Below are 144,179 nucleotides of genomic sequence, written 5' to 3'. Positions count from 1 at the left end.
ATAAGTTGCTACAACTGATGTCAAGGAGTTTACTGCCTATGTTCTCTTCTAGAATTTTTATGGTTTTCTGTCTCGCATTTAGATCTTTCATCCATTTGAATTATTTTCTGTGTATTGTGTCAGAAAGTGGTCCAGTTTCATTCTTTTGCATGTAGCTGTCCACTTTTCCCAACATCATATGTAGAAGAGACTGTCTTTTTTCTATTGCATATTCATTCCTGCTTTTTTGAAGATTAATTGGGCATATAGATGTGGGCTTTTTTTTCTGGGTTTTCTATTCTGTTCCATTGATCTATGTGTTTATTTTTGTGCCCTGTACCATACTGTTTTCATCACTGCACCTTTGTAATATAACTTGAAGTCCAGAATTGTGATGCCTCCAGCTTTGCTTTTCATTTTCAAAGTTGCTTTGGTTATTTCGGGGTCTTTTGTGGTTCCATACAAATTTTAGGATTGTTTGTTCTAGCTCTGTGAAAAATGCTGGTGCTATTTTGACAAGGATCGCATTAATGTGTAGATTGCTTTGAATAGTATAAACATTTTAACAGTATTCTTTCAATCCATGAACTTGGAATGTCTTTCCATTTCTTTGAGTCTTCTTCAGTTTATTTCACCAGCGTTTTACAGCTTTTAGAGCAGAGTTCTTTCACATATTTGGTTAGGTTTATTCCTAGGTAACTTATGGTTTCTGGTGCAATTGTAAATGTTATCAATTCCTTGATTTCTCTTTCTGCTGCTTCATTATTGGTGTATAGAAATGCAACAGATTTCTGTGCATTGGCTTTGTATCCTGTGACTTCACTGGATATATATCAGTTCTAACAATTTTTTGGTGGAATCTTTTGGGTTTTCAATCTAAGGTATCATGTCATCTGTGAAGAGTGAATGTTTGACTTTTTCCTTGCCAATTTGGATGCCTTTTATTATGTTTTGTTGTCTGATTTCTGTGGCTAGAGCTTCCAGTACTATGCTAAATAACAGTGGTAAGAGTGGACATCCTGTCTTATTCTTGACCACAGAAGAAAAGGTCTCAGTTTTTTTCCCCTTGAGGATGATATTAGCTATGGGTTTTCCATATATGGCCTTTATGATGTTGAGGTATGTTCTCTCTACCCCTACTTTGTTAAGGGTTTTTATCATGAATGGATGTTGTATGTTGTAAAATGTTTTTTTTTCTGCATCTTTTGAAAGGATCATATGGTGGTTCTTATTGTTTTTTTTTCTTATTAAAGTGATGTATCACATCGATTGATTTGTGAATATTGAGCCCCCCTTGCAACTCAGGGATAAATCCCCCTTGGTCATGGTGAATGATCTTTTTAATGTATTGTTGGATTCATTTCACTAGAATTTTGTAGAGAATTTTTGCATCTGTGTTCATCAAGGATATTGGCCTCTATTTCTTTTTTTTTAGTTGTGTCTTTATCCTGTTTTGATATGAGGATAACGGCCTCACAGAATGAATTTGGAAGTTTTACTTCCTTTTCTTTTTCTTGGAATAGTTTAGAAAGAACAGATATTATTTCTTCTTAATTACCCTACTATCCAGTAATTGCATTACTAGCTATTTACCCAAAGACTGTAAAAATACTATTTCAGTGGGATACATGCATCCTGATGTTTATAGCAGCATTATCTACAATAGCCACTTTATGGAAACAGCCCAAATATCCACTAGCTGATGAATGGATAAAGAAGATGTGTTATATATAATATAAACTTATATATTATATTATATTATATTATATTATATATAACAGTGCTGTTACACACACACACACAGACACACACACACACTGGAATATTACAGAACAATACAAAAGAATTAAATCTTGCCTTTTGGAATGACATGGATGGAGCTAGAGAGTATTATGCTGAGTGAAATAAGTCAGTCAAAGACAAATACCATGATTTCATTCATATATGGAATTTAAGAAGCAAAATGAATAAGCAAAGGGACAAAAAAAAGAGAAAGAGGCAAACCAAGAAACAGATTCTTAATTATAGAGAACAAAATGAGGGTTACCAGAATGGAGGTGCATGGGAGGATGTGTTAAATAGGTGATGATGATTAAGGCGTGTACTTGTTGTGATGAGCACTGATGAATCACTACATTGTACACCGGAACCTAATATTACACTTTATGTTAACTAACTGGAATTCAAATAAAACTTAAAAATACAGAAGCTCTTATTTGAATTTTACAAAGGAAACAAAGACAAAAAAGTTTATATACTTGTTGAATTTCACAAACATAGTAAATGGTAGAACTAGTATTTGCACCAAGCAATTGGATTTAGAATCCACTTACTTAACAGTACACCGTATTGCCTTTATCTGTACTAATGGAATGGAAGTTGCAGAACAACATATACAATATGATTCCATCATGTATATGTGCCAGGCATTTTTCTAATACTTCACATACACTAAGTAGTATAACCCTCATAATATCTCTATAAAACATATTATAATTTCCATTTCACCCATGAGAAAATGGAGGCACAAAGAAGTTATATAGGATGCACTATATTACACACTTGTAAGTGGTAGAGTCTGGGATTGAACCCAAGAAGCCTCACTTCAAAGCCTGTGTAATAGTGTTCACTTTGGCAGTGCATATACTAAAATCAAAACAAAACAGAGAACATTAGCATGGCCTTTGTGCAAGGATGACACGAAAATTGATGAAGCATTCCATATTTTTTTAAAAAGTAGACTGTATACTTAACTTTCATGTTATAAGTGACTTTTATCCCTTATAACTGACTTAATAAATGTCATCATGTTTGTGAAAAATGATACAAATCAAACTGTTAATAGTGGTTTCCTCTGGGAGGAGGATTTTAAAGAGAAGGTGATAGTGTAATTTTAATTTTTACTCTCTATATTTCTATGTGGTTTGACTTATAAAATGTGCATGAATTCATGTATTATTTGTATGATCAATAAGTCATGCACATTGTCAGAGCTTGGAGTTGAGGCCACTGGCTACCTGATGAACTCAGAATTTGATCAATTTAAAATATATAAAAGGACAAGAAAAAGTATACTAATTTCCTTAGAATATATTTTTTCCAGTCCCACAAGTTTCTGTCCCATTCTTGAGAATGATTTGAACTCAGATACAAACTGCCCAAGTAGACAGGGAAGCATAAACAAACATCTACATAGATGATACTTTCAGTTACAATTATCAATACAGTTTTTTTAAAAAAATAATTACTTCAAAATAATTATCAAAAACATCCTATATAATAGGTTAATTCAAATTTTGTATGTCATACCAACCAATTTACTTTAGGTTGTCAAAGATAACCTATTATATGAAATAGTGCATTAATTTAGCTTGACACCAAAGTAAGAGCTCACAGCAAAATGAGAAAATAAGTCACAATCTCACACCAGAAGGATAATGAAAACAATAAAAAAATTAGATTTTATATCACTGCTATCACAAAGAAATATCAAAAGAAAATGGAGATCTCATATTGTTCCTAACCTAGACTCCTTCATTGGTTATATCCATCTCCTTTGCCTCTCTCTCTTATATCCAAATTCTAGCAGTCCCCTGTCCTAAATATCTTTCCCTTTCACTATTGTCATTTTATTTTTGTATTGCTGCAAGTGCTTCCAGTCTTTCCCCCTTTCAAGTCCACTTGATATTCTAGATTGATCCACCTTTCACACAAAGAGCTAAATGCTTCAGAGCTCTCTAATCATCCATGGATTAATAATAGATATAATTTATTGAGTGCTTCATAAGTGAAAGATGCCCTTAGGCAACATCTCCAACTTATTTAATCTTCACAGTAAATTTGCAAGTTAAGATTTTCAACATTTTTATAAAAGAAGAAACAGCCTTGTTTTCTTTGAAAAGACTATACGTCAAAATCTAACATGAAACCTGATGGCCTATGTGCTTTTTCCTATTTATTTCCTCAGTTTCTATTCCTCCACTTGCTCCCAAAGCTCCAGTTACCACATTGCTTCATGACTGTTCCTTCTACCCAAAACTTCTTTATTATTATAATTCCTGGATATACTACACATCATTCAGGTTTCAGTTTAGCTCTCACTTCTTCAGGGATACCTGCCTTGACCCACCTAGCCTGATTTGGATTTCTGTACATTGCATTTATCTCACTTTAAAAGTTATCACTCTGTGAGTAACTTGAAGGTAAATGCTTCCTCTTATTCATATTGATATGCTTGTTCCCAAACATCACGCAAGCAGTCAGATACTTACCAATAACAATTATTATAGGGGCACTTGGGTGGTTCAGGCGGTTAAGCATCCATCTTTCGCTCAGGTCATGATCTCACAGTTCCTGAGTTAGAGCCCCATGTCAGGGGCGCTGACAGCTCAGAGCCTGAAGCCTGCTTCAGATTCTTTGTCTCCCTCTTTCTCTGCCCCTCCTCTGCGTGCACTCTGTCTCTCTCTCTCAAAAAAAACCATTATTTTTTTAAATAATAATTATAATTTTCTAAACTAACGACGTCAGACCATGTGCCAAACACTTTTACATACTCAGTTCATTTAATCCTTATAATGATGCTGTCATGTAGGTGTCACTATTCACATTTATACACTAACGATTGAGAAATTGACATTCAGAAGGAAGTAATTTGCCCAAGATCTATAGTTATCAAGTGGTAGAACCATGGAATCCAAATTTGCTTAACAGAAAAACTGGTGCTAAAATTCTTTAGTTCTTTACTGTCAATTTCCATTGCTCAATTTTGGCAAACCAAAGAAATCCTGCAAACATTATCACTATCTTCAACTACTTGAAAATAAAGGCTAGAATAATGAGCTACGAATGTATTGAAGAAGTAGACATTAAAGCACGAAGTCATTGTTTTATACCAGGTGTAGGGAGGAAGTGCTAGGAGAGTCAGCGACTATTGAACCCACTATTACATAAACCAAAAGATCAAATCATAGGAAAGCTTGCTGTCTTCAGGAAGGGAGGAACATGGGAGTGGGAAAGTAGTCACCTCCCCAAGCTAAGAAAAAAAGCATCAAAGGTTGCTATGGTGGTCCCGTCCCTTCCTGTCCAAGTAAGCATTGGCGCCACTTGCTCTGTCACTACAAATTTAGGGAATACAAGTTTTAATATATCTCTTTATTTGCTATAACATTGTATTTTGATCATTTTCTCCCTCAGGTGTCTCAGCCCTTCATTTGCGGCTGTGGTTGCCAGATAAAAAACAGCTCATGTTTACCACCATCCCTAAGCAGGGAGTGGGAGAATGAGTAGCAGGAATACAGAGTCCACTAATTCTTCCATCCAGTCCTCCCCTGTGCCTCCCCGGCCGATGAGGGGAGAAAAGAGGCCTTAACAGAAGTTTATCACCCCAGAGTTCATGCCCTCTCCCCCAGGCTGGCAGTCACGACGCTCCAGTGTTCCTGCATCACGAGGGCACTACTTTCCCAGCCAATCCAGAGTGTACAGGCCAACGGCTCTTAGCAACAGTCTGAGAAAAGGCACAGCCAGGTTTTGGGACTTCTATTAGCTCAGCCTTAGGCGGTAATGAAGTGACTGACTCTGGGTTATTTCTGCAAAGTAGCCTTTAAGTGGAAACGATGAGCTCCATTAAAGTCTATTACACCAGCGTGTCAGGGTCTAGAGAGGTGAGTGGAAAGAAAAGCGCCTTAGCCGGCAAAAAAGACTAGAGTGAAGACATTCTAGTTGGGGACTTCAGGATTGTGCTAGGGCATTACCATCTCCTTCTTGTCTTTCATTCTTCAGCTCCTTCCTCTCTAGGTTTTCAGGAATGGGAGGTGCAGTGGACAACAGAGAATGTGGTTATTGCCCTCACCCTGGTTGTGCTCTAAGAACTGACTGCTTTGGGAGGTTTCTGGGTCCCGAGTTCAGCCAACTTTATTATTTCCAGTAATTTTGCATATGTTTCAAATGGAAGAGATAAAGAACCTTTTTCTTTAGGATGTTTAGGATGGGAGATGGAAGAGCTAAAGAACACTGTTTAGGATAGGAGAGGGAAAATGCCAGTGAGTAAATGGCCATAATCCTCAGAGAAGATTGGATAACCTCAAAAAAACAAACTTAATTTCTAAGAAGAATATGTATTTGCATAGATAAGACATGTCTTAGGTTACAGTTTAGATGAACTATTTTGACCATGTTGTAGGAAATATTGTAGAACGGTGGTTTCAAACAACAATATATTGTGAGCCACATGTGTAATTTTAAATTTTCTAGTAATGACTTAAAAAAAGAGATGAGATTGATTTTAATATATTTTATTTAACACAAAGGTTACAAAATGTTATCATTGCAACATATAACCAATATTTAAAAAGAGATGTTATGTATTTCCATATTAAGTCCTCAAAATCCAGTATGTATTTTGTACTTACAGAACATTTCATTTTGGACTAGCCACACTTCAAGTTCTCAATAGTCACATGTGGCTGGCTAATGGTTATCACAGCTCAGCTATACAAGGAATGTTATATGTCTAAGAACCTCATTCTGCAAAGTTTTTGGAAAAGCATGAAAACTGAAGAATTTAGAATGGATTATAAATGGCTAACATTCATCACACTCCTTCGGTGTGTTAGGCACCATGATAGATGCAAGGAGCAATGAGATTTTATCTCAGCCTAGAAATAGTGCATTGCTTCTGCATAAAGCCTTAACAACTAAGGATTTCACCTGGGTACTAAGAAACAACAATAACAAGAAGCAGTTTTAAAACGAAAATCATGGACCTTTTGACTATTTTTAACATTGTAATTTATGTTATTGGATATGGTACTAAGATTCTATAAGAGGGAATGATTTGAAATCATTAAGGACCATAATGGATGCAGCAGAAGATTCACCCAACTGTTGGTCTGTGTCTCTCAAACTGTAACATAAAAATCATCTGGAGGGCTTGTTAAAACATTCCTGAGAACCATTCCCAAATTCTATAGTTTTGGGGTGGGATAAGGCTGATGACGCTGGTCTTATAAATCACACTCAGGTTAGCACTAGTCTAAACAACTGTTTTCATAATGTGGTTCCTCTAAAAAGAGTTTTGAAAAAAAACACTATAAAAATGTGACTTAAGTCACATGAATCATGCTTTTGCAATTTTGAAGACTAATGAGCCTCAGAAAGTAGAAATGTTGCATGATGGAATTTCAGAAACTTCTCCACTATCAGTTGGAAATAGACAAGGTTTTCTAAGCCTGACTGGATTATATTTTTAAGTCATCAAACAAAAAACCTTCTGCCATGCACTTTCACAGAAGTCATAATTGAATAAACTGGGGTTTGTACTTGTCAAATTGATTTTACATATGTTTTCTTATTCTAGCATCACAGATTTTATGTGGCAAAATTGCCCAAGATTGTCATGTGAAAATGTAGAAAACTCAAATTTTAAGATTTATGTTACAGTTATTAACAAAAAATGTACTTATAAACTATTTAATTTTTTTTTATATTTTATATTTGAGAGAGACAGACAGAGCATGAGCGGGGGGGGGGGTTGCAGAGAGAGAGGGAGACACAGAATCTGAAGCAGGGTCCAGGATCTGAGCTGTCAGCACAGAGCCCGACATGGGGCTTGAACTCATGAACCGCAAGATCATGACCTGAGCCGAAGTCAAACGCTTAGCCAACTGAGCCACCCAGGTGCCCCTACACTATGTTTAAAAGATAACCAATTATTACAATTATACTTTGGCAGTAGTGTTTCAGGGTAAAAGACAATGGGGGTGGATATACAGCCTTTTATAACAGATAACAGATATGTAAAGTTCATATAGGAGGACATAGCAAGAACTGACCACTTTTATTCACTCACAGTTTTTGTAAATCTTAATCCTCTGATTTATTTTCTCATTCTGTAGATTTTATCTCCTCACTTAGGCATAGTCTCCAATTATTGTTAAGAACATGCAGTTTGTTCTTTTAAATGTAAAAACCTGGTATCCTATTCATTTCCTACACAGGACTACCATAGATATTAGCATAAATTAATGCAGTGATGAGCTGAAATGTGTGCTTCAACTGTTAGCAGAATGTTCATACCATTTCATATGAAGTTTGAAATCAATATGGTAAATATTTATACCCCATTAGACATTTTTAACTCCCACTGACACCTTACTGTATTTCTTCATATACATATTAAACATATATACTATATATGTGTGTATGTATATGTGTTTATCACAATAAAATTACCTAATTTTGCTGCTCAAAAAAATCACACCATTAAAATCTATTACCCTACCATAGCATAATGGATAGGGAAAATAAAAATAAAACATAAAACATTGGGGCCAGTTGATTAACATCTTTCCATATCTTTATATCTTTGTCTGTCTAGGTGAAGCAGAGACAGGAAGAAGTTACCAGAATTTTAGATACTTACAAAATAAAATATGAATTAATAGATATTTCTGTGAGTTTGAAAATACTTCAGGAAATGAGGACTAAAGTTTCTACCCCTAGGGCTCTGCCACCTCAGATATTCAATGGCCAAGAATATTGTGGGGTAAGAGTAAATTTCCATTTTTATTTTATTTTCATTTCGTATTTTAAGATTATATAAATGGGGAAACAATACATTTATGGACTGTGAGGGTGAGGTTTTTTCATTTACATAATAACTTAATTGTGTTCCTGAAGATAAGGCAATGTGTACTTCATTATGAAAAATACCATAAAAGGAAAGTATATCATGCTGCTTGTTTGGAGATACACAGTATTTTTCACCATACGTTATAGGATGAAATAACTGATACCTTGGGGAAATTCTTTTAACTAACTTAGCTGGTAGACATTTGCAAAGGCCTAGGCAAGATAATTAGCAAACTGACCTTGACACTTGAATTTAATTGTTTCATAAGTGAAATTATCAGCATTGATGTTACAAGTTAATTTTAATTCCTTTTAGGATTTTGAAATGTTTCACAAGGCAAAGGAGAACAAAGAGATTCTGAAATTCCTGAAGATGGAATGAATGTGCAGTGATGATACAAAATATGTTTACCAAGGTAGATCTGCATATACTTCCATATACATTGGTTACTTTTAATTAAAAAAAATATGAGAGCTTCATAAGGTTAATTGATATCTAGATTCGTTTGCAATCACTAACATGGGGTCTTTTACAATTTCAATTTTGCTTTACAATCATTTCTTTGTTACATAGTGAACATTTTACAAAGATGTGTAAAAAACATTGTTAAACATTTATCAAGATCAAACTTCTCTTTATTTGACTGTACAAATGAGTTTAATACCTTTTTCCTTTTGCAAACTGATTAATTCATAATATGATTTTAGCAAAGTTATATATTTGATATTTGGTGTATGTGGTTTTATGCAGAAAAAAATATGTCTTTCAGTGGATACATACCAAACTGTGATAAATGTGGCATTGGATGTAACAGGGGATCAAATGTGTGTAGTTCATATGAAATAATGAATAGTAACTAGAAAATAATGTCAAATATATTAACTAAGATTCATAAGCATCACGAGAGTATAAAATCTATACTTTTCATACAAATAGAAATACAAATTTTCTGTTTTAAATTATACTGCTTTAATTGAAGAAATTCATACTAAATTAACTGTTGAAACACATGTGAACACAATTTAAAACTGACAGTAAAATTGTAAAAAATACACTTCAGTTTTGCAAAGAAAGTTTTAAAGGAATACATTCATTACCATAAAAACAAAAAGGTTTTCCTAGAAAAGTCTCAGAATAGAAAATATCTGACATATTCTCATAAGAACTTTAAAGGAAAATGAAATCATGGCCAAGTATCAGTTATATATGTAACCCAGTTAGTGCCTGAAAAAACAAATACAATAGAATCTTGGATTGCAAGTGACTTGTTCTGTGAGTGTTCTGCAAGGAGAGAAAACATTTATAATAAATTTTAACTTGATAAATGAGTAATGTTGCAATACAAGTAGTACGTGATGCGGAACGCCACATGATCACAACTGAGCCAACAGTTGTTGAAATTTGCTTTCTATACAAGTGCTTTTGATTACAAGCATGTTTTCAGAATGAATTATGCTCACAAACCAAGGTTTTTCTGTGTAATAATTCCAAATCAACACTTAAATGGTTTCATCCTTCACCTTCAATTTTTTTTCTTCCAAGATTTTACTTAAATTCAAGTTAGTTAACATATAATGTAGTACTGTTTTCAGGAATAGAATTTAGTGTTTCATCATTTACATATAACACACAGTGCTCATCTCAACAAGTGCACTCCTTAATGCCTATCACTCATTTGGCCCACCCACCCCTACCTCCCCTTTAGCAACCTTCAGTTTGTTCTCTGTAGTTAAGAGTCTCTTATGATTTACCTTCCTCTCTATTTTTATCTTATGTTATTTTTCTTTCCCTTCCCCTATGTTCATCTACTTGGTTTCTTAAATTCCACATATGAGAGAAACAATATGGTATTTTTCTTTCTCTAACTGGCTTATTTCACTTAGCATAAAGCACTCTAGTTCCATTTATGTCATTGCAACTGGCAAAATTTCTAATGATTTCAAAAAGATTTCATTCTTTTTGATGACAGTAATATTCCATATTATATGTATACATCTTCTTTATTCATTCTTCAGTCAATGGACATTTGGGCTCTTTTCATAATTTGGCCATTGTTAATAGTGCTGCTATAAATATTGAGGTGTATGTGCTCCTTTGAGTAAGTATTTTTGTATCCTTTGGATAAATACCTAGCAGTAAAATTGCTGGTAGTTCTATCTTTAATTTTCTGAGGAACCTCCACACTTTGTCCAGAATGGATGCAGCAGTTTATATTCCCACCAAAAGTGTAAGAAAGTTCCCCTTTCTCCACATCCTCAACAACATCTGTTGTTTCCTGAGTTGTTAATTTTAGCTATTTTGATGTGTGTGATGTGGTATTTCATTTTGGTTTTGATTTTAATTTCCCTGATGATGAGTGATGTTGACCAGTTTTTCATGTATCTGTTAGCCATTTGTATGTCTTCTTTGGAAAAGTGTCTCTTCATGTCTCTGCCCATTTCTTAACTGGGTTATTTGTTTTTTGGGTGTTGACTTTGACAAGCTCTTTATAGATTTCGAATACTAGCTTTTTATCTGATATGTCACTTGTGAATATCTTTGCCTATTCCATAGGTTAACTTTTACTTTTGTTGATTGTTTCCTTCATTGTGCAGAAGCTTTTTATCTTAATGAGGTCCCAATAGTTCATTTTTGCTTTTATTTCCCCAGTGTCTGGAGACATCTGTAGTAGAAAGTTGCCATGGCCAAGGTCAAAGAGGTTGCTGCCTGTGTTATCCTCTAGGATTTTGATGGTTTTCTGTCTCACATTTAGGTCTTTCATCCATTTTCAATTTACTTTTGTGTATGGTGTAAGAGGGTGGTCCAGTTTCATTATTCTGCAGGTCACTGTCCAGTTCTCCCAACAGCATTTGTAGAAGAGACTGTCTTTTTTCCCATTGCATATTTTCTGCCTTGTTGAAGAATAGACCATAAAGTTGTGGATCCATTTCTGGGTTTTCTATTCTGCTCCATTGATGAACATGTCTGTTTTTGTGTCAGTACCTCACTGTTTTGATTACTATAGCTTTGTAATATAACTTAAAGTCTGGAATTGTGATGCCTCCTACTTTGATTTTCTTTTTCAATATTACTTTGGCTATTCTGGGTCTTTTCTAATCCCATTCAAATTTTAGAATTGTTTGTTCTATCTCTGTGAAAAATTCTGGTGCCATTTTGATAGGGATTACATTGAACGTGTTGATTGCTTTGGGTAGTATAGACATTTTAACAGTATTAGTTTTTCCAATCCATGAACGTGGAATGTTTTTCCATTTCTTTGTGTCTTCCTCAATTTATTTCATAAGCTTACTATAGTTTTCATCATACAGATCTTTTACCACTTTGGTTAGGTTTATTCCTAGGAATTTTATGGTTTTGGGTGCAATGGTAAATAGGATTGATTCCTTAATTTATCTTTCTGCTACTTCATTATTGGTGCATAAGAATGCAACCAATTTCTGTACATTGATTTATATCCTCCAATGTTGCATAATTCATCTATCCATTCTATTAGTTTTTTGGTGGAATCTTTGGGCTTTCCATGTGTAACATCATGTTGTCTGTGAAGAGTGAAAGCTTGTCTTCTTCCTTGCTGATTTGGATGTCTTTTATTTCTTTTTCTTGTATGATTGCTGAGGATTCCAACACTATGTTGAACAACAATGGTGAGAGTGGACATCTCTGTCATGTTCCTGACATTAGGAGGAAACCTTTCAGTTTTTCTTCATTGATGATGTTATTGGCTGTGGATCTTTCATATATGGCCTTTACGATGTTGAAGTATGTTCCTTCTATCCCTGCTTTCTTCAGAGTTTTTATCAAGAAACGATGCTGTATTTCGTCAAATGCTTTTCATGCATCTATTGAAAGGATCGTGTGGTCTTTCTTTTTTTATTAATGTGGTATATCATGTTGATTGATTTGTGGATATTGAACAACCCTGCAGCTAAGGAATAAATCCCACTTGATCTTGGTGAATAATTCTTTTAATGTATTGTTAAATTCAATTTGCTAGTATCTTGTTGAGAATTTTTGCATCTATGTTTATTGGGGAAATTGGTCTGTAATTCTCCTTTTTAGGGGGTTCATAGTCTGGTTTTGAATCAAGGTAATCCTAGCTTTATACAAAGAGTTTGGAAATTTTCCTTCCATTCATATTTCTTGTAACAGCTTCAAAAGAATTCTGTAAATGTTTGGTAGAATTCCCCTTGGAAGCCATCTGACCCTGGACTCTTGTTTGTTGGGAGATTTTTGATTACTGATTCGACTTCTTTACTGGTTATGAGTCTGTTCATTTTTTTTTATTTCTTCTTGTTTCAGTTTTGGTAGTTTATATGCTTCTAGGATTTATCCATTGCTTCCCAATTGCCCAATTTGTTGGTATATAATTGTTCATAATAGTCTCATAACTCTTTGTATTTCCATTGTGTTGGTTGTAAACTCTCCTCTTTCATTCATGATTTTATTTATTTGGGTCCTTCCCTTTTTCATTTTGAGAAATCTGGATAGGGGTTTCTCAATTTTGTTAATTCTTTAAAACATCAGCTCCTGGGCGCCTGGGTGACTCAGTCAGTTAAGCATCCGACTTCGGCTAAGATCATGATCTCACAGTTTGTGAGTTTGAGCCCTGTGTTGGCTCTGTGCTGACCTCTTGGAGCTTGGAGCCTGCTTCAGATTCTGTGTCTCCCTCTCTCTCTGCCCCTCCCCTGTTCATGCTCTGTCTCTGTATCAAAAATAAATAAACATTAAAAAAAAATTAAAACACCAGCTCCTGCTTTCATTGATTTGTTCTACTGTTGTTGTTTTCTTTTTAATATCATTTATTTCTGCTCTAATCTTTATGATTTCCCTTCTTCTCCTGGTTTTGGTGTTTATTTGCTGTTCTTTTTCCAGCTCCCTTTGGTGTAAAGTTGGGTTGTGTATTTAAGACATTTCTTTTTTTTTCCATCTTCATTATTCTCCATAATTTTATCTTCTTTTTTTTTTTTAATTTCTTTCAACGTTTATTTATTTTTGGGACAGAGAGAGACAGAGCATGAACGGGGGAGGGGCAGAGAGAGAGGGAGACACAGAATCGGAAACAGGCTCCAGGCTCCGAGCCATCAGCCCAGAGCCTGACGCGGGGCTCGAACTCACGGACTGCGAGATCGTGACCTGGCTGAGGTCGGACGCTTAACCGACTGCGCCACCCAGGCGCCCCCATAATTTTATATTCTATATCATTGAATCCCTGCTATAGTTCATCCATCTTCACCATCATGGCATCCATTTGAGATTTCATCTTGGATATAGCATTTTTTAAATTGGCCTGACTAGACTTTAGTTCTTTTATCTCTGCAGAAAGGGATTCTGGTGTCTTCTATGCTTTTTTCAATCCCAATTACTATTCTTGTATTCGTGATTTTAAATTTCTAGTTCAGATATCTTACTTGTATCTGTGTTGATTAAATCCCTAGTTGTCATTTCTTTCTGTTCTTTTTTGGGGAGGTGAATTTCTCCATCTTTTCATTGTCATTTCTTTCTGTTTTTTTTGGGGGGGAGGTGAATTTTTCAATCTTTTCATTTTGGAGGAAGAAAAAAATAGTAAAATAAAATTAAACATAAAAATTGAAAATGAAAAAAAAAACCCAAAAGTCAAATAAAGGAAATTAAATCCTAGGTGTGTTTCAGTCTTCTTGTTGGGAGAAGCTTGATAGAAAAGAGAAAAAAAAATAGAAAAGAAATAAAAAAAAACTTAAAAAAATTAAAAATTAAAAACAAATTTAAATAATAAAATAGAATATAATAAAATAAAGAAAATATAGTAGAATAAAAAATTTGCTCTTTCTGTGTCCAAGAAAGAAAAAGAAAAGAAAAAAACAAAAGGAACACAACATAAAAACTGTAGCAAAGAAACAAACAAATTAATAAACAAAATGAAACCCAAATGAAGCTAGATCCAGTTTCCCCCAGAATTGCAACTTTGCAGCACACTATGGTCCACAGTGGGTGGTAAGTGGGTGATAAGGATTTTTGCTGGTCTTCTGGGGGATGTGCCTGGAGGGCACAGGTGGGCAGGGCTTAGTGTAACAGCTCTGTTCTCCTGCTTAGCATACTGGGGTAGATCAGTGTGAGTGTGCTAGAGGTGAAAATGCCTTCACCCCACTCTCTAGCCTCCAGAGGGGGAATTTCCACCTTTACAGATGTGCTATCAATTACCCCTCTGTCTCAGGCTTCTGTCAACTCCTTGTCTTTACTGTGTGTTTAAGCAGTCTGACTGCCAGGAGGTGCCTCCCTCTAGAATTTTATCTCAGATGGGGCTGTGCTTCAAAACCCCACATTTCAGAGACCCCTGCGGTTTGGACTCACCCTGATTCTCTGGAGAAGGGTCTTGCTGAGCAATGACTGGGTACTGACTTGTCCCAGAAAACATCTGCATGATTGCATAGTGGCAGAATTTGTGGTAACTCACAGCATACCGCAGGTGCCAGATTTTGATGCACTCATCTGGCATCTTTGTTCCAATATCAGTAAACGTGGCAGCTCTCTTGGGTATACTGGGATTTTTGCCCATGGGGAGGCTGTATCGCCTCTACTAAATGCACTGCAAGCAGGAGAACTGCTTCTCCCTGTGTGGCACATGGACCCCTCAGACTGTACTGCCTGCTCCTGGGGAATCATCTTGCTTCCTTGCCAGAATACTGATAGGCACTGAGCTCTGAAACTTCAGACTCTCCTTGTGCTTCACTATTTATATAAAACTGGTGGTATTGAAATCCTCTCATTTTTCCTTGCCCATGATTTTGGGGAACAGATTTTGTGTCTTCTGTGTTTCCAGTCTTTCTTTCTCTCTTTCTCTGCAGCTACTTTCAGGGGGAATGCTTTTCTTGTGCAATCTCAAAGCATTGCACTGTCTTCCCCTTTCTCTTTCTCTCTCTGTCCCCTCTCTGCAAAAATAGCTCCCTACCCACAGTGGCACTGCTGCTTTTCACTCCCCCTGCATTTATCTCTCTGCATCATGTACCTGCCAAGATCTCTGATTCAAATTATGCAGATTAGGGGCTCCTGGGTGGCGCAGTCGGTTAAGCGTCCGACTTCAGCCAGGTCACGATCTCGCGGTCCGTGAGTTCGAGCCCCGCGTCAGGCTCTGGACTGATGGCTCAGAGCCTGGAGCCTGCTTCCGATTCTGTGTCTCCCTCTCTCTCTGCCCTTCCCCCATTCATGCTCTGTCTCTCTCTGTCCCAAAAATAAATAAACGTTGAAAAAAATTAAAAAAAAAACAAACAAATTATGCAGATTATTGCATTAATGCTCAGATGAATTTCCTAGGTGTCCAAAATAGTTTGATGCTGATATAGTTGTGTTTCAGGGATAAGACAAACTCAGGGTCCCCATACTACTCTGCTATCTTAAATCCCTCCAGTCATATGGCATTTATGCACATATATATATACATATATGCACATATATGTATATATAATATATGCACATATATGTATATGTATATATACATATATGTATATGTATACATATACAAGAGAACTGAAAATAGGTGCTCAAACAAAAAAAAATACATCACAAATATTCATTATGCATAATAGCCAAAAAGTGGAAACAACCCAAGTGTCTATCAACTGATTAAAGGTTAAACAAAATGTAGTTATATCCATACAATGGATATTATTTGACAATAAAAAAATGAAGTACTAATGCAAACTGCAACATGATGAATCTCAAAAGCATGGTACTTAGATTCAGCCAGTGACAAAAGACCACATATTTTGTGATTCTATTTATATAAATGTTCAAAATAATTAAATGCATAGATAGATAAAATAGATTAGTGGTTGCATAAGGTGGAGGGAGTGGGAGATTGGCAGTGACTGCTAATGCATACAGGGTTTATTTGTTGTGTGATAAAATGTTCGAAACTTAAGTTATAGTGATGGCTGTGCAAGGTTAAGAATATACTAAAAACCATTGAATCGTACACTTTAAATGGGTGAATTACTGTATATGGATTATATATCAATGGAGATGTTTAAAGGTAATTATGCTCAGATAGTATTTATATTAACAATATGATTAATGTTTATGTAGGAACTCAAACTTTTGTTAAATAAGAGACAGGTGATAATATTCAGGGATGAGATTGGTAAGGTGAGGGCAGAAGAACTGAAGGCTCAAATTAATAAAATGTGAATAACTATTAATCAGTTTTACTGGAATTCTTCAAAAGAAAAGAAATATTTATTTTACATGGAAAAATGCAGTCAATGTCAATCTTTCTTTATTTTCACTGTCCACATCAGGGTAACAAAATCAATGTGAGCCTTCCTTTTTCGTTTTCCTAAATGAATGGAATATGTGACGTGAAACCTGGCTCCACAAAATTCTCTGAATTTATACTTTCCGAAGCAAGTAAATAATCTGTTTCAAAATTCTGTTTCCACATTAAACCTGGTGGACATAACAAATATGTACAAAACATTCCACCCAAAATACAATAAAACAACAACAAAAGAATAAATATTCTTTTCAAGTGCACATGGAACATTCTTCAGAATAGATCATTTTTAGGCCATAAAACAAGCCTCAATAAATTTAAAAAAAATTGAAATCATACCATGTATCTTTTCTGACCATAATTGTGTGAAACCAAAATTAAATCATAAGAAAAAAATTGGAAAAAGTAAAACATGTGGAGACTGAACAACATTATAAATAACCAGTGGGTCAATGAAGCTATCAAAGAAGAAATAAAAGATTACATGTAAACAAATGAAAAGTGAAAACACAATGGTCCAAAATGTCTGAGACACAGGAAAAGAAGTTCAAGCAGGACTACTTCAAGAAACAAGAAAAAACTGAAATAAACAATCTAACCTTAGGCCTTAGGAACAAGAATACAAAGAACAAAAAAAGCCTAAGGTAAGTAGAAGAAAGGAAATAATACAGATCAAAGCAGAAATAAATAACAAAGAGAATAAAAAAGAAAAAAAAAACATCAATAAAACCAAGAACTGGTTTTATGAAAAGATAAACAAAATGGGCAAATGCTTAGCCAGACTCATCAAGAAAAAAAAGAGAAAGAACCCAAATAAATAAAATCACAAATGAGAAAAAAGTAACAATTATCAGTACAGAAATACAAAGGATTATAAGAGAATACTATGAATACTATATGCCAACAAACAGGTCAACTTAGAAGAAATGGATTATTTTCTAGAAACATGCAATCTTCTAAAACTGAACTAGGAAAAAAAAAGAAAGTCTGAACAGTCTGATTACAAGTAATAAAATTGAATTGGTAATCAAAAAACTACCAAAAAACAAAAGACCAGGAACAGATGGATTCACAAGTAAATTATACCAGACATTTAAAGAAAAATTAATACCTATTCTCCTCCAACTATTCAAAAAGCATAAGGAATACATCCAAATAAAATTTACAATGCTATAATTAGTATAATACCAAAACCAGACAGACACCACACACACACACAAAAAAAAAAACCTATAGCCAGTATCCCTGATGGGCATAGATGCAAAATACCTCAGCAAAATATTGGCAAGTGACAAAGAAAAATACATTAAAAAGACCATTCACCACAATTAAGTGGGATTTATTCCCACAATACATGAATGGTTCAATATTTGCAAATTAATCAACATTATATACCATACCAACAAAACAAAGGATAAGAATCATACAGTCATGTCAATAGATACAGAGAAAGCATTTGACAAGATTCAACATACATTCATGATAAAAAAACCTCTCAATAAAATGGAGTTAGAGCTAATACACCTTAAGATATAAAAGGCCATATATCAAAACCCCACAACTAACCTCAAGCTCAATGGTGAAAGACTGAGAACTTTCCCTCTAAAGTCAGGAACAAGACAAGGATGTCCACTTTTGCCACTTCTTTTCAACAGAGTAGTGGAAGTCCTAGACACAGTATTCAGACAAGAAAAATAAATGACATCCACATTGGTAGAGAAAAATTTAAACTACCACTATTTGCAGATGACATAATAATATACATAGAAAATTCTAAGGACACCACCAAAAAACTACTAAAATAAATGAATTCAGTAAACTGTCAGGATACAAAATGAATACCCAGATATCAGTAGTGTTTGTATACACTAATAACAAAGTCACAGAAAGATTAATTTTCTTTGCATTTGTTTTTTTATGCTTCACAACAATTTTTTTTTATTTTAGTTAGACAACACCGTAAAATATTTGTTTTAGGGGTAGAATTCAGTGACTCATTACATACAACACCCAGTGCTCATCACAAGTGACTTCCTTAATACCCATCATCTACCTAAGCCCATTTGCCACCCACCTAACTCCCTAAATGCTCAGTTTCTTCTCTATTAAGAGTCTCCTGTGGTTTGTTTCTGTGTCTCCTCTTCCCCACTCCCCCACTTCCCATATATTCATGATTTGTTTCTTAAATTACACACATATGAGTGATGTCATATGGTATTTGTCTTTCTCTGTTGACTTATCTCGCTTAGCATAATACCTTCTAGCTCCATCCCCATCATTGCAAATGGCAAGATTTCATTCTTTTTTTAATATGAAATTTATTGTCAAATTGGTTTCCATACAACACCCAGGGCTCATCCCAACAGGTGTCTTCTTCAATGCCCATCACCCACTTTCCCCTCCCTCCCACCCCCATCAACCCTCAGTTTATTCTCAGTTTTTAAGAGTCTCTTATGCTTTGGCTCTCTCCCTAATTTTAATTTTTCCTTCCCCTCCCCCATGGTCTTCTGTTAAGTTTCTCAGGATCCACATAAGAGTGAAAACATATGGTATCTGTCTTTCTCAGAAATCAGCTGCATTCTTATACACTAATAATGAAGCAACAGAAAGACAAATAAAGAAACTGATCCCATTCACAATTGCACCAAGAATCATAAAATACCTAGGAATAAAGCTAACCAAAGATGTAAAATATCTGTATGCTGAAAACTATAGAAAGCTTATGAAGGAAATTGAAGAGGATACAAAGACATGGAAAAACATTCCATGCTCATGGATTGGAAGAATAAATATTGTTAAAATGTCAATACTACCCAAAGCAATCTACACATTCAATGCAATTGCAATCAAGATTTCATTCTTTTTGATGGCTGAGTAATATTCCATTGTATATGTGTACCACATTTTCTTTATTCATTTATCTGTTGATGGATATCTGAGCTTTCTCTATAGTTTGGCTATTGATGATAATGGTGCTATAAACATTGGGGTTCATGTACCACTTCAAACCTGTATTTTTATATCCTTTGGGTAAATACCTAATAGTGCAATTGATGGATCATAGGGTAGTGTTATTTTTAGTTTTTTGAGGAACCTCCATACTGTTCCAGAGTGGTGGCACCAGTTTGCATTCCCAACAACAGTGTAAGAGAGTTCCCCTTTCTCTGCATCCTTGCCTATACCTGTTGTTTCTTGTATTGTTGATTTTAGCCATTCTAACAGGTGTGAGGTGGCATCTCATGGTGGTTTTGATTTGTATTTCCCTGATGATGAGTGATTTTGAGGATATTATCATGTGTCTGTTAGTCAGCTTGATGTCTTCTTTTGAAAAATGTCTATTCATGTCTTCTGCCCATTTCTTAACTGGATTTATTGCTTTTTTTATGTTGACTTTGATAAGTTCATTATAGATTTTGGATATTAACCCTTCATCGAATATGTCATTTGAAAATATCTTCTCCCATTTTGTAAGCTACCTTTTAGTTTTCTTGATTGGTTCCTTCACTATCTAATGCTTTGTATCTTGAAGTCCCAATAGTTAATGTTTGCTTTGTTTCCCTTGCCTTTTGCCACGTATCTAGCAAGAATTTGCTGCAGCCAAGGTCAAAGAGGTTATGGCTTGTGTTCTTCTTTAACATTTTGATAGTTTCTTGTATCACATTTAGGTCTGTAATCCATTTTGAACTTATTTTTGTGAATGATGTAAGAAGGTGGTCCAGTTTCGTTCTTTTGCATGTCGCCATCCAGTTTTCCCAACAGCATTTGTTAAGGATACTGTCTTTTTTCCATTGGATATTCTTTCCTGTTTTTTTGAAGATTACTTGACCATATACTTGTGGGTCAATTTCTGGGTTTTCTGTTCTGTTACATTGATCTATGTGTCTGTTTTTGTGCCAGAACTATACTATCTTGATGACTACAGCTTTGTAATATAGCTTAAAACCTGGAGTTGTAATGTCACCAGTTTTGTTTTTCTTTTTCAGGATTCCTTTGTCTATTCAGAGTCTTTTGTGGTTCCATACATATTTTAAGATTGTTTGTTCTAGTTCTTCAAGAAATGATGGTGGTATTTTGATAAGGATTTTTATTACATGTGTAGATTGCTTTGGATAGTATAAACATTTTAACAGTGTTTGTTCTTCTAATCCATGAGCATACAATGCTTTTCCATTTCTTTGTGTCCTTTTCAGTTCTATATTTTTCAAAGTACAGATCTTTTACCTCTTTCATTAGGTTTATCCCTAGGTATCATTGTTTTAGTGCAATTGCAAATGGAATCGTTGTCTTGATTTCTTTTTCTATTTCTTCATTATTGGTGTATAGAAATGCAATAGATTTCTGCAGGTTGATTTTATATTCTGAAACTTTGCTGAATTTATATATTAGTTCTAGCAATTTCTTGATGCAGTCTTGTGGGGTTTCTACATAGAGTATCATGTCATCTGGGAAAAGTGAGTTTGACTTCTTTCTTGCTGATTTCAATGCCTTTTATTTCTTTTTGTTGTCTGATTGCTGAGGCTAAGACTTCCAGTTCTATATTAAAAAGTAATGGTGAGAGTGGACATCCTTGTCTTGTTTCTTACTGTATGTGAAAGGCTCTTGGCTTTTCCCTATTGAAAATGATATTACTTGTGAGTCTTTTTTACCATTGCTGCTTTCAAGATTATTTCCTCAACTGCATAATTTTAATTTGACTATGATATGTCTTCATGATGATTGGCTTTTGTTGAATTTAATGGGAGTTCTCTGTGCTTCTTGTATTTTGATGTCTGTGTCTTTCCCCAGATTAGGGAAGTTTTCAGCCATAATATGTTTGAATAAACCTTCTGATCCTTTTTCTCTTTCTTCATTTCTGGGATACTATAAGAATGTTATTACATTTTAATAAGTCACTGAGTTCCCTAGGTCTGCCTTCATGATTCATGACCTTTCTTCCCTTGTACAGAAAGAGAAATTTAAAAACAAATACCATTTACTAATGATCCAAAAAGAATAAAATATGTAGAAATAAACTCAACTAAAGAGGTGAAAGTTCTGTACTCTGAAAATTATAAAACACTGATGAAAGAAACTGATGATGATATAAGCAAATAGATATTCCATGCTCATGTATTAGAAATATTAATATTGTCAAAATGTCCATATTACCCAAGGAATCTACACATTCAGTGCAATCTCTCTCAAAATGCCAATAGCAATTTTCACAAAACTAGAGCAAATAATACTGAAATTTGTGTGGAACCACAGAAGGCCAAAATAGTGAAAGCAATCACAAGAAAGAATCAAGTTGGGGGTATCAGAATTCCAGAGTTCAAGATCTATTACAAAGCTGTAGTAATCAAAGCAATATGGTATTGGCACGAAAATAGAAACATAGATAAGTAGAACAGAATAGAGACCCCAGAAATAAACCCACATTTATATGGTCAATTAATCTATGACAAAGGAAGCATAAATATACAATGAAAAGGCATTATTTTCAACAAATCTTTCTGGTAAAATTGAACAGCTACATGTAAAAGAATGAAATTGGACTACTTTCTAACACCACACACAAAAATAAACTAAAAATCAATTAAAGGCCTAAATGTGAGCCTGGAAAGCATAGAATCCCTACATGAGAACACAGGCAGCAATTTTTCTGGTATTAATTTTTCTAAATATGTCCTCTCAGGCAAGGGAAACAAAGGAAAAACAAACTATTGGGACTACATCAAAATAAAAACTTTTGTACAGTGAAGGAAAACATCAAGGAAACAAGAAGACAATCTACTGAACAGAATATATTTGCAAAAGATGTAGTTGATAACAGGTTAATATCCAAAATATATAGAGAACTCATACAACTCAACACCAAAACAGCAAGTAATCCAATCAAAACATGGGCAGAGGTCCTGAATAAACATTTTTGGAAGAGAGATACAGATGGACAACAGACACATCAAAAGATACTCAACATCAGTAATCATCAGGGAAATGCGAATCAAAACCACAATAAGATATTACCTCACACCTGTTAGAATGGTTAAATCAAAAAGACAAGAAACAACAAGTGTTGGTGAAGATATGGGGAAAAAAGAACATTTTTGCACTGTTGGTGGAAATATAAATTGGCACAGCCACTGTGGAAAACAGTATGAGGATTCCTCAAAAAGTAAAAATAGAGGGGCACCTGGGTGGCTCAGTTGGTTAAGTATCCAACTCTTGATGTTGGGTCAGGTCATGATCTCATGGTTCGTGATTTCCAGCCCCGTGTCAGGCTCTGAATTGGCAGTGTAGAGCCTGCTTGGGACTCTCTCTCTGTCCCCCTCTCTCTGCCCTTCCCTCCCCCCACATGCATGCACACATGCGCTCTCTCTCTCTCTCTCAAAATAAATAAATAAACTTTTAAAAATTTAAGAATAGGAATATCATGTGATCCAATAATTCCACTATTGGGTATTTACCCAGGGACAACAAAAACATCAACTCAAAAAGATATATGCACCCTATGTTTATTACAGCATTATTTACAGTAGCCAAGACATGGAAGCAACCCTAAGTGTCCACCAATAGACAAATGAATAAGGAAAATATGGTATATATACACAATATTACACAGCCATAAAAAAGGATGAGATTTTGCCATTTGAGACATTATAGATGGACCTAGAGGGTATTATGCTAAGTGAAACAAGTCAGATGAGAAAGACAACTACCATATGATTCCACTCATAAATGAAATCTAAAAAAAATAAACAAACATCGGTGTCTGGCAAAATGGGTAAAGGAAAGAGGGTGATACAGGCCTCCAGTTATGGAATGAGTAAGTCATGGGAATAAAAAGCAGAGCATAAGGAATAGTCAATGATATTGCAATAGCAATGTAATGACACAGCTGGTAGCTGCACTTGTGGTGAAAATAGCATAATGTATAAACTTGTCAAATCACTAAGTTGTAAACCTGAAACTAATGTACCATTGTGTGTCAACTATACTCAAAAAAAAAGAAGAAAAGAAAAGAAGATCATAAGGAAGAGAAAAACGTTTATTTAAAATTCTATTTACCCCTCCACTAAGATTCTCAAATAAATGTTGACATTTAGCAATATAATCAAGAACCAATTTGCATTGTTTGTTGAAAATAGAAATTTTCGTGAAGGTAGCAAGTGTTGTATTTTCGAAGCAAATTTTGTGAAAACTCTTTATAAATCTCACCTTAATATTCAGAACTTCACTTGCTTTTTTTGTATCCACTTATATCTATTAGCATATGGTGCTAAAGGACACTGACAAAATGAAAGATTTCAATTTAGGAAGATTCAATCTATCCTTTTAATTTAAATTTATATATAGTAAGGTATAGCCTAGTAAATATAAACATCTCAAATATATCATTTGCTTTTGAAGGATTCTAGTTTTGACATTGTTAATTTATTTGGTAGTTTAAAAAATTCCAATGTAGTTAACATACAGTGTTGTATTGGTTTTAAGTGTACAATGTAGCAATTCAACAATTCCATGTATTGCTCAGTGCTCATAAAAATAAGTGTGAAAGATGCCTTTTAACACTATAATTCATAAGTATGTATATATAATATGTTGACCCTTACATTTTGAAACATAATTTCTTCATATAGAATGGAAAATATTTTGGTTTTTCAAAATGTCATTTTGGCAACATTATGAGATTTATTTCTCATATGAGAAAACACACCAATGGAACATATAATTCCAAAGATGTTATAGTGCCTAATTCCATCTTGTGAAAATTTGGATTGAAATAGAAAATAGTTAAAGACAAACTAAAATGTTTCATGGAAGACAAGGTAAATTTGAAGAATGAAATAGGTTGACATTGTTTTCAATAAACCACCTTCATTATTCTGAGCATAGAATACAACTATAACAATCTATCAAACAATTGAATTAAATGTTAATTTTTTTCTCTTTCCATGTCCATGTCAAGAATAGCAATTGATATGGGAAACAAAGGCAGAGGGAAATAGCAGATAGAATTAAATTTCCTTATAACCTGCAACCCATTGACAAATAGTTGAGGCAGTTAGAGTACAATTTTCCTCTGGGAACTTCCTACTTTCTTAATGTTAATGCTTTGCTAAAGGGGAAAACAACCTTAGTTTGACAATAGCCAGGCCTCCAGTACTTGTGAGTCTTCTTTAGCATATGAAAATCTCATTAGAAACTTCCCCTTGACTTTACCTCCCTCAACTCCCAAATGTATATATATATATATATATATATATATATATATATATATATATCTCCAGTCTCTCCACAGCATCTGGGTCAGCTCTTCCTGTCCACAGGTCCTGTCGCCGTGCTTTAATAAAATCATGATATTTCCACCAAGGACATCTCAAGAATTCTTTCTTGACCATCGTTTCAGAACCCCATGAACCCCACCATCACCTCCCAAAATACTCATCATATTTTGTGCCCAAATGCCAGACTATGCACCCTTTCATCTGAACTCTGAGTGGTGCAAATTTGGTGAGTAGTTTCCTTTTTCTTCCTTTACTCTCATTTCAGGGGCCTTTTTGAGGAGTATGGTCTTATTGGAACAATTTCATGTCAATTGCTCAGGCTACAATTTTCTTGCCCATGGATACTCTATGGGGAGGAGAAAGCCTGCCTTTTGGCTGGAAGTTAGTACCCTGGCCAGAATGGTAATAAGATCCAGAAACTTGATGCCCTCTCTTTATTCCTGTCTTTATACAAAGTTGTCTGTTTTGGACATGGGACAGCCACCTAAGTGACTAGCATGCTGCCAGTCTTAAGATTCCTGTGAGAAGTTTCCTCCTCATTGGTCTAATGGGATCCCCTCCACATCCCTGGTCTGGCCCCTTCTGGTTGTGAGACCTCCACTGGGAGCCACCTGAAATCAATACCTGATTGAAATAAAACCCAACTGGGGACCATTTCCTAGGAAGTCAGCTGTAAGGACTACATGTGTTGGAATTTTGCTTAGATCATGATGGATTTCTAGCTTTACTGCTTTCTGTCATTGTCCTCAACTACAGATTTGGGTAATTTTGTAAAACTTTTCCAGTGTTTTCCATGGGTTAAAAATGGCTGGTTTTTCATGGCTTTCTCTGCAAGGCAAGCCACAGTGTGGTACATGGCCACCAAGGCACAACATCGCCTTCTCCACAGGACAAGCCACAGAATGGCACAGCAAGGCCTTCTCAACAAGGCAAACTTGGTCCATATGCCAGCCCCCACTTGTAGTCTAGAATGCAATGGGGAAGTGGGGGGAGGGCTGGCCTCCCTCCTACAGGGGTTTCTAACAGCCGTTTGGTGGATCCTCGACCTTTGACTTTGTTTGATGGATGCCTCAGGTCGCTTTGACACAAGGAACATCTGGTATATCCTGAGCATGGGATACCACCCAGAAGTCAAGGGGGATCTTTGTGGTAATGGACCTTCTCTATTTTTTCTCTTCTGTTCCCAAGGACTCTCCCTTGAGATGCTTTTTTAACCCACTGGAAACAATTCAGATTACAATATTTAGGAAAGGACTGATATCCTGTAACACTGCATGGCCTTTGTAGGATCTAGCAGTTAGATCTCTTCTGCAGGAAACAGGGCAAATCGACAAAGGTCTCCTAGGCCCAGACCTTCATGGCTCTAAATCATGACGTGGATCTAAAGGCCTCTTATTATCTAAACTGGCCTCCTCCAAATAAACTCAGGTTGCTGGAGGAAACACAGGCCATCCCTAATGAAGGGGATACTGACTCTCTCTCTCACTGTTCCTAATAATGGGAGCTTCTCTTTCATTCATATCCTGGGTAATGGCTTTAATTGGAACCAAATGGTTAGTCTACCCCAGGACGGGGACTTTAAGGAATATTCCCAAGCAGAGCAGCTGCCAAAACTCCCTTTGTTTTGGGGAAATTCCCTGTCTATTCTGACCTGACATGGACTGCCTAATTCCACTAGTTGGTGGAAAACAAAAAAACAAGGCATCTGCTCCTCTGTCCGAGCTGACAGGATGTAGAACTGGGAACTCTTTATCTACCTGCTGGCAGCATTTCACCTCTTCTGCCTTCTCCTGTTTCTGCACTACCTCGGGTGTGACCTGAGAAGCTGATTCTATACCATTCTCGGTGCCTCCTCAGGCACCACTGGCTGTCTAGGAGCAAAGAGCACTCACTTGGACTGCCTACTTCAGATTTTGCCACCAGTGTCTCAGGTGAAAATTGATAATGGGGAACAGATTGTCTTTTAAGTGGATGCAAATGGAACATATTTAGTGTTTAAGCTAATTTAATTTTGTTGGTTTAATTAAAATAGACATATCTTTAGAGTTATCAACATTAAATATAAAACTCTTATTCTATCTAGGATTATTGAAGATAAATAAGCTCGTGCTGTCTTTATTGCAATTTGTTAACAAAAAAGATGACTTAAAATGATGGTTAATTCTGTCTCAAAGTTTTCATGGGTAATTGTTAAGATAGCTTTCAGTCTTCTGTAACCTAAAACTTTAACGTGTTGCTCACATGATAATTGGGATTGAATTAAACTGAACATGGGATTAAATGAACTGAGGAAGATTATAGTTTTGATTCTTGTTGAAAATATTGCTGGTTCTCTAATGTTTCCTCTTCCAGATTAAGGAAACTGTCTCTTAAGATATCTATGATATACAAAAATGTCATAAAGTATTTATTTGTAAACTGAAGCATTTATCTTTTCTCTCTACATAATTCCCCTGAAATTCAAAAACTCTCAATGAGTATTCTTTCTTTCATGGGAATTACAATTGTTTGCATAAATTCAATAAAAATCTGTTCATCTTATAACAGGTCACTGTTGGAAATACTGGTAATTTTACCAAGGCTTTGACTGGAATGTCTTATTTGAGGATGGCATTCATAGAGTCAGATATGATCAGACAGCTTTAAGGAACTAGGGTTGGCTTTATAAAACATGGAGCCATAAAGCCCCTTGGAAATGTTGGCCTGGTGCCTTGCTTACAGAGTTCCCAGCAGTCTTACCAGTTGAGTAAAGAAAGTCACTTCCTGGCAGTTGCAGGAAACTCAGGATACTTTGAGGACCTTCTGAAGAGGAATTTGCCCAAATCTACAGGTATTGCAGGCATGTCTGATGTCAATACTTGGCTTCTGGCTTGGAGAGCCACTAAACATTCAATCTAGATTTCTTATGAAAAGTTCCAGCAAAGCAAATTTTAAAAGATCTGTATGATCAATCACTAACTCTTGCTGAGTTCATGTAAATAATTAGGCCAAGTTTGTTAAAACTGGACTTGTTTTACAAATGAATTAGTCTTGATTTGGTTATCTCCAGAAATGAGGGTTACTAGAGAGAAAAATTATTTTAATAATGCACATTTCTGGATGTTAAATTTTAGTTCTGATAGTCTTTAAATGTTGTTTGCCTAAGCTAGACAACTTGAGGTAAACTTCAGAGATATTGTCACAATAGAACAGGTATGGACAATCTTCTTGCTTGTTATTCTGTGGGGATAGTAACAGGTCCCAATGGGTATATTATTTATTTAAAAAACTAGAATGGGATGGATTTCCCCAACAATTTTATGAAAAGACTATAATGCTTTATTAAATTATTCCTTGAGCCCAGGTTAACTCATACATCTCTAAATGAATATACAAGTCATAGTCTCCCTAAACCTTATCTGTAGTTATTAGAAACCCACCCCATATAAACAAAGGAAATATGGTTTATTTAAAGGATTAGAAGTCTACTACAGGTAAGGGATTTAACTCCAAAATGGAAGGGCCCCTACTGAGTCATATTATGGAATCCCACTGTAGTTAAATTAGAAGGCCATTACTCATGGACTCCTATATCAAGAATTAAACCTGGGGGCACCTGGGTGGCTCAGTCGGTTGAGCGTCTGACTTCAGCTCAGATCATGATCTCACGGTTTGTGACTTCAAGCCCCATGTCGGGCTCTGTGCTGACAGCTCAGAGCCTGGAACCTGCTTCGAATTCTGTGTCTCCACCTCTCTCTGCCTCTCCCCTGCTCATGCTCTGTCTCTTTCGTGTCTCTGTTATGCCCAGAATTCGCGATCCCCAAATACCGCCAAGGAGCCGAGTCCGATGTAAAAGCAAAAGAGCCTTTATTCGAGCTAGCTCGAGCTCAATCCCCTACCTGCACCGGCTGGGGAAGGGTCCGAGTCCTGTTAGGCAGGTGAGCTGGAGGTTACTCGAGGGGAGGAGGCGTGGTCAAGGTGAAGGACACAGAACAAGATGGAGTTGGCCGGTGTAGGCCCGCCCTTTCAGTCTCAATAAATAAACGTTAAAAAAATTTTTTTTTTAAAGAATTAAACCTGTACCTTCCTCACAGGAATCTAGTATTGTTGCAGGATTTTTTACCACAATACACAGAATTCATTGCCTTGCCACTTTGAAGAACAAAGAGGTGGACACAAAATGAGCAGCAGGCAAAATTTATTAGAGTATAAGATTAGAAAGGAAGAATAGTAGGAAAGCTCTGTTTACAGAGAAGGGATGTTCGGAAGTGAATGCCTGAGAACTCTAGGCAAGAGTCCTTGTTTTATAAGGTTCTGGTCAGCCCTCCCTCTTCCCTTCTCCCTTATTCCTTCTCAGGTTCTACCCTTGTTGTCTTTTTTTTTTTTTTTTTTTTTTTTTTAGTGTTTATTTATTTTTGACAGAGAGAGAGAGACAGAGCATGAGCGGGGGAGGGTCAGAGAGAGAGGGGGACACAGAATCCGAAGCAGGCTCCGGGCTCTGAGCTGTCAGCACAGAGCCCAATGCAGGGCTTGAACTCACAGACCATGAGATCATGACCTGAGCCGAAGTTGGACGCTCAACCCACTGAGCCACCCAGGCGCCCCTACCCTTATTGTCTTGATAGCTCTAGGTGCTGGGTTGTCCATGCCTGATTGGCTTGTTTTCGTTGTTATGAGGGGTTGTCTATGGACGCACTTAGGTCTTTTGTCAAATTCCAGAGGGAAACCTGAGGGGGAGTAGGCAGTGTCTGTTACATTCTTAAGAGGAACTTTTATGCCCAGGGTGGGTTGCTGTGGTCAGACACTCCCAGCATTGTTCCAAAATGTTCCCCACCCAGGGACCTCAGATCCTAGTCCTTTCCCTCTCTGCCTATTTCATCCTTTTTTTTTTCCAATCATAGTATACCAGCTGACATGCCTTCTTATTCCTGTGAACCAGTGGAAGACCTTAAATTTCTCTTCAAATGACAATAAAGGACTGGAGATTTTTTTTTTTTTTTGCTTCTCTTTCTCATAATATTAACCTTATTTTGTTGTCTTTTCTGGTGTCTGCCTGGTGCCAAGACTCCTTCACCACCATAACTTCTAGCTGACAGATGATCTTTTCTACTCAAGGAGGTTCATATATGTTGTCTACCTTAGATTGGCTGCCTTTGCCTTTGGTAACTCCTGTATATGAACACCCAACTGACCAATGTTGACACACAGTTAGGGACATCTCTACACCCATGTTCAGCAGGAAGAAGTTACAGAAGAAAATACCTTCCTCCCTCAGAAACCTTAAAGATTTTAAGAGTCAAAAGTTTTCAGGGGGAAAGATGTGGGAAACAAAGGCAGAAGGAAATGGCAGATAGAATTAAATTTCCTTATAACCTGCAGCCCATTGACAAATACTTGAGGCAGGCAGGGTAAAACTTTTCTCTAAGCACTCCCTACTGTCTTAAAGCTAATGCTTTGCTAGAGGGAAAAACCACCTTAGTTTGACAATAGCTAGGCCTTCAGTATCCTGTGAGTCTTCTTTAACATATGAAAATCTCATTGGAAACTCCCCTTGATTTTACCTCCCCCAACTCCCAAATATATATAACCAGTCTCTCCACAGGGTTCAGGGCAGCTCTGCCCATGGGTCCTGTCCCTGTGCTTTAATAAAATCAACTTTTTGCACCAAAGACGTCTTCAAGAATTCTTTCTTGGCCATAAGCTCCAAACCCTACAAACTCCACCATTACCCCAAAAACCTCATCAGCAATGATCTCAAAAATTATGAAGAAGGTATTTGTAAGACACTGAACTGCTGGAGGAATGATTAACTCTTCATGTTCATAGTATTATTTCTTGTACTCCCATTTATAATATCAAAATAATTCACCATGATTAATGATAGGATAGTGAGCCAACAGAAGTAATAGGGATTTGCCATGTACTATTTGTCATTATCATTTAAGAATATTATAATTTAGTACTATTACTTTTCTCATAATTCAAATGAATTGAAATATGATTTTGAATGAATAAGTATAAAATAATTGTCCACTTAGAATACTGCAAGAAACATTATCAGTGATGAGGGAACTTGGGGCAAGCTGAGGGCAAAATACAGGCTGGCTCTCCCCCCAACTCCCCTGCCCCGGGTGGAATACGTGTGATATTTCTCAGACACTCCTGGCTACCCAAAAACAAAGGAAAGGGGTTTAAGTGCTTGCCATGGTAATGTGGGAAACTAAGGCAAATGAAAAATTAAATTCCCTTACTGCCTACAGCCAATGGACAAGTCCTTGAAATCAGCAGAGTGACCGCCCTCTAGGAGCTCAGCTCAGCTGCTTAGATGATGACAATTTGCTAGGGGCAAAAGAGAATCTTACCTTTTTTCTCAGCCTCAAGGATCCTGTAAGTCAAGTTCCTTTATCTCAACTGCCCCAAGATACATGCTGGCAATCATACTCCAAGCTTATGGTCTCCTGATATACATCTGAAGGGTCTTATGACTGAGGTTTTATTAAACAGTAACAAATGGCATTTTCCTAGCAACCACTAGCCCCTCAAGGTCCTGGAAACCTTGCTTCCAAAATTCCTTAGAGACTTATTCTATCCCTGATCCCCTCCCAACCTGAGGATATATAATGAGTTACCTGTCACGACCTCAGTGCAGTTCTTCCTACCCATGGGTCCTGTCCCCATGCTTGAATAAAATCAACTTTTTGCACCAAAGACATCTTCAAGAATTCTCTCTTGGCCATTGGCTCTGGACCCCATGAGTCCCCCATCATCCCAAAACTTCATAAATCAGCATTTAATAAAGCTCAGGAGAAAATATTGAGCAAACATTTTTCTAGCATTTTCCAGAATCAATTACAAGGCACCCTGTTTTCTCTAGAGTTATCTATGGCATATTTTTCTAGACAAAACAATGGAATAATTCTGTTTAATTCTAGTGTATATAGCAAAATTTAGAATCCTAAAAAAGGAAATTTAGAAATTACATTTAAATTATTTTCTGTCATTTTTTTCTTTTCTCATTTCCCACTTTCTAAAACATGTATTACTCATCTAAAATTACTATTATACTATTTAGAAACTCCAAGAACACGTAAAATATGTTTCTAAAAGGACTGAGTTTATTGTAAAGCATCACATTAAGTTTGAATCTCAGTAAACAAAACTATGTCTTCACTGTATGTTGATTTTGGCATAGAATACAGACTTGCACACATCAAATGATAGGGTAAGGTAATTTAAAGTAAAAGGTGGTTTTTTTTAAGTAATAAAGTAGTGTGGAACTAAGGTACAATATGTATATCTTCTGGGTAAGTAATTAAGCCATAATGTTTTTTGTTTTCTTACAAGTTTTCATAATTAATATTTTAAAAATTGACTCTTTTAACTGATACTTGTGTTATCACTGGAATAGAAACATAGAAAAGATTCTCTCTGCTTAGATTTACATATTCATATAATATGTGCCCAAGCTGAAACAAACATGTCAAATATCTGAGAGGTAGTGGCATTCATGACCACAAGTTGTTTTAAAAGTGTGAACCATTAAGACTTTTTTTAGCAAAGACCTAAGGAAAACCAGACTTGGGCATTGAGTGCTGACCTATTTTGTTAATAGTTAATTAGAAGTCTGAGCTTTTTGCAAAAGAATGCCATTTTAAAATTACATGCTAGCCCACTTTCATAATATATATATATGTATATATATATATATATATATATATATATATATATATATATACATGTTTCACTGAGGCAAGCAACTTAGAAACATAATTGCATCATAGCTCTGCAGTTAAGCGAGGAACTTGTCAATTGAACATATCTGTTTTTTTTGTTTTTTTTTGTAGGAGATCATCTGTTCTGATCACTGAAGTAAACAATAAAGGGCTACATTTAGAAGCATAAAAAACCTGTTTAGTACGTAAAAGTTTCAATTACAAAATAATAGGAATGTTATAATTACCATAAGAAATTACAATGTCTGACATATAAAAATTACCTGCAACTGCTTTTTAATCACAATAATGTTATATCAAAGGGTACATATTTTTGTTAACTAAAATTAATGAGGCAATTTTGGAACAAGAGACAGATTCTTTTGCTCTGTTTTAAAAGCTGCAATAATAATACCAGAAAAGGCACAGGTCTTTTTTTTCTTTTTTACAATCACTGAAGTATAAAATGCCTTGGCAGATAACAATACTATTCCATGACATCTAAAAATTTTGTTCACTTCTCATTCTCCTCATCATATTCACATTTTAATTATGTATTACTCATTTTGATTGTTTGCATGTGAAAACACCAAATAATCTATTATCTCAACATTAAGCTGATTTCTTTTGAAGATAATTTAAGAGCAATAGAGATTCCTTTTTCAGGATGCTTAAGACAGAATGTTTCAGGTTCATGCTTGCTGCTTTGCCTGAGCTTCTGCTTCCTGAAATGAAAAACAAACAAAACATAAATTTAAATATCACAAAACAGACATCCATGTACATTTTGGTTACACTATATTAGCTCAAATTATTAAGAATATTCAAAGACAAAAACAAATGGTTCCCAGAGAAGACTGCTTAAAAATTCTTAATAGAAAAACTATAAAATAGACTTCTGCTTAGAAGCAGATGTAATAGAAGACTGCCTAATCATTACTAATTGTGTGAAATAATTCCATAAAAGCCAGTGATTTCCAATTATAGTTCAAATTTAAAAAAATAGATGATTTCCTTTCTCTGTGATTTTTCATCAAAAATTGAGTGTTCAAAACATTGTCACCTAAAGTTTACAGTTAGTTGTTTTGTTTAATTAAGGTTTAAATTACTTTAAAAATGTGATATTTATTAAAATGTTGTTGCTTTAAATTTTATAACGGTAGGCAGGAAAACAGGTCAGGTTTTCTTTCTTCTCCTCTGGGCAATGAGTATTTCTACCATAGGAACTCTGACCTATAGGTGTGCTCTGGAACCTACCATACTACTTGACACAAAATACACTTCAAGGAAAGTTTATGGAACTAAAGATGGGTGGTAAGAGTGACTTTGGTGAAAGAAACTTCAGTTAGGTTGTAGAAATCATGCATACTAGACAATATCATTCTAAACACCTGTCATAAATTGAATATTTGATGGTCTCAGGAGGAGTAGGAGCAGCTGAATACTCCAGATACTCTGCCCAGAAGAAGGGGGAAAGAGCAAAAATGAAAGATGCCTAGATTCTTACAAAACAAAAAAAGGTAGAAATGAAAGAAAGAAGGATGCAAAAGAGGACACTGTAATTCATTTTTTTTTAATTTTTAAAAAAATCTTTATTTATTTTTGAGAGAGAGAAAGAGAGCACAAGTAGGGGAGAGGCAGAGAGAGAGGGAGACAAAGAATCCAAAGCAGGCCCCATGCTGTCTGTGCAAAGTCTGATTTGGGGCTCAAACACATGAACCATGAGATCATGACCTGAGCCAAAGTTAGAAGCTTAAGTGACTGAGCTGAGCCACACATGAACCCCTGTAATTCATTCTTAATACATTTTCAACAAAACAGATGTAAAATACTACCTTCCAGAAACCTTGGCAAAAAAAAAAAAAAAAAAAAAGATCCTAAACGCTTTTAAAACTTTAAATATCATGTTACGTTGTCAAAATGAATATATCTTAGACCCTCATGCATTTTGTTTCATTTTATGGAACAAGCTTGTGAGAATTTCCTCATAACATAATGAATTTTACACTAAGACTCCTCAAAGGCTTAGCTCATATCATTGGGGAAGTAGTTATATAAAAATGTGAATATGGGTGCCTGGGTGGCTCAGTCGGCTGAGCATCCAACTCTTGATTTCGGCTCAGGTCATCACCCAGGGTCGTGGAATGGAGCCCTGTGTACAGCTTTGTGCTGAGTGTGGAACCTGCTTAGAATTCTCTCTCTCTGTCTCTCTCTCTCTCTCTCTGTCTCTCTGTCTCTCTGTCTCTCTCTCTCCCTCTGCCCCTCTTTCTGACTCATGTTCTCTCTCTAAAAAAATAATAATAAAATACAATAGAAATAGAAATAAAAATGTGAATATGTCCTAATGTGAAGTCCTTCTTTTTATGCACATCTAATGCCTCTGAGTAACTAGTATTTTGGAAACACCCTAAATCCCTAAAGTCACATCTTATCACTCTTTGCTGTAATTAGTTATAAATCCTTTAGCTCTCAGTTATCCCTTTTAATGGAAGAAATTATTGGCACAGACATCCAAAACAAAAAAGCTATTCAATTTTTTTGTAATTTGTCTTTGCAATAATACATTGTATTTAAAGTAAATTATTTAGGGGCGCCTGGGTGGCGCAGTCGGTTAAGCGTCCGACTTCAGCCAGGTCACGATCTCGCGGTCCGTGAGTTCGAGCCCCGCGTCAGGCTCTGGGCTGATGGCTCAGAGCCTGGAGCCTGTTTCCGATTCTGCGTCTCCCTCTCTCTCTGCCCCTCCCCCGTTCATGCTCTGTCTCTCTCTCTGTCCCAAAAATAAATAAACGTTGAAAAAAAAAATTTAAAGTAAATTATTTACTTTTTTAATTATATTTTATCCATCAAATATATAAATTGTGCTAAAATATTTGTTAGTACATAAATGTAAGTAGCCAATAATTATAGTTCATGGATTATCTAATTAAACTGAGAGATTTGGAAACAGCCATATGAGGTATCTTCCCCCTTTATTCCTAATATAAACATCGTTCCATAAATGTACCAATTTTGCATCAGATAATCCTGGGTTCAGATTTCAGCTCTGTTACTTAATAATTATGTAACCTTGGACAAATTAATTAAATTATCTGAGCATCAGTTTCCTTTTCTATAAAATGTCATTGAGGACACCTAGCTCATAAGGATGGTTTAAGGATAAAATGAGTTGTATGTGAAGGGTCTAGCTCAGTGCTTGGCCATTTCAAGCATACATCCTTCTTTCCTGCTTTTCTCTTCTCCACTTTTTGCCAAGTAACTAGGACCAACACCACAGCTAAGTGAAATTAATATAAAATTTCTCTTGGAGATGTGGTAAAATAGAATGGGCTTAGTGGAAATAGGAATGTTTCAAATCTCACAGCAGAGGCAGACTCCATTGCTCCTCCCTGAAGCAGTGTGGTTCAACCAAAGCTAATGAGAACATTTCTGCAACCAGCATTCTCTATTCCCTCAATATACTACTAGTGAATATGGGTCAATAATTTTTTCTCTCAACATGAACATCACCAGATTTTTATTTTTTTAGTAAAAAAATGTTATTTTATTTCATATCTGAAAACCATCACCTTCTATAAAGAAATGCTAGTACTAAGGAACAATTTTCCATATTAATAAAATAAATAGTAAATATTAATATACCCTGTTTTGAATGCATCCATATACAAAATAATATAAAAATTGTCTTTCACAGGAGGATTCCTTGTTTTATGGAAATATTTGTCAGAAGATATTTTTAAATACCAAGTTCTCCACTGAACTGGTTTTGAATAATTTTTAAATGTAAATAGAATGTATGCAAGTTATTTGGAACATAAAGAAAGGATAAAAATATTCATGTTTAGCTATGGTTCAGTTCAGTCTCTTAACATAGAGTATTAATCATACAGTAAAAACAATTATATACCTTATTATAATGTATCTTTTCACAAACTCATTTTTTAATGAAAGCACTAGTTCTTTCAGTGAATAAACTATTTTTGTCGACACTATTTTTGGACATTTAACTTGTTTTCAAAGTTTCAGGATTATATATAGTGCGTTGAAACACATTTTTATCCATAAAATTCATTCAGTGTTGATTTATTTTGGTTGACCCCACTGTTAGACATTTAATTTACTTCCAAAGTTTTAGGATTGCAAATAGCATTTTGATTTATGTTTTTATTCATAAAACTTTTTCCATGTATAGAATTATTTCATTAATGAAGACTATAATACCCCATGTGAAATTACTGGGTGAAGAACTATAAACATTTTAGGGTCCTTGATACCTGTTTGCCATTCTGGTTATCAAAAGAGAGTACCAATTCATACTACCACCAGCAATATGTGAGCGTTTTAATGCACCCTTCTTAGCACTGAGTATTATCCTTTGTTTTATATTTACTAATTTCATGGATGAAAATTGAATCTCATTTTATCACATGTCTTTATTGTCAGTGCATTTTTCTAATGTGGGTTAACTAGTTGTATTTCTTATTTTGTATACTTTCTTTTTTTGAGAGAGTGTGTGAGCATGAGCAGGGGAGGGGCAGAGGATGAGGGAGGGAGAGAATCTTAAGCAGGCTCCATGATCAGCACAGAGCCCAATGCTGGGCTCCATCTCACCACTGTGAGATCACGATCTGAACTGAAATCAAGAGCTGGACGCTTAACTGACTAAGCCACACAGTCACCCCTTATTTTGTATACTTTCTCTTTGTCAGTTCTTTCTGGAAGGCTTATTGTCATGTTAAATTAAAGGGGGAAAAAACTCTGAAAGCTGAGCTGAAGAATAGAAAAATCATCATTCCGATATCAAATTTATCACTTTTAGTCTTGGAAAAAAATCTATTAAAAAACTATGAAATACTAGCATTCAAAATCTTCCTATCACCAAATAAAAGACATAGCATAGGGAATATAGGGAATACTGTAATAGTATTACATGGTGACAAATGATAGCTTACCATAATTTGTACAAAAGTTGAATCACTATGTTCTACACCTGAAATTAATGTAACATTGTGTGTCAACTATACTCAAGTAAAAACAAATTAAACAAAATAAAACAATCTCCCTATTACCAATCCTCCCTTAACTCCACTGTCAACTCAAGATCTTTTCTTATTATCCCAATCTATCCACTCTCTCCTTGCTAACATGCACTGTTTTACTTTATTCTTACTCCTAGGCTTAAATGAGGATGTAAAGAAAAAAAAAAACTATCAGCTGACTGGCTCCACTATGAACTCATCAACTCTAGCTGGACCCTCTATTTTGCTCAGCCATACTTCCATTCACAATCTTAGTCTACTCTAGACTATTTTCACCAACTGAATCCTTTCAATTCTCCTCAAAGTTCTAATACCTTAAATTTCCCATCACACCTAGCAGATGACCTTACACTAAATATAAGACATTTTAAAATATGAACTTCTCTAACCTCCTTGCACATTAAAATTTCTATTTTTATCCTTCTCTTCTCATTCTGTCCAATGTCAGAAAAAAATGCATGTCCTCTCCTTTCCAAGACTAACTCTTCCCCTGGATCACTCACTTTTTTGTTTCCTACATGATGTTTGTTTTATTTTCCAGTCACTCAGGTTAGAAGCCCTGTATATAGCTTCACTTCTTCCCAGTTCTTTACATACACAAACATCTCATAAATTTCTATATCTTATTATACATGAGTTTTCTATATCTCCTAAATTCATTTTTCCTTTCCATGGCCACTACACCACTTTAAGCCCTCTTCATTACTTTTCTGGACTTCTAAAGTACCCTCTAATGGGTAGGCCTATCTCTAATATCTCATTTCTCCAATATTTTATAATCCATACAGCTTTCAAATTTATTCTCTTAAGACATAGATCAAATCACATCTTAAAGTACAGAGATAATATTATCACTGTATTCCCCCTTTTCCTACCTTGGCTTTTAGATATCTAGAGGATAAAACTGAAAGTACGTAACACAGCATTCATAATTTAGTCCAAACCTACCTAGTCAATCTCACCTCCTCTATTTAATATGCCCTATTATGGAGACATGCAGCACTACACTTTGCTCCCTGAAAATATCATCATGTGAAGCTATATGCAGTAGTTCCTGTTCTGCCTCTATGAAAGACACCTTAGTGTCATTTCAGTATTTTTGAATCCCTAACAGCTCAAATGTCACTTCCTCTATGAAACTTTCCCCAAATTCCTTAATAATAATTTATTATTATTTTCTCTGGATGCCTATGGCACTTTTTTTCACAGCATACAAATTTACTATAATATGTGTTGGATTATAATTATTTGTAGTCATATTTGTTATATAATTATTTTTATACTTTTCCTTCACTAGGTTAAAAACATTTTGAAGGTAGCGACTATGTTGTATTCTCCATATTTGTCTCACCATCAATGTCAAGTTAGTGTTTGGCACTCAATAAATACTTACTGAATGAATGACTTCTACTTTTAACTAAAGAAGAGGGAGTAATCAGTCACAGAAAACAGATAATCTTTCTTTTCATACTTCCTCTTATCTGAACTGAAATCAATGATTTAACTTGGGTTTTACTAACTTGATTAAACAGAAATGTCTTACCTAACATTTCTTCCAACTTAAATTATACAAAGCCTAAAATAAGACATTTTATTCATGGGAAAAGAAATTTGAGAAAGGAAACAGAATTTCATAGTGAATCAGACAACAATGTTAGTAAATGATCTCTAGTTGAAAACAAGCAATAACACAGATTCCCGAAATTGGAGAAGGAGCTGGAGTTCAAAGAATCCATCTAACATAAAATTAGTTGCTACGAACAAAACATAAAATGATAGAACAGGGGGGTATACATTCTGATTAAGCCAGCCTGTGTAGAAAAGACCTATGGTAAAAAGCATGGGGTGCCTGGGTGGCTCAGTTGGTTGAGCAGCCAACTTCAGTTCAGGTCATTATCTCTTGGTTCATGAGTTCGAGCCCCACATTGGGCTTGCTGCTATCAGTGCAGAGCCTGCTTCTGATCCTCTGTCCCCCTCTCTTTATTCCCCTCCCCTTCTCATGCTCTGTCTCTCAAAAATAAAAATAAACATTTAAAAATATTTTAAAAAAGAAAAGATCTATGGTAAAAAGCAAAGGTATATATTTTTTTTTTAATTTTTTTTTTCAACGTTTATTTATTTTTGGGACAGAGAGAGACAGAGCATGAACGGGGGAGGGGCAGAGAGAGAGGGAGACACAGAATCGGAAACAGGCTCCAGGCTCTGAGCCATCAGCCCAGAGCCTGACGCGGGGCTCGAACTCCCGGACCAGGAGATCGTGACCTGGCTGAAGTCGGACGCTTAACCGACTGCGCCACCCAGGCGCCCCAGCAAAGGTATATTTAAAGCCCATAGCTTTGAGACATTTCATTAAATAAGCAATTTAATTTTTGATTCTTTTCTTTATATGATCTCCCCTGGAAACACTGCCATTTGAAAAATTATTTGTTGTTGGCAGGGAGAAAGTCCCAAATTTAGCCAGCAATTTAGTGACCAGTTTAGAAACTCAAATGCTCTTAATTTTTATGTAATTTTTTAAATGTTTATTTATTTTTGAGACAGAGGGAGAGAGAGCGCGAGTAGGGGAGGGGCAGAGAGAGAGGGAGACACAGAATTTGAAACAGGCTCCAGGCTCTGAGCTGTCAGCACAGACCCCGATGCGGGGCTCGAACCCACGAACCGTGAGATCACAACCTGAGCCAAAGTCAGTGGCTCCACCGACTGAGCCACCCAGGCGCCCCAATGCTCTTAGTTAATTTGAATGGGTGACTCCAGCATTTACTCTCACACAAAGACAATAGATGCTGCCAAGAAGATTACTATGAGTAAGATGTGTTCTGTTGATGTAAAACCATTCATGACAGCTGAAATAATGGAGTCTTTAAAGTTGGTAACTACTTATTTATGAATGGGTCAATGAGAAATCTACTGCTTTGGGTAACTTGATGGGGAAGTCACTCCACCTACCTCCCACTCACATACTTTATGTATTTGATTATGCACATGTCTGCCCTACCAGGAATTAAATGCATGCAAAAAAGGAGCATTTCCTTTCAGCCATGTTACACTGCCTCTAGCTTAATCTGAATACATAATAAGGGTAGACATCTCACGGACTAAAAAACCCAGCAGCAATAAAATGGCTAATAAAGCAAGGAAAAAAAGGAATCATACCTTTGAACCAGGTGGAGCTGTCAAGCCTAAAAAGGCATACACTGCATTATTTTCTCTGGCTTCAAAGAAGGCATCATAGTCCTTAATGAAAAGAAGGAAAGGAGAATAAGCAATATGTAACCAACAAAGGAAATAAAAGAGCAAATTTATTCATAACTGATTGGTGAACCTTTTTTGGGGGGGCATATAGGTTATCGAATTTCCATAGTGCTAGGACTCTGGGAAATGTAGTAAAGAGTCAAGGCATGTTAGATCCCATTTAATGTGAGTTAGAATATATGCTATTTTGTGGGGCAGAAATTTCAAAACGGATTATTTAATATCACATAGTGTTTAAATCTGCCTCAGGCCAAGTAGCTTTCTCCACAGCTAAAGCAGCCAACTATTTGCCAGCAAGAGGTTGCTTATTTCTAGTAGGAGGCTATTACTTCCATTCCCCATTATTTCTCTTTCATTATTTATTAAGATAGAGATATCCTCAGAACCTTCAGTAGACTGAATATTAGCTATATATGCCCAAGACCATAAGAGTAATAAATCTGTGCTGTTTTTGGAAGGAGGGAATGAGATTTTCATGAAATATGACCAGAAGAGCAAATGGACCACAAAAAAGTTTCAATTCAGGGATCCATGAAAAGCCTCACATGACTGAATTTGGTTGGGCTTCCCACTGTCATCCTCTAAGCCACGAAGCATGTTTTACAAGTAACAAATAGAATTGCCTAAATTTGACTATGACATATAATCAATAGCAAACCTACTTAGAAAACTTGGAAACCTACTGCCTATAACTGGCCTTACTTTGTTTAATTTAAAACACACAGAAATAAGTCTGGCATTTTGGCTGATTTATTGGAGGTGAAGAGCACTCATAATTTTCTGGTTTCTCTAGAGACTTCCTCACCAACAGATTATCAATTATAGTTTTCTATATGTGTATGTGTAATTCCTGGTACTTGGAGGATCTGGAGATATAAATTTTAGATATATGTATAGTTCCTGATACTTGGAGGATCTCTCAAGCAATGGATGATCTTAAATTGGAACCTCACCCCAAGAAACATCAGAATTTCTCTCTCTTATTTAGAGATTCTTTTCACAGTCAGAATTGATTAGCCCTACTGGAATTTCCCAAGGATTGACTCAAAGCACCTTATCATGTACCCTAGATGTTGACAAAGGAATAAACCCTACACAGTAGGCACATATGAACAGTATCTTATGAGCTCACTCTTTGAGCTCACTATTCTAAAGTGAAACTAATTGGATACTAATAAACAATTTCATACTGAGACACATTACCTTTAAAGCACTCAAGGTAAACAATATACAAACAATATACATCATTTCTAAACTCAACCACTTGGAAGTAAACAAAATGTTAGTTGAAAGAGTCCAACAGTTGTAGAAGAGGTATTTCTTAACTCTTGTTCAAAGTAACAAAAAAAAATTCTTATCATCTTTAAGTTCATGTGAAAGAAAGTAGGTCTTCAACTATATTTAAATCTGATCATAAAATTGTACTCTACTGATCAAGAAATGCAACTCTAGTTCAAGTGTTTTGGGATCAAAGTATATATATTTTTTAGATGTTTATTTATTTTTATGCAGGAGGGGCAGAGAGAGAGGGAGAGAAAATCTCAAGCAGGCTCCACACTGTCAGCATGGAGCCTAATGCAGAGCTTGATCCCACAAACTGTGAGATCATGACCTGAGCCAAAATCAAGAGTCAGACACTTAACAGACTGAGCCACCCAGGTTGCCCTGGATCAAAGTATATTATCTTTTTTTGGCCTTGGACTTTGCAAGCCCAAACAGGTTTCTAACTCTGAGACAAAAGAACATTACCAGTTTCTCAGTTAACCCAGATTAATTAATTTATTCTGAAAATATTTATTAAGCACCTACTACATGCCATTTTTTTGGTGCTAAGAATACAAGAGCAAACAGAATATTTTTAATTCTTTTTTAATGTTTTATTTATTTCAGAGAGAGAGATAGAGAATGCAAGTGAGAGGGGGAGGGGCAGAGAGAGAGGGTGATAGAGGAAAGGCAAACAGGAAATGATAAGGAAACCCAAAGATTAACAACAGCAAGAAGCTACTACCACAGCTACAAGGTTAAAGGAAAGAGTAGAGAAGATATTACAAAACCCAGGAGCTGAGACATGTAATACCACAAAGGAGACATAGCCACTGTCATGGACACTTCCAGAAGCAAGAAAGAGAGGAATACCTTGTTTTTTCCTCTGTCTTCCACTCTACCAACTAGTATCTCCTATTATTGGCCAAACCTAATAGGTAGCCAGTCACCAATGGAGATTGGGAAATGTAATTACTGAGGTCAACCTCCCCCATAATACAGAATGGAAAAAAGAACGAAAATGGGATCTTTGCATAAATAGGAAAATGAAATACACGGTGTTTCAACAGCAAAGGTAAGAGGTTTAGAATAAAACAGATTTAGGCTTAAATCCTAGCTGTATGGTTTAGCAAGTCAGTTAGCCTTCTTCTAAGCCTCAATTTCTTCATCTATAATACAGGAATAACAATACCTACCTCATGGGATTAGTATGAGAACTAATTAATATAATACACATAAAGCATGTGGCACAATAGCTGACATATCATACATATGTTTTCTATGAATAGTTACTATATATTCTTCTCCATATGAGTCTGTATAGGGATAAATTTTAATTCTTATTGTTATTAAATTCCTAACTTAGTGTCTGGTATATAGCAGGCATTCAGTAAAAGTTGGATTCTCTTTCCATTAACAAATATTTATTTGATCAAGTCTCACCTCCTGCCCCTTCCTTTCCATCTCCTTATTTCTCAGTGATACCTTATTTCTATAACATACTCCATTCCTTTACAGTGTGGCTTCTGAGGGAGAAATAAACCACGTAAATGCTTCTCAAACGTTACCCTTATAACCTAAAATGTGCTTGTTTTCAAAGTCAAATGAGTTAAAATTTCTGACTCAAAAAAGTTAAGAGAATATATGCTGGCTTAGATTGCACTGGATGGCCTCTGAGGCCTCTTCCAGCTCCTGGTATTCAATAATTTGCAGAAATTTCCATTATAGAGGCACTGAGGTTTCACTATCTAAATGAAGAGCCTAATTGTCTTTTCCTTATCTGCAGAGTATGTCTTTACACATTGGCCCCATTAGCAGCAACAGATGAAATCTCCAGGATGCTCCTCAGAACTGAACAAAGTGAATTCACAGAGAAAATATTTTATGCCAATAAAGTTCTCAATTTTTCCATGGTTCCTCCCCTAGATTTTCTGAATTGGCACATAAAAAAGATCCCCACCCAAAAGTGTCCTTCTTACTTCCATATAAACCTATCAAGTAGAAGATTTGGATTGCTGGCTCTAATACATTTTTCTCTCAGTCATGCTAATTCTGAGGACATAGCAGTGCAAACAATTCTTTACTAGAAATTCCTATAGCCCTCACATATGCTTTCTGTACTGTGTCCATCACATGGATATATATTTATAACCACATTCCAATTGTTTCAGGTGTGTATGATTCTTCCGACATCTCACTCCCAACCACCTCCTTAAGAGAAAAGACTGTTTTATTTATACTTGCACTTGCCATAGTATCTAAAATTGCCAGAGACGACAGATGTTACTAAAAGAATAAAGGAAACTACTCTAGGGTTTAAATGAACTAAAGATGGCATACTTGAAAACACCAGTCACAAAGCAAAAACTCCATTTTTGTTTCCCTTGTTACTTACATGAGTTCAATTAGCTAACTTAAGATTTTATGAAAATTCATTAATAATATCAAAATAAGGGGCACCTGGGTGGCTCAGTCAGCTGAGCGTCCAATTCTCGATTTCCATTCAGGTCATGATCTCACAGTTCATGAGATGGAGCCCCACATCCAACTCTGTGCTGACAGTGCAGAGCCTGCTTGGGATTCTCTCTCTCCCTCTCTCTCTCTCAAATTAAAAAAAAATATATTTTAAATAATACCAAAATAAAAGTATTACTAGATTCAAGTAGGAAATAAGATATTACTCTTTTTTAACTACTTTTAATCTAAATAAGTAAAGCAGCTGACTTCTTTCAGAAACTTCTTCATGGACAGGACAGAAACAACACAATTGCTCTAGATAGAATTCAGATGAAGAAATGGAAAGGCAGGGCACCTTCCTAGCTCAGTCGGTACAGCATGCAACTCTTGATCTCAGGGCTGTAAGTCCGAGCCACAGGATGGGTGTAGACATTACTTAAAAATACAATCTTTAAAAAAAGGGAAAGGAAACTATGTGCCCAAGGTCTGTATTTATGCATTTACAGGAAAGTTGTGAGGTAGGGATGGATTACTCATCCATCTGCTTCCTAGTAGAAATATCCTAGCTGCCTAGGTTGGATGAAGAGATGAACAGGATAAATGGCTGTATGCAAATTTGGGGGTGTAGTGAAGGGGATAGGATGGATGTGAGGCGATCCATTTCGGTAAAACAAGAGTTTAAATTGGTTTCTTACCCCACGGTACTGGCTTTCGTTGAAAATCTGAGGTGGCAGGGGGTACCCTGTGGCTGGTCGATTGTTTTCAGGTACATTTTCTCTCATCCACTTTCGATTCTCTTCATTGGCTGCAATGTCTTTTTCTTCAAATCTTATTTTGTTAGCTTCTAAAAAACCAAGCACATCTTGCTGTTTCTTCTTAATCTAGAACCCAAAGGACAAAGAAACTATATTGTTGAAAAAAAGATTTTGTTGTTTTTATTTTTCAAATTAAAAGCCAGTGTTTGTGAACTAGCTGAAATTAATTCAGACACGGATCAAGATTTGGGGTTTCACAGAAGATATGTAGCTTTTCTTCTTTATTATTTTGTTGTTAATGATGTCTCACAAGTGGATTGAATAGCTTTAAGTCTACAAATCCGTTTATAAACCTATTTTTTTCTTTATCCAAAGAAAACTCCCACATCTAATGATGCAGAAGTGAGGCTAGCTAATGCATATCAATAACCTAAAGTGCAGTTAAATCAAAACCGAGTAGTGGGAAGCTTTGCTTTCTGATTATCTACAAGCTTTTCTTAGTTTCAGCCTCATAGAAAATCTTTCCAAATGACTTGAGATTATGTCCTTTTTTTTGCTTTAAATTTTATCTTTAATTTTTATTTTTGTATTTTTAAATTAAAAAGTCCATAATTATTATAGCTTCTAAGTGATTTTAGATCTTTCTCATGACAGAATAATTCTTAAAAATATATACCTGCTAGCATTTTTCCAGTTATTTTTTTTAATTAACTTTTTATTTTAATCCCAGTGTATTTAACAGTGTCATATTAGTTTCAGGTGATTCAACAATTCCATACATCACCCAGTGCTCATCACAAGTGCATTCCTTAATCCCCATTACCTATATCACCCATTCTTGCCCCCCACCTCCCCTCTGGTAACCATCAGTTTGTTCTTTATAGTCAAGAGTCTGTCTCTTTGTTTGTCTTTCTCTTGTTTTCTTCCTTTGCACAACTGTCTTGTTTCTTAAATTCCACATATGAGTGAAATCAGAGGGTATTTGCGTTTCTCTAACTGACATATTTTGCTTAGCATAATACTTTCTAGCTCCATGTCCTTGCAAATGACAAGATTTAATTCTTTTTTATGACTGAATAATGTTCAATTATGTATATATACCACTTTTTTTTTCATTCATTTATCTATTAATGCATACTTGGGCTGCTTCCATAATTTGGCTACTGTATACCATAATGGAATAAACATAGGGGGTGCACTTATCCTTTTTAATTAGCACTTTTGTATTTTGGGGGTAAATAGTAGTGTGATTACGGGATCATAGGGTAATTCTATTTATACATTTTTGAGGAACTGTTTTCCCCAGTAGCTGCACCAGTTTGCATTTCCACCAACAGTGCAAAAGTGTTTCCTTTTCTCCACAACCTCACCAACACTCGTTTCTTGTGTTTTTCATTTCAGACATTCTGACAGGTGTGAGGTGACAACTGATTGCGGTTTTGATTTGCATTTCTCTGACAGTGATGTTGAGCATCTTTTCATGCATCTATTGGCCAACTATCTTCTTTGGAGAAATGTCTGTTCATGTTTTCTGCCCAGTTTTTAATTGGATTATTTTATTTTTGGGGGTGTTGAGTTGCATCAGTTCTTTATATATTTTGGATACTAACCCTTTATTGGATATGTCATTTGTAAATATCTTTTCCCATTCAGAAGGTTGCCTTTTAGTTTTTTTTACTGTTTCCTTCACTGTGCAGAAGCTTTTTGTTTTCATGTAGTCCTAACAGTCTATTTTTGCCTTTGTTTCCCTTGCCTCAAGATATATATCCAGAAAAATGTTGCTATGACCGAGGTCAGAGATATCACTGTCTGTGCTCTCTTCCAGGATTTTTATGGTTTCAGGTCTCACATTTAGGTCTTTAATCCATTTTGAATTTATTTTTGAGTATGGGAAAAGAAAGAGGTCCAGTTTCAATGTTGCATGTAACTGACAAGTTTTCACAAAAAACCTTTTGTTGAAGAGACTGTCTTTTTCCAATGGGATATTCTCTCCTACTTTGTCGAAGATTAATTGCCCATATAATTGTGGGTTTATTTCTGTTTTTTCTATTCTGTTCTATTGATCTATGTGTCTATTTTTGTGCCAGTATCATACTGTTTTGGTCACTACACCTTTGTAATATAACTTGTAGCCTAGAATTGTGATTCCTCCGGCTTTGCTTTTCTTTTTCAAGATTACTTTGCTATTCAGGATCTTTTGTGGTTTCATACAAATTTTCAGATTGTTCTAGCTCTTAGAAAAATGCTATTGGCATTTTGATGGGGATTTCATTAAATGTGTAGATTGCTTTTGGTAATATAGACATTTTAATAATGTTTGCTCTTGCAATCCATCAGTATGGAATGTCTTTCCATTTCCTTGTGTCATCTTCAATTTCTTTCGTCAACGTTTTAGAGTCCAGAATACAGGTCTTTCACCACTTTGGTTGGGTTTATTTCTAGATATCTTATTGTTTATGTTGCCATTGTAATTGGGGTTGATTCCTTAATTTCTCTTTTTGCTGCTTAATTATTAGTGTATAGAAATGCAATAGATTTCTGTATGTTGATTTTGTATCCTGCGATTCTACTGAATTCATGTATACCCTATGACTTCATGTAGTAGAGGCTAAAGGCTGGGATTGTGATGCCTCCTGCTTTGGTCTCCTTCCTCAATATTACTTTGGCTATTCGGGGTCTTTGGTGGATCCATACAAATTTTAGGATTGCTTGTTCTAGCTTTGAGAAGAATGCTGATGCAATTTTGATTGGGATTGCATTGAATGTGTAGATTGCTTTGGGTAGTATTGACATTTTAACAATATTTATTCTTCCAATCCATGAGCACAGAAAGTTTTTCCATTTCTTTGTGTCTTCTTCAATTTCCTTCATAAGCTTTCTATAGTTTTCAACATTTCTAAAGTTTTCAGATCTTTTACCTCTTTGGTTAAGTTTACTCCTAGGTATTTTATGATTCTTGGTGCAATTATGAATGGAATCAGTTTCTTTATTTGTCTTTCTGTTGCTTCATTATTAGTGTATAAGAATGCAACTGATTTCTGTACATTTATTTTGTATCCTGTGACTTTGCTGAATTCATGTATCAGTTCTAGCAGACTTATGGTGGAGTCTAATAAATAAAATGAGGGTTGTTGGGGGGGGAGGGAGGAGAAAGTGGGTGATGGGCATTGAGGAGAGCACCTGTTGGGATGAGCACTGAGTGTGTTATGGAAACCAATTTTGTAATAAATATCATATTAAAAAAATAAAAGAAACTTGATTCTTGACATGACAGACAAGAAACTGAGGCTAGCAGGAGAGCAACTGTTTCTTCCAAGTAACAATTGTTCAGTGGCCCTGCTTTGTGTCTTTGGCGGGAAGGATACCTTGATTCTCAACCCTGACATGTGGACTGAAATAACTTCACATTCTTTGGGTGGAAGTGAGGGGTGTTTGCTCTTTTCAAAAGATTGATTTAAATTTTTGGACTGTGCCAGTGTCCACTTGCAAACGCTTTTATGTGCTGAAGAGGATACCAATAACCTTTTAACTCCAAAGTAATTTCTTGTTTACAGCAGAAGTGAGGCAGAACCTCTGTTTATCTTTGCAAGCCTATGGGATGAGAAAGATAAGGGGAATAACCTCAAGGTTGACAAGACACCTTTACTTTTGTTAATCATCTCTGCTCTGGCCTGCTTTGCCTGCAGTGCAGTAGTCCATAGTCCAATTTCACCAATTTACCTAACCTGGACCTATTCTCCTATGAAAGCAGCTTTCTGCTATAGTACTAAATTTGGGGTGCTTTCACTCTGAATTTCTAATATAATTCCTATGTATTGGGCATCTTTGCACTGTTTCTATTTCAGGCCTTTGCCTCTCTCTACTCTTGGGGGCTCTGCACCCCCTCCCTATTTTGGGGTGCCTTTGCACCTCCTTATTCCTGGCACCTTTGTGCTTCCCTATTCTTGGGGTGTCTTTGCACCCCCCTATTCTTGGGGTGCCAATTTGGTTTACCCAAAATTGGGTGTGAGCAATTTTATGACTTTGTATTTCTTTATGCCTTGTCAACCCATTGGTGTAAGCCCAGGGGATTCCTAAGCTTATTCCCCACACCGTTTGTACTTTTGTTCCAGTCAGGATTGAATCTCATAAGCTTCACAAGATTTAGAATATCTGGGCTCACAGAAGTTATGGTTCATCTAGCATAGAGAGATACTTTGGGTTATTAGAAGGTATTTGTTAATTATTCCCAAATTCACAGGAATTTCAAATTGTGGTTGTTTTCAGACAAGACTAGGAGATATATATTGTCTTATTATTTATTTCAATCAATCACAATTACCATTTATAAAAGGCCCATTAAGTGACAGCAGCCAAAGTATGTCTTTTACATGTTATTTCATTTAATATTTAAAAAATGTTAATGCTTTTTACTTATTTTTGAGAGAGAAAGACATGAGTGGGGGAGGAGCAGAGATAGAGGGAGACATAGAATCCAAAGCAGGCTCCAGGCTCCGAGCTGTCAGCACAGAGCCCGATGTGGGGCTTGAGCCCATGAGCTGTGACATCATGACCTGAGCTGAAGTTGCATGCTCAACCTATTGAGCCACCCAGGCACTCCTTCACTTAATATTTATAATATGCTATAAGGAAGATATTACCTCCACTTTATGGATTAGAATACTGAAGTTAAAAGAAGTTAAGTAGGAGGAGCCGAGAAGGTGGAACAGCATGGAAGCTTTCGGTGTGTCTCCTGTCCATGAAATACAGCCAGGCCACCACTAAACCATCCTACACATCTAGAAAACTTATTGGAAGATTAAGACAACAATCTGCACAACCTGAACCACAGAATTCAGCAGAGAGAGAAAAAACTCATTTTTATTTCCAATTTTTATTAAAAATATCTGTCTTTAATTTTTATTACTATATTTTTACTTTTGTGTAAATTTTGTCAAATTCTACTTTACTTCCATCATTTTAATTTAGTCTACTTCAGGGTACTCACCTTTTCAAATTTTCAAACAATTTCCTTTTTTTCTTTCCTTTTCTTTTTTTCTCTTTTTCATTTCTTTTCTTTTTCTTGAATGCAGAAAGATAAAAGCTTCATTTTTACTTTCAATTTCTTTTAAATATATTTTTATTTAAATTTTATTACTGTATTTTTTGCTTTAATGTAAATTTTTTTCAAATTCTATCTTACTCCCATCATTTTATTTTAGTCTACTAAGGTGTATTCACTTTTTCAAATTTTCAAATGGTTTCCTTTTTTTCTTTTCTTTTCTTTTTTCTTTTTTATCTTTTTCATTTCTTTTCTTTTTTCTTTATCTTTTTTCTCTTGTTCGTTTCTTTTCTTTTTTCTTAAATACAGAAAATGAAAAAATTCATATTTCTTTTTAATTTTTATTAAAAATATTTTTCTTTAATTTTTTTCTACTATATTCTATACTTTTGTGTATATTTTTTTCAAATTCTATTTTACCCACATCATCTATTTTAGTCTACTTTAGTGTATCCATTTTTTCAAATTCTCAAACGATTTCCTTTTTTTTTTTCTCCACCCCCACTTTTTTTCCCTCTAATCTGTCAGACCACTTTCAACACCCAGACCAAAACACACCTAGGATCTAGAATAATCTTTTTGATTTGTATCTGTGTGTGTTTTTTTAATTTTTAATTTCAATATTTTTTTAATTTTAATTTTAATTTTTTTATTTCAATATTTCTACCTCATTGATTCCTTTTATCCCTTCAAAATGGCAAAATGAAGGAATTCACCCCAAAAGAAAGAGCATGAAGAAACGACAGCCAGGGATTTAACCAACAGAGATAGAAGCAAGATGTCTGAACCAGAATTTAGAATCACGATAATAAGAATACTAGCTGGAGTTGAAAACAGATTAGAATCCCTTACGTCAGAGATAAAAGAAGAAAAAAAAAGCCAGAATGATATTAAACATGCTATAACTGAGCTGCAATCACGGATGGATGCAGCGGTGGCAAGGATGGATGAGGCAGAACAGAGAATCAGTGATAAAGAGGACAACTTATAGAGAATAACGAAGAAGAAAAAAAGAGGGAGATTAAGGCAAAAGAGCACGGTTTAAGAATTAGAGATATCAGTGACTCATTAAAAAGGAACAACATCAGAATCATAGGGGTTCCAGAGGAGGAAGAGAGAGAAATAGGGGTAGAAGGGTTATGTGAGCAAACCATAGCGGAAAACTTTGTTAACCTGCAGAAAGACAGACATCAAAATCCAGGACCACAGGGGACTTGCATTAGATTCAACAAAAACCAACCATCAACAAGGCATATCATAGTCAAATTCACAAAATACTCAGGCAAGGAGAGAATCATGAAAGCAGCAAGGGAAAAAAGTCCCTAACCTACAAGGGAAGACAGATCAGGTTTGCAGCAGATGTATCCACAGAAACTTGGCAGGCCAGAAAGGAGTGGTGGTATATATTCAGTGTGCTGAATCAGAAAAATATGCAGCCAAGAATTCTTTATCCAGCAAGGCTGTCATTCAAAATAGGAGAGAGAAAAAGTTTCCCAGACAAACAAAAATTAAAGGAGTTTATTAACACTAAACCAGCCCTGCAAGAAATTTTATGAAGGAGTCTCTGAGGGGAGAGGGGAGAAAAGATGAATATATATATATATATATATATATATATATATATATATATCAATAGCAAACAATATATATCAAAAGCAACAAAATATTAGAAAGGATAACAGAACACCACCAGAAACTCCAACTCTACAAGTATAATGGCAATAAATTCGTATCTTTCAGTACTCACACTAAACGTCAATGGACTCAATGCTCCAATCAAAAGACATAGGGTAACAGAATGGATAAAAAAAACAAGATACATCTATATGCTGTTTACAAGAGACCCACGTTAGACCTAAAGACACCTTCATATTGAAAGTAAGCGGATGGAGAACCATCTATCATGCTAATGGTCAACAAAAGAAAGCCAGAGTAGCCATACTTATATTAGACAATCTAGACTTTAAAATAAAGACTGTATCAAGAGATGCAGAAGGGCATTATATCATAATCAAGGGGTCTATAGATCAAGAAGACCTACCAATTGTGAACATTTATGTGCCAAATGTGAAAGAACCCAAATATATAAATCAATTAATCACAAACATAAAAAAACTCATCGACAATAATACCATAATACTAGGAGACTTCAACACTCTATTCACAGCAGTAGTCAGATCATCTCATCAAAAAATCAAGAAAGGAACAATGGCTTTGAATGACACATTGGACCAGATGGACTTAACAGATATACTCAGAACATTTCATCCTAAAGCAGCAGAATACACATTCTTCTCCAGTGCACATGGAACGTTCTCCAGAATAGACCATATACTGGGACACAAATCAGCCCTAAGTAAGTACAAAAAGATTGAGATCATACCATGCATATTTTCAGACCACAACACTATGAAACTTGAAATCAACCACCACAAGAAAAAATGTGGAAAGGTAACAAATACTTGGAGACTGAAGAACATCCTACTAAAGAATGAATAGACTAACCAAGATGTTAAAGAAGGCATTAAAAAGTGTATGGAAGTCAATGAAAATGATAACACCACAACCCTAAACCTCTGGGATGCAGCAAAGGCGGTCATAAGAGGAAAGTATATAGCAATCCAGCCCTTCCTAAAGAAGGAAGAAAGATCTCAGATATACAACTTAACCTTATGCTTAAGGAGCTGGAAAAAGAACAGCAAATAAAACCCCAAACCAGCAGAAGACAGGAAGTAATAAAGATTAGAACAGAAATTAATGCTATTGAAACCAATAAAACAGTAGAACAGATCGATGAAACCAGAAGCTGGTTCTTTGAATGAATTAACAAATCTGATAAACCACTAGCCAGTTTGATCAAAAAGAAAAAGGAAAGGACCCAAATAAATAAAGTTAAGATTGAAGAGGAGAGATCACAACCAACAAAACAGAAATTAAAAAAAAATAGTAAGAAAATATTATGAGCAATTATATGCCAATAAAATGGGTAATCTGGAAGAAATGGATAAATTCCTAGAAACATATACACTACCAAAAGAGAAACAGGGAGAAATAGAAAATTTGAACAGACCCATAACCAATAAGGAAATTGAATTAGTAATCAAAAATCTGTCAAGAAATAAGAGTCCAGGGCCAGATGGCTTTCCAGAGGAATTCTACCAAATATTTAAGAAAGAGTTAACAACTATTCTCTTGAAGCTGTTCCAAAAAATAGAAATGTAAGGAAAACTTCCAAACTCTTTCTATGAAGCCAGCATTACCTTGATTCCAAAACCAGACAGAGACCCCACTGAAAAGTAGAACTATAGATCAATTTCCCTGATGAACATGGATGCAAAAATCCTCAACAAGATATTAGCCAACTGGATCCAACAATACATTAAAAAAATTATTCACTATGACCAAGTGCGATTTATACCTGGGCTGCAGGGCTGGTTCAATATCTGCAAAACAATTAACGTGATTCATCACATTAATAAAAGAAAGGACAGGGGTGCCTGGGTGGCTCAGTCCGTTAAGCAGCCGACTTCAGCTCAGGTCATGATCTCGCGGTCCGTGAGTTTGAGCCCCGCGTCGGGCTCTGTGCTGCCAGCTCAGAGCCTGGAGCCTGTTTCAGATTCTGTGTCTCCGTCTCTCTGACCCTCCCCCGTTCATGCTCTGTCTCTCTCTGTCTCAAAAATAAATAAACGTTAAAAAAATTTTTTTAAATAAAAAAAAAATAAAAGAAAGGACAAGAACCATATTATCCTCTCAATAGATGCAGAGAAAGCATTTGACAGAATACAGCAACCTTTCTCGATAAAAACCCACAAGAAAGTAGGGATAGAAGCATCATACCTCGAGATCATAAAAGCCACATATGACCAACCCAATGCTAATATCATCCTCAATGGGGAAAAAGTGAAATCTTTCCCCCTAAGGCCAGGAACAAGACAGGGATGTTCACTCTCACCACTGTTATTCAACATAGTATTAGAAGTCTTAGCCTCTGCAATCAGACGACACAAAGAAATAAAAGGCATCCAAATCATCCAGGAAGAGGTCAAACTTTCACTCTTTGTCGATGACATGATACTCTATATGGAAAAGCCAAAAGATTCCACCAAAAATCTGCTAGATCTGATCCACGAATTCAGCAAAGTTTCAGGATATAAAATCAATGAACAGAAATCAGTTGCATTCCTATACACCAGCAATGAAGCAATAAAAAGAGAAATCAAGGAATCAATCCCATTTACAGTTGCACCAAAAACCATAAAATACCTAGGAATAAATCTAACCCAAGTGGTGAAAAGTCTGTATGCTGAAAACTCTATAGTTTATAAAGCTTATGAAAGAAATTGAAGACACCAAGAAAAGAAAAAAGATTCCATGCTCCTGGATAGGAAGAACAAATATTGTGAAAATGTTGGTATTCCCCAAAGCAATCTACATATTGAATCCAATCCCTATCAAAGTAACACCAGCATTCTTCACAGAGCTAGAACAAATAACCCTAAAATTTGTATGGAACAACAAAGACCCCGAATAGCCAAAGCAATCTTAAAAAAGAAAACCAAAGCAGGAGGCATCACAATCCCAGACTTCAAACTATACTACAAAGCTGTAATCCTCAAGACAGTATGGTACTGGCACAAGAACAGACACTCAGATCAATGGAACAGAATAGAGAACCCAGAAATGGACCCACACATGTATGGCAACTAATCTTTGACAAAGCAGGAAAGAATATCCAATGGAATAAAGACAGTCTCTTCAGCAAGTGGTGCTGGGAAAACTGGACAGCGACATGCAGAAGAATGAACCTGGACCACTTTCTTACACCATACACAAAAATAAACTCAAAATGGATGGAAGACCTCAATGTAATACAGGAAGCCATCAAAATCCTGGAGGAGAAAGCAGGCAACAACCTCTTTGACCTCAGCCTCAGTAGCTTCTTACTCAACGCATCTCTGCAGGCAAGGGAAACAAAAGCAAAAATGAACTACTGGGATCTCATCAAAATATAAAGCTTCTGCACAGCGAAGGAAACAATCAGCAAAATTAAAAGGCAACCAATAGAATGGGAGAAGATATTTGCAAATGACATATCAGATAAAGGGTTAGTATCCAAAATCTACAAAGAACTTATCAAACTCAACACCCAAAAAACAAAGAATCCAATGAAGAAATGGGCAAAAGACATGAATAGAAACTTCTCCAAAGAAGACATCCAGATGGCCAGCCAACACATGAAAAAATGCTCACCATCACTCATCATCAGGGAAATACAACTCAAAACCACAATGAGATACCACCTTACACTTGTCAGAATGGCTAACATTAACAACAGGCCACAACAGATGTTGGCGAGGATGCAGAGAAAGAGGGTCTCTTTTGCATTGTTGCTGGGATTGCGAGCTGGTGCAGCCACTCTGGAAAACAGTATAGAGGTTACTCAAAAAACTAAAAATAGAACTACCCTATAACCCAGCAATTTCACTACTAGGCATTTATCCACACGATACAGGTGTGCTGTTTTGAAGGAGCACATGCGCCCTCATGTTTATAGCAGCACTATCAACAATAGCCAAAGTATGGAAAGAGCCCAAATATCCATCAATGGATGAATGGATAAAGAAGATGTGGTATATATATACAATGGAGTATTACTTGGCAATCAAAAAGAATGAAATCTTGCCATTTGCAACTATGTGGATGGAACTGGAGGGTATTATGCTAAGTGAAATTAGTCAGTCAGAGAAAGACAAAAATCATATGACTTCACTCATATGAGGACTTTAAGAGACAAAACAGATGAACATAAGGGAAGTTAAACAAAAATAATATAAAAACAGGCAGGGGGACAAAACAGAAGAGACTCATAAATATGGAGAACAAACTGAGTGTTGCTGAAGGGGTTGTGGGCAGGGGGATGGGCTAAATGGGTAAGGGGCATTAAGGAATCTACTTCTGAAATCATTGCTTCAGTATATGCTAACTAATTTCGATGTAAATTTAAAAAAATAAAAAAATAAATTTAAAAAATTAAAAATAAATAAATAAATACATACATAAATAATACATAAATAAATGGGGGGAAAAAAAGAAATAATTACTATAAACACCCAGTACTCCACGTGGTGAAATTGTTGTCAATAAATAGTAGCTTCAAAAAAAGACTCGGGCAAATCTGAACTTATCCATGTAGCATGTAAACTCTCACCAGCATGGATTACAAATTCACTTCTGAATTTTATAGAAAGGTACAGAATAAAAAAGAAGTGGGACAGCAGTGGGGATTGGGCTAATGGGAACTTGAAGAGGTAAACTAAAAAATAAAAGAACTTGGGGTGTTTCTATAAATCAGTCCCCAAGAGGGGCGCCTGGGTGGCTTAGTCAGTTAAGTGTCCGATCCTTGGTTTTGGCTCAGGTGATGATCTCACAGTTCATGAGTTCCAACCCTGTATCCATTGGGCTCTGTGCTTACACTATGAAGCCTGCTTGCTATTCTCTCTACCTCTCTCCTTTGGCCTCTGTCTCTTTCTCTCAAAATAAATAAATAAACTTAAAAAAATATAAAATGACCTTATATTCACCTTCAGACTATGACATTATTTTGCATTCAAAAAGAGATACTGACAGTACTATTTTAGAAACACACATTAAGAAGAAAATGAGTGCAGATTTGACAGACAACAGCTAGAAATGTTTGATATTCCAATTATTGTTACAAACAATAAAAATGACTTCATTTTACCCCTGGAATTGTAACATCACAGCAGTGAAAATTTTATCTTTTCTCAGAGAATGTATATTTTCACATTACTAAAAGCTTATTTAAGAGAATATTTTTCATAGGGTTTCCAGTCTAACTTTACATCTCCAATTGTACCTTTTTTTTTTTTAAATCCAAATGACTATCTCACATGCACAGTCTTTTTACCTTTACTCAGCCACATTAGAATGGGCCTTGGGGCTGGAACACTTATGAGATAAAGATCCCAAATAGCCTGTGCTTGAATGACCACCTTGTGTGGATATCTTTCTTGTTTCATGCTCATTGAGTATTCTTTTGTCTTTTCTTAAAGCACGTACTTTACATGATACCTGGTCACCCCCACTGTTACATCTGTCTTCCTTAGGGAGAGGACAGTGTTCCTTCCACTATGGCATGAAAGGGATATGCATAAGGAAATTCACAAAGAGGGGTGCCTGGTGGGTTCAGTCAGTTAAGCATCTGACTCTTTATTTCAACTCAGGTCATGATCTTACACTTTGTGAGATCAAGCCCCACGTCCGACTCTGCACTGACAGCACAGAGCCTGCTTGGGCTTTTCTTTCTTCCTCTCTCTGCCTCTCCTCTCCTCTGCTCTCTCTCTCTCTTTCTTTCTCTCTCAAAAAATAAACATTTTTGAAAAAAAGAAACAAATCACTATGAGAGATGTCCTGGCCCTGGGTAACCAACACCCACCTTTGAAACTGATCTTTTTCTGTCTGTTTTCTATGTTTAATAAAGCATTGCTGCACCCCCCCCCAAAAAAAAAGAAGTAAATTTACTCAAAGTCACAAAGCTAGTGCCTGGCAGAGCTGGCATGCAAACTTAGATATCTCTAACTCCAAAGCTTAAATTAGTACACTACAATTCCATATCCAACTTCATGACATCTTACATAGATTTAAAAAAAATTATACAAGGTTAACATACTCTTACAAAGAGCAACAACACTTTTTGATGTGTTCTTACTATATAATTTAATGCTAAATTCTACTTACTGGACTATAATTTTGCTTCCATTATCATCCAAATGAGTATGCACACAATTTAATCAATCTCCACATCATTATGAACAAAAAGTAACTAGAATACCCAAATCCAACATTAGGATCCTTTGCTGCTTGAAAAAGATTAGTGCTGGATCCCTGCCTAGGTAATGTTAGGGGCTACCATTCAATCAAGCATGGTAGCTACACTTCTGGTGAGCATAGGATAATGTACACAGAAGTTGAATCACTATGTTGTACACCTGAAAATACTGTTAACATTATGTGTCAACCATACTCAAATAAAAAAATTATAAAAAAATAATGTAGTTTCTAAGTACATACTGGGCCTCAAGGCCATTGTTCTTACCCTGATACAAGTAAAAATAAAATAAAATAGATATTATTTATGGTCTCAAGAAATTTAAAAATTATAATCATAGGATTATAAATTCCATACTAGCAGATAATTTAAGCAATGGAAACTAGCCAGCCCTTAATCAAAGTCTGGCCTCTTTCTGCTGGATGGAAGTGGGTGTATTAGGGCTGGGGTAATGAGGGGAAACAAAAGGACAGACTTCACTTTAGGGTTTGCTAACAATAGGCTGCAGAATTTTATATGAACTAGGTTCCTGTCTGCATTGCACCAAGTGTAATCTAACTCCAAAGTTTAATATAATAATTATTACTTATTAAGGTTTTTTATGGGCCAGGCATTATACTAAGCCCTTTACATCCTTATCTTTTTTTCACATGCTTATCTTATTTTGTTTCCACAACAGTGTTATGAGGCAGCTGCTATTATTTTCATTCCATATTCACAGATGAAGGAACTAATGCTCAAATGGATTAGAAACTTTCTTCAAAGCACACACTTGCCCAAGATTTGTATGAGTGAAAAGCACCACTTAAATACTAAGCATGATGAATAACAAAATAATGCACTACCACACTTGTTATCTCATACTAATTATACTGTCAACTTAATGATGGCTCTTTGAGTGAAGAGATGGTTCATATATTTTGTATCATTCTTACTTCCAAAGCTTGGCCTAAAGTAAGAGCAATAAAACCATTGATTGTTTCAAAGGTTTTATACACAGGGTAGATTTTTCTAGATAATCCCTTTAATCCTTTCCCACTCTGAAGTTCTGTGATAATGAAACAAACATGGCACAAGCAGTAAAGCCGTTACGGAACTTTAAGACTTGATAAGAAAAAGTTACAGTGAAGAAGCTGTTATTCATATGAACCCAGTGCCTTTATATATATATATATATATATATATATATATATATATATATATATATAAAGTTCTCCATTTAAAACTGTCACATATTTGAACAAATAAAGTGTGAAGTTAAGAACATTCCGAGGTGCTTCCACAAAAGTGTCAGTGACTGGTGGCCATAGGTAGCTACAGGAAATTAGTGCTAAGGGTGAAATAGGGTAACAGGTATTTTAGACTGTTCTGGCTGCTTTGGGAATGCCATTAAAGCAAAAACTTTGCTTGACACAAATCACATTGTTATAATCAAATATCAAAGCTAAATATTTGTGACAAGTGCGAGTTTAACATATGTGGATCTTATGTTCCAAAATAATTCAGACTAAGTTTGCACTAAGAATTTAACAATAAACTATAACAATAAACTATCAATCTATTCCAGCCTCCACTTCCCTGCTCCAACCACTTATCATTATCAAGCTCAGTACAAAGAGATTTCAATCTTCTTTAGGGGAATTTTATTAGAATAAAGGAAATTTGGCATATGAAGAGGTATTTTATAGTTAGCAAAAATGTTCTCTAACTCACCATCTCTTTATGCAACAAATTCTGGCCGTAAGGAAACTTAATTACACAAATGACGGCTTCTTCCTAAAGCCACACTTCCTGCAAATGCTACAGGGCTTCTAATTCTGGTCAGACAGATTCTCCAGGCAGCCTTGCCATATAAGGATAAGCAAAAACACAGAAATCCTCCAACAGGCTAATGTAAGGTCACAGGGCAGGCATATGAAAACCAAATATGGTAGCTAAATTCTCTAGCTCACAACAGATACTTAAAAAAAAAGGGGGGGGGGGGGCTGTAACCACCAACTCCAAACTATCAGTGCTTGAATCATAAAAAACTAAATAATCTGTTCTTATTACTGTAGCAGATGACAAATATGAGCCAATATACTGGGTACTACATTAGCTCCATCTTTTTATTCTTTTCCTTTTCAACTATAAGAAAAGCTACTGTGAAATGTGCTGCCAACATGGACACATTCAACAACAGGGTATTGCATCTGAAGAAATAAATTAATTAAATCTGTCCCTGTACAGAAACTAATGTAGATTTCTGAAGTATCTCATGTGAATAGCTTCTGCATCATTGTAGGGGAAGGCACTGTATTGCACTATGACCAAGAAAAATATCCATGTAAGTGACATCCTTTGGTACTAAGGATAAGTCCTGAGGAAATCCTTTTCCTCACTTGAACTCCAGGATAGAACAACATCTTGAGATCTGGTCCATGGCCATAAAGAAAAGATAATTTCCCCTTTGCCCTACCAAAACCACTACAGCAGTAATAGCAACAGTTAAGATACTGTCTGTCCAGTGATCATAGAATTTCAATTAGAATTATATGCCTTTACAATTTTGAAGGCTGGTTAATTCAGTTAAAGTCAAATAAAATTAGAAGCATTTTGAGAGTGTGCATCAAAAGCCATGGAAACATTCATGTTCCTTGATCCAGTAATATCACTTCTGAATTCCTAGTTTAAGTAAATAATGCAAAAGAGGATAGAACTTGTGCCTAAAGAGTTTATGCAATGTTTTGGTGTGTTTTTATTGTTGTTGTCATTTATTTATTTTTTTAGCAGTGGAAGATTAAAAATTGCCTGCATCAAACTATTTGGACTTGGTTAAGTGAACAATGGTGTGATCATTCAAAAGATTGCTGAGTACAATTGAAACTGACCACTGTATGATTATGTAGCAACAAGGAAAAACATTTATGATATAAACAGTGAAAAAAGAAGTCTAGAGAATCATGTATTTGCTATGAATCCAACTTGTGACAAGGAAAACTGTGTTTTTTAAATATCAGATAGGAATTCAAACACAATTATTATTACCTCTTATACAGATAGTAGGAGTGCTATCTCTTTACAACTTGCTCAGGAGACTGAGTGGTGTTAGGATCATGAGATTATGGGGATTCCCTTGCCAAACTTTTTTAGTGGTGTTATAATGCTTTACACACGTTAAAAAATATTTCAAAAATCAATTTATGTATATAGAGCTCTTAATAAAGGCAGAATAGTATAATGCAAAGACAATAGATTATGGAACTTGTGGCAAACACACTGTCATGGGGCTCCATTATCCTTACCTGCTAAGATTCACTCCCTTGTATAATGCCTTCCCCCGGAGTATGGAAATGAACTGTTTCTTGCTTCCAATTAACAGAATATGGCAAACGTGATGGGATGTAACTCTAGTGATGATATTGTAAGGCTTGACCTTTCTTGCTAACCCACACTAGAGTTTCTCTCTCCTTTGTTACATATGAAAAAGCAAGCTGTCATGAGTACTCCAGCCTCAAGGAAATTAATTCTGCCATCAACCATGAGCTTGAAAGTGGATTCTTCCACAGTGGAGCCTCTAGATGACAAACCAGACCTGGTTGACACTTTGATTTAGGCCTTGTAGAGAACCCAGCTAAGTTATGCCAGATTCCTTTATGCACTGACACTGTGATATAGTAAATGTGTACTGTTTTTAGCTACTAAAATGATAGTACTTTGTTACATAGCATAGAAAATTAACACAAAACCTGACTGACTTGGGCTTGAATTTGTATCCTAGATTTCTTATCTGTGTGACTAAGCAAATTAATTAAATTTTCTGAGTCTCAAATTCCTCATTTATGAGGTGAGAGTAATAGCATTCACTTCCAAAAATGATTATAGAAACAAATATAGATGAGAGAAGCAATGTACCTCTCATACTGCCTACAATAAAATAGGCTGGATTGTAAACAATAAGCTCTTTCGTGGATGGAACCTTGTCTATCTTGCTCATCATGTTATCCAGTACCCATTATCATATCTTACCTATAGCAGGTGTTCTATAAATGTGTAACAAGTGAGAAAATAAATAAATAAATAAATAAATAAATAAATAAATAAATGTTAACTCTCAAGGAATGGTAGCTACCTATTTTAAATATTCGTAAAGAACCCTTGTTCTCAAGTTATTAAAAACAATGAATTACACCATAGTACATCAATCCTATTACAATACAGTCCTTCCAGAGCTATATAGTAAGGGAATGCAGATGAAGAGCCAGGCTCTAGAATCAAACTTATGAATATTGTATTTGCACCATTCAATGTAACTTTTTGATAAGCAGCTATCAATATCAATAGAAATTGCACATGAGGATGATAAATAGGTGTTTAAAGCAAATAGTGTAGTCACTAGGTAGTCACTACCAGACAAATGCTTTGTAAAGTGCTGGGATGACACCTCAACATTCAAAACGTCTAATGACTTCCCTCACTCATTTGCTGGGGCGCTGAGAAGCAAGATGGGCTGTTAAGCACACACACCCAGCAAATGTTTGAGGGGCCACTCAGACTTTAAAGTTCTTCCAAAAAAAAAAACCTTAAAAAGATGAAACTGTTTACTGCATCACAGTAAAATTCCAGAAGTGTTGTGTATAGAAAATGTGTCAAAGTAAGAAATTTTATCTGATAATATCCATAAAAATGTCCTTCTAATGTAAGAGAGTCTAATAGAAAGTTGTCTGACGGTTATATATTGCCAAACAATACATTTCTTGAGTCTTAGAGTAAATTTTCATTCAAAACATCCTGCCAAGGATGCATGGCTGATGCAGTGGGTAGAGCATGTGACTCTTGATATTGGGGTCATGAGTTCAAGCCCCATGTTGGGCAGAGAGCTTACTTAAAAAAAAATTTCCTGCCAAATTATAAAACTGCTCTTTTTCTTATATTGGTTACTTTATCTGGTATCTATTAAACTGCTCCAAATGTGAAATAATTACCACTCCCAAATGACAGATAAATCTGAAGCAGTAGAAAAAATTCCAAGGTTAAGTCAATTTGAACCACGAACCCTATACCCATGACACTTAGCTAGTGTTCACTATAAAAGTCCACCAACATTTAATTCCTTTAAAGGGGGAAGGCCATGGGGCGCCTGGGTGGCTCAGTTGGTTAGGCGACTGACTTCGGTTCAAGTCATGATCTCACAGTTCGTGATCTCGAGCCCCACATCAGGCTCTGTGCTGACAGCTTAGAGCCTGGAGCCTACTTCAGATTCTGTGTCTTCCTTCTCTGTACCCCTCCCCTGCTCACGCTCTGTATCTCTCTGTCTCTCAATAATAAATAAATGTTAAAAATTTTTTTAAAAAGGAAATAGACCAAAAAAAATGTGAAACAATGAGTAACGAAGTCACTGAATTAATCTCTGTAAGCCCCCCAAAATCATTCTATGAAGAAGACCAATAATACTCCCAAATAAAAAGACACATGCAAATTCTCATGAATGCAATTCCTAATAACTCTAGGTTGAAAGAAAATGATTTCTCCACTTCCCTGTACCTTTCCAAAGGTAAAGGTAACTGCTTTTGCGTATGTACTACTGCATTTTCAATCAGGTAAAACATCTCTTTGCTGTGACCAAATTCTGTCTCAGTACAGTAAGAATATTTTAAGGCAATGGCTTTTTCAAACTAGAGAGTAGTATTGTGGTGACAACAGAAAAAGAAGGAACAAAATAGAATGATTTAGGAAGGTTTGGTCTATTGCTAATGACATTCAAATAAGAGAATATCTCCATTGTCCACCATCAAATGTGGGAAAATAAACACAATATTTTTGCATGTTGTTCAAATTCATGGAAATGGTACAAAATGCCCCCTATAACTTACTCAAATTCAATCTATTTACCCTTAAAAATTACCATTCTATTAAATGCATGATAATAGGACATAGCAAATCTTTGTACACACACAATATCTGAGTGGCTTTCACAAATAATTCTATCATACTTTTAGATCACAGAGTCAGCTATCAAAACAATGAAAATTTTGTATAATTAAACAGCATGGTTTATTAATGTAATATAATCAGACAAATAGGCCTGACTTTATTTTTTTTACACACTGAAAAAAAAAATACAGCCACCCTCAGTTACAGTCTAATCAAGGTAAAGAATATTTTATTTTATTTTATTTTATTTTATTTGAGAGAGAGAGAGCACTCAAGTGGGGTGGAGCAGCAGAGGGAGAGAGACAATTAAAAACATTCTTTTTAATGTTTATTTATTTTTGAGAGAGAGAGAGACAGTGTGAGCATGGGAGGGGCAGAGAGAGAGGGAGACACAGAATCCAAAGCAGGCTCCATGCTCTGAGCTGTCAGCATAGAGCCCGATGTAGGGCTCAAACCATGAGATCATGACCTGAGCCAAAGTCAGAGGCTTAACCAACTGAACCATCCAGGCACCCCAGGAGAGAGAGAGAGAAGCTTAAGCAAGCTCCATGCTGAGCCTGCTGACTCAATCCCATGACTCTGGGATCATGACCTGAGCTGAAATCAGGAGTCAGATGCTAAACCAACTGAGTCACCCAAGTACTCCCAAGGTCAAGGATTTTAAGTAGTGTTACACAAACATATGATTATTTCAATATATATTTTTTGCCTTTTTAAAGGAATTTTCAACAATCTTTACAAAGAAATGTATATTATTAAATGTTGTTTAAAAATCTAGAAGTTGCTTATATGACTATTTAAGTTCTCCAGGCTCAGTTGGTAGGCAATTCTTTGTCCAATTACCTTCCACACATGTAAAAAGTATGTCCTTGGTCACCTTCTCTGGATCTTCCTGGGAAAATAACTGCTAACCAAATACAGAGATAAGTAAAGAATCCTGGGGGCACCTGAGTGGCTTAGTTGGTTGAGTGTCTGACTTCAGCTCAGGTCATGATCTCGCTGTTCATGGGTTCAAGCCCCACATTGGGCTCTCTGCTGTCAGCAAAAAGCCTGCTTTGGATCCTCTGTCCCTCTCTCTCTCTGCTCCACCTCGCTCACATGCACATGTTTTCTCTCTCTCAAAAATAAATAAACATTAAAAAAATCTTAGGAAAAAAAATCCTGAAAGGGATTTCCAGTAAGAGAAAAGAAATACCCAACCTACAAGGAAGACAAATAAGTTTAGTAGGAGATCTCGATACAAAAAACCTGGCAGGCCAGAAGGGAGTGGCATTATATATTCAATATGCTTAATGGGAAAATATGCAGCCAAGAATACTTTATCCAGCAAGGTTGTCATTCAGAAAAGAAGGACAGATAATGAATTTCCCAGGGAGTTGGTGACCACTAAACCAGTCCTGCAAGAAATATTAAAGCGGACTCTTTGAGTGGGAAAAAAAGACCAAAAGCAACAAAGACTAGAAAGAAACAGAGAAAAATCTCCAGGAACAGCGAATTTACAGGTAATACAATGGCACTTAATTCTTATCTATCAATAATTACTATTGACGTAAATGGAATAAATGCCCCAAATACATAGGATATCAGCATGGATAAAAAAACAAAACAAAACAAAACAAAACAAAACAAAACAAAACAAAACAAACAAACAAAAAAAACAAGACTCATATAATATGCTGCTTAAAAGAGACTCATTTTGGACCTAAAGACACCTCCAGATTGAAAGTCAGGGGATGGAGAATCATCGATCATGCTAATGGATGCCCAAAAAAAATTTTTGTGAGACAGGAAACCACCAAAATCGTAGAGGAGAACACAGGCAGCAACCTCTTTGACCTCTGCTGTAGCAAGTTCTTACTAACATGTCTCTTGAGGCAAGGGAAACAAATACAAAAATGAACTATTGGGAAATTTTGACAAGACGAACAGCTTCAGCACAGCACAGGAAACAATCAACAAAACAAAAGGCCACCTCTGGAATGGGAGAAGATATTTGCAAATGACATATTAAAGGATTAGTATCCACATTCTATAAAGAAGTTATCAAAAAAGTTATGCACACCCAAAAAATATAAGTAATCCAGATAAGAAATGGGCAGAAGACAAGAGTAGACATTTTTCCAAAGACATAGATGGCTAACAGACACATGAAAAGATGCTCAACATCACTCATCATCAGGGAATAGGAATCAAAACCATGAGATGCTACACCACACTTTTCCAAATGGCTAACATCAATAACACAGGTAACAACAGACGTTGGCAAGGATGTGGAGAACGGGGAACACTTTTGCACTGTTGGTGGGAATGCAAACTGATGTAGCCACTCTGGAAAACAGGATGGTGTTTCCTCAGAAAGTTGAAGATAGAACTACCCTACAGCCCAGCAATTGCACTACTAGGCATTTACACAAAGGATACAAAAGGATACAAAACCATTGATTTGAAGGGGTATATGTACCCCAACGTTTATAGCAGCAGCATCAAAAATAGGCAAGTTACAAAAAGAACCCAAATATCCATTGGCTGATGAATGGATAAAGAAGATGTGGTGTGTGTGTGTGTGTGTGTGTGTGTAGTAATATTATTCAGCCTTAAAAAAGAATGAAATCCTGAAATTTGCATCAATATGGATAGGGTAGAGAGTATAATGCTAAATGAAATAAATCAGTCAGAGAAAGACAAATACCATATGATTTCACTCACATATGTTATTTAAGAAACAAAACAGATGAACATAGAGGAAGGGAGGAAAAGAGAGAGTGAAGCAAACCATAAGAGACTCTTAACTATAGAGAACAGAGGGTTGATATGGAGGGGATGGGTGGGGGGGTGGGCTAAAGGGTGATGGGTATTAAGGAGTGTACTGTTGTGATGAGCATTGAATGTTATATGTAAGTGATGAATCACTAAATTCTACAACTGGGACCAATTTTTCTATATATGTTAACTAACTAGAATTTAAATAAAAACTTGAAAAAGAAAGAAAACAACTGCTAACCATATCCAGCTGATGATGAATCCCTAGAATAATCTTTACACCTAAAGGGCAGCCTATGACTTCAGAAAGCAAACACAAAAACAAAAGAGTAAATAAAACCCTTTCAGACTACATTAGCGGTGGTGTGTTTTTTTTCCCCTTTAGTTGGTGAAGTGATAATATTTCATTAGGAAATTAAACAATTTCCTTTTAAAAAAAATTCAATATTTATTTTTGAGAGAGAGAGAGAGCAGGGGAGGAGCAGAGAGAAAGGGAGACACAGAATCTGCAGTGGGCTCAAGATTCCAAGATGTTAGCACAGAGTCTGACGTGGGGCTTGAACTCACAAACTTGGAGATCATGACCTGATCTGAAGTCAGGCTTAACTGACTGAGCCATCCAGGTGCCCTTAAACACTTTCCTTTTAAGAGAGTATGGCAACGTAGAGAATTCTGTATCTTGGCCAAAACAAATTCATTTGCCATAGGAAAAAATAACTAGACTGAAGTCTTAGCTGACCAGTGTGCCCCAGGTGAACATTCCGGAGAAAACTATGAACGTATTCCCAGACTCGAGCCAATAAACCATATTCCAAACTGACCAGCTGAGAATAATGGTTATATGTTACCTAATTAGTTAAATAAGACCAGGATCAAATGGTCCAAGAAGTTAACCAATAGTAAACTAAGGTTGCTAAACAAAATCGGCCTGGGCCATGCAGTTCTGTGGGTTTATTAGTGAGTTTCTGTGCAATTTAATTGCTACCATTGTTATTTGGATTATGACTGTCAAGAACAGCATGAACAGCAATAAAAACTACTGTCAAGAATTGTGAAAGATCTGATATTTTTATCCTACTTGCACACTAACAGATAAGCCTGCCATAGTTTTAAGAATGGTGGCAGAAAACATGAGACTTCTCCATCACAACAAGAGTAGTATCCAAAGTATCAGCATTTTCTTTTACCTTTTCCCTGTTCCTTAATTCCTTTATGGTGACACAGGAAGCCATGTTAGGGAACCCAGGTATTTTATACAGAGCCATACACAAATCTTCCCTTTGGTTTAGGGAGAGACACTGTCATCTTTCAAGGCAGGTTTTATCCTTGAAAAGATAATACAGAACAATGGTAGTCAGTGCCTTTGCTCACAAGATGTGCAGAAATGCAAGAAACTAATGGAGAACTGTCTGCCCACATCTACTATTTACAACTGATTTGGCTTTATAAGGTTCTCAACTCTTCTAGGTTTCTGAAGAGGAAGCTAATCTGAACATCAAACGTACTTTTGCCTGATGAAATCCTATCATTTCACATGGTTGAAAAGAAAATTGTGGGAGTTAAGTTGTATAGAAATTCTATTAAAAACAGAAATCATGGATTATTCAAGAATTCATCAAGCCAGACTAAACTCTTCTTCCCCCAGGGATAATACATTCATCAGCAGTCCCTCATAAGTTAGGTTGCTTATGTGTAAAATCAATTCTTGTGACCAATGTTACATCTTTAACTTCTCTAATTCAAAACCCAAATATCCATATGTGTGCCAAAACACAAAAAGTAAATCATGACCTCATTTTGAAGTCTGGACAAGCTGCAAAGCATTTATTCTCTCTGTAAACATGCTTTTGCCTTATTTTCATCCTGATTTAGGAAATTATTTGTTGAAATAAATCTAATAATAGTCAAGTTTAAAAGAGAAAAAAAAAACCTGGCAGTTATCACTACAGAATTCTTATGAAAGTAAAGTCTATGAAAAAAGGACTGTAATGCCAATGTTACTACTAAAATGTTATATGAACAGAATTGCTTTTATAGTTTGTTTTAATTTTAATCAATATTACAAGTAAGCATATGGCATAGGGAATAAAATTGCAAAAATTAAAATATTCATTTTACCTTATGATTTTTAAAAGTACTTCATTTCTGGGACAGCTGGGTGGCTCAGTTGCTTGAGCGTCTGACTCTTGGTTTCAGCTCAGGTCATGATCTCACAGTTTCGTGAGTTTGAGCCCCACATCTGGCTCTGAGCTGTTAATGCAGATCCTGCTTGGGATTCTCTCTCTCTCTCCCTCTGGCCCTCTCCCATTCATGTTATCTCTCTCTCTAAATAAATAAATACACATTAAAAAACATTGATGGACCTTTTAAAATATCTGCATGATATATGTCAATGATTCTTCATCATAGAATCCTGCACTTTTTAACAGCTTGAAGACTCACAAACATTTAAGTGACTAGTTTTGTAGGGCAACAGGGAATAATATAAAAATATTCCCAGCCTTCCAAAATGTGTGGAATTACATACTTCTTGGAATAAAAACAAGTAAAATGGTGAAAAATAAAGAGATTCATTGCTATGTTGTACTTAATTAAAAGATTTTTTTAATTAACATTTTTTTTTCTATTTTCTTCAGTCTATGCTCATATATTGGTAATGAAATCCACCCTTCCTCCCAATCCTGTAGATGAATTCCTGTTTCACTGCTTAGCTCTTTGGGGAGCATAATAGGACAAAATACTATTTCTGTTTGAAAAATTTTAAGTTTAAGACACTAAATTCAATTTCCACACTTAAGTAAAATATTTATGATAGCTATGTATTTTTAAAGTTATTTATTTATTTTGAGAGAGAGAGAGAGAGCAAGTGGGGGAGGGTCAGAGAGACAGGAAGAGAGAAAGAATCCCAAGCAGGCTCCACACCATCAGCACAGAGCCCATTCTCACAAACCCTGAGATCATGACTTTGGCCAAGATCAAGAGTCAGAGGCTTAACTGACTGAGCCACTCAGGTGCCTCATGATACTTATATACTTTTAAATACTTACGCCATGTGCTAAATATTACACTAAGCACTTTAATTGCATTATCTCATTTTAATGGGTCAGAAAACAGTTAACCTTTTCCAAGAAGACACAGCTAGAAAACAGTAGAGCAGAGATTCAAAGTAAGCAGCATTTTTTTTTTCTAGTTTCAAGTTTTTGTTTAAATTCTAGTTAGTTAACATACAGTGTAATATTAGTTTCAGGAGTAGAATTTAGTGATTCATCACTTGCATACAACACCCAGTATAAGTGGCTTTTAATTATTTTTTAAATTGAGGTATAGTTGACATAATATTTTATTAGTTTCAAGTGTACAATATAGTAATTTGACATTTATATACATTACAAAATGCTCACCAGGATAAGTGTAGTTATCAGCTTAATTATTAATAATAGATGAAATAATTTCAGATATTAATTAGTTGATATACATTATCAGTTATCAAAGTGAAAGATTACTTCCAAAATACAAAGTAGACAAGTGTAAAGGAACTAAATAAATCCTAATTAATGGACTAGGCTCTTAAAACAAATGATCTCATTTAATTAAAAGATGATGCTGACAATAATATGGGACCACTGGTAAAAAGCAGGACATTGTTGATGCGGTTTTGGAGTGGTGGTGGGGATCTGGAGCCAATGGCTAAGAAAGAATTCTTGAGACATCTTTGGTGCAAAAAAGTGATTAAAGCACAGGGACAGGACCTGTGGACAGAAAGAGCTGAACTGGGGTTTTGAACTGGTTATATACTATGGAGTTGGAGGAGGTAAAGGCAAAAGGGAGGTTTCCAAAAGGACTTTCATACGCTAAAGAAGACTCATAAGATACTGGAGGCCTAGCTATTGTCAAGCTAACTTTTTTTTTTTTCCTCTAGCAAAGTATTAACATTAAGACAGTAGGGAGTTCCTGGAGGAATGTTTTACTCTCCCTATCTCAAGTATTTGTCAATGGGTTGCAGGTTATAAAGAAATTTAATTTTACCTGCCATTTCTTTCTCACTTTTACTCCCCACATCACTATGGAGGGGAGGGTGATGTTAGGGCTCCAGGAAACTGAGTCTATAGGTTTCTGAAGATTAGGTTATTGATAAGATTGCCTTTTTCTTATAATTTACTAAGACATTTGTAAAGTGATGGAGACTCATGTCCTACATGACTGTGATCTCTAACAGATAACCTTTGGTTTCTCCCTTTCCTTTGTTCTTGGGCTGCCAGAAGTGACTGAGAAATGTCACACATATCCCACCTGGGGAGGGGGGGGCATGCTGGCTTGTGCTTTGCCCTCAGTTTGTCTTTGTCTCCCTCATCATTGTAAATGAAGGCAGACCTTCCATATATATGTGTATCATATAAATGTGTATGTGTTGTGTATATCTGAGAAGCAAAAGGTGAAATAAGGATCAGAGAGAGTAAAGATGATGAGTTATGTTTTAAATGAATTGAGCTATAAGTCCTCTATAGGGAGGAGAAATCAACCCATGAGTATGACAACAGAAAGTGCTATCTGAACAAACAACCAAAGGAAAAAAAAAAAAAAAAACTAAGCACAGCAAAACAAGATGATAATTTCAGTAAATGCTATCTTTACAAGTGAAGACGCTTTTTAAATATTTTTTTCAATGTTTTATTTATTTTTGAGCGACAGAAAGAGACAGGGCAGGAGTGGGGGAAGGTCAGAGAGTGAGGAAGACACAGAATCTGAAGCAGGATCCAGGCTCCAAGCTGTCAGCACAGAGCCTGACGTGGGGCTCAAACCCACAAATTATGAGATCATGACCTGATCGGAAGTCAGATGCTTAACCAACTGAGCCACCCAGGCGCCTGAGGCTTTTGTTTATGATAAACATATAATGGCTATTCACAGTAAGTAATGAACAATTGGTAAATTAATGCACTGTGCTTCTCTTTTGTTTCCTACTCCTAAGGTTCACTGTTAATATAAATGCTTTTGTCTTTGTAGAGCTGTTACCACATCATCAATGCAGGCTTGCTAATCCTAATAGCCCTTGTGTGGAAAAAAGACTAAAATATATATATATATATTTTATATACACATATATACACATATACACACACACACACACACACACAAACATTTACATACAAGTTTTGTTATCCCTACTAGATTACAATCTCCTCAAAAGGCAGTTCCCACATCTGATTTGTGTTTGTGTCCCTCAGAATACCAGAATGCTTCACACATTGTGGGTATTCAATAAATATATTTTTTAAATGTTTATTTACTTTTGAGAGAGAGAGAGAGAGAGAGAGAGAGAGAGAGAGAGAGAGAGAGCAGGGGAGGGACAGAGAGAGAAGGAGACAGAGGATCCAAAGCAGGCTCTGTGCTGACAGAAGAGAGCCCTACGTGGGGCTCCAACCCATGAAACCCACAAAACCCGAGATCACAAACCGAGCTGAAGCAGATACTTAACTGATTGAGCCACCCAGGAGCCCCTTCACTAAATATTTTTAGGTAAAGGCCCCTTCAACACAGAAGACCTTATTTAAATCACAATGCATTGCTGGAGAAGTGAAAAGTGAATAAAGTACACCAAAGATGACCGATGGGGCTAAAATAAACTCTGGTCTCTAGCTTAGAGACCCCTCCTCTGGGTTCTTCTTCCTTTGTTTGCTGCTCACGCAACCCCCCCCCCCACCCAAAGATATGGAAGCTGACAACTATAAATTACCCTCCCCACTTGCATTTGGTGTTCAGATCTTTGGAGAAATGGTCTCCTCTGAGCCCACCTGTGTTAAATAAATCTCCAATCCACCAAGATCTCTGAGTGCCGCTTGGTTTTTCTGCCAGCGTTCCAACCTGATTCCACAAGATATTTGGTTCCCTGACCAGAAAACCCAACCGCGCTGGCCCATTGTTGCCACTGGCTTGGGAAAGGGAAAATGGTGAGGTGGTGACAGAATGAGGGATTGCAAGGGAGAGGGCAAGTCCTGCTGGAATTTCAGCAGTCTCCCGCTCAGGTGCCTCAGGCTGGCCCCTGCTCCACCATTCCCGCTGGACTCGAGGAAACTTGGCAGGTGAGGTCCTGGACCTGAGGTCAGAACCATTATGGCTGGGGCCCAATCTAGTCAGGCCCACTCACAAGAGTGGAAGGGGGACCTGATCACTCCCTGAGACTTCAGAAGTCTCATAGGTAGGAATTCTATGGGAGGGAATGTAATAACCTCTGGTGTGTATGTGAATGTGAATGTGAATGTGCTACTTGGTCTAGCCTGCCTGCCAAATTCGATTCTGTGGCTCCACAGGTGGGAGCCCTTGGGGTCCCCAGGGGCTCAGGGAGTCTGAATGGGCCCATCTGAAATTCCATGATGGATGACACAAGGTCTGTGGCAGCATCAGAGTGGTTTCTGAGCATGAGTCGCAGGGCTGGGACTGCTGTGGCTGAGCATTGCCTGGGTTCCTTCGGGACACAGACAGGAGGGCATCTGGCTGGTCTCCTCATTGGAGGGGGTGCCCCTGTCCCTCTGTCTTTGCAACTCCACCTGGTGGGAGCATTGTGGGGTCAGGACAGAGCAAGGAGGGGGTTTTTGGGAGACTGTGGAATTGTGATAGCCCCTGGTACATTGGGGACCCTATATGAGTTGGAATGGTCCACTTTTGGTGTGGGGGGCCCTCTGGGGGAACCTTGGATGTCCCAATGGTCTGCTGCATCTGGCATATTGTCTGCAGAGACCCAGGTCACCCTGATCAATGTCCATGCATCGGCTCCTGGCTTGAAATTACACCAAATCCTCTGCCTTGGGTGCAATTCATCCATAGTAAGAAGAGCCAGGCTAAGGTTTTAGCCACTTTATCCGGAAACTCACCCAGGGAACCAAAGAAGCGACCCACCACTCTCCCAGTGTTCTGCCTCCTCATGACTCATTAGGCTCCCTCCCCCTCCCCTGAGCTTGAAACTCCTCCCCCCTCTGTCGCACCACCTCCACCGCCCATTTCTCCTCCCCTTCTGGGCCTGGAGAACCCTCCCCCACAAGGACCAGATGCCAGATTGTGCCCTAGGCCATGCACAGGCACCCTTGGCCAGGCGCAGGCACTCTCCAGATGCCGGTCCACATCCGCTGGTACCAAGAGGCTCTCTTGGGAATCAGAGCAGGGGCTGAGAAGGCCATAAATATGCCCAGAAGCAAGGGGATTCCCCTCCCCCCGGGGATTATTATAAGAAACTATGTGAGGCTTACACCCTGTTTGCTCCAGAGGCACAAAAGAGCCATGACAAAAGGACAGAGAATGTCTAGCCACCAGAACCTCCTTAGCAAGGGGTCAATGAACCTACTGCAAGGGGAAAGGACATTAAAAAGAATAAGTGTCCCAACCAGGGAAAGTCCCCAAACCCCAGCTGATATCAGGAGGAACCTTGAGAAGGGGACCTTATTGGTCTAGCCAATATAGAATCAGACTAAAAGGGGACACTGACTCTCTATCCCTGTTCCTCTGCCTAATAGATGTGAAGGATTTTACCTCATATCCCAGGTTAATGGATATAATTAGAGCCAACTGTGGTTAGCCTACCCCGGACAGGGACTTTAAGGAATATTCCCAAGCAGTTGCTGCTTATACCTTCCCCTCCCCTTCATGTTTCTGCACCAACTTGGGTGTGGTCCTATTCCATCCTCCATGTCTCAGGCACCGTTGGTTCCTCCTCCCACCCTCCAAGTCAAGGAGCAAAGTGCGCCCCCCTTAGACCACCCATTTCAGATATCTCCGCTGGTGCTCCAAATGAAAATTGACAATGGGGAAAAACTGATTGACTTTTACGTGGACGCAGGTGAAACATATTCGATGTTTAAACTAATTTAAGTTTATTGGACCTGTCTTTAAAGTTATCAGCAAAGGTCAAATAAGCTCATGTTATCTCTTTTGCAATTTGTTAATGATAGTTATTTTTTCTGTCTCAAAGTTTTCATGGGTAATTAAGATAACTTTCAAGGTCCTTGGTAACCTGAAACTTTCCAGATAGGATGGAATGCTAAAGCTTTGATTACTGAACATAGGTTTGTGTTTTCAACTTCTTATTGCTGAGAAATTAAGGCTATTCGGACCTATTGGAAAACATGCTTTGTACTTAATTGGTTCATGAATTTACCATTTAAAAAATTCTGATGTAAACACCTCTTAGTTGATTACTAAATCCTCAATTGGAGACTAAAGTTTCCTAAGAGTTAAAATTCTGCTAAGTGTACTTAAGACTGATAAAAATAAAGAAAAGCAACCCTGTATGTAGGAAAGTAGGAGGTATATAAGAAAGCTATAAAGAGGGGCGCCTGGGTGGCACAGTCGGTTAAGCGCCCAACTTCAGCCAGGTCACGATCTCACGGTCCGTGAGTTCGAGCCCCGCGTCAGGCTCTGGGCTGATGGCTCGGAGCCTGGAGCCTGTTTCCGATTCTGTGTCTCCCTCTCTCTCTGCCCCTCCCCCGTTCATGCTCTGTCTCTCTCTGTCCCAAAATAAATAAACGTTGAAAAAAAAATTTAAAAGAAAGATATAAAGAATGGAAATACAGTTTTGTTGAGGGTAGAAGAAAGTAATTTTGTCCTAAATGAGACTGGTTATTTGGAGAGAAATGGTTTTGGGACAAAATTTGAAGGCAAAAGAAGGTTGTAGAAGGTTGAGATGAATGGAATTTTAAAAGTACACTGGTATAAGGTTGAAATTCTGCTTTTCTCTCTGCTCAAATGACAAAGTTTTCTTGAACTGTTGATCTGCTCTTGATAAGACAATGCAAACAAAGGTCTGTCCTCCGGGAAAATCAAAGTTTTAGGTTTCATCTTTATCAGGTCTTTGATTACTTAGTTAAAACTTCTCAATGTTAAAGCTAGGTTTTGATAACAAATATATAATGCTATACATTCACCTTTGGGATCTTTTATTGCCACTTTGGTTGAATAAATAAAATTTTAAGATTTGTAATGATCTGTAATCCTATTTAGGATGCACTTATGACTTCCTGGGGTTTCAACGAACTTCTCAGGATTTAAATGTTAAATGAAGTCTTCTTGACCAAGTAGGCCCTTTTATTTGGGATGCTAAGTTACTTGGAAAAGCACTGTCATACAATGGTAAACCTTAGGTTCTATTGCACAGGTAAATGTTGTAACTGCCCAAATATATGCAATTCATAAAGTTTTAATGAACTGCCCAAATATATGCAATTCATAGAGTTTTAATGTGTTGATATAAGGTCATCACAATATTCTGATTACTTGAAATGTTATGTGTCACAGAGATAACCGAATTTCTTTGTCAATTGCATCATAATGAACTCTCATCAGATCTTTAATGATGTTTATTTTGAGATTTTGTCATTTATAATTGTTCTTATTCTCTCACAAAACATGTTTCTCCTTCAAGAAGATTTATAAAAAGGACTTGAGGACAAATGCAGGTATTCGACATCTTTAAGATTAATACTAAAATGGGTAAGAATTTCCAGAACTAAAAAACTGCATTCAAATTGAACAAGAATTAGGAACATGGGATTAAATGAACTGAGGAAGATTATAGTTTTGTGATTCTTGTCGAAAATATTGCTGGTTCTCTAACATTTCCTCTTCCAGATTAAGGAAACTGTCTCTTAGATATCTATGATATACAAAAATGTCATAAAGTATTCATTTGTAAACTGAAGCATTTATCTTTTCTCTCTACATAATTCCCCTGAAATTCAAAAACTCTCAATGAGTATTCTTTCCTTCATGGCAATTAAAATTGTTTGCATAAGTTCAATAAGAATCTGTTCATCTTGTAACAGGTCACCGTTGGAAATACTGGTTATTTTACCAAGGCTTTGACTGCAATAACATAATTGAGGATGACATTCATAGACTCAGATATGACCACACAGCTTTAAGGAACCAGGGTTGGCTTTATAAAGCCTTGGAAATGTTGGCCTGGTGCCTTGCTTACAGAGTTCCCAGCAGCCTTACCACGTGAGTAAAGAAGGTCACTTCCTAGCAGGTGCAAAACCTCAGGATATCTTGAGGACCTCATGAAGAGGAATTCGCCAAATTCTACAGGCACTGCAGGCCTGTCTGATGGCAAGTATTTGGCTTGGCTTCTGGCCTGGAGAGGCTACTAAAAGTTCAACCCGGAGATTCATTATAAAAGGTTCCAGCAAAGCAAACTTTAAAAGATCCTCATGATCAATCATTATTCTTGCTGAGCCAGATTTGTTAAGACTGGGTTTATTCTACAAATGCAAATGCATTGGTTTCAATTTGGCTATCTCTGGAAAGCAGGAATTTTTAGAGAGAACAACTATGTTTCAACAATGCACTGTTATGGATGTTAAATTCTACTTATCATTGTCTTTAAATGTTTGTTGTTTGCCTAGACTAGACAACTTGAGGTAAACTCCAGAAAAATTATCACAGTATTTCATGTATAGGCAATCTTCTCTGCTTGTGATTCTATGGGGATAATAATAAGACCCCATGGGCATACCATTATTTAAACAACTGAAAAACAGGATGGATCTCTAAATATGCAAACCATATCTTCCTTAAACCTCATCTGACAGCTACCAGAAACCCGCCCCTTTCGAAGACTTGGAGATGGAATTTACAGATATGCAACCAATAGAGAATTCATTTTCAGGTATCACCCCATGAGTCCATCACTCTAGAGCTAAGAAGGCCAACTCAGAGTAACCTCAACCTGGCAAAGTGATCCAGATCCAGTCAACCCGCTTAAGCTGACCCTTAAAAAGACACTGGCCTCTGAGATCCCCAGCCCTGTTCCAGCCACACCCCAGAAACTGGCTGGTCTGTGCACGGCAGAAGCCAGAGGAATCAAGCCCCTGGGCGTGAACCTAGCCCAGGAGTTTGGATGCAACTCTGCCAGCCTTTGCCCCTTGCTGGTGTCATAGCCCTGATCTTACTTCTTACTGTTGGGCTGATAGAGACTGCACCAACAAGCTGGACATGGGACAAAAGATGCATGCTGGGTCTCACATACCTCCTCTGGATGAGAGGATTATTAAATACTGCCTGTATATTATGATAACCTCTCTCACCCTCCCAACTGCCACTTACCCACTTTGCCCCCAGGATTGTTATATGACAATAAGGGGATCAACGGCATTCAGCACCTTCACCTCCCTCCACAAAGATTGCTACAAGGGAAAACACCCACTCTCTGTCAGTCACCCGGTACCCCAAGAACTAAGTATTGGACCATAGAGATAACCCAAAATATCAGGAACCCATGTCACAACAAGGGCCTCCAGAGAAGGAAGTGAGCTTGCTACACTTACCTTCCTCAATGGGGGAATCTCAGATGGGGGAGGGGTGCAAGACAGTGCCCTTCAAAGGTTATAAAGCATACCCAGGACAGGGTAATAGAAGCCATAAAGGCGACCACTCCCCCAGAAGCCTACCAGGGTTTGAATCTTTCAGCCCTCAATGAGATGCTTACCAATTCCCCACTCCAGCATTGGGCCAACACTACTCTACAAGTCCTCCATACAATAGATAATCACACCCAAACCTGCTGGATGTGCTTGCCCTTCAGCCAGAGGGCTTACTTAGCCACTCCTATCCCTTTGACCTTGGAAGCTCCTGAAAATCTCAAAACCAACACCTCTGTCTTAATTGGACCCCTGGCCACTGGGATCCGTCTCACAAATGCCAACAATCTAATCTTTACAGTCCCTGAAGTTATGAATGGTACCTCTCTATGCGGAAGAAATATAACCTTAAAGAGGAATACAACCCTATGTTCAACCCCTGGGGTGTTCTATCTGTGTTCTAATTTGGCCTACCAATGCTTAGAGGCCAACTGGACTCAGATATGTTATTCTGTCTTCCAAACCCCAGAGATATCCATATACACTGAAGATAAGTTCCTAACAGCCTTTAGCCCCAAGTCCCAGGCTAAACGGGGAATCCTGCTACCCGTTCTGATAGGAGCAGGAATTGCAACAAGAATAGGAGCTGGAATAGGGGGCATAGGTTCATCCATAGGACTATACCATAGACTATCTCAAGAGCTAAATGAAGACATGGAATGGGTGGCAGATTCTCTGGTAACCTTACAAAGCCAAATAAATTCTCTAGCAGCAGTGACCCTCCAAAATAGGTGAGGCCTTGACTTCCTTACTTCAGAAAAAGGAGGGACTTGCATCTTTCTGGGGGAGGAATGTTGCTATTTTGTAAACCAGTCAGGAATAGTTACAACTAAGGTTAAGGAACTCAAGAAAAGAATTCAATATAGACAACAGGAAAGTATCAATCAATGAGAAGGATGGGATCTCACAGATTGGGCATCCTGGCTTCCTGACCTGGTGGGGCCCCTCCTCTCCATAATTTTACTTGTATCCATCAGTCCCTGTATACTGAATGCTGTGGTACGTTTTATTGAAAACACTGTTGCTCACCAAACTACAGCACGTATCTTAGCCTTCTGAGAGTAGCAACCTGTAAAACTGAAAGGTGATGCCTACTAAAAGTTTTTTTCTAAAAGGCATCAAAGGGGGGAATGTTGGAGAAGTGAATAAAGTATGCCAAAGATGGCTGATGGGGCTAAAATTGACTCTGGTCTCTGGCTTAGAGACCCCTCCTCTGGGTTCTTCCTTTGCTGAGCACGCGAAACCCCCCACAGATATGGAATCTGACAACTATAAATTACCCTCCCCACTTGCATTCGGTGCTCAGATCTTTCAAGAAATGGTCCCCTCTGAGCCGGCCGGTGTTAAATAAATCTCGGATCCACCATGATAGCCGAGTGCCGCTTGGTTTTTCTGCCAGCGTTCCAGCCTGGTTCCATAACAGCATCACTCTGATGGTTCTTGTCATGAGAATACTAACTGGATTTATTCTATTGGCATTGTAACCACTGTAAAAGTAGTTAGTAGTAGTATTTTTATCTTTCAGTCAAAACCTGTTTTGATCCAATTCCAAACAAGAAAACAAAGAACTTGAGAAAAGCAGAATAAATGAATTCTCAGTCCCCAAAACTAAGCCAGAAAAGAGGCAGGCAAAGAGATAAAGTAGATAAAAATGCTTTATAAGCATGTCTGACTCTTCCCAGGTTTTTATCTTCCTCTCCCCAACTTCTAAAACGTCTTGTTTGTAGACATTAAATAATCTTTCTTAAAGCTGTTAACCAAATACTTTATACATGAGCCACTAGAAGATCTATTTAGAATTGGTTAAAGTTCAAAGATGACTATATATGTACAACTGTTTTTTGTGCCCTGCCTGTATAGTTTGAGAAAGTAAACAAGTCAAAAATGAAAAATACACCCTGTGGCAACAAGCATGAATTTACATGCCGTATATAGGCACAATATCCAAAAGTTCATAAAAGATGAGGCTCAATTAGGGGCACCTGGGTGGCTCAGTCGGTTAAGCCTCCGACTTCGCTCAGGTCATGATCTCACGGTCCGTGGGTTCGAGCCCCGCGTCGGGCTCTGGGCTGACGGCTCAGAGCCTGGAGCCTGTTTTGGATTCTGTGTTTCCCTCTTTCTCTGACCCTCCCCTATTCATGCTCTCTCTCTCTCTGTCTCAAAAATAAATAAATGTTAAAAAAAAAATTAAAAAAAAGATGAGGCTCAATTAAAATATTCATGGAAATGTGCACTGTTGTTCAACATTTTAAAGTTAGGTGGTGTCTTACTACTTAACTACTGCCTTACAACTGGTCAGCAGAGATCGCTACCTGAACATAGTCCCAAATAAACATGACCTGTCTGATCCTGTAATTTATAAGTGTCCTTTCACCAATCCTTTTCCTTAGCTTTCTCTTCCACTTTTTTTTTTTTGTCTGTGTTTCATAAAGAGTTATAAGGATCTACATAGTAAAGGCACATATGTCAGATACAAGGATTTTAGAAGTCAGGACGGAAAATCAATTGGGCAGATAAAAATGATTCTATAAAAAAAGACTGAATGGATTAATGCATACAATGTGCTAAAAACAATGTCTGATACACATTAAGTAATTCATGTTAGTTTTTGTTATTACGGATATTATTATTTCCGTAGGTGAGGGAAGTGGTATTGGTGTATCAGTAATACTGGTGTATTTTGACTCAACTTTGAGTCAAAAAACTAGGTTCAAAATAATAGATATATGATCACAAGCAAGTCATTTAAATTTTCTGGGCCTCACTCAGTGTCCTAATGTCCGAAAGAGTGACATTAGTACTTATGCTCATATGTTATTAGGAGTATTAATGTGAAATATGATAATATATGTGAAAAGACTTTATAAATATAATAAGGATTTAATTCAATAAAATTTCTTGACTTTTCTCCCACTACTGTACTTCTCCCTTGAGTCTATCTAATCCCCATGGTTCCAACTATCCAGGCTGTGTCTGCTTTCTGAGGGTTCCCTGGTACGTCAAAACCATATTAAGATTTCTTTGCACTATTATTCAATTCTAGTCTATTCTATTCTATTCTATTCTATTCTATTCTATTCTATTCTCTCACACACACATACCACAAAACTTACTGGATTTCAGATCGGTTTCTTTCTTTTTCTCCTAGAATCCTATGTATTGTATCTTAAATAGTTCCCTGGACCTAGACTAATTCCAAACCCTACCACTTCTTTTATAAAGTCATTATTCATTCTCCAAACTGTGTAGTTTTCAGCTCTTTAAGACTTAGCTTAGTCTACCCAGATCCTCAGCTCCATAGCCTTAGTTACATGTAGCTAATTCATTTTGATGTTGCATATGTTGCTCAAAATGTAGACTCTTGAGTCACATTCCTACAGATTCAATAGGTTTGCAGCATCCATTAATGATATTTTGAACAAGAATCCTGTGAGATTTCTGAAGCCAGTAGTCCCCTCAGTACACTGTGAAAAAACAATGAAATGTTTATAGAAAACTTAATATTGAGTCTTTCACCAGTCCCCTAGTCATATCTTTGCTCTTACTGTTGCCTTCTTTCCATCTCTAATTGTAAAAACCTTGCTTATTTTTTGAGATCCAGCTCAAATGTGGTCTCCTAGTCAATTTCCCCCATACCTAACACAAATGTCCATTTCTATTGAATAAGATATGGAACATTATCAGCACTGGGGCACAAGGAAGGAAATATTGAGAGATCATAGAGTCTCTGGGCTTTACAAACCAAAGTTTTATATCTGAGTATCTGTCCTTGAGCTAATAGAAACTGGAAAGGAATACTGGCATCTATATCAGGACCAACTACTGATAATGAGAAGTAAATAAAAAATATCTGTTAGCTAGAACACTGTACTAGTAAGGAGTAGTCAAGTGATAACCCCAGTGGTCTCAGGGAAAAAGATGGCTGGTTACACAACTACCTAAATGAGCTTATGCAGTTGGGATTGGCCATATAATAAATAACAAAGAGGAAATAATAGAGAGAAAGAGAGCTAACAGTAGGGTTGGCAGTGACACACGAGAAGAGTAGAAGGCTTGGGTATAGTTAATAAGTGGCAAAATAGGGATTTGAACCCAGAGCAACCTAATTTCACCACACTAGTGGATTTTCAGACCTTAGTGTGACTTGGAATATAATTTAGGGAGTCTAGACATGGACTCAGGAATCTGCATTTAAAAAAGAACCAGTGCAAGTGGGCAGTCTGTAAATTATATGTGGGAAACGGTGAACTTTGCTTTTCACTGCTTGCTTGAGGTCCTATTTCTTTCCCTCTCCCCATATCCATGTCATCTTTTCAGAGGTATCCAACTACCTAGCAGGCCCAAGCATTAAAAAGATAAATTCACTGAACTCTTTCCTCTTTGCCTCATCCTTGCAAGCTCTGGGTTCTTAAAATTAAACTCCTTTAAACTTCCCAAAATATGAAAGCAACTATCTTTCTGTGACAGTTTGGTAGTGGTCTCAGCCAGACATACTATTTCCTGAACGCTTAAGCTCATAAATACATTTTTTCTTTGTTAAGTTAAATATCATCATCATCATCATCATCGCCTTACATTTTAGCAAGTGCCCACTATGTGCTAGGTGGCATGGAGCATATCATATTCTCTCTTAATCTTCAAAAGAAAACTGTAAGGTTGATATTATTATCTTTATTTGTCAGAAGAAGAAATAGAGGCTTTGAGAGGGAAAAGTTAAGTAACCTTCTCAGTATAACCAACAGAATATGATAGTTTAAGCCACTACAAGGGATTCGAACCCATGCAGTCAGAACCTAAACTCTGCGCTCTTAGTTGCTCAACCCTATAGCTGGTGGAAACTCAGATATTTCATGACTACTTATAAGCTCATTATTGTCTACAATAACTGGCATAAGTCAAAGACACTGCCACAAAAATTTTAAAGGAAGGCAAAAGGACTTAGTTCAAAGCTAGAATTAAAATCCTTCATGATATTAGAACATGCTTGGTAAACCCCTATTACCAAGCTTATACACTCATGATCAAGTATTTGCATGCTGCAAGATCCAGAGAAGTTTAATGATTTTAGAGGGAGACAAAATTGAAAAAAAATGAGTAACTCCAGTTAAGTCACATATGAGAACTTTTAAATTTCTGTAAGGCCTATTGCTATGTTAAATATCATGCATCATCTCACAACAGAAGAAAGTTTTTTCCATGTTATAGGAAAAATATGCAATGGAGAACATTTTGTTGTAAAATAAGTTATAAAACAATGTAATCAACAATAGCATCTATTGGCTGTCTTTGGAAGCAAAATAATCAGAACACTGGAAGAAATAAATCATTAAAAGTTTAAAAAGGAAAAGTTGCACTGAACTGTTCATAAATGTTCTTTATAAATTCATCAAAGATAACTAAAAAGAAAGTGAAGAAAACCATTTCCTCATGCATAATTCAGAATTGATTTTATAATATTCACTCCATTACTTTTAGCAAGTGAGCAAGTTAAAGGTATTTCTACTTTGGTATAACCTATTTATAATGGGAATCAACTTCCTCACACACAATTTGAGGAATTTATAAAGGGCCAATCAAAGGACACCTGGATGGCTCAGTTGGTTGTTTCCAACTCTCAATTTCAGCTCAGGTTGTGGTCTTATGGTTCATGAGTTCAAGGCCCACATCCAGCTTTGTGCTGACAGCATGGAGCCTTCTTGGGATTCTCTTTCTCCCTCCCTCTCTCTGCCCTTCCGCTGTACTCTCTTTCTCAAAATAAACAAACTTAAAAAAAAGAAAAGGCCAATCAAGTGGCCACCTGTGTTTTTGTGACCTGTTTCTAAAGTCCTGTGAAAAATAGATTAGTCTGGATCATGGAAAGAGCCTAGGCAGTAGAGTTAAACATTAATAGTAAAGTCAATCAAAGATGAAATAATCTGTTGAATGATGGTCTAGAAACAGCACAAGTTTAACCAACAGGATATTAAAAAAAAAAAAAAACCAATACGGTAATTAAGATAGGCCTGCCAAATGAGGAAGTACAAAAGTAAACCACTGCTATAATTTCTGTGGAAATCAAGTTTACTAGTTAAAATTCACATTTTCTTTACCAACATTAATAGTAGCTGACTTTTGTCCTTCCTATTAGAATAATGCTAAAGTAAAATCCAGGGTATGGATCCTGGCTCTGCAAATTTACTGGCTATAAGACCTCAACCAAGTTACCCAAATACTTTGAGACTTGGTTTTCTTATATGTAAAATGGGCATACTATACCTATTTCACAGCGATGTAAGGACTATATGAGAGAAGAATGTGAAGTGCCTGACTTTGAACTTGGTACCTCCAAAACACTCAATAAATAGAAAGTCTTTCCACGACCATTTCCTCATTTTCTTCTACGCATTCTTCAAACTCAACCCAAAGTTCTACCTTTCCTAGAATATATTTCAGGCACATTGATTTTCCTTATAGTATCTGAATTCTTATAGCAGTGGTTTCTGATCTGTGGTCGAGATCACTGTGAGGAGGGAAAAACAGAGTTGTTACTGTAAATGATTTACAAAGCTCTAAGTACAGGAAGCATTTTCTAGAGACTGAAAGAATAAGTCTTGCACTGAAACATTTGACTATGTTTTCCTATATATATATATATATATATATATATATATATAGAGAGAGAGAGAGAGAGAGAGACTTATGTAACTTAAAATACAAATTCATTTCAAAGCGCTACCAAATTCATGGTAGCTTTTGTTATTATTTATTTTCTTAATCAATGGATAATAAAAATTCAACTACTATTATGGTTTATTTCCATATTTATATTCTGAAAAGCTGTATCCCACTATTACAAGTGGCTCTATAGATGTATGATGCTCTCCAGTTGTTTACAGCAGACCTGGACTAGGGTGAAAGTGAGGCACTCACCTATAGTAAAATTTTAAGGGACTCCAAAAATCTTAATAATCAATATAAATAATATTTTAAAGAAATTTGTAAAATAAAAATTAATGCAAAAAATATATGATGAAAAACATCAAAATTTTAAATAGACACAATCCGACAAGGCCTTAAGGTCAAGTAAGTTAGGTATGTCAAGTCAGTTAGGTAAAGTAAGTTAGGTTAAGTGCAGGGTCAGATGCTGGTTCATAAACGTATTAAGAATTTGATCCTGGGAGCGCTTGGGTGGCTCAGTTAAGCGTCTGACTTTGGCTCAGGTCATGATCTTGCGGTTTGTGGGTTCAAGCCCCGCATTGGGCTCTGTGTTGACAGCTCAGAGCCTGGAGCCTGCTTAGATTCTGTGTCTCCCTCTCTCTCTGCCCCTCAAGCTCAGTCTCTATTTCTCTCTCAAAAATAAATAAACATTATTTTTTTAAAAAAAAGAATTTGATCCTGCATGTCTAAGGAAAAAGGAAATACTGTATCATTTTTTCACAATATGAAAAGTGTTTTATAAAGTGTTCAGCTAAATGTTTGAAAGGGCAAGCTAACCTATGCCTTGAGTGATTTCACAAAAACTGCTGTCTTAGCATGCAAAAACCTGAGCAAGCACAGAAAAGAGAATGAGAAGAGAAAGAGATGGGTATGCATTTGAAAATCTGAATTTAGTGGGGTGCCTGGGTGGCTCAGTCGGTTAAGTGTTAGACTTTGGCAGGTCATGATCTCATAGTGCGTGGGTTTGAGTCCCACATTGGGCTCTGTGCTGACAGTTTGGAGCCTCAGGCCTGCTTCAGATTCTGTGCCTCCCTCTCTCTCTCTGCCCCTACTCTGCTTGTGCTCTGCCTCTCTCTCTCTCTCTCTCTCAATATAAGTAAATAAAAAATTTTTAATAAAAAGGATAAAAAAGTCAAATTTATTTTAATAAGAAAAAAAGTTCTGGGTGAGTATCAATTAAGCAATACAAATCTTGATGTTCAAGAAGGCTTACAGATAGCCTATTATTTTCCAAAGGGAAGGCAAATCATCTTTATCATCATTATCATCACTACTCTTTATTGAATACTTACTGTATGCCAAGCATTCCACTGAGAGCTTCTTGTTTAGTCATCATAATGATCCTGTGATGTATGTGTAGACCTATTACCTTCATTTTATAAAGTGAGTTTCAGAGAGGAACTTGTATACAATGCTATACCTAATAAAGGGTTTTATAAACAACATGAATTTATCCAAATATATCTGTAATAATAATAATAACAAAAGCAATAATATGAAATAACATCAAACAGTTATTGCTTTAAGCACTGTACTAACTATATTATCTTATTTAAACTTTAGAATAGCCAAGTAAGGTAGGTATTATTATCTCTGACTTACTGAGGCTTAGAAGTGTGCATGTGTGTGTGTGTGTGTGTGTGTGTGTGTGTGTCTATTTGAAGCAAATTTCTAATCACAAGATGGAGCCATTCCTGACCAGGGTGCCATGTCAGGAAACTAAAATTGAGATAACTTTTGTGTTCCTATACATGTTCCACTTGGCCAGAAACACAGTATATCCAGTCAGCCAATCCCAAAATGCCAGGCCAACTCTGGGCCTTCTCACGCCAAACAAGTTTGACTATGTGGCCCCAACCAACTAGATATTTTCTATTTTTCTCTTCCTTGTTTTTTATTCTTTATCCTATAAAAGCTTCCTGCCTCTCTTCGTGCCCATTTTGCAGTTCTCTAAATGGAGACTGTCTGCTTCATGAAGTGTTAAGTAAAGTTTGTTTGTATTACCTAAATTGTTTAATCATTTTTAAAATACACACATATATACATATATGAATATACATATATATTTACCATTTACTATATGACAGGTATTATGCTAACTACCACACACATTATTTCATTTAATTACATTTGTTAATGTCCAGAGAATATTGCTACTGCAGCCTTGTACTCAAAGCTGACACTTTTCTAACAGCTTGGCATTATTATTTATGTGGCTGAGTTTCATATAAGGCTCACTTATGAAAACGAATAAACATTACAAAACCAAGACCAAAGAAGACTCTTGGAATTTAAATGTAATATATTCACATTTTAATCTCAAAACAAACTACCTAGCATGCTTGTGTGTTTTTTCTGACAACTATGTGTTAGTTTTCTACCCTAATAATCAATTTTCCGATTATATGACATCAAATGAGTGTCCAAAATACAATTCTGACACTACCTGTAGTTAGATTAGATACCACAAATTGGAGGGCTCAGTCTCAGGACTGCCCTCAATTCAGATGCCAGACACTTATTTCTACAAGTGGGAATCCCAGGAAGCCCATACTTCCAACTACAAATTCAAGGGTTCCCACAACTATCCCTGCTCAAGATCACTAGAACAATTCACAGAACTTAGGAAAGTTCTAGGGAAAAAAAACCTCTTACTATTAGTTTATTGTAAAGGATAGAAATGAGCAGCCAGATAAAAAGGTACATAGAGTGAGGTTTGGAAGAATGCCAAGTGCAAGAATTTTGTCCCTATTGAATTCGTGCATCAGCAATTCTCCTGGAATGTGAATATATTCACCAACTCAGAAGTTCCCCAAACCCTGTCATTTTGAAGATTTTATGAACATTTCAGTATATAGGCATGATTGATTAAATCACTGGCTACTAGTGATTGAACTCAATCTCTGGCCCATCTCCACTCCCTAGGGTTGGGAATGAAACTTCCAACTCTCTAATCATTTGATTGTTTCTTCTGTAGCTCAGCTCTCATTCTGAAGATATGTTGAGGTCTTGCCCTGCCAAGACCCACCATATTAGCATAAAATTAGGTGTGGTCATTATAAATAACAAAAAGCACTCTTATCATTCAGGCAACTCCAAGGATTTAGGAGTTCTGTGTCAGGAACAAAGGAATATATATATATATATATATATATATATATATACACGCACACACACACGTACATATATATATATACATATATATATGTATATCTATACATACACATATATATGTTATACCACAATGGAATTCTAAAATTTAAATCACAAGTCATTGTGAAAACTGTTAGCACATTAATTTTGCACAAATTGAAATTGATCATTCTGTTTTGAACTTAACTACACTTAACTTTTCAGCAAAAATTTGACAAGCTTATCACAAAATTGATGATATAATCCCCATTTAATAGCACTTTAGTTAAACTAATAACTGCTAGCAGTTGGTAAGAGTTAGGAATCCTCCTTCTAATCAGCTATAGCAAAAAGTCAACTGTTTTGTAGCAGAGGACAAAAATCCCATAAAATAGTTTACTACTTTATTTAGATCCCTAGTTTAAATGGAAATGATTAAAAAAAGAAAATGTCCAAAACTATAACCTAATTTTTCTATTCTAAAAATGACAACAGATACTGATATCTTCAAAAGCTAATAATTTATACAAAATGAAATTCAATTTTCTTCATTTAAAGCCTAATGTCACAGAGTTAGGCATGATGAGTATTCACTTGACTGCAAATTTACAAATAGAACTTCATCTGCAAATCCATATTTTTAGGTATATGTCTGGTGAAATGTGTCATTCTTGTCAACAGAAAACTATTTTCCTAAAAGAGTAAGAGTGGACAACACTTGTATTCACAGGCTTCCACTAAAATTATATTTAAACTTATTTCTATGTGAAAATGTTTCAAGAGCAACCCACTATAGTTTTTCTGGCTTTTTTTTTTTTTTCTGTGGAGCCACAGACTACCAACTAGTGAATGTATCAGCCTTCAATATGTCAACACATTGTTCTTAGGAGCACTGACCTGGGAGTCAGTTGACTTGGAATCTAGTTCCTGAGTTGTAGCTCTTTATATATATATAATGAGGTATTTTAAATAGCTAATTTCCAAGGAAGCTTCCTACTCTGTCATGCTGTTGTTTAATGAAGTCTTCCACTTTAACAGACAGAAAAGCCAGATAGAATAAGTGATGTGCAATTCTCCCTGAATCTTTATCTCCTCTAGAAAAATAAGTTGGAAAAATAAGTTTTTCCTGAAGAGTGTTACATAAAGAAGTATACCTTCTAGTGACCACTCTTTCAACAGAATAGTTCTCTACTTAGTTTACAGGGATGAAATTATTGATGTTAGAAGTACAAACAGCTAAAACTCTTCAACCTACTGTGACCTAATTCGGAACTCCAAGAGATCAATAATCTCATTTGGGGGAAAGTAACTATAGAAGATTCCTAGCATATTTTTGATCTTAAGGCAAGTGAGAGAAACCCAGCTTTCATCCCATTTGGCTCAGATTCAAGCTGAAATACAGGAATCCACTGGCGTATCTTCATGTCTAAGAGTCAGGGCCACACATTACAGAGATGAAAGTACTCAGGGTTTTTATGTTGAAAATAGTACTGCCAAGGGCGCTTGGATGGCTCAGTCAGTTAAGCGTCTGACTTCGGCTCAGGTCATGATCTTGTGGTTCACGAGTTCAAGCCCCACATCGGGCTCTGTGCTGACGGCTCAGAGCCTGGAGCCTGCTTCGGATTCTGTGTCTCCCTCTCTCTCTGCCCCTCCCCCACTCATGCTGTGTCTCTGTCTCTCAAAAATAAATAAATGTTAAAAAAAATTAAGAAAATAGTACTGCCAACTCAGGTCATGATCCCACGGTTTGTGAGTTCAAGCCCAGCATTCGGCTCTGTACTAACAGCTCAGAGCCTGGAACCAGCTTGGGATTCTGTGTCTCCCTCTCTCTCTGCCCCTCCCCCACTCATATGCCATCTCTCTCTCTCTCAAAAGTAAATAAACAAAAAAAGAAAATAATACTGCCAATATTATCACCACTTTAAACTTGTAGAGGATTTTAGAGTTTATAAAGTTTACCATAGTGTTCTCAAGGCTCTATTTAACCTATCTTGTGACTTGTATCCTAATTTTATCTCAAATTACTCAATTTGCTCTATCCACACCAGGGATTGCCTGTATTTTCAAATATGCCAAACTAATTTACTCTTCTAGGTCTTTGCAGTTGCTATTATTCTTCCTGAAATGTTTTTTTTCTTGTATGTCATCTACCTGGTTCTTCCTTCTTTCCTTTCGGACTATACAATTATCATCTCAATAGTGGGACCTTCCCTGACCACACTACCTGAAGTAAGTCTCTTGTTATGCTCTTAAACCAAACCCTGACCTCTTCCTTCATGGCACTTATCACAAGTTGTAATTACATATTTCTTTATGTGTTTACCTCTTTAGTATATTTATTTTCCATTAGATGTAAGCTTAATGAAAGCAAAAGCTTTATCAATCTTGTTCATTGCTGAATGCCCAGGGCCTAGCACAGAGCCAAGCACATAGAAAATGCTCAAAGTATAATGAATGAATATACATTCACTCATTCTTTATAACAACCTCTGGAATAGGAAGAGCAACTACTGGTATACTCATTTTCTAGTTGAGGTCACTCAGGTTCACAGAAATGAAATGATCTATAACATAGCTATGAATGGTGGAACTAAAACTCAACCTCTGAATTTCCTACTCAAAATCCAATGTACTTTCTACTACACTCCATGTCTAGTAACTCCCTAATTACTAGTAATGCCATATCATTTAGTCATTGGCACCTCCTCCATAGCTTCTGGAAATGAATTCTAGGCACAAGAGATGAATATGCATTACAGACTTCCTTAAAAAAGAGTTACCCGGGGCACCTGGGTGGCTCAGTCGGTTAAGCGTCTGACTTCAGCTCAGGTCATGATCTCGCGGTTCGTGAGTTCGAGCCCCGCGTCGGGCTGTGTGCTGACAGCTCAGAGCCTGGAGCCTGTTTCGGATTCTGTGTCTCCCTCTCTCTCTGACCCTCCCCTGTTCATGCTCTGTCTCTCTCTGTCTCAAAAATAAATAAATGTTAAAAAAAATTAAAAAAAAAAAGAGTTACCCAATTGTCTATGTTCTTTTCAAAAGAGTACCTCCATTTCATCCAACCACTCAGGACTCCCAAATTTTAATAATAGCGTATCTTAAAATCTCTAAGTCCAAAATGTAATTTATAAGCTATAGCTCATGTGTCATACTAATGTCATTTTGTTGAAAAAATAGAATTATATATTCAAATAATATGAACAAAGTAAAGTGGATTGACTATGTACCATAGTTTAAAATGGACTGTTCTTCTTGTAAACACATTAATAATAATTACTACTAGGCGAGTCTATACATATTTATGGGCAATCCCTGTAATCATGTTTTCTAGAGCCCTAGTATCTAAAATTGCCTGCTTGATAAAATATACAAAACAATGAAGCCACCCTCTGTCAGTTTATTTTGTAATGATTTCTGTAAACTAGAGAGTGCAGAAATCCAAAAAAAAATGAGTGAAGTATGTTATCCTGTGAGTTAACATTACAGACATTAGTTCACCATTTATTGTACTAAGCCCACTCTTGGCTTAGGCTATTTAACAGCATATACAGCTTACCAAAACTGAAAAAAACAATGACAATTTATTTTCAATTACATCATTTAAAGAGTATTTGTAATTTAAAAGTTATTATTTCTTAAAGCTTAAATAGCAAATGAATTTATTGTGCCTTTAAGACTTAACCAAAGACAGCAAGTAAGAAAATAAGTCATTTGTAAAGCAAAAGTAAAAACTGATTTTCTTTATGCTAGAAAACTATCAAAAGTTCCATTTGATAGTTTGTTCAAGAATTTTTGTGCATTCTTCACATACACTCAAGCCCCAAGGGTTTTGCAATAAATTAGGCAGGTTCTCTATTCTGAAGTAAATCTAGCAGAGTAAGGGCATATGGTAGTGGGAAATGTAAAGAACAAAACATTTTGGCTGTTTTTAAGTAGAAAAATAAAATGGAACTCTTAAATGAGAGATTAATTAATTGCTTTAGCAATGGCTTTAGTAATCGCCTTCAGATCACAATAAAATGTGGCAGTTTTAAATTCAAAACTGAAAAATTTGCATGTTTTTAACTGATTTGGGGTCTAGCAAGCGATTATTCAACATTTGGCATTTGGCACTCCATTTTTCACAATGATACCATTGTTGTGAAAAGCCCAAAGCATTTATTTCAGGTATAATTTTACAAGTTTCCTCATGATAGGCTTAAGGGATCTGTAATACAGGCAATGTTAAATCCAACTTTACCTAAGAAAAATTAAAGTAGTGACAGAATCAAGTGAACTGGCTGAGAATATATGATTTATCAATGGAAGAGCAGGGAATTCTATTAGTTTCCTACTGTCACAATAACAAATTATTACAAATTTGGTGGCTTCGATCAACACAGATTTATTCACTTACAGCTCTGGAAGTGACAGTTAGAAAATAGTCTAATGGGGCTTAAGTCAAATGGTGGCAGGGCCAGTTACTTCTGAGGGCTCTAGATGGAATTTCATTTTCCTAGCCTCTTCTAGTTTCTAAAGGCTACCTGCACTTCTTGGTTTGTGACCCCTTCCTTGCATCACTCCAACCTCTTATTCCCATCATTATATGTCCTAATCACCCTTCTGTCATCAAATCTTCCTTTGTCTCCTTCTTATTAGACCCTTGCAATTACATTTAGGGCCCACCTGATAATCTAATCTCCCCATCTCGAAATCATTAATTTAATCATACCAGCAAAGTCCCTTTTGCCATATAAGGTAATATTAACAGGTCCTGGAGATTAGGACCTGGATATCTTTGGGAGCTAGAGTTCAGCCTATATCAGAATAAAATTGAATCCAAGCACATTCATGCTTCATCTACTAAACCAAGGATGACTTGCCCATGGCTGTATGGCCGCCATGAGTTCTTATTGGTTTTCTGTGTGACTCTGGGATTTTGGCAAAATAAATAACTCTCTCTCTCTCTGTCTGTCTCTCTCATTTACACATTGTTAAAACAGATTATCAATGTTCTAATTTAAAATGACAATTTTCTTTAAATGAACATAGAATAAAAATAAAAATATAGATAAAGTATTTGAGTCAATTTTCAACACAGCATAACATTTTCATAGTAAAAAACCATATTGTTAAGTTCTACCTTTAAGATGGTCAGGAGTAGACCAAGATGTAGAGTAAAAGCCAGGCCTACATACCAACATTTGAAAAAGATGGCTGGTCAATAGCACTGCTAAGAATTTACCCAAGGGACACAGGAGTGCTGATGCATAGGGGCACTTGTACCCCAATGTTTATAGCAGCACCTTCAACAATAGCCAAATTATGGAAAGAGCCTAAATTGTCCATCAACTGATGGATACAGAAATTGTGCTTTATATACACAATGGAATAGTACGTGGCAATCAGAAAGAATGAAATATGGCCTTTTGTAGCAACGTGGATGGAACTGGAGAGTGTCATGCTAAGTGAAATAAGTCATACAGAGAAAGACAGATACCATATGTATTCACTCTTATGTGGATCCTGAGAAACTTAACAGAAGACCATGGAGGAAGGGAAAAAAAAGGGGTTAGAGAGGGAGGGAGCCAAAACATAAGAGACTCTTAAAAACTGAGAACAAACTGAGGGTTGATGGGGGGTGGGAGGGAGAGGTGGTGGGTGATGGGTATTGAAAAGGGCACCTGTTGGGATGAGCACTGGGTGTTGTATGCAAACGAATTTAACAATAAATTTCATATTTAAAAAATAATAAAAATAAATAAATAAAAGAAAGAAAGAAAGAAAGAAAAGGAAGAAAGAAAGAAAGAAAAAGATGGCTGGTAATTACCTAGTGAGTTCAAGTATAGCAAATGAAAAAAATCTAGATAAATTAGATAATTCCTTATCCCTACGTCACCCCATCTTACCCCCAAAACATTTTTACCTCTATAGATAAAAAATTATTGGATACTGCATCTGAATTATGAAGATTAGTTTTGATATAGGCAATTTATGTAAAATCACATTTGTTCTCCCAGTGATGTCACTGATGTGCTGTGTGACCTTGGTCAAGTCTTTTTATCCTTCTGAAACTCAGTTTTATGTGTGAAATAAGTTTAAACAAGATGAAATTAAAAATTCCTTTCAGATAAAGTTATTACCATGAAGGACATAACCACCACCTAGAATAGATGTCCTTATTATAGTGAAATACAGAGCAATCTAAAAATACTAATTGAAACTAGCAAAATTTCTAATCCTTACTCTGCTACCATTTCTTTAAGAATTCCAGGGCTAGTCACTTAATATTATCATATCTTAGTTTTCTGCCATTCATTGATGCTTAACAACCTTCATATAAATTAAGTATTCTATTGTTTGCCATCTTCATGAAGCTTGGAGAATAGGGAGTATTATATTGCTTGTTAATTCTCCTTAATATGAGATGTGACCCATTTGTTTAGTCACAAAGATCTTAAGCATATAAAAGCAGGGAAACTTGCTTAAAATCTCTCTTGAGGAAGAAAATTTTGGAGATTAGACATTAAAATAGGTCTGTGCTGGGCTCCTTCTGTCAAGCTGTGTCCATATCTCTCTATATGACATAGTCAGAAAGTGTTCATATGGAGATTAAGTTATATTGACAATCCATAACATAATCACTCTGCCCAGTGATGTGTCTCTCTCAATAAAATAAGCAGGCATGCAGGCACAATTCCTATGACGCCAGATTAGATAGTTCAGGGCTCTGATCACAGTTTCATACAATTGACAAATGATCAGATCATTGGAAAAATGCTCAACTGTTCCTTATCTCCTACAGGGAAATATCCTACTTCTTCATTACTGACAATATTTTAAAACCTCCTATTTTTAATCCTCTATTTTCAATTCTCTAAACTGAGACTATTTAATTTGAACATTGGTTTATTAGATTCTGTAACAAATTGCCACAAATTTAATGGCTTAAACTAACACGAATTTGATATCTTAAATTTCTGGAGGTCAGAAATCCAACATGTTATAATGGGCTAAAATCAAGGTGTTGGCAAGGTTGCATTCTCTTCTGGAAGCTCTAGAAAAGAATCCATTTTGTTGCTTTTTCCAGCTTCTAGAAGCTATCTGCATTCCTTGGCTCATGGCTTATTCTTCCATTTTCAATCCAGAAATGCCTGTCAAACTGTTCTCATATGACATCAATCTGATACTGACTCTCCTGTCTCTATCTTTTACTTATAACAAAACTAGTGATGACATCAGTCCCTTATGGTTAATCCAAGATAATTTCCCATCTCAAGATCTTTAATCACATCTGCAAAGTCCTTTTTGCCATGTAAGGTAATACAGTCACAGGTTCCAAAGATTAGGATGTGGACATCTTTGGGAAGCCATTACTCTGCCTACCATAATTGGTCTTAATACTAATTAATAATTAATCCATTGTGATTGTATGTAGGCATTCATCTATGTAAATTCACTCAGTGAATTCACCCAATAAAGGTGGCCATAGTAGCCCAATGATTGTAAAAATGCCTCTTCAATTTGCCCTAATAGAAAATAGGGGATTTGAAAATTACTATTCCACTTAATTATAATACATAGGCACAGCTCTTATCTCTATCACATTTATTCCAAGTGTCACTGCCATCAGAGTCTCTCTCAGTCACAAGGACAATCTGAACACACCATTAATATTAATATGCTTTTGTTAAAATTTATTAAATTTCTCAGAAATACAAGTATATATATCCAAAAGTACATTGAATATTTACAGTAATTTTTCAGGATTAAAAACTTTAAAGATAATTAGTGAAGCTCAAATTAGAAGGTGGCAGCCAAGATGGTAAAAGGCCTAAAATATATGCATTATATGGAATACTTGAGAGAACTAAGAATGCTCAGTCTGGAGACAGATATTCAAAAAATATTTTCAAAAAACTATAAGGAGACATGATGTGGGTATTCCCTTAGATGAAGGGCTCTGATATCAAAGAGAGGATTTAGTACCAAAAAAAAAAAATCCAGACCACAAGGGAGAACTTAGAATGAACCACATTTTGGCTTAGTTTGAAATTACTTTTATTTTATTTTTTAAAGTTTATTTATTTATTGAGAGACACACAGAGAGAGAGGGCACAGGAGCTGCGGGGGAGCAGAGAAAGAAGGAGAGAGATAATCCCAAGCAGGCTCCGCACTATCAGCACATGATGGGGCCTGACTCAGGGCATGATCTGATGAACCATGAGATCATGACTTGGGCCAAAATCGAGTCTGATGCTTAGTCGACTGAGCTACCCAGGCACCCCTTAAAATTACATTTAATAACTGGAGTTGTCTAACAATGAAACAACCTGTTTGAATAATTAGTAGAAGTTGTATTTATTAACTTAGTCGTTAATAGTAGTAGTTGTGAACAGTTAGTAGTTAGTAGTAAAAGTTAACTGGAGCTGTTTAACAATGAAACAATCTGAAGAATTACTAGAAGTATTAATGAAGAAGGCAATATTTAAAACACTATTTAAAAAAGGATGTTGCACTGAATAAAATGTTGGACACACTGGGCTGTAGGTCCAGTTTACCCAGAAGATTCTATGAGTCTAGAATTAGACTTTGCCGATAGATACAATTTCTTCCACATAAGACCTTACACTAATGCTGCTTACTTTATTAAGGCAGCAACATCATTAATAAAAGTAAAGCAATTGATCAACAAGCATTTACTGAATATCTCTTTTGGCTTCAGGATTGAAGACATATATGATATAGTTCTTATTCTCACAAAGTTTAGTGGAATGGTTAGAACATAGCCATAAAAAGATAATGGAAAATATGATGAGCAGCCCTCGTGAAACACATAGACAATAAGTGCTAAAGGAGTTTAGATGAAGAGAGAACTACATTACTTTAAATATCCAGGAAAGACTATTTGTGAGAAGGGGTAATAAATAAGACCAAAGCCTATGAAATGGGTGGAAAAGGATAACTCAGGTGGAGGAAACATGAGGAGCAAAGGCACAGAAGTGAGGATTTATCTGGCACATTCAGGAAGTAGTAAGCCCAGTTGTCTGACCCAAAGAGTGCCACTAATACAATGCTTTCTACTAATTACACACAAATGATTTTTAATACATGAATGAAGATGTTTATTTGTGTCCATACTAATGTGTAATAGAAAAAATAATTAGCATATTAAATCCATGATTCCACAGATACTATTGTATGGGATAAATTAAGTTCTTTATTCATGCATGCATCCATTGATTCCATAAGCATGTATTCATTACACACTTTCTGGTGACCGGGCCCTGTGCTACAGTCTGAGAACACAACAGAGATAAACAAAGCAAAGTCCCTGAGTCCAAGGAGTTCACAGACTTATAGAAAAGATAGATATAAGCAGAAAATTACAATATGCAATGATATAAAAATATGCACAAGGTGTTACTGGAAATGTATACACTTTTAATGAGTACTGAGATTCTTAAGTCATGACCTCCTATTTCTCAAGTTAAATATTATCAACATAACCCCAGCCATAATGAAAAAAAAAACTTTCATGGGAACAAAATTTCAGTTAATGTTTGGAAATTCCAAAGATTCATCAAAGAATATACAAAAGAAATGGGATGAATTTAGGTGTCTAAAAATCTGACAAAGGCCTAATTAAAAAAATTGTTTTTTGGAAAAATATTAGTTATCTGCCCATACTTAGGTTAAGGTGCAGGATTTCTTTTTCTGGGGCCTTGAAATTATTTACAGTATAATTTGTAGTGACCCATAACTTTGGTTAACAGTCCAACTAGGATCATTCTATTTCCTTAGTCTTAATCATATAAAATTAACGGAATTGGTACTGGGGTTGCAGAACTTACCTCAGGCTTGAAAGGCTTGAGAAAAGGCCTAGGTGTTGAGTGAAATATAGTCTCTACTTGTATAGAGCTTTTATGAAGAAGTCAGCTTTACTTAACTCTACATATCATTTATCAGGTCATTATCTGATCCATTGTCTTCTTTAGAAAAGACTGAAGTTGAGTCAGCTTTAAATCAGCAATCTCCAAGAAGAAACTATAATAACACCTCCTTCATGGTTTCTCTAATTACTGAGAAAAAAAAATCTGTGTTTCCAATCCCAGAATTGAAGAAAAAGGAAGGAAAAAAGACTACTGACAAAAAAAAATGACTGAACAAAGGGTAATTAGTGGTCTTTTTATTATACTATGTAAAAAAATGGAGTATAAGGAAAATGCAGTGGGTCATATAAGGGAGACTAAAAATAAGATTTTTTTGTATAAAATGAAGTTATTAAATACAAAACATCTTAATCTCAGGTTGCCCAGATTAATTATGACCTGAAATAATGTCTTCTGATATCTATTCTTTTTTAAATTTTTTTAATGTTTATTTATTTTTGAAAGACAGAGTGAGAGTGGGGAAGTGGCAGAGAGAAGGAGACAGAATCTGAAGCAGGCTCCAGGCTCTGAGCTGTCAGCACAGGGCCCGACACGGGGCTCAAACCCATGAGCAGTGAGATCCTGAGCTGAGCTGAAGTCAGATGCTTAACTGACTGAGCCACTCAGGTGCCCCTGATAACTATTCTTGATGAACTCTCAGTCTTGCCTCCACCTATGTGGTTCCGGTTTAAGCATATAACCTGTGCTTTAGCTCATCTTCCTGATTCACAAATTGTATTTTAAAGAAGTCATATTTGGGGTATATATGATAGGGTTTCACAAAATTTGTTTATAATTTAGGATGGTCTTGAGACTGGTACCTACTGCAAATTTGCCTGAAATAGTTGAAAAATACTCAAAGAGAGTAGATTTTTAATATTTTACAATTAAGTATAAGAGGTCCTAAGAGATTCAGAAGAAATGGAGGGTGGGAAGGAAAATATCCAAAAACAGAAAGATTATTAATGAAAAGAATGTGATTATTTTCAATAGCATGGGATTCCCTTTCCAGAACACAAAAATAAATATACTGAAGTCTATATGTGACAATTCTAATTTGGAAATGTGAAAATAATAAGCAGCATTATTAGCCTGTTTTTCTAGAGTTGAAGGTCCTGTATGACTTTTTCTTAGTACCCTTTTCCTTCTTTAAAATACAACTTCTTTGAGACATAAATTTGTTATTAAATGTCATGTTCAACTAACTGCAAATCACTGTGCATTCTTTATTTATTTTGAGAGAGAGAGAAAAAACATGAACATGGGAGGGGCAGGGGGTGGAGAGAATCCTAAGCAGGCTCCATGCTATCAGCACGGGGCCTGATGTGGATGTCTGGAGCCAAGATATCATGACCTGAGCCAAAATCAAGAGTCAGACACCTAATCCGATTACTGAGCCGCAGGTGCCCCAATCACTGTGCATTCTTACAAGGGCATAGAAAAGAACCTGAGAGAGAGAGAGAGAGAGAGAGAGAGAGAGAGAGAGAGAGAGAAGGGGGGAGGGAGAAAGTGAGGGAAATAGTGAGAGAGGACAGAAAAGTCTACAATATTTCTTCTTAAAAAAGAGTTCATTTTTCAAAGGAAAAAGAATAAGGATTCTCTTCTATGCCCAATATTAGAATTTCAAAATAAAATAAAGAGCTAACGTTTTCTTGAAACCTAATCTTGAACTAGTAAAAACAAACATACAATTTTAAGTTATAACAGAAAAATAGAAAGGCCATCCTGCCTTGGCAGTTTTAACAAATTATTTTGGGCTGCTAATGAAAATTATTTTCTTTCAAAGGAATTCAAAGTACTTACTATTAATAACATTTAAAAAATCTAACTAACATTCAAGGGAAGTTGGGATAAGGTCATTTCTTCTATTTTACAATGGGGAAAAAAACATAGAGATTAACCCATTATTCTAACATGTTGTATACTCCCTAATCCAGGGCTTTCTTGTTGATTAGTACACTAAAAATGGAAAGTATTCCAAACAAGTTACTACTAAACAATGTTAAAAGTCACAGTCTTCAGTTAAGAGTTCTAGAACAGCATATAAAAATAATTATTCACCATGATCAAGTGGGATTCATTCCTGGGCTGCAGGGCTGGTGCAACATTTGCAAATCAATGTGATAAATCACATTAATAAAAGAAAAGATAAGAACCATATGATCCTGTCAATCGATGCAGAAAAAGCATTTGACAAAATTCAGCATCCTTCCTTAATAAAAACCCTCATGAAAGACGGGATAGAAGGAACATACTTAAACATCATAAAAGCCATTTATGAAAAGCCCACAGCTAATATAATCCTCAATGGGGAAAAACTGAGAACTTTCTCCCTGAGATCAGGAACACGACAGGGATGTCCACTCTCACCGCTGTTGTTTAACATAGTGTTGGAGGTTATAGCATCAGCAATCAGACAACAAAAGGAAATGAAAGGCATCAAAATTGGCAAAGATGAAGTTAAGCTTTCACTTTTTGCAGATGACATGATATTATACATGGAAAACCCGAGAGACTCCACAAAAAGTCTCCTAGAACTGATCCATGAATTCAGCAATGTCTCAGGATACAAAATCAATGTACAAAAATCAGTTGCATTCTTATACACTAATAATGAAGCAACAGAAAGACAAATAAAGAAACTGATCCTATTCACAATGGCACCAAGAATCCTAACATACCTAGGAATAAACCTAACCAAAGATGTAAAAGATCTGTATGCTGAATAGTATAGAAAGCTTATGAAGGAAATTGAAGAATATATAAAGAAATGGAAAAACATTCTGTGCTCATGGATTGGAAGAATAAATATTATTAAAATGTCAATAATACCCAATGCTATCTACACATTCAATGCAATCCCAATCAAAATTGCACCAGCATTCTTCTCAAAGCTTGAACAAGCAATCCTAAAATTCATATGGAACCACAAAAGGCCCCGAATAGCCAAAGGAATTTTGAAGAAGAAGACCAAAGAAGGAGGCATCACAATCCCAGACTTTAGCCTCTACTACAAAGCTGTAATCATCAAGACAGCATGGTATTGGCACAAAAACAGACACATAGACCAATCAATAGAATAGAAACCCCAGAACTAGACCCACAAAAGTATGGCCAACTCATCTTTGACAAAGCAGGAAAGAATACCCAATGGAAAAAAGACAGTCTCTTTAACAAATGGTGCTGGGAAAACAGGACAGCAACATCCAGAAGGATGAAACTAGACCCCTTTCTTACACCATTCACAAAAACAAACTCAAAGTGGATAAAGGATCTGAATGTGAGACGGGAAACCATCAAAACCGTAGAGGAGAAAGCAGGGAAAAACCTCTCTGACCTCAGCTGCAGCAATTTCTTACTTGACACATCTCCAAAGGCAAGGGAATTAAAAGCAAAAATGACCTACTGGGACCTCATGAAGATAAAAAGCTTCTGCACAGGAAAGGAAACAATCAACAAAACTAAAAGGCAACCAATGGAATGGGAAAAGATATTTGCAAATGACATATGGGACAAAGGGCTAGTATCCAAAATCTATAATGTGCTCACCAAACTCCACACCCGAAAAACAAACAATCCAGTGAAGAAATGGGCAGAAAACATGAATAGACACTTCTCTAAAGAAGACATCCGGATGGCCAACAGGCACATGAAAAGATGCTCAACGTCGCTCCTCCTCAGGGAAATACAAATCAAAACCACACTCAGATACCACCTCACGCAGGTCAGAGTGGCTAAAATGAACAAAACAGGAGACTATCGATGCTGGAGAGGATGTGGAGAAACGGGGACCCTGTTGCACTGTTGGTGGGCATGCAAACTGGTGCAGCCACTCTGGAAAACAGTGTGGAGGTTCCTCAAAAAATTAAAAATAGACCTATCCTATGACCCAGCAATAACACTGCTAGGAATTTACCCAAGGGATACAGGAGTGCTGATGCATAGGGGCACTTGTACCCCAATGTTTATAGAAACACTCTCAACAATAGCTAAATTATTGAAAGAGCCTAAGTGTCCATCAGCTGATGAATGGATAAAGAAATTGTGGTTTATATACACAATGGAATACTATGTGGCAATGAGAAAGAATGAAATATGGCCTTTTGTAGCAACGTGGATGGAACTGGAGAGTGTTATGCTAAGTGAAATATGTCATACAGAGAAGGACAGATCCCATATGTTTTCACTCCTATGTGGATCCTGAGAAACTTAACAGAAGACCATGGGGGAGGGGAAGGAAAAAAATGGTTAGAGAGGGAGGGAGCCAAAATATAAGAGACTCCTAAAAACTAAGAACAAACTGAGGGTTTATTGGGAGTGGGAGGGAGGGGTGGGTGGGTGATGGGTATTAAGGAGGGCACCTTTTGGGATTAGTACTGCGTGTTGTATGGAAACCAATTTGACAATAATTTTCATAATAATAAAAAAAAGAGTTCTAGAACAGTTGTTTTCTCTATAACAGCAAGTAAGTAGTATAATAATTTCACAACAAAATATTTTTTTCTGGAAATTAAACCTTTTAAAGGCACTACATTAGATATTACATTAGCCATGCCATATAATTCTCTTCATTAATAACACCATCAACTATCATAAGAACAATACCTAGTACTTGGGCTTTAATGAATTACTAACTTGAAGGTGCTTAAACTGCTGATTTTGAGATTAAAGTCAATAAATCACAAGTCTCATGAAATAACCAATATATTGGAATATTCCTTTTTGCCATGAGATTAGAGGGTACTGATCTGTAGGCATGAACAACACCCAGAATGTTTCCCTCCAAAAAAGAGTGATATAAAAGAAGAGAAAAAGTACCATCAAACATATTTTAAGCTTTCAAAAACAAGGTAGGTTGTAAACTCTTAGGACAAACATCTTGTCATTCACAGAGTTGAATATTTTGTCGTCAGATACTAGGAAATATATGTTGAGCTGATAACTAGTTGATTTCTATGAATTGCACAGTGCTTTACTTCCTTTGAATCCATGGTTACAAGAATCTGATCTCCCTCTTTACTACACAGAAAAAGGTAAAACATATTCTTCATTGGTCATGCAAAGTTCCATAATCTAAGTTCACAAGTCTAAGACAACAGAAAATAGAAGAAAGAAGTACTGCAGCATATTACCAAGGGAGGTTGAAGATTTCCTTCTTTAGAGATTTTACTAAGAGGAAATTGATTACAATCTTGGTGGGACAGTTCACAGGCAGTCCTTCTTTGGATAGACTGGATGACTTCCTAGGCTTCTACCTAGATGCTTCTAAGAGCTTATTTTCAGTACATTTGATGTTGATGAAAATAGAAGATACTGAAAGCCAATATTTTTACGAAGGAGAATTAACTTTCAATGTTAAACTCTAGGTTTCTTAATAACAAGTGACATTAACAACCAAAAATATTTTTCCATGTCTTTTCCATCTATAAATAGTTTTTTTAGTTCACCAAAACACCATTATAAAAATGTGAAAGCCTTAATGCTATTTTAAGAACTATCTGGTACTAGGAGAAAATTTATCCACCCCAACAACAGGGTCCAACTGGATTTCAATGCTTATTAACTCTTGGTATTTAGGCAACAATTTTTTTTTGACAGAATTTACATGTTTGTGGCAGGGAGTTAGAAACATGGTGGAAGGGGAAAGGAGGGACTAAAATTATCTTTATTATCTAATAATTGGTGGAAACATGAGGAGAAATATTGTTTCAGTACTTAGCCTCTTTGCCATATACTTAATCAAAGGCAAACATATTGAATAGCCTAGCTATTCAAGTCTAGCTTAAGATACAGTCCTTATCAAATTTAATTGTAGCAATGGCATGAGCTAAATCCAAAGTAAATAAAGCACATTGATATGAAGAACCCTGAACCAAACAGTGAACCATATACTGTAGTTGGGAATCCTATAATCCTTGGAAAAGAAGGAAAGAGCCAGGAAGAGCACAAAGGGAGAGACAAAAATAAGATGGTTGAGGTAGTATAAATAAAGGAGTCAGATTTTTGTAACACATAACTGTTTACACAAAAGATCAAAGCTGGGGTGATCCCAAAGTGAAGGGATTATAGAGTGGTCTAAAAGGTATTTTTTAGATAATAAAACAGGAGTCTAGCATCTTTGTTCCAGAATCCCAAAGTAACTGATAGAAATAGTAAGGCAATAAAACCACAAATCTTCATCTTGTTGCCATTGCTAAATTTGGCTTTAATCAGAACTGTATAATAATCATACTTGTGCAAAATGTTCAAAAATAAGATGAAAGTGTAAATTGTGCTTAGGACCTATTTCCCACACCCTTCTCTAGTGAAATGGCAGGAAAACTGAGTAAAAGTTAAATTCAATTAATAAACTATCACTGCTTTTGGAATAGTTATTCAAGGTGAAGATCACTGTCAGGGCAACTGGAAGAGGTAGACAAAGTACCTTGGGACATTTGTTGATGGGCAAGAGAATGATAATTCCTGTGAGATAGCATACCAACTTGCACACAAGTAGTCCCTAAATTACTTCTGCTTTTGAGCCCCTCATATATACCTCCTTATTTGTAAACCACATAGTTTGGTACCCCAAATTGATGTCTCTATATGTTCTCCCTTATTCTGGCTCAGAGAAGAGGCTAAGGATTATTCCTGGCTGTTTTTTGCCCTCGAGGACCCGGATCCAGAGTTTAGCCCAGTGGATGACAGTAAATATTTTATGGATGAATGAATGAATTTTGGAATAAGAGAATCCTCAGTACAGCCTAGAGATCTAGAATTGGCAGGGCCTGTCCACCCTATCTAAGATTCTGCACTTGAGTATCTCTGCCAAATTTTTATATAGTATATGTATGTACACATATTATAAAGTTTGTTAAATGTAGAAGTACTAAACCAGAGCTCCATAAACACTATAAAATTGAATTTAATAATTTATGTGAATTCCCACATTTCTAATTTCTTTTCATTTATCTTTCTTTGTCTTTTTTTTTTTTTTTTTTTTTTGAATTGCTTTCACCAGATCCCAAGTCAGCCCAGAAATCTTAAGGGGGTTATCTGACTGACTACTCATCTCCCAGCCCTATACTCCTTCTTGCCTCTTGGAAGCTATATTAGGATTGAGAGTAGGGGGACTAAATGTAAAAGAAGAAACTAAAAAAAAAAGGATAAGTTGTACTTTCTTATGACTAAAATAATCCATCTAATAGAAGTTAGAGTTGAGAAGAGCAATATTTTCTAAAGAGTCAAAGTAGTCTTTGCTGAAGTTTGCCTGAACTCTTACTGAAGTAAGAGTAAGGTAAATTGTCCAGCTGTCTTTATAATTTCTATAAGAACTTTGACTTTCCTGCCTATTCTCTTACAAGGGTAATTTAAATTTACCACTAAAAATAAAGACATTTTGCTACATAGTCAACACAGATTTTATATGGTCACTGAAATTAGCAAAGGCTTTTATACTTTAAAGAGAATGCTTTCTGAAGTAATTTGGATATGTCTTGATAAAGAAGATTGAAAATTTCAATAAATAAAATAAAGATGTTTATTTGGTTTCATTGTTTTCTCATCACAAATATTCATCTTCTCTCTGTGTCATAATTTCTAAAATATTAATTCTTCAATATTTCAGCCACTAGTAATTGAGTTAGTTTAAAATTGATTCTACAATGAAATAAAAAAAAACAATGTTCTGATAAATCTAGGCTGGGGAAAGTGGCAAATAGGATTTTTCAGGGAAAAATTCCACTTCACTTAGTTTTGTTCTATTTTAATCACTCTAAAATAATGTTATTTTAATTCTTTTCAACTATCTTCCTTTTTTCTTTTCATCCAACTACTCAAATGTTAGTCTACATACTCACCTCTTCATCATTACATAATGCATTTATTTACACTTTCTAATATGGCTTCTGTCCTCAGAATTCCACTGAAAATGAAATTTTCAAGATCATTAATAATTTCCTTATTTTTAATTCAATGGCCTTTTCAAATCAGTTTCTTTCTTTTTTTTACAATTTCTGTATGGTACCAGCCAACAATGGTCACCTTTCTTCAAAACTCTTCCCTATTCCAGTTTCCACTAAAGGATGTTACTCTGATCTCTCTTAATGAATCCTCCTGTTTCCTTCTGCATCTGCTTCCTTTCACACCATCCTAAATGTGAACATCCACCAAGATACTGTGTTTGTTCTCAGCCCTCTTCTCATCTCACTTTATAATTCCTCCCTCCAAGTGAGCTCTTCTTTCCTATGGTTTCAAGAACTTCTTTGCGAATGACTCTAAAACCTGTCCTCTAGCCACCAACTTCCCCAAGTTCTAGTCACACATTTCTCACTATCAACTGCATATCTCCATTTGGATGACATGTTTGTACTTGAATTTAAACATCTCATCCATTAATGCATCAACAAATATTTATTTAGAAACTTACCATGTATAAGCATATTCTGGACAGTAAGGAGCTCATGGTCTGGTGGAGAAGGTAGGTAAGTTGTTATCTCCATTGAATTTTGAAATAGTACTATTCTAAAGTAGAGCTCTGCAAAGGATCTTAAATTTTGACAGGCCCGTCATTCTGAGAGGAGGAAAGCTAAGACATAAACTGTAAAAACATTGACTTGGCCTCAAAATCTGTTCTTTTATATACAGAAACCCACTTTATATGACTTAATTACTGTGGTAAAGACAATCTCTATAGCTTGAGAAAATGTTTAGAAAAACATTCTAATGCTATTTTTTTCTCTTTTCAATGTCTATTTTTTTAACTTATTTATTTAAATTCAAGTTAGTACTAGTTTCAGTGCAGTACTAGTTTCAGGAGTAGAATCCAGTGATTCATCACTTATAAACACCCAGTGCTCATCCCAACAAGTGCCCCCCCTTAATTCCCATCACACATTTAGCCCATCCCCCCACCTACCTTCCCTCCAGCAACCCTCAGTTTGTTCTCTGTATTTAAGAGTCTCTTATAGTTTGCCTCCTTCTCTGTTTTTATCTTATTTTTCCTTCCCTTGCCTTAAGTTCAATTGTTTTCTTTTTCTTTTTTTTTAATTTTTAATGTTTATTAGTTTTGAGAGACAGAAAGAGAGTGTGAGCAAGGGGGAGGCAGAGAAACAGAGAGATACAGAATCTGAAGCAGGCTCAAGACTCTGAGCTGTCAGCACAGAGCCTGACGCAGGGCTCGAACCCATGAACCGTGAGATCATGTCCTGAGCCAAAGTAGGATGCTTAACCAACTGAGCCACTCAGGCGCCCCCATCTGTTTTGTTTCTTAAATTCCACATTATGAGTGAAATACAACAACATGCGATCTTTTTTATCATATGCTTTTACAAAATAAGGGCTCATTGGTAATCACATGAAATAAATGCTGCTATACATGTTTACTAAAACAAAACCAAAATAGACACATAAATTAATGCTTACCATTTCAACTTCAAATATTTTCAGGAAATCTTATAGTGGCATCAAATAATGGTCCTTTTTGCAAGTGCGGGTATAAAATTAGTCATAATGGCCTCACTCATTAGGAGATATTCTAACTACTTTTCTTTATAATTGTTGAAGCATGTTTTGGCAACCCAATAATTCAGATTTTGCTTTTTGTTCCCCCAGAATCTCTCAGCATGAGGTATTGCACATTAAGGTATCTAATTGTTGTACCAAGAGCCCCTTTTGAGATGTTCTCTATATATTCCAAGCAATAATATGCTTGTGAACTGTTTACCTGGTTTTAAACATTATCCTAAAAGGACAGTTCTAATATTTCTTTATCCACCCACATTATGCAGTAAAAAAAAAAATCAAATCCATCTCTATATATGAGAGATTTTCAAAAAGTAATTAGAAATTAATTTATAGAAAATTTACTTGGTCATCTAGACATAAATTATTTAGATAAGATTGTGTTAGATCCTTTGTGTTTTGAAGCATCATAGAGTGCATTACTTTTTATGAAATCTAGAGTCACTGGCTTTCAAAAGTACACATATGCTGTATGGAAGGTAGGACCTCTCCAGAGCAGTCTTTGATATTTGGGCAATATAAGAATTTCCTGGGATGTGTAGTTTTAGTTCTTGAGGTCAACCTTTTGGTAGTCAGACTGAATTCCAAGTGAGATATATAAACTTCTCTCTTAAGGTTCCCATGCAGAGTCTGATCATAACCAATTTTTAAGGGGATATAAGCACATACCAAACAAAAATTATTATTTAAACTTCCAAATGTAATCATAAGTACTAATGCAACTGGACAATAAGTCAATGTTTATTCACAGTTTCCTCATAATAGTTTTGTACTTGTCTTTCAACAAGCTTTTCTTAAAAATTCCAAGTCTGGTATAGAATTGGCTTTATTCCAGATCCTGTCACACTTCCTACTTATTCCCTTTAAAATTCACCAAGTCTTTGTCTCTGGAAAACTCTGTATATCATCCCACCACCCTTGATTGTCCTCTCAACATTGCTTAGAAAATATAAACTTAATATTCCCAAATTTTTAAATAGAAATTTATTGAAAAAGCCTCACCCCAACTACTGCATCTTTTGAGTTCAAAATAGTTAGCTGATGCACGAGACCAAAAATATTTAAGTTTCTGAAAGTGTGAAATCATATACTATAATTTTCAGTAATGGATTTCTAAAACACTTGTAGAAGCTTTCTTCCATGATATTCTCATTTTATGACAGCTATATTCCATTTCTGGGGGTTACGAGAAGTACAGAAAGGTTTAGCGACCTACACATCACATGGGCAATACCTCACCCTAAAGCTACCTGGTCTAGCTGAAAGCTTAAAATCCATTCTAAAAACAATTTCTCTCATCTACTTTTAGTTAGACTGCCTTACACAAGTAATTTTCTTATATTGAGATAAAAGTACATATTCTGCATTCTAAGTAATAGAACATATTGAGCTATGATGACTTTGATTTTCTGCTCTGAAGAATTCTAAGTTCTCTACATGATATAACAGACCACCAGAATTATTCTTGGTGCTGCTATAAAGCAATTAATTAAGAAGTACTTTTCATGATTTTCCCAGTTTATCAGAAAAGCAAGTTTGCAATGACTTATAAATTAATTTCAAAGCCACATTCATAGTGGATAATCAGTAAATATCAACCAGAAGGCCAAATAGCATAGTTGTTAAGATCATGAGCTCTGGCATCAGACAAACCTGGGGGAGGGGTGCTTTACTAGCTCTCTTGACCCTGTTTCCTCTTCTTAAAAATGGACAATGTTAAGAGTACTGACTTTGTTGAGTTGTCAAAAGAATTCAATGATATAATGTATGTAAAGTTCTTACCACTATCCCTGGTACATTTTAAGAGCTCACTGACAAATTATTTGTGTGAGAATTTAAAGTGAGATAATTTATCATATTTTTAACCTATCCTCATCTTCCTTCTAAATAAACTGAAATACCATGCTGGATAGAATGGTTTCTGATATTGCAGCTACTATTAAGTATATATTTAGTGTTTTATTTTTATTTTTTAATTGTTTTAATGTTTATTTATTTTTGAGAGAGAGACAGAGCACAAGTGGGGGAGGGGCAGAGAGAGAGGGAGACACAGAATCTGAAGCAGGCTCCAGTCTCTGAGCTGTCAGCACAGAGCCTGACGTGGGGCTCGAACTCACAAACCTCAAGATCATGACCTGAGCTGAAGTCTGACGCTTAACCAACTGACCCACCCAGGTGCCCCTATATTTACTGTTTTAATTTTAACATTGAGAAATATGCTGCACTTAATGATGAAATAATTGTCTAAGTGGTGGTGGTAAAACAGACAAAATTTTCCCAAATTGTAACTGTTAACTGAAATAAATATTCTCTGGTATTTAAAAGGTAAAGTTCTATTTGTTTTGACTCACTGTTGGAAATCCCCTAAACAAAAATGTTTGGCTTTAACTCCAACTCTGATAGGGTCTCATTTTCAGAAAGGACTAAACCAAAGGGCCAGAACTCAGACTAGAATCCAGAACCAAAGTTTACAAGTCATACTAGTACTGCCTTCCTAATAAATTTAGAAGGTAAGAATCAAAGAAAGCCATCTCTGAATTATGTTGGTTTATAGCAACATAAAAAAATTTTTTAGAGAAAAGAATCAAAGTCATAAAACTTCAATACATGGCACAAATGCTATTTTAAAATCTGTCCTTGGCTAGGCAATTTTTTTTCCACGTTAGAGAAAGAGAGTACAAGTTGCAGGAGAGGGGCAGAGGGAAAGAGAAGGAGAATCTTAAGCAGGCTCCACTCACAGCACAGAGCATGATGCAGGGCTCAATCTCATGACCCTCAGCCAACTGAGTCACCCAGGCACCCCTATGCAATTTTATTTTTATTTTAAAGAAAGAACTAAAATGTATCTGAAATTGATGCTGCTAACCAACCCCCTTACTTCCCTCAGTTGCACCTAATTCATGTACAGATTATGGATGAAGACACATTTCCCTGGTTAGGCATCATCTAGTCTTTTTTTTCCCAACATTTATTTATTGTTGAGAACAGAGAGAGAAAAGCATCATCAGGGGACGGGCAGAAAGAGAGGGAGATAAAGAATCTGAAGCAGGCTCCAGGCTCTGAGCTGTCAGCACAGAGCCCAACACGTGGCTCAAACTCACAAGCCGTGAGATCATGACCTGAGCAGAAGTCAGGCGCTTAACTGACTGAGCCACCCAGGCGACCCAGGCATCATCCAGTGTTAAATGACAATTATAGATCCATAGTCACATGAGAAGGTTTTAATGTACTACTGACCTAATTTTTGTTCAATACCTATACACTAAAAGGATGTGTAAATTATACAGTGTTTAGGAGTGGCTTCTGGAGTCAGAACAACTTGGGTTCTAATCACAGTTCTGCCATTTGTAACTCTTTGATCTTGAAGAATATACCTAATGGTTCTGGGTCTTAGGGATACTCTCTCCAAGTGCATGAAATAAATATAATAATAGTACTTACACCCCAGTGTCATTATAAGGATTGAACTAATTAAGATTATGTATGTAAAACACTGGGCACAGTGCCTGATATATATAATGCATAAATAAATGTTAGCCTTTACTATTACTAGACTCAAATCTTGATTAGTCACATTAATGAATGAGTAATAAAATAAAAAATCTAGCAACACTGACACTGTATACTTTTATATATACAATCTTTGAATTTGTCATGATTTTTTTTAATTTATATTTAATTTTTGCCTAATGGTTCTGGCAATCTGCAAAACTTTAAACAACCTAATAAAGCCAAAATGTGAAGGACTGGACTAGCAAATTAGCCCTTTGCTTAGAATTCTGCTCAACTGGCCAAGTGTAAATGCCAGTTTTGGCTCTCTTATTAATAAAAAGTCATAATAAATGAGCTGCCCCTTCTCTCTAAATATACGTTTGTTTAATCTTGGTCTGGATTGGAGGAAATAATTCAGTACTAGGTTTAAAAGGCCTCCTGGTGGGCTATAAAGCATAACTGAAAGCAGACGGTCAGATAATCACCAACAGATTCTCACTGTTTAATTTTATCAGTAAGAAACGAAATATAACCATGGATAATTCAATTAAAGCAGAAAATATTTCTATAAAAGATATATGTTTCAGGCACCTAATGGCTCAGTCAGTTAACCATCTGGCTCATGACTGCAGCTCAGGTCATGACCTCACAATTCATGAGATCAAGCCCCTCGTTGGGTTTTGTGCTAACAGCACAGAGTTTGCTTGGGATTTTCTCTTCCTCTCTCCTTGCCCCTCCCCAGCTTGCACTCTCCCCCTCTCTCTCTCAAAAATAAATAAATAAACTTGGGGCGCCTGGGCGGCTCAGTAGGTTGAGCATCTGACTTCAGCTCAGGTCATGATCTCACGGTCTGGGAGTTTGAGCCCTGCATCAGGCTCTGTGCTGACAGCTCAGGGCTTGGAGCCTGCTTCATATTCTGTGTCTCTCTCTCCCTCTGCCCCTCCCCTGCTCATGCTCTGTCTCTCTCTGTCAAAAATAAACATTAAACAAAAATTAAAAACATAAATAAATAAATAAACTTTAAAAAAGATATATATTTGACTGTGCGATATATATTTTAGAGAAGAATTTAAAGATTAACCACAGAGAATTAGAACACTTGACCTGATTGTATCTGAGGCGTCAATTTTTTTTTCAGGTCAACTCAAGGGGAGAATTGACCTTACAGTTTATTGATCGAAACTCCTCCTCAGTAGAGAAATTAGTCTTTGAGCTAGAGATAAATCCACTTTATCTTTCTCTTCTACCAGATTATAAATCTAATTTTATACTAAATTTCCAAAATACATTCTTCTCTGAAACCATTTGACTTTTAAAAGCTCAAAAATCATCACCGATAATTGTGTTTTCCAAGCCTCTTTAAGTTGGCAAAATTATTCCAAAAACTTTGTCATTATTGTTTTGAAATTGAGGAAGTCAGTCATCAAATATAGAGCATCAGGCTGAAGGTGCTGATATTGAGTTCCTGCATTTGCCAAGTGAAAGTTATCATTTCCCACTGTTTTAGAACATCCAAAAAGTATGTCAATGCATTCATATGATGAACAGTTTCTGATTTTGTCCTTTTAAGTAGTTTATCAATACCTTTAAACAGCATTCAAGCAAATCTTGACAGTTATAACAAAGACTATAGCATACATCAAATCAATGTTCAATTTATAAATGCAGAGTCAGAACAGCAAAATACTCTGTCACCTAAAAACAATTACTTGGAAATCATATAGATGAATAGCTGTAGTTTAATTATTCCACATCTATATTATCCAAATGAAAAAAAATACTGTGACTCATGCTTTGGCAATCACAAGCATTTGTTTTATTTAAATGTTTTTATAACTTGTATAGCACATACTGTCGTAAAGAAAAATTATGTATATTTAATTTATTCATTAGTAATAGTTTGTTTTAGCAGTCATAAAAGAGATCATCTTATAAATTTTATTTCATAAATAAAACCCCTAGAAATGATCTATCCTACCACAATCTTAACATTTCTACACCAAGCACACCTAGAATGCATAGAGACCAAACAATGGAGATTATTATGGGTCCAAGGAAAAGAAGTTTGAGAAAAAAAAAAAACCCTCTCAAACCAGTCAAAAATCTCTAAGCAATCATCACTCTAGCAATTTTGATCAAAGGCCAATATTGATTTTTGTTAAAAGTTATTGAAATTTATTTTTATAGGTCTGTGCTTACTATTTTTCCATTAAATACAAATTTATAGGGCATTACAATCTCAAGGAAAAAAAAAACCATGGTGTATACCTCTGTGTTACAGTGGGTCAAGACATGCACAAACAGCTCTGGACAGGCAGAAATCACTAAATCACTTCCTATGAACAAACAACTTTGGAACTGCATTGCTGCTAAATTGTTTCCATAAAAAGAAACAATATTAATGCCTGAATTTCCATACCTTGATCTATAAAAAACAGTTCCAAATGGGCATGTCTCTATCTCCCTGTCCTTGAGTGAATGGTCATCTACCCCATTTACTGGCATTCAGCTTTGGACATACTATCTCTCCTCCACATCAGCTCCTCTTTTTTCTAACCTCTGGGTGTGTGTGTGTGTGTGTGTGTGTGTGTGTGTGTACACAGACACACACATACTCAGGCAATTCTTCCACTTAAAGGGCATAGTTATTTCTGTGCCTCTCACCTCATATTCACATTTACCTTCTCATGCCTCCTAGCTATGATGCACCAGTGGAACAATATATTTGTTGGTGGTTAAACACATGTTATTGGATTCAAACAGCTTGTATTAGATACAAGTTCTGTGGCTTCCTACTTATGTGACCTTGGAAAGTTGTTTAACATTTCTGAACCTGTATTTCCTTAACCTAAAAAGAGAGATAATCATAAGACCTGATTCATAGGACTAAAAATTGTCAAGAAAAAAATTAGATAGCACTTGACACAATTAAGTGTTCCCACTACTATTATTATTATGGCTTTCTAGAAATCCGTTGCAAAAATTAACATACTTACTTTCATTTCTAAATTTTTGAGAAGCAAGTGTTACTCTTCTGTATTGGGACAGAATTGAGTAAATGAAAACTTTTCTGTTTTTTAAATCAAGCTATGAGGGAAAAAGAATCTTGAAATAAAAACAGAATAACTTAATATTGTTTTAGAATTATCATAGATCCTCCCCTGCCTGACAAAATATCTAATATTGGTTACTTTGTAACAACCATTAAGAAGAGTCAGAAAACCATCAGAAATTATCAGTCCAAAATCAAAAGCTTTCTTTTAAATGCTCTTCAGAGAACTACACTAAATCACTTATAAGACTATCTCACTTTGAGTAATTTTTGGGTTCCTATTATGATTTTTACCCCAAAATTTCTAAATTGTGTGTTAAAAACTATATGGTAGCAATCTTAAGGGAAAAACTTAGTATTGCCACTTGAGTATTTCCCATTTATGTTATAAATGAGCTCTTCCTGAAGTACACTCACTTTATACCATTTTAGTATTATTTAAAAGTATCCATAATTTATAAAAAAATAAGAATTTATTTTGTCAATACGTATAATTTTGATAACAGGCTCAAAAGAACTATAATTACTTAAATAACAGACAAATCTAATTACGCATAAGAAAAAATTGAAACAAAACACAAATAGCATAAATATTTACTATTGGTAGAATCTTCACCATTCTAGTCTAACAATGTACATAATAAGAGAAAGCAGTTATTTTTTAAGGCCCTTAGAAATTTAAATCTTAATAAAGAGAGAGGTACAATTGTTCTTACTTTAATAGAAATTCTGAATGGAGTTTCTTTTTGAATATACTTTTGGAGGAAGGGTAGAAGAAAGCAAAGAATAAATAGCAGTACTGTAACTGCGCATCACCCAAAATGAAACTAACTTCCTTATCTGTTCAATCTAATCAGGAATTTAACTAAAGTTATTAAGCTGGTCTTTAAAATTTTACAATTGTTATACTGGACTTGAGACTCTGAGAAACTCAAATGTTACTCTGAAATATCAGAATATATATGGATAATAATGAGGCAAGAAGCTCATAAAATAAAGTTCAAAGGTAATATAAAAAGTTCTCTTTATGTTTTCAACCTAAACTTGCCCAAAAAAATGTAAAGTAAAGTATTCCATCTAAAAACTGTCTGAACATACCCACACACGGTGACCAGAGAAGATAAAGTTCAAAGTTCAAGGTTCCTGTGATTTCACATAAGCTTCAGTTAAATTTTTTTTTTAGTGTTTATTTATTTTTGAGAGAGAGAGAGAGAGAAACAGTGCGAGCAGGGGAAGGGCAGAGAGAGGGAAACACAGAATCCAAAGCAGGTCCCAGGCTCTGAGAGGTCAGCACAGAGCCCCATGCGGGGCTTGAACCCACGAGAATCGTGAGATCATGAACTGAGCCAAAGTCGGACACTCAACCGACTGAGCCACCCAGGCACCCCCAGAACCTTCAGTTTTATCCCAAACCCACTTAGGGGGTAAATAAACAAAACAAAAATAAACAATAACAGTGAAAACATGGAATAGCTGCTGCTCTAAAGCTCAGAAGAGGGATGCAGTTCCTACATCCTACATCCTGAACTCACACATAAGAAATGTGCTACTTACTGTTAGCTTTTCTCTTGAGTTGTGAAAAACAGGTACTTTCATTTATCATGGATATACACTCAGCTTTCACCCCAGTTTACCCTATTGCTCCCCACAGCTGCTGATATATTATTCTAAATTAAAAGCACATGAATCCAGGGGGGGACCTGTCCTATCATTTTAAGAAGCAGCAACTGGAGGGGTGCCTGGGTGGCTCAGTGGGTCCTACTTCAACTCAGGTCGTGGTCTCAAGGTTCCTGGGTTCGAGCCCCATGTCTGGCTCTGTGCTGGTAGCTCAGAGCCTGGAGCCCGCTTCAGATTCTGTATCTCCCTCTCTGTCTGCCCCTCAGCCACTCATGTTCTGTGTCTCTCTCTCTCTCAAAAAAATAAATAAACATTAAAAAAAAAAAAGCAAGTGGAGTCTGCCTCTACACAAGAAGCCACTTATTTTTTAGTTCCATTTTTAGTTCTCAATATAGTTGAAGCAGTTAGAAATATTACAAGTAAAATCTTTTGAAAAAAGAAAAAAAGAAAAAAAATCAAAATAAGGGGCAATATGGAAGGAAAAAACAGGCCCCTTGTCACATTAAAGTTAAAAAAAACCCACAACTTTGCATCATTGTTCCCAAAATCCCCTCCCATTCTGCCTAGTTCTAACACTTTTTAGGCTGAATTTAAACACCCTCTCCCACACATTGGCAATATAACTCTCTGATTAAAGGGGTCTCACTTCAAAAATAATCACAATGCCTAAATAGGCCTCCACTCAATTATCTTCAGTTAGCATGTTTTGCATCCTTACAGAACTGCACTCCTGCCCTTGATCTCAGTACCTAGAAGCACAAATGGCAAATTTCCCACTCCAGAAACTCACCAGTGTGATTTTACTTGCCTTCTTCCCCTAACCTTAAAGACCCTAAGCCACCATCTCCCATCTACCAAAACTCAGTAGCCGCCTTTTTCCTTCAAAGAAGAAATGTGGTTCTAACATAAGGCAAACAAAGCTAAACCCCATGGAAAAATGAAATTGATGCAACAAAGAGAAGAAACAGAAGAAGGGGAGGAGGGGTGGAAGATGTGTGTGTCTTCTGAAAAAACAGCTGCCAGAGGAACTTCAATTTAAGGGTTCTGGGGCAGAAGGAGACTGGTATGTAGGAAAACAAAGTGGTCTCCCCACCCTCCTTACCGCCGTAGAACCAGAGGAAGATGCAATATACACACGGATCACCATCCTGGGAACGATGGCCGGCCGCTGTTGTTTGGGTCCTGCAAAGGGCTAGAGAGCAGCTGCCGCAAAGGCTGGAATCCACCTCGAGGTGGAACAGAGGTTGGAAGAGAAGGGTGGGGGAAGTTAGAAAGGGAAATTGCCAGAGACCCGCCTCCTCCCTTGACTGCTTTCACTGAGCTCAGAACACTGCAGTCTCAGCCCCAAAGCCTGGAAAACACAGGCTCATTTGCATCATTTCTATTTTTTTTTTTTATTAGGGAATCTCGAATAACACCGCGAGATCTGTTGAAACATTTATTTTTTACTATTTTCTCCCCGAGAAGAGGTAGAGGAGAAAGAAAAAACAAAAGAAAGGGTTGAATTAAATTATATTAAAATAAAGGTCATTTTCCCACAGAAACTAAAAGTTCTGTGCATAACTTCCTGGTCAGAAATGTATGCAAATAAGACAGACCTTTCTTGAAATAAGACGCTCTATGTTGAATACAGACACTGGTAAGAAAGCCCATGCCTTCCAAGCCTTGTGCGTTTTAAGACTCCTATTATGTAGTGATTATCTAATGTTAGTTGGTAGCAGAAATTAGGCACTGAAGAAGTAACCAATGACACAGAAGGTTTAAGAAGTTTCACGTTTCTCTAAGCCCAGAAACGGCAGGACTAGTTTTCTTTCTGTTTCACTTTTTGTTATGATAGGGAATCCTGTCTCTGTGAAAATTCACAGGAGGCCTGACTGGCAAACTCAATAATGGAGGAAGAAATTGCAAACAATAACAAAATTGAAAATACAGTGTAAGAAAGTGAATGACTTTTTGCTTTGTTTTGTTTTTTTTTAACTGACTGAAGAAAGGGAGTTTGAATCGTATGTTGCAGAGATGTTTAAATGATGAACAGAGAAAATAAACGGTTATTTATAACTCTAGGGAATGAATAAACAATTGATAATGTCTAGAGAGAGACCCTGTACTTCAGAGTGTAATTTCATTATCCCAGATTATGTCATATGAACAGAAATAAGAAACTTGCAAGATGAATAAGAGTGAGGTGAGGTAGTCACTTATCTGTCCTACTTCTTTCCTTTTCCTTTGCAGTTTTTCCTCCCTCTCCATTCTAGTGGTGTAATCACCTTTGTCTAGGTTCATTCATTGTAATACCTTCCTAACTGTTCCCTATTCATAGTTTCTCCCTTCTTCAATCTGTATGATCCATACAACAACGTTGAAGGGTGGATATTATAACAACAATTTTACAGATGAAGAAACTGAGACTCAGGAAAATAAGTAATTTTCCCAATGTCATATAGCTGGTAAATTCCAGAGTCAGTACTAGACCTTAAGTCAACCAACTTCAAAGGCCACCCTCTTGCCCATCCTGTATCACATTGACCAGAATAAGTAAAGTACTCAATAATAGTTACCTATCTTTCCTTCTAAAATATTACTTTCATACAGGGCACCTGGGTGGCTCAGTTGGTTAAGTGTCCAACTTCGGCTCAGGTCATGATCTCACAGTTTGTGGGTTCGAGCCCCACATCGGGCTCTGTGCTGACAGTTCAGAGCCTGAAGCCTACTTCAGATTCTGTGTCTGCCTGTCTCTCTGCCCCACCCCTGCTCATGCTCTGACTCACTCTCTCTCTCTCTCTCTCAAAAATAAACACTAAAAAATTTAAAATATTACTATCATATATCACTAAACATAGCTCTCCATAGACTATCAAATCAAACCTAAATTATGTTTCTAAGGATCTCCTTCCATAATCTGGCCCTACACTAGCCATAGTCTTATCCCTTCCGCCTCCAAACTAACTTCCCTACATAATCATTGTTGACTCCCCATTGAAATCACCATATTTATTCTCATTTTCATGCTTTTTCTGTTTTTCTCTCATTCTTCACTTTTCTCCCACACCCTTTTACTCTTTTCTGTCCTCTTCATGTGTCTAACTCCTTCTCTAGATACAACTCAAAATCATTATACAAATGATCAGGCAGAAATAAGTCAGGGTGATAAGCTACTTTCATTGTTGTCTAATTCAGGGTGACTGTTATTGTGCTTCCCAGTCCACAGGATAGGAAAATCTTCATTCAGGTTTTGATTTGGCAAAATGTACACAATTTTTCATATACATATATCGCCCAGACTCCTGTCTCTTAGTGGTCAACATGTATTCTATTTGGACATTTTGACCCATAGTCTCTTTTGAATTGAAAAAATAAAAAGAAAGAAAGAAAAACTCTTGTACTTATTCTACATACTCATAAAATAAATTTATATCTGCAGAGAACTGGATGGCAGAATGAATAATGAGTTCAGTTTATCTGAAACTCTCAGGAATGGGAAGATGATTCCTGGTATTTAATTAATTTTAAATCCAGATATATTAATTTAAGTGAAAATTTCACCAATAAACAAAATCTGTTGTCCCTTATTGACAATACTTGGGATACATGAGGGGACCGGTTTTACCAATATTTTTATCCTAGAAATTAACATTATAGATTATATTAGACATATACCTTACTATATTCAACCATCCCTGGAATGTATATTCTAGAATAGACATTTTTGCTTCATTTTAATCTTACATAAAGTAGTTCCCCAAATCATTTTAATATAATTTTACTGGAAAGATTATGGCCTGATTAAAGTAAGATGGATCAAAGAATTTTCAAACAGTATTTGTGACTTATTGCCATAAGATATCATTTATTTATTTATTTATTTATTTATTTATATTTGTAAAATATAATTTATTGTCAAATTAGCTTACATACAACACCCAGTGCTCATCCCAACAAGCGCCCTCAATGCCAATCACCCATTTTCCCTCTTCCCACCCCCATCCACCCTCAGTTTGTTCTCTGTATTTAAGTGTCTCTTGTGGTTTGCCTCCCTCCCTCTCTGTTTGTAACTATTTTTACCCTTCCCTTCCCCCATGGTCTTTTGTTAGGCTTCTCAAGATCCACATATGAGTGAAAACACATGATATCTGTCCTTCTGACTGACTTACTTCACTCAGCATATGTGTACAATGGAATACTACTTGGTAATGAGAATTAAATCATGCCATTTGCAGCAACATGGATGGAACTGGAAATCTACTGATTTATTAACAAATGTTAGTATTTTTCAAAATTTATAAAATAAGTTCATGCTGTGTTCAGAAAATTTAGCAAATATTGGAAAGAAAGAAAGTATCTGGAGATAACCATCTTTAATACATTGATGCAAGCCCTTCTAAGTCTAGTCAGGGATAGATGAAAGTGGGTGTGAAGGGTTGAGAGAAGTGGCAGGAAGGAAGAGAGTAAACACATTTTAAAAATTATCATAGGATACATACTATTTTGTAAATTACTGTTTTTCACTTACAAAGCATTTGAAAAATTATCCCATGTCAGGAAATATTATTCCACATGATTTTTAATGGTTTTACATGGTTCCATTTCACAAACATACCAAAAGTTATTTATCCAGTTCTGCACTATTGGACATGTTGCTTGTTTTCAATTATTCTATATTGTAGTTAATGCTGCAGTATATGTTTATCTACAAATTTTTGTCCACACCTCTAATAATTATTTTGGAATAAATTCTTACATGTGGAATTGCTGGCAAACTAGATAGGCACTCTAGCCTATTAAAATGTTATCATTTGGGCCCAGCATTGCCCTGGTCTAGACTGGAAAAGAATGTTGATTTCCTTGAGGAACTATCTGATGTTACCCCAATCACAAGAATGGAGCTGTGGAGGTATGAGTAGAGATTTTATGACCTTGGTCTTAGATATTGAAGTCTAACGACACTTCTTAGCAGGTTTTACTCCCCTTTCCTCCCTCGCTGAGTTTTCTGATATAAGTTCCTAACCTTAGCACTTTTCTGATATGCAGGTAAGTTCCTACAAATGCTTCTCTGTCCCAAATCCCCTTTGCCGAGCCAGATACTCATACTAGTAATGGTGTCAGAATGAGTACACCACTACTCAAAATATACATTTTGGTTCCCTGTTTTGAATTTTTAGGCCAACTGCTGAGCTGGAGGGTATAGGACAATTTCAGTGAGCTGTACACACAGAGATAAAATTGGAGTATAGGTGAAAAGATAGAATAAGAAGACAGGATTGAAGATATCTGTGATATGGAAGAGTTAACATAATGGGAGTCTCATAATTTCTGGTAGAAATGGATCATGCATCTTGCATAGGGTAAAAGCTAGAAGACATCTCACTCAGAAATTCTACCTCAATTTCAATCTCCATATTTCCTCCCTCTCAAACCTTTTCACTATATTCCACTGGGGGTTCTGTTTATGATGAGAAAACTCTTCTACATATTCAACCTTTTCCCCATTCTTTCTACCTCCTTGCCTGAACTGATACTTGTTTCTTCAGGGCAGCACTTTCCCTTCTCAAGTAGAGACTACTTATGCTGTCACACCCCATTCAGGGTTGGGAATCTTCAGGCGGGTTATCTTCAGGAGAGAAGGTCTGCCTAGAAGCTTCATTTTCCTACTCAGCAAATGGCCCATGGGAAAAAGCAGCTCTAATTTATCGCTGAGTTCTTTGGATTTGTAATCCATCCCCTTTTCTTACTCTGGTAATTCCTCACTTTTTTGACTAGGTCTTTGATATTTTTAACAAGATTTTGTAAAGTGTCTTCTAACATTTAAATTGCCTTTTGCAAGAAGGTTGTTCCGGATCACCCAGTCCATTATTGACAAAAGCAGAAAATTTCCTATTTTTAAACTTTTGAGAAAGTGAAAATATTATTTAGCCCATAATACAAAAAGAAGACTACAAAATCACAATTAAGAAATAGTGAAATAGATGGAAAACATTACCATGTCAGCTTTTTTAAACATTAAATTTAACATTCATCAGTATTTTACTTCACTTGAAAACAATTTGCAGTTTAGATTTTTCTTCTACAGCAGCAGAATTCGCAAATATATATAATGGTTGTAGAGAAATCACTGTCAAGCATAATTTAACGATGTACTTGGTGCTAAATGATTTTAAAATTAAAAACAAAGTTATAGGGGCACCTGGGTGGCTCAGTCAGTTGCGCGTCTGACTTCAGCCCAGGTCATGACCTCACGGTTCATGGGCTCAAGCCCCGCATCGGGCTCTGTGCTGACAGCTCAGGGCCTGGAGCCTGCTTTGAATTCTGTGTCTCCCTCTCTCTCTGCCCCTTCCATACTCACCTTCTGTCTCTCTCTGTCTCTCAAAAATAAACATTGAAAAAAATTTAAAAAAAACAAAGTTATAAAATATTAATATTTTATTTAACATTTATATTTGAGTAAGAAGATAGGTACATTTGAATTTTTAAAAATTTTGATACACTGTGGAGTGGTGTTTCCAAAATAAGAGTGCCTAGGTTTTTAAGTGTTCAAACAGTGTTTGAACAGTGTTCATCAAACAGTGTTGGATGAAACCACCAACAATGTTATTCAGTGATGCCCTGGTCTCCATGCTTCCATCTGCTCTGGCAGGTGGAAGATTAAGAATATATCTTTTCTTTATTAACAGACAACACATTAACACATACATATCTAAATTTAAAAAAATATTGCACTTTGGAGGACTTACTGTTGTTCTCTCCAAGTGTCACCATCAATGGCATTATCTGCAGTGGAAACAGAGTACGTTAAGTAACAGAGAATTGTGCTTAGGAGTTCTAAGCCTGTTTCAGTCACCTGCTACATGGTGATGTGCATCAGCAGGAACTTTAGGACTTGGTGCCAGAAGACATCTTGGAAGTACTGGGTCCAGAGTTCTGATCTCATCCAAGATGTTATGACCATAGTTGTAGCAGCTACAGGGTGCCACACACCCATGTAAAATAAATGTTCTGTGCTTGAAAAAGCAACGCTTAAAGATAATTTTTTTTTATCAGCTCTGTACAGAATTCCAGCAGAGAGGTAGAATGTTATTTTATCCATTGTCCTTGAGCAGTAACAAAAAAAAGGTCTCAGGGAACTGAACAGAACTCCAGGCAAGAACAACTATTTCTAAAACCTGCTGATACTTGCAGTAAAGGCTACTGGCCCATTAATCTTTCACTGGGTGTCACTGATTCCATAAGAGTAGTGAGTCAACCTGTGAGAATAACTCCATTAGCATCACAAAGAGATGAAATGGTCTAGGTTGGAGGGTGCTTTTCCAAGTATTAGTTCTTCCAAATGAGGCCTGCTTTCAGATCCCTTCCTTACACACGTATACACACCACACCATACCACAATTCCACAATTTAAGGAATCAAAGATCCGAAAAGGACCTCAGAGATCAAATTCCCAGCCCCTTACACACCCTGACAATAACAACAACAATTGGTCATCCAGGCATTAATTGCAAACACCTCCAGTTACAGTGAACTCACAATTCCTGAAGCATTCCTATACTGTTTTTGTTCAAGGTAAAATTTTAGAATTTTTTTCTGAGGTTTAGCTGAGCAGTTTCTTTTTATGTTCCTTTGATACTAATAATTCATAGTTATCAACTCATTTCTATTCTTGTGAAAGCCTTTGCAATAGGAAGCCTTCTCTCCTCCAAGTTAATATTTCCAGTTTCTCTAACCAGTCTTTTTTTTTAACTAGCCTTAATATGCTGTAATGTCCAGAGTCTCTCCTCTAAATAATGTTCCAGTTTGTCAATTTCTCTCTTCTGCAGAGGGTGGTCCCCAAAACTAAATGTCTTGTTCCAAGTATGATATGACTACCATGGTGTAGAGTACTAAGGGATCCTCATTCTGGACCATGTGTTTCTCTTTTAGTCCTCCTGCATGATGAGGAATGGCTTTTATCATTGTCATAATTTTTAACATATATATATATATTTAAACATATATATATATTATATTTAATTTTTATAAGGTTTATTTTTGAGAGAGAGACAGGGATGGGCAGAGAGAGAGGAATACACAGAATCCGAAGCAGGCTCTAGGCTCTGAGCTGTCAGCACAGAGCCCAACGTGGGGCTCATCCTCAAGAACCACAAGATCATGACCCGAGCCAAAGTCAGACACTTAACCGACGGAGCCACCCAGGTGCCCCGACACACCTTTTAATATATTAAGAGCCCTTTTGGATATGTCGTTTAGGGGAATATTTGTGCAAAACTTTTGCACATTTTTTTATCTGTTTGCCTTGTTTGTTTCTATTCTGAATAGCAGCCTTACTACACATTTTTTTTAAGTTTTAATTTAAATTTCCTCTTAGTAAATATATAGTGTAGTGTAATATTAATTTCAGGTATACAATATAGTGATTCAACATACAACACTCTGCACTGATCAAAAGTGCCCAACTTAATCCCCATCATTTATATAATCCATACCCACCCACCTCTCTTCTGGTAACCATCAGTTTGTTTTCTATAGTCAAGGGTCTGTTTCCTGGTTTGCCTCTTTTTTTTCCCTTTTGCTCATTTGGTTTTTTTCTTAAATTCCACATATGAGTGAAATCATATGGTATTAGGCTTTCTCTGACTGACTTATTTCACTTAGCATAATAGTCTATAGCTCTATCCATGTTGTTGCAAATGGCAAGATTTCATTCTTTTCTATGTTGAGTAATATTCCATGGTATGTGTGTATATATATAACATATATACATAGCACATCTTCATTATCCACTCATGGACACTTGGGCTGTTTCCATAAATGAGCTAGATAATGCTGCTTTAAATATTGGGGTGTGTGTATCTCTTTGAATTAGTATTTTTGTATTCTTTGGGTAAATACAGTGTAGTGCAATTGCTGGGTCATAGGGTAGTTCTATTTTTAACTATCTGAGGAATGCCCATACTGTTTTCCAGAGTGGCTGCAAAACTCTGCATTCCCACCAACAGGGCAAGAGGGTTCCCCTTTCTCCACATCCTCACTAACACCTGTTACTTATGGTGTGTTTTTTAAACTTTATTTATTTTGAGAGAGAGACAGACAGACAGACAGACAGATGTGGGGCTTTAACCGACTGAGCCACCCAGGCACCCCTCTTATGTTGTTGATTTTAGCCATTCTGACAGGTTTGGGGTGATACCTCATTGTAGTTTTGATTTCCATTTCCCAGATGACCAGTGATCATGAACATCTTTTCATGTGTCCGTTGGCCATCTGTATGTCTTCTCTGGGAAAATGTCTATTCTGTCCATTGTTAATTGGATTATTCATTTTTTGGCTGTTGAATTTTATAACATTTTTACATATTTTGGGTATTATCCCTTATCAGATATGTCATTTGTAAATACCTTCTCCCTTTCCCTAGGTTGCCTTTTAGTTTTGTTGATTGTTTCCTTTGGTGTGCAGAAGCTTTTTATTTTGATGAAGTCCCAATACTTTATTTTCCCTTGTCTTAGGAGACATAGCTTGTAAGAAGCTGTACAGCCAATGTCAAGGAGGTTACTGCCTGTGTTCTCTAGGATTTTTAATAGTTTCATGCCTCACATTTAGGTCTTTAATCCATTTTAAATTTGTTTTTGTGTACGGTATAAGAAAGTTGTACAGTTTCATTCTTTTGCATGTTGCTGTCAAGTTTTCCCAACACCATTTATTGAAGAGGCATTGTTTTTTCCCATTGGATATTCTTTCCTGCTCTTTCAAAGATTAATTGACCATATAGTTGTGGGTTAATTTCTGGGTTTTCTATTTTGTTCTATTGATCTATGTGCCTATTTTTGTGCCAGTACCATACTGTTTTTATTACTACACCCTTGTAACACAACTTGAAGTCTGGAATTGTGTTGCCTCCAGCTTTGCTTTTCTTTTTCAAGGTTTCTTTGGCTATTTAGGGTCTTTTCTGTTTCCGTATAAATTTTAGAATTGTTCTAGCTCTGTGAAAAATTTTCACAATTTAATGCAATCAGGGATTGCATTAAATGTGTAGATTGCTTGGGGTAGTATGCGTATTTTAAGAATATTTGTTCTTCTGAGGCACCTGGGTGAACAAAGGAGGAGAGATCACAACCAACACTGTCGAAATACAAACAATAATAAAAGACTAATATGAGCAATTAAATCCCAACAAATTGGGCAATCTGGAAGAAATGGACAAATTCCTAGAAACATGTATAAAAGCTGAAACAGGAAGAAATAGAAAATTTGAACAGACTCCTAACCAGTAAAACAAAAATGTATCAATAATAAAAAAATCTCCCAACAAAGAGTCCAGGGCCAAATAGCTTTCCAGGGGAATTCTACCAAACATTTAAAAAAGAGTTAACACCTATTTTTTGAAGCTGTTCCCAAAAACAGAAATGGAAGGAAAACTTCCAAACTCATTCTATGAGTACAGCATTTCCTTGATTCCAAAACCAGACAAAGACCTCACTGAAAAGAAATACAGACAAATTTCCTTCATGAACATGGATGCAAAAATTCTCAACAAGATACTAACAAACCTGATCCAACAATACAGTTAAAGAATTATTCACCATGATCAAGTAGGATTTATTCCTGGGATGCAGATCTCATTCAATATCCACAAATCAATATCTGCAAATCAACCAATGTGATACATCACATTAATAAAAGAACGGATAAGAACCACATGATCCTCTCAATAGATGCAGAAAAATCATTTGACAAAATACGGTATCCTTCTTGATAAAAAAAAATCAAGAAAGTGGGGATAGAAGGATCATACTGCAACATCATAAAGGCCATATATGAAAGACCCACCACTAATTATCATCCACAATGGGGAAAAACTGAGAGCTTCCCCCTAAGGTCAGGAACATGACAAGGATGTCCACTTTACTCTCACTACTGTTATTCAACATAGTGTTGGAAGTCCTAGCCTCAGCAATCATACAACACAAAGAAATAAAAAGTATCCAAATCGACAAGGAGGAAGTCAAACTTACACTCTTTGCAGAAGACATGATACTCTACATGGAAAACCCAAAAGACTGCACCCAAAAAAACTGCTAGAACTGATACATGAATTCATCAAAGTTACAGGATATAAAATCAATGTTTAGAAATCTGTTGCATTTCTATACAACAATAATGAAGCAGAAGAAGGAGAAATCAAGGAATCAATCCCATTTACAGTAACACCAAAAATCATAAAATACCTAGGAATAAACCTAATTGAAGCAGTTAAAAAACTATACACTGAAAACTATATAAAGCTTATGAAAAAAAAATGAAGAAGAAACAAAAATTGGAAAACCAGTCCATGTTCATGGATTAGAAGAACAAATATTGTACTACAATTTGGGCAGTATCGATACTACCTAAAGCAATCTACATATTCAATGTAATCCCTATCAAAATAACACCGACATTCTCCACAGAGCTAGAACAAACAATCTTAAAATATTTATGCAAGCAGAAAAGACCCTTAATAGCCAAAGCAATCCTGAAAAAGAAAATCAAAGCTGGAGGCATCACAATTCCAGACTTCAAGATGTATTACAAAGCTGCAATCATCAAGACAGTATGGTACTGTCACAAAAACAGACAAATAGATCAATGGAACAGAATAGTCAACCCAGAAATGGACACTCAAATGTATGGTCAACTAACCTATGACAAAGGAGAAAAGAATATCCAATGGAAATAAATAGGCTCTTCATAAAATGGTACTGGGAAACCTGAACAGCAATATGCAGAGAATGGACCTGGATGACTTTCTCACACCATACACAAAAATAAACTCAAAACGGATGAAAGGCCTAAATGTAAGACAGGAAGTCATCAAAATCCTAGAGGAGAAAACAGGAAACAACCTCTGACATTGGTCACAGAAACTTCTTACCTAACATGTCTCCAGAGGCAAGGGAAACAAAAGCAAAAATGAACTTTTGGGACCTCATCAAGATAAAAAGCTTTTGCACAGAGAAGGAAAGAATCAACAAAACTAAAAGGCTACCAACAGAATGGGAGGAGATATTTGCAAACGACATATCACGGAAAGGGTTAGTGTCTAAAATCTATAAGAACTTATCAAACTCAGCACCCAAAGAAACTAATCCAGTGAAGAAATGGGAAAAGACATGAATAAACACTTTTCCAAAGAAGACATCCAGATGGCTAATAGACACATAAAAAATGCTCAACATGACTCATCATCAGGGAAATACAAATCAAAATCACAATGAGATACCACCTACCACCTGTCAGCATGGCTAAAATGAACAACTCAGGCAACAGCAGTTGTTGGTGAGGATGCAGAGAAAGAGGAACCCTTTTGCACTACTGGTGGGAATTCAAACTGGTGCTACCACTCTGGAAAACAGTATGGAGGTTCCTCAAAAAATTAAAAATAGAACTACCCTACGACCCAGCAATTGCACTACTAGGTATTTATCCAAAAGATACAAAAATGCTGATTCAAAGGGGGCACATGCACCCCCATGTTTATAGCAACATTATCAAAAATAGCAAAATTATGGGAAGAGCCCAAATGTCACTCGAGTGATGAATGGATAAAGAAGATGTGGTTTATATATACAATGGAATACTACTTGGCAATGAGAAAGAATGAAATCTGGCCATCTGTAGCAACGTGGATGGAACTGGAGGGTATTATGCTAAGTGAAATAAGTCAGTCAGAGAAAGACGGATACCATATGTTTTCACTCATATATGGATCTTGAGAAACTTAACAGAAGACCATAGGGGAGGGGAAGGGGGAAAAAAAGTTACAAACAGAGAGGGAGGGAGGCAAACCATAAGAGATTCTTAAATACAGAGAACAAACTGAGGGTTGATGGTAGTGGGGGAGAGGGGAAAGTGGGTAATGGGCATTGAGGAGGGCACTTGTTGATACACACACACACACACACACACACACACACACACACAATGGAATGCTACTTGGTGATGAAAAAGAATGAAATCTTGCAATTTACAACAATGTGGATGGAACTAGAGCACATTATGCTAATTGAAATAAGTCAGTTAGGGAAAGACAAATATCCTCTGATTTCACTCATATGTAGAACTTCAGATACAAAACAGATGAACATAAGGGAAGTGAATCAAAAATAATAAAAAAAAAACAGGGAAAGAAACCATAAGAAACTCTTAAACAAACTGAAGGTTGCTGGCAGAGTGTTGGGTAGGGTATTGGGCTAAATGGGTTAGGGGCATTAAGGAGGATACTTGTTGGGATGAGCACTGGGTATTATATGTAAGTGATGAATCACTAAATTCTATTCATGAAATCATTATTACACTATATGTTAACTAACATGGATTTGACTTTTTAAAAAATGGTATTTGGAAACCTGGACAGGGACATGCAGGGAACGGATGCAAAAAAAAAAAAAAAAAAAAGGATTAGTATCCAAAATCTATAAAGAACTTATCAAACTCAACACCCAAAAAATAAATAATGCAGTTAAGAAATGTGCAGAAGGCATGAATAGACATTTATCCAAGGGAGACCTACAGATGGCTCACAGACACATTAAAAGATGCACATTACTTGTCATCATGGAAATACAAATCAAAACCAGGATGAGATATGACCTCATACTTTCAGCCTTGTCAGAATGGCTAAAATTAACAACTCAGGAAATAACAGGTGTTAAGGATGTGGAGAAAGGTGGATCCTCTTACACCCTTGGTGGGAATGCAAATTGGGGCAGCCACTCACGAAAAGAGTATGGAGGTTCCTCAAAAGATTAAAAATAGCTCTACCCAATGATCCAGTAAATGCACTACTAGATATTTCCCAAAGGGTACAAAAATAGTGAATCTAGGGATACATGTACCCTGATGTTTATAGTAGTGTTATCTACAATAGTCAAATTATGGAAAGATCCCAAATGTTCATCAACTGATGAATGGATAAAGAAGATGTGGTATATATATATATATACACACACACAATGGAATATTACTCAGCAATTCAAAAGAATGAAAGCTTGCCATTTTTAATGATATGAATGAAGGTAGAGAGTATTATTCTAAGTGAAATAAGTCAGAGAAAGACAAATACCATATGATTCCACCCATATGTGAAATTTAAGAAACAAAACAAATGAACATAGGGAAATAAAAAAGAGAGGCAAACCAAGAAACAGACTCTTAACTATAGAGAACAAACTGAGGGTTATTGGAGGGGAAGTGTGTGTGGTGGGGGAAGGGTTAAGTAGGTAATTAGTATTAAGGAGGGCACTTGTGATTAGCACAGCATATGTAAGTGCTGATTCACTAAATTCTACACCTGAAACTAGTGTTGCATTATATGTTAATTATCTGGAAATTAAATGAAATCATGGAACAAAAATAAAATTGCACATGAAATATTACAAAAAATGACACATGTTGCACAACTTATTAAGTCTTGATTAATTTCAAACGGTTTAAATGCATACAGAATATATTAGAGTAGAAATCAATAACAAAAAGAAAACTAAAAGATTACCATATGTTTGAGCAAATTAAGTAACTACTTCTAAACAATTCATGAATGAAAGTGAAAAATCCACCATTGAAATTAGAAAATTTTGAACTCAATGGTGAAAATGCAGCATACTGGAACATGTAATAATAAGAGGTTGTTATGGCTGATGTCAAAGAGCTTATTGTCTGTATTCTTATCTAGAATTTTGATGGTTTCTGATTTCACATTTAGGTGTTAAATCCACTTTGGATTTATTTTTGTGTATGGTGTAAGAAAGTGGTCCAGGTTCATTCTTTTATACGTAGCAGTCCAGTTTTCCCAGTACCATTTGTTGAAGAGACTGTCTTTAATCCATTGGCTATTCTTTCCTGCTTTGTCAAAGATTAGTTGACCATATAGTTGTGGGTTCATTGCTGAGTTTTCTATTCTCTTCCACTGATGTATTTGTATGTTTTTGTGACAGTACCATACTGTCTTGATAACTACAGTTCTGTAATATGACTTGATGTCTAGAATTGTGATGCCTGCAGCTTTGCTTTTCTTTTTCAAGATTGCTCTAACTATTCAGGTCTTCTGTTGTCCCTTATAAACTTTAGGATAATTTGTTCTATCTCTGTGAAAAATGCTTGTGATATTTTGATAGGTATTGAGTTAAATGTGTAGATTCCTTTGGGCAGCATAGACATTTTAAGAATATTTGTTCTTCCAATCCATAAGCATGAAATGTTTTCCCATTTCTTTGTTTCATCTTCAATTTCTTTCACCATTGTTTTATAGTTTTCAGAGTTTTCACATCTTTTATCTCTTTGGTTAAGTTTATTCCTAAGTATCTTATGGTTTTAGGTGCAATTGTAAACGGGACTGATTCTTTGATTTCTCTTTCTGCGCTTCATTACTGGAGTATAGAAATGCAACAGATTTCTGTATGTTAATTTTGTATCCTATGACTTTACTGAATTTGTGTATCCATTCTAGCAATTTTTGGTGGAGTCCTTTGGGTTTCAATATAGAGTTTCATGTCATTTGCAAATTGTGAAAATTTGATTTCTTCCTTGCCAATTTTGATGCATTTTATTTCTTTTTGTTTTCTGATTGCCGAGGTTACGACTTCCAGTACTATGTTAAATAACAATGGTGAGAGTAGACATTGCTATCTTCTTCTGGACCGTAGAGGAAAAGCTCTCATTTGTTCCCCATTGAGGATGATACTAGCTATTGTATTTCATATATGTCCTTTATGATGTTGTGGTATGTTCCTCTAACTCTACTTTGTTCAGGACTTTTATCTTAAATTGATGTTGTACTTTGTCAAATGCTTTTTCTGCATCTATAAAAAGGATCATATGGTTCTCATCCTTTCCTTTTCAAATATGGTGTATCATGTCTCATTTGCAAATATTGAACCACACCTGTAGCCCAGGAATAAATCCCACTTGTCTGGGTGAATAATTCTTTTAATGTTCTGTTGGATTTGATTTGCTTGTAATTTGTTGAGAATTTTTGCCACCATGTTTATCAGGGCTATTAGCCTGTAGTTCTTTTTTTGGTGGAGTCTTTGTTTGGTTTTGGCTTTGGGGTAATGTTGGCCTTATAGAATGAATTTGGGAGGGGAGGGAAGATGGCGGCGTAGGAGGACGCTGGGCTCACCGCTCGTCCTGCTGATCAATTAGATTCCACCTACACCTGCCTAAATAACCCAGAAAACCGCCAGAGGATTAGCAGAACGGAGTCGCCGGAGCCAAGCGCAGACGAGAGGCCCACGGAAGAGGGTAGGAAGGGCGGCGAGGTGGTGCATGCTCCACGGACTGGCGGGAGGGAGCCGGGGCGGAGGGGCGGCTCGCCAGCCAAGCAGAGCCCCCGAGTGTGGCTGGAAAAAGCAGAGGGGCCTGATGGACTGTGTTCCGACAGCAAGCGCGACTTAGCGTCTGGGAGGTCAAAAGTTAACAGCTCTGCTCGGAAAGCGGGAAGGCTGGAGGACAAAGGGAGGGAGAGCTGCTGAGCCCCCGGACGACAGAGCTCAGTTTGGTGGGGAACAAAGGCGCTCGCCAGCGCCATCTCCCCCACCCATCCCTCAGCCAAAATCCCAAAGAGAACCAGTTCCTGCCAGGGAACTTGCTCCGCGCAAACACCCAACTCTGTGCTTCTGCGGAGCCAAACCTCCGGCAGCGGATCTGACTCCCTCCCGCTGCCACATGGCCCCTCCTGAAGTGGATCACCTAAGGAGAAGTGAGCTAAGCCTGCCCCTCCTGCCCCTGTGCACCTTGCCTACCCACCCCAGCTAATACGCCAGATCCCCAGCATCACAAGCCTGGCAGTGTGCAAGTAGCCCAGACGGGCCACGCCACCCCACAGTGAATCCCGCCCCTAGGAGAGGGGAAGAGAAGGCACACACCAGTTTGACTGTGGCCCCAGCGGTGGGCTGGGGGCAGACATCAGGTCAGACTGCGGCCCTGCCCACCAACTCCAGTTATACACCACAGCACAGGGGAAGTGCCCTGCAAGTCCTCACCACGCCAGGGACTATCCAAAATGACCAAGTGGAAGAATTCCCCTCAGAAGAATCTCCAGGAAATAACAACAGCTAATGAGCTGATCAAAAAGGATTTAAATAATATAACAGAAAGTGAATTTAGAATAATAGTCATAAAATTAATCGCCGGGCTTGAAAACAGTATACAGGACAGCAGAGAATCCCTTGCTACAGAGATCAAGGGACTAAGGAACAGTCACGAGGAGCTGAAAAATGCTTTAAATGAAATGCAAAACAAAATGGAAACCACCACAGCTCGGATTGAAGAGGCAGAGGAGAGAATAGGTGAACTAGAAGATAAAGTTATGGAAAAAGAGGAAGCTGAGAGAAAGAGAGATAAAAAAATCCAGGAGCATGAGGGGAAAATTAGAGAACTAAGTGATACACTAAAAAGAAATAATATACGCATAATTGGTATCCCAGAGGAGGAAGAGAGAGGGAAAGGTGCTGAAGGGGTACTTGAAGAAATAATAGCTGAGAACTTCCCTGAACTGGGGAAGGAAAAAGGCATTGAAATCCAAGAGGCACAGAGAACTCCCTTCAGACGGAACTTGAATCGATCTTCTGCACGACATATCATAGTGAAACTGGCAAAATACAAGGATAAAGAGAAAATTCTGAAAGCAGCAAGGGGTAAACGTGCCCTCACATATAAAGGAAGACCTATAAGACTCGTGACTGATCTCTCTTTTGAAACTTGGCAGGCCAGAAAGAAATGGCACGAGATTTTCAGTGTGCTAGACAGAAAACATATGCAGCCGAGAATCCTTTATCCAGCAAGTCTGTCATTTAGAATAGAAGGAGAGATAAAGGTCTTCCCAAACAAACAAAAACTGAAGGAATTTGTCACCACTAAACCAGCCCTACAAGAGATCCTAAGGGGGACCCTGTGAGACAAAATACCAGAGACATCACTACAAGCATAAAACATACAGACATCACAATGACTCTAAACCCGTATCTTTCTATAATAACACTGAATGTAAATGGATTAAATGCTCCAACCAAAAGACATAGGGTATCAGAATGGATAAAAAAACAAGACCCATCTCTTTGCTGTCTACAAGACACTCATTTTAGACCTGAGGACACCTTTAGATTGAGAGTGAGGGGATGGAGAACTATTTATCATGCTACTGGAAGCCAAAAGAAAGCTGGAGTAGCCATACTTATATCAGACAAACTAGACTTTAAATTAAAGGCTGTAACAAGAGATGAAGAAGGACATTATATAATAGTTACAGGGTCTATTCATCAGGAAGAGCTAACAATTATAAATGTCTATGCGCCGAATACCGGAGCCCCCAAATATATAAAACAACTACTCATAAACATAAGCAACCTTATTGATAAGAATGTGGTAATTGCAGGGGACTTTAACAGCCCACTTACAGAAATGGATAGATCATCTAGACACACGCTCAATAAAGAAACAAGGGCCCTGAATGAGACATTGGATCAGATGGACTTGACAGATCTATTTAGAACTCTGCATCCCAAAGCAACAGAATATACTTTCTTCTCGAGTGCACATGGAACATTCTCCAAGATAGATCATATACTGGGTCACAAAACAGCCCTCCATAAGTTTACCAGAATTGAAATTATACCATGCATACTTTCAGACCACAATGCTATGAAGCTTGAAATCAACCACAAGAAAAAGTCTGGAAAACCTCCAAAAGCATGGAGGTTAAAGAACACCCTACTAACGAATGAGTGGGTCAACCAGGCAATTAGAGAAGAAATTAAAAAATATATGGAAACAAAGGAAAATGAAAATACAACAATCCAAACGCTTTGGGACGCAGCGAAGGCAGTCCTGAGAGGAAAATACATTGCAATCCAGGCCCATCTCAAGAAACAAGAAAAATCCCAAATACAAAATCTAACAGCACACCTAAAGGAAATAGAAGCAGAACAGCAAAGACACCCCAAACCCAGCAGAAGAAGAGAAATAATAAAGATCAGAGCAGAAATAAACAATATAGAGTCTAAAAAAACTGTAGAGCAGATCAACGAAACCAAGAGTTGTTTTTTGAAAAAATAAACAAAATTGACAAACCTCTAGCCAGGCTTCTCAAAAAGAAAAGGGAGATGACCCAAATAGATAAAATCATGAATGAAAATGGAATTATTACAACCAATCCCTCAGAGATACAAACAATTATCAGGGAATACTATGAAAAATTATATGCCAACAAATTGGACAACCTGGAAGAAATGGACAAATTCCTGCACACCCACACTCTTCCAAAACTCAATCAGGAGGAAATAGAAAGCTTGAACAGACCCATAACCAGCGAAGAAATTGAATCGGTTATCAAAAATCTCCCAACAAATAAGAGTCCAGGACCAGATGGCTTCCCAGGGGAGTTCTACCAGACGTTTAAAGCAGAGATAATACCTATCCTTCTCAAGCTATTCTAAGAAATAGAAAGGGAAGGAAAACTTCCAGACTCATTCTATGAAGCCAGTATTACTTTGATTCCTAAACCAGACAGAGACCCAGTAAAAAAAGAGAACTACCGGCCAATATCCCTGATGAATATGGATGCAAAAATTCTCAATAAGATACTAGCAAATCGAATTCAACGGCATATAAAGAGAATTATTCACCATGATCAAGTGGGATTCATTCCTGGGATGCAGGGCTGGTTCAACATTCACAAATCAATCAACGTGATACATCACATTAACAAAAAAAAAGAGAAGAACCATATGATCCTGTCAATCGATGCAGAAAAGGCCTTTGACAAAATCCAGCACCCTTTCTTAATAAAAACCCTTGAGAAAGTCGGGATAGAAGGAACATACTTAAAGATCATAAAAGCCATTTATGAAAAGCCCACAGCTAACATCATCCTCAACGGGGAAAAACTGAGAGCTTTTTCCCTGAGATCAGGAACACGACAGGGATGCCCACTCTCACCGCTGTTGTTTAACATAGTGCTGGAAGTTCTAGCATCAGCAATCAGACAACAAAAGGAAATCAAAGGCATCAAAATTGGCAAAGATGAAGTCAAGCTTTCGCTTTTTGCAGATGACATGATATTATACATGGAAAATCCAATAGACTCCACCAAAAGTCTGCTAGAATTGATACATGAATTCAGCAAAGTCGCAGGATACAAAATCAATGTACAGAAATCAGTTGCATTCTTATACACTAACAATGAAGCAACAGAAAGACAAATAAAGAAACTGATCCCATTCGCAATTGCACCAAGAAGCATAAAATACCTAGGAATAAATCTAACCAAAGATGTAAAGGATCTGTATGCTGAAAACTATAGAAAGCTTACGAAGGAAATTGAAGAAGATTTAAAGAAATGGAAAAACATTCCCTGCTCATGGATTGGAAAAATAAATATTGTCAAAATGTCAATACTACCCAAAGCTATCTACACATTCAACGCAATCCCAATCAAAATTGCACCAGCATTCTTCTCGAAACTAGAACAAGCAATCCTAAAATTCATATGGAACCACAAAAGGCCCCGAATAGCCAAAGGAATTTTGAAGCAGAAGACCAAAGCAGGAGGCATCTCAATCCCAGACTTTAGCCTCTACTACAAAGCTGTCATTATCAAGACAGCATGGTATTGGCACAAAAACAGACACATAGACCAATGGAATAGAATAGAAACCCCAGAACTAGACCCACAAACGTATGGTCAACTCATCTTTGACAAAGCAGGAAAGAACATCCAATGGAAAAAAGACAGCCTCTTTAACAAATGGAGCTGGGAGAACTGGACAGCAACATGCAGAAGGTTGAAACTAGACCACTTTCTCACACCATTCACAAAAATAAACTCAAAATGGATAAAGGACCTGAATGTGAGACAGGAAACCATCAAAACCTTAGAGGAGAAAGCAGGAAAAGACCTCTCTGACCTCAGCCGTAGCAATCTCTTACTGGACACATCCCCAAAGGCAAGGGAATTAAAAGCAAAAGTGAATTACTGGGACCTTATGAAGATAAAAAGCTTCTGCACAGCAAAGGAAACAACCAACAAAACTAAAAGGCAACCAACGGAATGGGAAAAGATATTTGCAAATGACATATCGGACAAAGGGCTAGTATCCAGAATCTATAAAGAGCTCACCAAACTCCACACCCGAAAAACAAATAACCCAGTGAAGAAATGGGCAGAAAACATGAATAGACACTTCTCTAAAGAAGACACCCGGATGGCCAACAGGCACATGAAAAGATGTTCAGCGTCGCTCCTTATCAGGGAAATACAAATCAAAACCACACTCAGGTATGACCTCACGCCAGTCAGAGTGGCCAAAATGAACAAATCAGGAGACTATAGATGCTGGCGAGGATGTGGAGAAACGGGAACCCTCTTGCACTGTTGGTGGGAATGCAAATTGGTGCAGCCGCTCTGGAAAGCAGTGTGGAGGTTCCTCAGAAAATTAAAAATAGACCTACCCTATGACCCAGCAATAGCACTGCTAGGAATTTATCCAAGGGCTACAGGAGTACTGATGCATAGGGGCACTTGTACCCCAATGTTCATAGCAGCACTCTCAACAATAGCCAAATTATGGAAGGAGCCTAAATGTCCATCAACTGATGAATGGATAAAGAAATTGTGGTTTATATACACAATGGAATACTACGTGGCAATGAGAAAAAATGAAATATGGCCCTTTGTAGCAACGTGGATGGAACTGGAGAGTGTGATGCTAAGTGAAATAAGCCATACAGAGAAAGACAGATACCATATGGTTTCACTCTTATGTGGATCCTGAGAAACCTAACAGGAACCCATGGGGGAGGGGGAGGAAAAAAAAAAAAAAAAAAAAAAAAAGAGGTTAGAGTGGGAGAGAGCCAAAGCATAAGAGACTGTTAAAAACTGAGAACAAACTGAGGATTGATGGGGGGTGGGAGGGAGGAGAGGGTGGGTGATGGGTATTGAGGAGGGCACCTTTTGGGATGAGCACTGGGTGTTTTATGGAAACCAATTTGACAATAAATCTCATATATTATTAAAAAAAAAAAAAGAAAAGAATGAATTTGGGTGTTTTCCTTCCATTTATATATTTTTTGGAACAGTTTAAGAAAAAAATAGGTATTAACTCTTCTTTAAATGTTTGATAGAATTCAATTGTGAAGCCATTTGGCCCTGGTCTTTTGTTTGTGGGGAGATTTTTGATTACTGATTCCATTTCTTTGCTGGTTATCAGTGTGTTCAAGTTTTCTATTTCTTCTTGTTTCAGTTTTGGTAGTTTATATGTTTCTAGGAGTTAATCCATTTCTTCTAAATTGTGCAATTTGTTGGCATATAATGTTTCATAATATTCTCTTATAATTGTATTTCTGTGATGTTGGTTGTTATTTCTTATCTCTCATCTATGATTTCATTTATTTGGGTTCCTTCTATTTTCTTTTTGATATATCTGGCTAGAAGTTTATCAATTTTATTAATATTTTCAAAGAACCATCTCCTGGTTTTATTGTTCTGTTCTACTGGCTTTTTTTGTCTTTCTATATCAATTATTTATGCTCTATCGTTATTATATTCCTTCTTCTGCTGGCTTTAGGCTTCATTTTTTTTTTCTTTTTCTAACTCCTTTAGGTTTAGGTTTCTGGTATTTATTTGACATTTTTATCGCTAATTGAAATAAGCCTATATTGCTATATACTTTTTCTGACAGCTTTTGCTGCATTCCTAAGGTTTGGAACCATTGGGTTTTCATTTTCATTTTTTTCCATGTAATTTTAAATTTCTTTTTATGTCCTGTTTGAACCATTCATTGTTTAGTAGCATGTTGTTTAACCTGCATGTATTTATGGTTTTTCCAAATTTTTTTCTTGTGGTTAACTTCAAGCTTCATAGAATTGTGGTCAGAAATACCATATCAGTGGTATGATCTCAGTCTTTTTGTACTTGTTGAGGGCTGATTTGTGACCCAGTTTGTGATCTATTCTGAGCAATGTCCCATAAGCACTTGAAAAGTATGTGTATTCTGCTGCTTTAGGATGGAAATATTCTGAATATATCTGTTAAGTCCATCTGTTCTGGTGTGCCATTCATAGCCATTGTTTCCTTGTTTATTTTCTGCTGAGATGATCTTTCCATTTCTGTAATTGGGGTGTTAAATTACCCTACTATAATTGTATTATTATCAATCAGTTCCTTTTTGTTTGATATACTTTTTTAAATGTTTATTTATCATTGAGAGAGAGCAAGCACAAGTGGGGAAGGGGCAGAGAGAGAAGGAGACACAGAATCTGAAGCAGGCTCCAGACTCTGAGCTGTCAGCACAGAGCCTGATGTGGGGCTCAGACTCACGAACTGTGAGATCATTACCTGAGCTGAAGTTGGACACTTAACCAACTGAGACACCCAAGCACCCCAATATTGATTTATATATTTTGATGCTGTCATGTTGGGAACATAAATATTTACAAGTTTTAGAACTTCTTGTATATAGTCCCATTTATAACAATATAGTGCCCTTCTTTTTCTCTTGTTATAGTCTGGTTTAGAATCTGGTTTGTCTGATATAATTATTACTACTCCAGCTTTCTTTTAATGGCCATTTGTATGATAAATGTTTCTATATTCCCTCACTTTCAATATGCATATGTCTTTAGGACTCAAATGAGTCTCTTACAGACTACATATAAATGAGTCTTGTTTTTTATCCATTCTGACATCCTGTATCTTTTGATTGGAGAATTTATTCCATTTACCTTCAGAGTAATTATTGATAGATATATATCTAGTGCCATTTCATTACTTTTTTGTTGTTGTTTCTGGAGATTTTCTCTGTTACTTTCCAGTATTTGTCACTTTTGTTCTTTCCTTTCCACTCAGAGAGTTCCCTCTTATATTTCTTGCAGGGCTGGTTTAGTGGGCATGAACTCCTTCAGTGTTTATTTGTCTGGGAAATTCTTCTCTCTCCTTCTCTCCCATATGACAGTCCTGCTGGATAGAGTATTCTTGGTTGCAGATTTTTTTTCCCATTCAGCACATTGAATATATCATGCCACTCCCATGTGGTTTGCCAGGTTTATGTGGAGAGGTCTGTTGCTCACTTTATTGGTCTTCCCTTGTAAGGAGGGACTCCTTTTTTCTTGCTGTTTTTATGATGTTTTCTTTATGGTTATATTTTGCAAATTCAATTACAATATATCTTGGTGTTGGCCTGCTTTTGTTGATTTTAATGGGAGTTCTCTGTACCTGCCAATTTTGGACATATGTTTCCTTCCCCAGATTAGGGAAATTTTCAGTTATAATTTCCTCAGATAAACCTGCTGTCCCCTTTTCTCTCTTCTTTTTATGGAGTCCTATATACAAATATTACTTTTGATGGAGTGACTGAGTTCCCTAAGTCTACTCTTGTGACCTAAAATTTTACTTTCTTCTTTTGTTCAGTTTTATTATTTTGTATAATTCTATCTTCTATATCAGTTATTTGATCCTCTGCTTCTTCCATCCTCATGGTCATTGAATCTTGGTTATTGCATTGTTTATCTTATCCTAGTTTTTTTATAGCTCTTTTATCTCTGTAGCAAGGGTCTCCCTGAAATCTTCCTTGTTTTTCTCAAGTCCAGCTAGTATCCTTATGATGTTGCTTTAATTTATGGATCAGGCATATTACTTATACCTGTTTTGATTAGATCCCTGGTTGTGACTGTGACGTTTTCTTGTTTTTTCTTTTGGGATGAATTCCTCTATCTTAGCATTTTGTCTAGGTCTCTGTCCTCTTCTCTGTGTTCAAAGTAGGTTATGTTACCTGCTCCTGAAGCCAATGCCTTTATGAAAAAAAGGTCACATATTGTCCAAAGCCTGGTGCTACAGGAAGTGTCTTTGGTTTGTGCTGTGTGCACTTTGCTGCTGTGTTTTAGCTGCCGTATCCCTCAGGTCAATCGTCTGTACTGTTTCTCATTGCCTGCAGTGGGCAGTGTTTGGACCTTGGTTAGGGTGTCAGGAGTTTTAAGTTAGGTGAGCTCTGGTCTCCTTGCTAAAAGAGACACGATTCTATTTCCACTAGAACTGAAGCTTTGTAGAACTCTATGGTCAGTAGCCATAGTGTGTGCAGAACTGTTTTGCTTATCTTCTGGGGGTTGGGACTTGCTGCACTGGTCATTAGGTGCACTTGCATGAGAGAAGAGAAGCAGTATCAGTGGAGTGCAAGAGGGTGGGACTTGGTACAAGCAGTTTAGGCAGCCAGTGTTGGAACTATGTTGTTTAATGAAGTTGGTTTATGTTGAGGGGTGGGAGTGTATAATAGTGCCAGCCAGCTCCTTGATCCCTGGAGAGGGGAGTCTGTGTTTGCTGTTCTCAGGGAAGCTCTTTCAGAGTATCAAATAACTTCCCCTTGTGCATCACAGGAATTTTTCAGATTGTTGATTTCATAGTGTCTGTTTCTGGGTTACTTGCTTGCCCGAACACAAGTGCAGCATACCTTGAACTCTACCCTATCCAGGCCTGCTGACTTTTAAAATGCCAAATTTCGGAGACTTGGTGTGGCAAGGACCTGTGCTGGTCCTCTGGAAAAAGGTCTCACCTCACTGGGATAAATGCAGGTTTGACCCAGAAGGGCATTCATGGCACAGCATCAGGGCTTGGGATTTGGAGCAAAGCAAGCTAAACAGCCAGTGTCTGGGTTAGCCACCCTTAGCAGGGGTCTCCGCTCCTATGCTGAGGAGCAGGGGAGGAAACAGCACCTACCAGCTCTTTTGTCCCCGAAGAGGCTATGCTGACTTTCACAGATGCACTCTAAGAAGAGGGAACAGTCTCTCCTGTTTCATCTTAGGTAATAGATCATGCTGTCTGCCCCAGGGATACCTGCCTGCCTTCTCTCCAGAAATAGGGCAGTGCCCTGAGGGTTCTATTCCATGCCATGAACCTCTAAGACTCCAGTCTTTGAGCCCCACTGGTTGCAAAAACTCATGAAAATCACTCCCTTTCATTTTCCCCAGCCAATGCCTTTGGGGAAGTGCTCTCTTTGAGCAATCTCCTGTGTTCTCCTTTCTCTCTCTCTTGCATTTCTCTGCAAACAGGGCTCCATCCCCTCCACAGCACTCATGATCTATTTCTCCCCCAAAACATTCACTTCCTACCTTCCTTGAAGTGGCCTTTCCTGGCCCTCTTGTGCAGTTTGTTCTATCAGCCCTCAATTCAATTTCTTGAGTATTCAGGTTAATTTGGTGGTTATCTAGCTGTGTTTGAGGGATGAGGCAAGCCTAGGGTCCTCCTACTACACCACCATCTTAGGTCTCTCATTCCCCAATAATAAAGCTATTATTTATGTAGATGTAGGTAGTAGTTAAATAGTTGTGTTTATTTAAGTTAATGAAGCTGTACATTTGATTTGGACACTTTTCTTGTTATGTATGTCTTATATATGTTACATAATTAAATGTTTCTTTTCAAATAATAAATTAAAGAGACATAAAAACTTAATGAATGTTAGCAATATAGCATTGCATGAAAATATTAAGTTTTAAAAGATTACTTATGGCATAAATCTTTCTTAAATTAAAAAAATAGCTAAAATTATATACATCTTCAGAATACATTTAAATTCAATAAAGCTAAATAAAGTAGAAATCCAGGGAACACTAAACATGGAATCAAGGTAAGTCACCCAAAGAAGTGGAAAAAAATAAATAAATAATAAAAAAAATAAATTAAAAAAAAAAGAAGTGGAATAGCAGGAGGAAAATATATGGTTAAATGTAAAATCATTGTCATGGTCTAACTTTCATTTTGGCTGTTGGGTTTGTGCATGCTTATTACATTATAAAAACTGATTTACTAAAATAAATAACTAAAAGTAATCCATGTATGAGAACAATCAAGAGAGTGTATATGTGAAAATATTTGTAATAAAGTCAATTCTGTGCATCTGAGATCCAAAATATTTTAAATAATTTAAAAATGATGATAAAAACATTTTCTGTCTATTTAAAAATGTGAGTGATATATATGTTTTCAAAAATATTTTAGAAAGTATGAAAGCATAATGTTTAAATTTGATCTAGAAGACACTTTTCCATCTTATATTAATAACAAAATAATTTTTTTTCAAATTCCTTCCAAAAATTAAAATATAATATGTCTGCTCATTCTCCTTTCTACTACTCTAGTGATTCTATAAAGAAACTTAAATTAGCACTGTATTTCCAAAACTGTATTTTATAAAATATTAGTTTGAGATAATGTTGATAAGCAATGCACTCATACACACAACAAAATAGTTTTGTGCTCACATTTGGGAAAGACTATATATTATGTTTACCCTATTGGAAATCTATAATACACTTTAGTGTATTAAAACTCTGCAAGACCTTACAGAGTGCATGTGGCTTTTCACATGTACATGTGAAGACATATGTTTCACTTTGCTTAATCTCATCTTTCCTAAATTTATTGGGTCATAGAAGACATATTTTCTTTTTGCAGAACTACCCTATTAACATTCAATACTCTAAGGGACAACAGTATAGGTAACACTGGTCTACTGGTCTAGCGAAATATATTCCTAGTAAATCCACACTAACTTAGAGTGATCAACATTTCATTTACAAAGTACTTTTTAATATATTTAGAATCTTTCTTAGAATTATACTGCTTCATTCAAATAATATTCTCCCACCATCAGTCTTATGGAAACTCTTTCATTCTTATTGTTAAGATAATTCAATTTCATTCACTACTATCCTCACTACTAAGAAGTTGTTCTCACAAACCTCATGGAGCCTGAGAATTAGGATAAGAGTGCCAAGTGTGAATAGCAAGTCTATCTGTAAATATTTGGAATGAGGTCATATGCTACTGGTACTATTATGAACACATAAACTGCAGAAAAGAACACTTCTATTTTTAGACAATAAGATTGAAAATAAATGCTTTTGGAGTGGTTATTATGTGCAATAATTGTGAATAGCACTACATGTGCATTATTACACCTAAATCTTCATAGCAATCATGCAAAATAGCTATTATTATCCCTATTAACAGAAGATTAAACTAAGGTACAATGTTTAAGTACCTTGTTCAAGATCATGTAACTGGTAGAGAAGCATTATTTAAAAAGTAAGTTTATTTAATTTCATGTGTTCTTAACCAGTATGCTATACTGCCTCCCTGAGGACAAAGACCCATTTTATTTACATCTTAATACTTCAGAATCCCTAGTAGTTGCTCAAAAATATTTGCTGAATGAACAAATGTATAAA

At 36.4% G+C, this 144,179-nt stretch overlaps 2 protein-coding genes and 1 non-coding gene across 4 annotated transcripts; 2 read left to right on the top strand and 1 right to left on the bottom strand.

Annotated features, from left to right (window-relative positions):
- The first annotated feature begins 2,605 nt into the window (after positions 1 to 2,605).
- LOC123595489 lies at positions 2,606 to 2,708 on the top strand. Its single transcript, XR_006711192.1, has one exon. It is a non-coding gene; the product is annotated as a U6 spliceosomal RNA (small nuclear RNA).
- A 2,787-nt stretch (positions 2,709 to 5,495) lies between these two features.
- LOC123595079 (SH3 domain-binding glutamic acid-rich-like protein 3) lies at positions 5,496 to 9,087 on the top strand. The gene is made up of 3 exons (XM_045472288.1): positions 5,496 to 5,639; positions 8,354 to 8,521; positions 8,924 to 9,087. Exons 1-3 carry the CDS (start codon positions 5,592 to 5,594, stop codon positions 8,987 to 8,989), a joined length of 282 nt encoding a protein of 93 aa, XP_045328244.1. The 5' UTR covers positions 5,496 to 5,591; the 3' UTR covers positions 8,990 to 9,087.
- A 23,105-nt stretch (positions 9,088 to 32,192) lies between these two features.
- SH3BGRL (SH3 domain binding glutamate rich protein like) lies at positions 32,193 to 117,288 on the bottom strand. Of its 2 annotated transcripts, none has more exons than XM_045470784.1 (4): positions 117,043 to 117,288; positions 45,515 to 45,700; positions 41,001 to 41,081; positions 32,193 to 33,536 (listed from the first exon to the last, which is right to left on the bottom strand). In XM_045470784.1, the coding sequence occupies exons 1-4, from the start codon at positions 117,085 to 117,087 to the stop codon at positions 33,504 to 33,506; spliced, it is 345 nt and encodes a 114-aa protein (XP_045326740.1). In that variant the 5' UTR covers positions 117,088 to 117,288; the 3' UTR covers positions 32,193 to 33,503. The 2 variants fall into 2 exon arrangements, with proteins under 2 accessions (XP_045326740.1, XP_045326741.1); XM_045470785.1 differs by lacking the exon at positions 117,043 to 117,288 and adding an exon at positions 60,178 to 60,267.
- Between the last annotated feature and the right edge of the window lie 26,891 nt (positions 117,289 to 144,179).

Source organism: Leopardus geoffroyi, chromosome X (assembly GCF_018350155.1).
Source record: "Leopardus geoffroyi isolate Oge1 chromosome X, O.geoffroyi_Oge1_pat1.0, whole genome shotgun sequence".
Classification (NCBI taxonomy): domain Eukaryota; kingdom Metazoa; phylum Chordata; class Mammalia; order Carnivora; family Felidae; genus Leopardus; species Leopardus geoffroyi.
Note: the sequence above shows the minus strand (reverse complement) of the source record. Positions and strands in the feature narration are given on the sequence as shown.

Bases quoted from the DNA above. Each gene is read 5' to 3' on its own strand.
- LOC123595079 (XM_045472288.1), top strand. From the start codon at position 5,592: ATGAGCTCCATTAAAGTCTATTACACCAGCGTGTCAGGGTCTAGAGAG. The intron at 5,640-8,353 runs GTGAGTGGAAAG...TTGTCTGTCTAG, and splicing joins GCGTGTCAGGGTCTAGAGAG to GTGAAGCAGAGACAGGAAGA. The intron at 8,522-8,923 runs GTAAGAGTAAAT...AATTCCTTTTAG, and splicing joins ATGGCCAAGAATATTGTGGG to GATTTTGAAATGTTTCACAA.
- SH3BGRL (XM_045470784.1), bottom strand. From the start codon at position 117,087: ATGGTGATCCGTGTGTATATTGCATCTTCCTCTGGTTCTACGGCG. The intron at 41,082-45,514 runs GTAAGAAACCAA...CTTTTCATTAAG, and splicing joins ACGAAAGCCAGTACCGTGGG to GACTATGATGCCTTCTTTGA. The intron at 33,537-41,000 runs GTATGATTCCTT...TTTTCATTTCAG, and splicing joins CAGCTCCACCTGGTTCAAAG to GAAGCAGAAGCTCAGGCAAA.